General features: G+C 68.5%; 2 protein-coding genes and 1 non-coding gene across 16 annotated transcripts; 2 read left to right on the top strand and 1 right to left on the bottom strand.

Annotated features, from left to right (window-relative positions):
* Window positions 1-16656: 16656 nt before the first annotated feature.
* Window positions 16657-16763, top strand: LOC129398958 (U6 spliceosomal RNA). Its single transcript, XR_008626817.1, has one exon. It is a non-coding gene; the product is annotated as a U6 spliceosomal RNA (small nuclear RNA).
* Window positions 16764-33021: 16258 nt separating this feature from the next.
* RFLNA (refilin A) lies at window positions 33022-38320 on the top strand. Its single transcript, XM_055147654.1, has 3 exons — window positions 33022-33296; window positions 36447-36553; window positions 37492-38320. The coding sequence occupies exons 1-3, from the start codon at window positions 33120-33122 to the stop codon at window positions 37796-37798; spliced, it is 591 nt and encodes a 196-aa protein (XP_055003629.1). The 5' UTR covers window positions 33022-33119; the 3' UTR covers window positions 37799-38320.
* Window positions 38321-39614: 1294 nt separating this feature from the next.
* Window positions 39615-113590, bottom strand: NCOR2 (nuclear receptor corepressor 2). Of its 14 annotated transcripts, none has more exons than XM_055147589.1 (49): window positions 113505-113590; window positions 102024-102063; window positions 89718-89910; window positions 86570-86697; window positions 85984-86146; window positions 84430-84609; window positions 83387-83500; window positions 80397-80453; window positions 79218-79270; window positions 78268-78334; window positions 75763-75935; window positions 75413-75506; window positions 74307-74485; window positions 72066-72120; window positions 71414-71512; window positions 69348-69469; window positions 68864-69036; window positions 68145-68207; window positions 61404-61546; window positions 58701-58848; window positions 57733-57780; window positions 56870-57479; window positions 54583-54703; window positions 54300-54453; window positions 52684-52836; window positions 52385-52521; window positions 52054-52156; window positions 51873-51977; window positions 51687-51790; window positions 51440-51590; window positions 50802-50942; window positions 50602-50688; window positions 49420-49715; window positions 48322-48661; window positions 47606-47818; window positions 46926-47177; window positions 46618-46767; window positions 46342-46521; window positions 46097-46271; window positions 45141-45664; window positions 44178-44327; window positions 43957-44099; window positions 43613-43806; window positions 43382-43531; window positions 43035-43180; window positions 42892-42945; window positions 41448-41669; window positions 40708-40887; window positions 39615-40588 (listed from the first exon to the last, which is right to left on the bottom strand). In XM_055147589.1, exons 3-49 carry the CDS (start codon window positions 89820-89822, stop codon window positions 40407-40409), a joined length of 7581 nt encoding a protein of 2526 aa, XP_055003564.1. In that variant the 5' UTR covers window positions 89823-89910; window positions 102024-102063; window positions 113505-113590; the 3' UTR covers window positions 39615-40406. The 14 variants fall into 14 exon arrangements, with proteins under 14 accessions (XP_055003564.1, XP_055003572.1, XP_055003571.1 ...); XM_055147597.1 differs by having other exon boundaries at window positions 41583-41669; XM_055147596.1 differs by having other exon boundaries at window positions 45252-45664.
* Between the last annotated feature and the right edge of the window lie 23922 nt (window positions 113591-137512).

The raw sequence follows: 137512 nt of genomic DNA, 5'->3' as shown, positions 1-137512 counted from the left end.
GAGGGGGACGGGGCAGGAGCTGGGTTCCGGCTACTCTGTCCCTGAGTGGCCGGGTGCACAGTCCTAGCCGGCCGCTGAAGCTGCTGAGACACCGTCTCTCCAGGACAGCCCAGAAACCTGAGCGCGGAGGGAAGGACAGACAGACGGAAGCGAGGACAGGCGAGGGCAGGAGGGGCGGGAGCAGCTGCGGCCGGCAGGTCCAGGGCAGTAGCAGGCGCAGGCCCAGCAGACGCCGCAGTGGACGTGGGGAGACGCCCCCCCCCCCCGCCCCCTGGCTGGGAGAGGCGCCAGCGTCTCTCCTGGGTCTCGCTCTGCTTCTGGGTTTGTCAGCAAATGAAAGGCCCTGAGGAGACGCTCGAGAGTCGGGGCAGCGTCGTCAGGAGTCAGGGCCGGGGCGAGGAGGCGCCGGGGGTGCGGCGAGACACCGGCATTAGGGCCGGAGCTGTGGCACGGCCGGGAGGGCATCTGCCTTGCACGTGGCCGGCCCGGGGTCGGTCCCCGGCATTCCTCATGGGCCCCCGAGCACTGCCAGGAGTGATTGCTGAGTGCAGAGCCAGGAGTCACCCCTGAGCATGGCTGGGTGTGACCCAAAACAGACAAAACTAAGAAGTAAAACAGATACGAGTATTAAAGGGGCAGGCGCCTTTCCTGCAATTCCGTGATTTCACCCCCTTCACGGGGCGCCGTCCCCGAGACAGGCTCAGGAGAGCGGGGCCAGGAAGGGGCGTGGGTGAACCCCGAGACTGGCACCCGGGCTCGTGGTCCCTGCAGGGGGAGGGTCAGCGTGGCGGAAGCCGGTTCTGTTTGGGGGGGAGCTGGGGACCGGCAGGCTTGGGGGGGACCCGTGTGGGCTCCTGTGACTCAGCCGCAGGACCCAAGGGTGGAGGAGAGGGCGGCCACCTGCTGGCCTCACACCGCCACAGGCCACCCCTCCGGCCTCCCCTGCCGGGCGCCACTCACTGACGCTGCCTTCCCTTCCCTCCGTGGCCCATGGCCGCAGCCCCGGCCAGCTCCCAGGGGCGGGCAGCGTGGGGCGTGCCCGGAGCCCTCGGCTTTGTCTGCCTCTGTCTGACCAGCTTCACGCCAGAGACCCCCACGCCCACGGAGGGGCCCCTGCTGCCGCCCTCAGCTCCTCTCCCTGCCTCAGCAGGCGCGGGAATCCCGGGGGCCCCCCGCTAGCCCCACGCCACCCCCTGCCGCTGGCCAGTCCAGCCCAGTTCCCGCGGGGCGGCCAGGCCCCCCCCCCCGACCCGCACGCCCTGGGCCACTGGCTCGGCTGTTCCCTGAACACGCCATACTTGTCCCCTCACCCAAAGTCGCCCCAGAACTCCCCAGGGCTTCTCTCAGCCCAGTGCTCTCGCTCGAGCTGTCCCGGGGGTCCCCCGATTTGTCAGTTCCTGCCCCCCCAAGGCCTTTCGCCATCTGCCCTGCTGGGCTCCGGCTAGGAAATGCAAACTCAGTTAATCACTTCCGCTTCCTGGCGAGAAGCTGGCGGCAGAGACGGCCCCAAAGGTGGCGGTGTGAGGGCCACAGCGGCGTCACCAGGCCCCTCCGAGCCCACAGCCGGGCCCCGAACGCCCCCACCTGCTCTGTGGTTCCCCCCTTTTATTTAGTTTGGGTTGGGGCCACACCTGGCAGTGCTCAGGGCTACTCCGGGCTTTGTACTCAGAGGCCACTCCTGGTGGGCCCGGAGGACCCTCTGTGCACCGGGGCGGACCCTGGGCTGGCCCCGTGCGAGGCGAGTGCCCAGCTGCTGCCCTGTGAAGCCCCACTGTGCGCCCTCGCGGGAGGGGCACCCCGTGCTCCCTGAAACAGCTCCTGGTGCAGTGTTGAGTCTCCTCCAGCAGTCGGGCTCGTGTCTGGGACCCGCCTCAGAGACCCCCTGCTGGGTTAGCCTCCTCCAGGCAGGCCTCGGGGCTTCAAGAACCGCAGCTCGAGTGGCCGAGGTCCCGGCCTGTCGCTTCTGCCCGCACTCCCTGAAACGGGCACTCCTGGTCGGTGCCCCTCAGGGGCCTGGGTCAGACCTGGGGGGCTCGCTCTGTGCCCGCCCCTGCGAGCGGCCCCCCTCGCCCCCCGCCCCGGGTTCTGGGACGGTCCAGAGCCCCGAGCACTCAGCAGCCCCCAAACAGGCTTTGCAGCCCGCGGCTCTGGCAGGCCCGAGATACTCCCTGGCAGCGCTCCAGGGCCGGCCAGCCAGCTGTGGCCGCCCCGGCTGGCCACGCCCTGACGCCCAGTCGCTGCGTCCGGTGGCAGCCAGGAGCGGGCAGGAGCCGCGGGCGCCCGCGGGGCCGGGACGCCAATGGCCCCTCTGTTCTCGGGCCGGGCCGGGCCTGCGCGGCCGAGGTGCCGGCTTGGCCCGCTGACAGCAGGGCGGCGGCTCTGCCTGGGGGAGCCGGGGCTTATCGAGGCGGGGGTGGGGCTGGGTGTGCTGTCGGGGCCCCGCTTCCCGGGGGAGAGGACCTTCCTGTGCGCCTGCGTGCGCGGACACTCTCTGTACCTGGGGGCCCGGGTCTGGCTGCACACGCGTGTGCTCGTGCGGGGTCTGCATGGCTGCGCACATGCCCGTGTTCGTCCCGTGCATGCTTGGGCAGAGCTGGGCCCGGCAGCGCGTGGAGCCCCGGGGAAGGCGCGGGACGTGCGCCAGGAGGTGTCCGGCACCCAGGACTCCACTTCCTGGCACGGAGCAGGACGGTGTGGGGGGGGCCGAGCCCGGGGAGGGGCGCGGGGACCCCCTGTCTCCGCCCACCTGGTGGGTGTCCGCCCTGGAGGACGGCCCAGGGCAGGCCAGGCCCGGCGCCACCATGGGGACTGGCCTGGGGCCCCCGTGTGGCTGCCGGGACCCCAGCTGAGGCCCTCGGGGAAGTGGAGTTGGAGGGTCCCGGGATGAGTGTGTGGCGGCAGCAGTGGGCCCGACGGTCACTTCAGCTGAGTGTGGCCGTGGAGCTGGGGGCAGAGACCCCGCTTGCTGCCCGCCCGCAGCCCAGGGTGGCTGGGGGAGCACCGGCGGGTGGGGTCAGCGTGCAGCCGAGAGGGTCTAGCGACAAGGGCCTCTCCACTGCCTCAGGAATAAGGCTAAGAGCTAAGAACTTGCACAGGAGCAAATCTTCAGGGTTCTCGGAGTCCGAGAAACTTCCCGCTTGCTGGGAGGGCAGCCACCGGCCCCGCTGAGCTCTGGGACCGTCCCCCGGCCCTGCCGGACTTGGCCATGGCATCAGATCTTCCCGAGGACCCGTCCCCAGGGCCACACCAGCAGGGGCCAGGGGCCCTTGCAGCCTGCGCCCCCTCGGACAGGCGTGAGGCCGAGCGTGACTGATCCTCTCGGCGAGGACGCTGGGCGAGCAGCTGGGCCTCAGCCATGGTGTCGGCTCCGTGGGGCTCAGGGCCGGCCTGGGCAGCATCCCGAGGTGGACACTGCCCGTGACTCGGCTTCCTGGGCAGAGCGGGGCGGGAGCGGCCGTGGCCTCCCCCTCCGGGGAGCCCCCTGCAGGTCTTGGGGTCGGTGCCTGGGGGAGCCTTGGCTGGCCCCGCCCGCCCCGGCCAGTGGGCACTGAGCATGCCCGAGTGTCTCCTGAAGGCTGAGGCGACAGGGACGGTCAGCGCCAGCCGTGGACGCGCCCGGCACAGGCGCGTCCGCCCGGGGCCATCTGTCAGGCTTCTGGGAGGCGGGGAGAGAAGAGAAAGGCACCAATTTTCCCGAAATAGCACCGGCAGGATTTCCTGGCGGGAACCGTGTGGCCGCCTGGAACCGGGAACTCGGGCTCGGGCGCTGCGGGGGCCGCACTCGGCTGACCTGAGCAGGTGGACGCAGTGGGCGGCAGCGCCTGACCTGTCCTGTGCCACCGGGCTGCCGCCGTCTCCGGGCCCACAGAGTCCACACGCGGGGCCTGTGGGGACACCCCTGCCTCGGTTTCCCCGAGTGGCCCTGCCTCCCAGGGCTGAGAGGATGAGAGGAGAGCCCACAGCTGCGTGCGCTGACCCTCGCTGGCCCGTCTCCGCCCTGGCCTTCTGCAGCTCCCGGTGGCCACCAGGCCCGGCCTCCCGGCCCCCTTATGAGGACACAGGTTATGGCACAGGTCACGGGGACCCGCCCTGGGTCTCGTCCCTCAGGACAGTCGGGAGAAGCCTGTGAGGGGCCCCAGCCTCCCGGCTTCCCCCCAGCGTAGCCGACGGGAGAGGAAACGGCCTTGCCGGGAGGGGCACCTGACACGCTGTCCCCCAGAGAGGACATCAGGGCCAGCCCCTCGGACACACCCCCGGGGCGCCAGGGCTCCCAGCGTCCCCGCTGGGCGAGGGAGGGGGACAGCAGCGCGGGAGGCTCAGCCGGAGGGACGGGTCTGGGGTGGACACTATGGTGTGCGTGCCAGAGCACGCAGAGGGCGGGCACAGCCAGGGGAGAGCTGTGCGGGAGGGGCAGGGCGGGAGGAGGGGCGGGGAGAGGGGGAGGGGGAGGAGCGGGGAGGGGAGGGCGGGGGAGGGCGGGGGAGGGCGGGGGAGGGCGGGGCGGGGGAGGACAGGGGAGGGCGGGGCGGGGGTCGGCGGGGGAGGGCGGGGGGGAGGGCGGGGGAGGGCGGGGGAGGGCGTGGCGGGGGAGGGTGTGGCGGGGGAGGGCGGGGAGGGCGTGGCGGGGGAGGGCGGTGGGGGAGGGCGGGGGAGGGTGTGGCGGGGGAGGGCGGGGGGGAGGGCGGGGGAGGGTGTGGCGGGGGAGGGCGGGGGGGAGGGCGGGGGAGAGTGTGGCGGGGGAGGGCGGGGGAGGGTGTGGCGGGGGAGGGTGGGGGGGGAGGGCGGGGGAGGGTGTGGCGGGGGAGGGTGGGGGGGAGGGCGGGGGAGGGTGTGGCGGGTGAGGGCGGGGGGGAGGGCGGGGGAGGGTGTGGCGGGGGAGGGCGGGGGGAGGGCGGGGAGGGTGTGGCGGGGGAGGGCGGGGGAGGGCGGGGAGGGTGTGGCGGGGGAGGGCGGGGGAGGGTGTGGCGGGGGAGGGCGGGGGGGGGGAGGGGGGGGGGGGGGTGGGGGGGGGGGGGGGGGGGGGGAGGGGGGGGGGGGGGGGGGGGGGGGGGGGGGGGGGGGTGGGGGGGGGGGGGTGGGGGGGGGGGGGTGGGGGGGGGGGGGGGGGGGGGGGGGGGGGGGGGGGGGGGGGGGTGGGGGGGGGGGGGTGGGGGGGGGGGGGGGGGGGGGGGTGGGGGGGGGGGAGGGCGGGGGGGAGGGCGGGGGAGGGGGGGCGGGGGGAGGGCGGGGGGGGGCGGGGAGGGTGTGGCGGGGAGGGCGGGGGAGGGCGGGGAGGGTGTGGCGGGGGAGGCGGGGGAGGGTGTGGCGGGGGGGGGAGGGCGGGGGAGGTGCGGGGCGGGGATGGCGGGGGACGGCAGGGGGGGAGGACGTGGGAGGGCGGGGGAGGGCGTGGTGGGGAGGGCTGGGGAGGGAGGGCACTTGTGCTTGGTTGTGGGGACATAGCACAAGGTTGAGGCCTGACCTTGCACTCAGCCAACAGTTCAGTCCCCGGCACCTGAAGGTCTTCCCGGCACCCAGGAGTGCTCCCTGAGCACAGAGCTGGGCGAGAGCCCTGACCCCACCCGCTCCCTCAGGCCCTGCTGGCCAGCGCGTCCATGGGGTCCCTGGCACCTGTCTGGGCGGGTGAGCCTCACGTCTGTGCTGGCAGCAGGTCCCTGCTGCTCCCACGGGGTGCTGCTGCTGCGGGTGCCCGCTGGCCGTGGCCGTGGCCCTGACCGGTGCTTCTGCCCTGCGTGGCCATGTGTGGGCAGTGGCTCAAGGCCCGGGGACTGCAGTGTCACCTGAAGGGGCCTGTGTGTGGGGGGGCAGGGCTGCTGCTCCCCATGCTCGACGCTGCTCCAGGATTGTCTTGGTACAGGGTGCTCCTGGCTCAGTGCTCAGGAGCCCATGTCCAGGATTTTTTTTTTTTGTCACACCCGGCAATGCTCAGGGGTTACTCCTGGCTCATGCACTCCTGGCCGTGCTTGGGGGACCATATGGGGTGTCGGATTGAACCCGGGTTGGCTGCATGCAGGGCAAATGCCCTCCCCACTGTGCTATCGCTCTGGCTCCCGTGTCTGGGATTTGAGCCCGACTGGCACCTCCACACAGGCGCCCTGGCCCTGGCCTCCTGCCCGCCTTGGGCGGCCCCTCAGCTCCTCCTGGGGGCCCGGGAAGGGCAGGAAGTGGCTCTCTGCATCCCCCCACCCGTCCCAAGGACCCTCGAGCTCGCTGGCACGCTGCCCACCTGATGCCCTCCCGGCCTGCCAAGGCCCCTCCGCCCTCCAGGACCAACACTAGCTTGGCCGCAAGTCTTGGGCCTCGGACAGGGCAGGGCGGGCGCTCGGACAAAGGGCCAATGTTCCCGTGGCCAGGGCTGCTCCCAGACCCCCCAGGCGCCATCCAGAGGGTGCTGCCCCTCCTGTGTCCAGTCGGCCTGAGGCCCCACCGCAGCCCCCGCCCAGCCCTCGCCTGCACACAGCCCACCCCTTCCTCCCCCTCCTCCCGGCCAGGGGGCCTCAGTGGGCAGCGGCCCTGTGTCGAACCTGTTTCCAGCACGAGTGGCCGGACATGGTGTTTGACTCTCCCGGCGGGAGGAGCATGGGGGACGCAGTAACCACAGGACAGGAGGGGGACAGGGCGGCTCTCGGGGTCGTCCTGCTGCTCGTCAGCCCTGGCTCCCGGCTGACCTGGGCACGTGGAGCAGCAGCTCCGGGTCGCGTCAGAGTCAGGCTGGGGGCGCCCAGGGGAGGGGACACGGGCCCCAGGAAGGGTGGACAGGGACCGGCCGGGGGAGGAGGATGTGGGGACCCGGAGAGTCCGGCCGCTGGGGCTCCGGGAGGCTCCCACGTGTGCAGGCCACACCTGGGGGGTCTGGGAAGGGCCTCCATGAGCACTCGACGGGGAGCTGGGCAGGGCGGGCCGGCGGGGAGAGGGTCTCACGCACGAGGGGAGGAAGCCGGGCTGGCTCGAGACCCGTGTGCTGGGGTGGGGGACTGAGGGGCCGGGCGGGGTCTGTCCCTTCCGGCTCTCGCCCACATGGGGGTGCCTGGCACGGAGCGGCTGGGACAGGGCCCCCCGGGGGCGTCTCCGTGGTGCGCCCCAAGCCCGGTGGTCTCGTGACCCCCCTCGCCGCGGCTGCCTGCCCCGGGGTGTTTGTGGAATGAGGGGTATTTCCGGTACCTGCCGGCTCCTCCGCCCACAGTGGCGCCTTCGCGCTGCCGGGCCGGGCCACAGAGCCGCCTTGTTCCCTGCCCCCCGCCTGAACCCGCAGGGCCTGGGGCCGCGGGGCTGCCGGTCCTGTCCCGGGCCCAGCCGGGTCGGGGCTCCTCCGGCAGCTGCCCTAAATGAGGCCTTTGTCCCGCCACGTCGCCGGCAGGGACCCGCGAGGGACGTTTTCTTAGTGAAATGGCTCAAAAGGAGACACGTCCAGGAAACAGTTCTGGGCATTTTCTGCCCCCCCCCGGCCCTTTCCCCGGCGTGGGGCGGCCAGAGGACAGCGGCGTCCCCGGCCCAGCCCTCACGGGCGTCTCACTCGCGCCCACTTCGGCGCCCACAGGAGCCGGGGCTGCCCCGATCCTGCGGGCAGCGGCGCGGGGGCCTGGACACAGCCCGGGCGTGTGGCCGCACACTGGGCGCGCGGGCGGGAGCGGGGTGAGCAGCCGGACAGCAGAGAGACGGGCGGCGGCCGGCCGGGCTCTGGGCCCGTCGGGGGCTCGAGACCTTCTCGGCGGGGAGGAAAGTGTAGGCCCGCGTCACGTGGCTCCTGGGGGACTCCCGACGGTCTGGTGCCCCCAGGGGGCAGAGTGGGCACTGGCCAGTGCTGGGCCCCCCGGGTCTCAGGGCTGCGGCGAGGGCGCTCGGGCCGCTGCCTCAGACCCTGGACAGATGCTTCTGCACGCGGCCGTTGTTGTGTGTCAGAATTCGAACCCCGGCCCCCCACCACCACAGGAAAGGCCAGAGCCTGCAGCTGGGCCACAGCCCTGGGCCGGGCCGGGAGCCGGGGGGTCGGGAGGGGGGGTCCATTCCCGTCGCCCACTCCTCGTCCCACACACGGTCACGTGTCTCTGGTTCCCGTGTGTTGTCTTTCACATGTTTTATTGTGTCTATCTCTTTGTTGGGGGGTCGGGGGGAGGCTGGGTCACACCCGGCGATGCCCAGGGGTCACTCCTGGCTCTGCACTCAGGAATCCCTCCTGGCAGTGCTCAGGGGACCCTATGGGATGCTGGGAACCGAACCCGGGTCAGCTGCGTGCAAGGCAAATGCCCTCCCCACCTGCTGTGGCTCTGGCCCCGTTACTGTGTTTATCTTGTGTGCTGCCCCACTCGACAGTGCTCAGGGATGACCCTGGGCAGGGGCCAGGGCTCGAGCCTGGCGAGCTGGGAGCAGTGCCTGGACTCTCGCTGCAGCCCCCGCGCCCCCGCCAGCCCGTGTCCCGCCTGAGCCCCCTTCTTGCCCAGAAGGGACAGCGCCGCCTCAGTGAGGGCCTGGCTGGGACTGGCCCGGCCCTGCCGGGGGACGCCCGGGCTGTGGACGCCCTCAGTGACCGGGACGGCAGCGGGGGCTGGGCCGGGGGCTTCCGGGCCCTGCCCCGCAGTCCAGCCTAGCGCCCCCTTCTCTCCCCCAGGATTGGGGCGTCTGTCCCTGCCCAGACCCAGGTGGGGATGAGGACGGGGTGGACCGTCCAGCTCCGAGGCCTCAACCAGTGCACCAGCCTGTCCAGGCTCCAGGCCTGTGAGAGTGGCCGGGGCTTGGCGGCCACAGGGCTGCAGGGGGACGCGGCCTTGCGTGGGCCCTCGGGACACCTGGGCTGGAATGTCCCCCGTCCATCAACACGGTGAGCCGCGGCTGACAAAGGTGCTTAGAAACTCGGGCGGCCAGCGCGGGGCGGCCGGGGCCAGACAGAGGGAACAAGGGCCCCTTATTCGGGAGTTCACGCGCCGGGCAGGGCCGAAGCCTCCTCTGGCGCCCCTGCTGCGGGGCGGGCGGGGCCCTCTGGGGGGTCCCGGCGCTCCCTGGGGTCTGCATGGCTCTCCCCGAGGAAGCGAGTGAGGGGCTGTGCTGTGCTCCCCGCCACGGGGTCAGTGAGGGGGCGACGGGGGCTCCCTCCCGCCCCGCTCGCCCTCTCCCCGTCCCGCCCCGCAGCCCCCGCTGCCCCGAGGAAGAGGCTAGAGGGCTCCGGGCCGGCCGGCAGTGTCCGGGGCCAGGGCGCGGTGGCACCCAGTGCTCGCCCCTGTCCTGGGCCTTGCCCTGCGTGTGTGTGGGCGGGGGGCTGCCCTGGGATGCAGGGACAGGCTGTCCGGGCCCCGCAGCCGCTCAGGAAGGGCGTCCCCGGGGCCAGAGTCAGCACGGCGGGGAGGGCCCCGGGTTCCACCCCCGGCACCCCACAGGGTCCCCAGCACCGCCTGGAGGGATTCCTGAGTGCAGAGCCAGGAGTGAGCCCTGAGCACTGCCGGGGGGACCCCAAAACCAGCTAACAAGACGGGGAGAGCAGAGGGGGAGGGTTGGGCGCTCTCGGGGGCTCCGGCGGTGCCTTTGCCATTGGTGCGTCCAAGGTCAGGAACAGATTTCCCAGGCCGGCTTGGAGCCGGGAAAGCGTCAGGGCACCGCTAACGACACGGGGCTCCTGGGCTCCTGGGGCGAGGGCCGGCGAGGGGGCGGGGGCTGGTCTGTCCTGGCCCCTGCAGCGGAAGCCACAGGCCCGAAGCCAAGGACAAGCGCGGTCAGAAGTGCGTGGTGGACGCCGGTGGCTGCGGCTCCGGCCCGGCCGGGCGTCTGCGGCCCCGAGAGCCATTGGGAGGCGCCTGATTCCCGACGTGATTCTTGGCCCCACGCTCCGTCTGAGACGCTCACGGGCCGGTCGGCAGCAGGGCGGGACCCTGCCGAGGGCCAGAACCGGGACAGTGAACAGATTCTCAGGGGGCACGAGTGGGGGCTGCCCGTGTCTGGGGGTCCGGAGCTCTCCAGGGCCCGGAGGAAGGAGCCAGGGGAGGAAGGCAGGGCCCCGCTGCATCCCGCGGCTCTCGAGGAAGCCCTGAAGGACACGCAGACAGGCCAGATGGGCCTGGGGAGGGACGGGCTGGGGGGGGCAGGCCCGGTTCCCACCCCTAAGGCCCCTGAGCCAGCGCTCGCACCCGGGACGGGGCTGCCCCAGGAGCCGACTGCTGTGTCCTCACAGACCATCAGTGCAGGAGTATTCACGCGTGTCCCCAGGCCAGCGGGGGGCAGCCCAGAGCCCCTCGGCCCAACAGCCCACGTGGCCCGTCCCCACGGGAGCGGGGCTGCCCCGAGAGGAGCCAGCTCTGCCCGGCTCGGGGCTCACACACGCGGAGCCCCCCGGTCAGCAGGGCGGCGTGGGCGCCTGCGCGGGAGGAGGCTGGGGCTGCCGCTGCAGGCAGCAAGGGGTCCCCGTGCGCCCCCGGGTAGGGCCCCCCAACGGACTCCCCCCGAGGCTCACACGCCAGCACGTAATCGACCCAAGCAGAGCCAGAGGGTCTAGGGAACAATCGGTGGCGGGGGACACACCCGGCAGTGCTCAGGGGTCACTCCTGGCTCTGCACTAGGGAATCACTCCTGGCGGTGCTCAGGCACCATCTGGGAGGCCGGGGATCAAACCCGGGTGCTCTGCATGCAGGCAGACGCCCTCCCGCTGTGCCGTCGCTCCAGGCCCCGGCTCCTCCGGGAGCAGAGACAGACAGGGTGGGGCCCCTGGGGGGGGCTGGCCCCGGGGCGCGGGGGGGAAGGGGCTGGGTGGTGCGGTGCTGGGCGTCTCGGGTCTGGGCTGCCCGAGCAGCCGGTCCCTGGGGAGGACTGTGTGCTCAGGACCTCAGCGCCTCCCCCTCCCCGCCCCCCCTGTGCCGCCCTGGCCCCGTGCCCCTCCTCTGTGCCCCGGTGGCCCCTGGCGGATGGTCTGTGACCCCGGGAGGGCGGGCAGGGAGGCCCCATCTCTCCTGCTCCGCTCCACGGGCCCCGGGTCCTGGGCGACGGGGCAGCTGGGCCGGGGGCCGGGCCTGGCGGTTGGCCCGTCTCTGCCACCAGGGAGGCCTTGGCCTCCGAACCGTGCAGGAGTCTGTCCCCGACGCCACGTCCAGCAGCCACTCTACTCTCGCGGGAGCCGGGTGGGCAGGTGGGGAGCTGTGGCGAGAGAGCGGGCGAGAGCCACCCGCGCTGAGCAGGGGTGGGGAGAGCCGGGCCTGGTGCTAATGAGTCCCTCCCCCCTCCCCTGCCCCCTTAGCAGGAAAGGTCTGGCCTCGCAGCCAGCACCCCGGCTCCCGGGGAGAATTTATTTATTTATTTATTTATTTGGCTTTTTGGGTCACATCCAACAATGCTCAGAGGTTACTTCTGGAATTGAACCCGGGTCGGCTGTGTGCAAGGCAAATGCTCTACCTGTTAGTCTTCTGTTTTTATTTTTATTTTTATTTTTGGGTCACACCCAGCGTTGCACAGGGGTCACTCCTGGCTCATGCACTCAGGAATTACTCTGGGCGGTGTTCAGGGGACCATATGGGATGCTGGGAATCGAACCTGGGTAGCTGCGTGCAAGGCAAACGCCCTCCCCGCTGTGCTATCACTCCAGCCCCTCCCGGTGAGAATTTAACCATCTCCTCCCGTGGTTCCTTTTCACAGTGCTCACGGGGAGGGCCAACCAACTTCCCACTCAGGGGACGTGGAAGAAGTTTCCCAGCAGATTAATTCTTTTCCCCCCAAGGAATGGCTGAAATTATGGAAATTTTTGAAGCAATGAAGCATCAGGGGGACCGTTGCAGTGTCGGGGTCTGAGGAGAGGGGTTTGGCCCCTTCGCCCGCCGAGTCCTGCCAGGGGGACTCGGTGCAGGAACTGGCGGTCACTCCCGATGCCACACCCAGGAGTGCGGGGTCACAGGCCTTCCGGCACCCGGGGACTGTGGGAGAAGCCGAGGCAGGTGCCCCCCGGTGTCCCGTTCTTCCTCGTCCTTGCCCGCCGGGTCAGGGTTTCTGATGTCACTCAGGACCTTCCTGGGCTCAGGGGCCCGAATGACCCTCTTTCGTCTAGATTATTTCAGAGCAGTTTCTCCCGCCTGTTCAAGAGGGATTGAGCAGAATTCTGACGTGTGTGTGTGTGTGTGTGTGTTTGTGTGTGTTTAATTGAATCTTTTCTCTTTTTTTCTGTTTTCAAGAAGCATTTTTTAGCGCAGATGCTGCCCGAGCCCCCGCGGTCGAGCACGTGTCGCGTCTCCCCACTTGAGACCTGGACTTTCGTGCTTTGCGATGTGCCTAGGGGCTCTCTCCGCCCTCGGAGAAGCTCGGGTTCTCTCTTGAGCACGTTTCTCTCTAGCTCACTCTCTCTCCCCCTCAAACACCCTCCAAATAAAAGTATCATGCTAAGTGAAGTGAGTCAGAAAGAGAGAGACAGACATAGAAAGATTGCACTCATCTGTGGAGCATAGAGTAATAGACTATAAGACTAACACCCAAGAATAGTAGAAATAAGTACCAGGAGGCTGTCTCCATGGCTTGGAGGCTGGTCTCTCATTCTGGGCAACTCAGGGAAGGGACCACCGAGTAAAATGTGGTCGGAGGTCATGCGGGGGAAGGGTAATGCGGGCCAAATACAGACTAGAGACTGAACACAGTGGCCACTCAACACCTTTATTGCAAACCACAACACCTAATCAGAGAGAGAGAACGAAAGGGAATACCCTGCCATAGTGGCAGTGTGGGGTCGGGGGAGACGGGACTGGGGAGGGTGGGAGGGATGCTGGGTTTACTGGTGGTGGAGAATGGGCACTGGTGAAGGGATGGGTTCTCGAACTTTGTATGGGGGAAGCATGAGCACAAAGATGTATGGATCTGTAACTGTACCCTCACGATGACTCTCTAATTAAAAATAAACTAATAAAAAAAAAACCCTCCAAATAAAATCTGTTTACTTCAAAAAAAAAAAAAGAAGCACTTAAAAAAAATTTTTTTCTTGGGTTTTTGCTTGTTTGTTTTCGGGCCCCACCAGCACTGCTCAGGGTCCCTCCCGGCTCTGCGCTCAGGACTCTCTTCTAACCGTGCTGGGGACTGTCTGGGGTGCCAGGGATCAAGCCTGTCGGCCGTGTGCCAGGCCGGCGCCCTCGCTGCTGTGCCTCCGCCCTGGCCCGACCTGGGGTTTTTAGCAGAGAACACGAGGAACGGTCGGGGGACAGCTCGCACCCAGTGCCGCTCCCGGCCATTCCTCGCCCCTGCCCCCACCACGGTGCCAACGGCACAACTCCCCCTTGCCGGGAGCTAGAAGGACCTCCAGTGCCACACTCGGTCTGGGCACAGAGCGTCCCACAAGCCCGCTGGGCACCAGCTCCCGTCCACAGGCTGCGAACACACAGGTCAGCGCCGTCCCCTCGAGGGAGATACGGCTCCCGTGGCTTCCACAAGTTACTCCCAGAGCACTGTGGCCCAGGAACCCATACCTCACGGCCGTGCGGTTCCTGACACGTCTCTGAAACGCGCTTTCAGCTCTCCTGATTCGCTCACCCCGTTCAGGCACTTAGAGAACACCCAGATCCAGGGAGGGGGTCCCGGGTCAGCAGCAGGGCCCGGGGAAGCAGGGGGCCACTGGGCCTGTGGCCTCGCCACGCGAGACTCACCGTCCCCCTTGGCCGTGGAGCTGGTGGCCTGTGGCTCTGGTGCCAGAGTGGGCAGCAGGGGAGGCCGGGGGTCGCCTGGCCAAGCCCTCGCCCCACAGCGGGTTTGAGCGGCTTTTCCACAGCGAGAGATTTCCGTGGGGACGTAGCAGAGCGGCAGGAAGGGGGACGCCCCACGCTCGCCCAGTGACCGGCACGGCCAAGCGGGGAGGGAGGGGATGCGGGGACGGGCGTGGCGCGTGGCGAGAAGGCGGGAGCAGCGGCTGGACAGGGACAGGGACGGGACGTGCTGGCCGCACCCAGAACCGCGACTCCCGCGCGTGGCTCTCACGCTGCAGAGGCTGCGACTTTCGGCTTAGTCGACTTCCCTCCACTCGAAAATGCTGTTTGCGCCCAGTGTCAGGAAAACTGTGTTTGGGATTCTCCTGCACGGCGCTACCTCTGCAGCTGCATCTGGGTACGGAACGGTCCCCGCGCAAGCCTGACACGCTCCCGTGAGAGGCACGACCCTCACAGCCATGCCCCTGCAGGTGCCACGCGCGCGCGCGCACACACACACACACACACAGACACAGAGAGACACACACATACACAGAGAGACACACACAGAGACACAGACACATACACAGAGAGACACACACAGAGACACAGACACATACACAGAAAGACACACACGGACACACAGGCATACACAGACACAAACACACACACAGAGACACAGACACACACAGAAACACACACAGACACAGACACACAAACTGACATAGACACACAGACACACAAACATAGACACAGACACACACAGACATACACAGAGAGAGACACACACACTCACTCGTCCCCACGCCAGGGAGTGTGAGACACAGGCACACACAGACACACACAGAGACAGACACATACACACAAACACAGACACAGACACACACAGAGACACACAAACACAGACACAGACACACACAGACATACACAGAGAGAGAGACACACACATACTCGTCCCCGTGCCATGGGGTGTGAGACACAGACACACACAGACACACAGAGACACACACAGACACACACACACACTGAGACTGAGTATGCAGTGGGAAAGACAGGTCCTGGGCACTGTCCTGTTGTCACGTGTCCATTGAATGGTTGTGCCTGGATGAATGATGGAGCCACTCCTCTCGTCATACACTCTCGGGACACACTCTCCCGCACTCGTCACACGCTCTTCCCTCTCCTCACCTTCTCGTGTGGCGACTGGGGAGCCCGAGGCCGCACAGCCGAGGAGGGGACTTTCTAGGGACAACGTGGCCACAGCTGGTGGGGGACAGAGCGTCAGTCCCTGCCCCTGCCCCTGCCCGCCTGCTCCCCTCTGCCCCCGCCAGCGCCCACCGCTCGCCCGACTGGAGTGACGTTGGCCGAGACGCAGCAGCCACCCCGGGGAGGAAGCGGGGCCAGATGCAAAACCAGAATCACAGGTCAGAAGCCTTCCACCCCCGGCATTGTCACGTGCTGAGACGCTCCCAGCGACTCTCCAGGGAGGGATTAGTGGGGCATGTCCACGGGGACCTTCAAGCCGCTGGGCCGGCCAGTGTCCGACCTCCTGAGTACGCCGGGCGCTGGGGGCCCACGAGGAACTCCGGCCCAACACGGCACTGCGCAGGGGCCCAGGAAGTGACCGTCTCCACCCCGAAGTCCACTCGGTTACCTCAGGGCCCAGCTCAGGCCAAGGCCCGGCCAGCGAGTTCCTCATCTGAGGGCCCAGGAGAGCGTCTGCTCCAGGCCATTGCCTGCCTCGTCCCCACGGCGCGGGGACGAGTGAGTGGGGCTCTGGTCGCGGGGCGGGACTCACACCCCAGTGCCCGCCTGTCTCGTGGAGGTGGCGGCTCGGCCGACACGGAGAAATGAAGCCCACTGGGTGTCTGCCGGCCGCCGGCCCCTGCGAGGTCACTGCCGCTAGAGGGGCGGGGCCCTTGCAAATCAGCACCTATTTGCTTGTTTTTATTGAGCCACTGTGACACAGGCCCTGACAAGGCTGCTCAGATGAGGCTCCAGTCTCGGGCCCGGCACCGCCCCACGCTGGCCTCTGGACCGGAGGCTGCACCCCTGCCCGCGAGCCCGGGGAGGAGACGGCCGCAGGCCCAGCAAGGTCAGGGTAGCGACTCAGGCGCCAGGGCTGACACTCTCTCGGGGTCCCGTCTGGGCCACCCCGGCGGGAGCAGGCGTCTGGGTGGGGTCCTGCTCCCGGGGAGCCCGAGGCGCGGCTGGGGGCTGGTTCCTCCTTCCAGGGTCCACAGACCCAGTGCCACCAGGCCCGGGAGCCAAAGACACCCTCATGCCAGCAGCGGCCACGCAGGGCCCCCTCTCCCCGCACCCCTGACTCTGCATCTTCCAGGGCCGGGGTGGGGGTGGGGGACACTCCCACACTTAGCCCCGATCACCCACACTCAGGGCCGGGCGCCTCCCTGTCCTGATATGCTGTTCTCTATGTGCAGGGCCCCTCCTGGGGGGTAGGGGAGCGTCCACACCGAGCACTGAGCACTGAGCACCCCGGCAGGACCCACAGCCAAAGGCCTTGACGGAGAGGATGCACGCGGGGCCGCGACAAGCTCCGGCTGGTTGGTGTCTTTCGTGCAGGAGTACCGCTGTCTACTCAGCCATTGACGAGGCTGGCTGAAGGGGCATGAACTCCACGTTACTTTTTAAATTTTTTTTAAATTGAATATCTGTGAGATAGACCAGTCCAAAGCTGTTCATGATTGGGTTCCGGTCGTGCAAAGACGCAGCACCCATCCCTCCACCAGTGAACATTTCCCACCACCAATGTCCCCGTTTCCCCACCCCACCCCTGCAGCCCCCCACCCCCGCCCCAGCCTCCCTCTGTGGGAGACACTTTCCCTTTTGCTCTTGCTCCTTTTCCTTTTGTGCATTGTGGTTTAGCAGTACAGGGGCTAGAGGTCATGGTGTTTGTTCAGGGCTTTCGGTATTTTTATCGGGATGGTAAGGCTGGAGTAGCTCTTCAATTGGGTGGCAGCTTTGGGGTGTGGATGTGACTGTCGAGGCTTCCGGGAGAACAGGGAGGTGAGTGCTCGCTTTGGCAGCACATATACTAAAATTGGAACGATACAGAGAAGATTAGCATGGCCCCTGCGCAAGGATGACACGCAAATTCGTGAAGCGTTCCATATTTTTTGCACGCATGTATGGAGACTGTGAACTAAGCTTTTGCCCCACGCTGGCTAACGGAGGAAATAGCCTTCCTTTTTGGTCTCTCTCCCCTCCGGGAGAAGGCGTGGTGTCCGACATTTTGTGGGTCCGTTGAGAAGGTATGGACTTTTGGCGCGGGAAAAAAAAAATGTGCTTTGAACTTTTTTTTTTTTTTTTTTTTTTTTTTGCTTTTTGGGTCACACCTGGCGATGCACAGGGGTTACTCCTGGCTCTGCACTCAGGAATTACCCCTGGCGGTGCTCAGGGGACCATATGGGATGCTGGGATTTGAACCGGGGTCGGCCGCGTGCTAGGCAAACGCCCTACCCGCTGTGCTATCTCTCCAGCCCCTGTGCTTTGAACTTGAAACAGCCGCGGGATACCGGGGCAGTCCCCGCCGGGGCTGGTGCTCAGCTCCGGCCGGGTTTCGGCCCGGGTGCCCACGCCTCTGCACAGCCGGTGGATGTGGAACGAGCGGGAACCAGAGACAATTTAGGATTGGGGGTTCCAGCAAGTGCTTGCACCCATGTATGGAGACTGTGAACTAAGCTTTTGCTACATGCTGGTCCAGGAAGGGAAATGATTCATTTTCCAACTTAAATCTCCGCGGACTTAATTACTATAATACAGAAATTGTAAACCGCGCGGCCGCTACTGCGGCCACGCGACATTTTATCTCTTCATTCTCATCAGTGGAAAACTTATTATCAAATATTTCCTTGTTAATAGAGCTGTATTCTTGGGGGATAAATTCCAACAAAAATAGTGAGTCTGTTTTGAAACTCTAACAATAGTGAGTTGTGTGCTGAAATCTGGAATGTAATCAAGGTAAAGAGAAAAGGAAGTGAAATTATCACTCACGCACGGGGGGGGGGTGTTGGGGGGTGAGGGGTGGGATGTATACTGTTTTTTTTTGTTTTTGCTTTTGTTTTTGTTTTGTTTTTGTTTTTATTGGTGGTGGAATATGGGCACTGGTGAAGGGATGGGTGTTTGAGCATTGTATAACAGAGATATAAGCCTGAGAGCTTTGTAACTTTCCACTTGGTGATTCAATAAAATAAATTAAAAAAAAAAAACAAAAACAGGGTGGTGAGGGGAGGTAGCCCATCCCAATCCCGAAAAAGCCTGGAGATTTTAGTCACAAAACCCACATACCCGAGTTTTCTTCTTCTTTTTTTTTTTTGGGGGGGGTCACACCTGGCGATGCCCAGGGGTTGCTCCTGGCTCTGCACTCAGGAATTACTCCTGGCAGTGCTCAGGGGACCCTGTGGGATGCTGGGAATCGAACCTGGGTCAGCTGCACGCAAGGCAAACGCCCTCCCCGCTGTGCCATCGCCCCAGCAGCCCCACACCCGTGTTTTCAGCAGATTATATCTTGGTGGGGTCCGTCCTGAGACGGTGGAGTCAGGCCAGGGGGTTGGCGGCGATTCTGGATTGTGGAAGCAAGTGGCTGCCCGGGGCTCTGCTTGGGCGGGCACCAGCCTGACCCGCCCCTCGATTTACCCCAGTCTGTTCAGCCGTGCGCGGGTTCAGGATTCACTGCAGCCTTGGATCTCTTTCGAGATGTACTTTGGGTCCCTGAAGCGAGGCCGGCAGTAGAGGTGGTGCTGGAGGTGTCTGTGGGGTCACGAGCTCCGGTTTAAACGCAGGAATAAGCCAGACCCAGAGGCTCCGGCCACAGGTTTCGGGAGACAGCCAGGAAGCTGGTTCTGTGGGGGGGGCTCCCGGGCCTGGCAGCAGGGGAGGCGGCCTGCCGCTGGGGGCAGGGCGCCTGTGCCCCTCGTGGCCCCTGACCCTCCCGCCCTCCTGCTGCTCTCTGGGGGGTCGCCCCACTGCAGCTGCAGGGGCTGGGGGCTGGGCCATGGGGAAGCTGCTGTCCTGGGGGGTCACCTGCCCTCGCCTCACCAGCCAGGACCACGCGGGAGGAGGGGCCTGAGGGAGCTGGGGGGGCACGAGGCCTGGCCGGGGAGGGCCCACCCCCGGCCTCCTGCCCAGGCGCCTCTCCTGAGGGAAGTGGGGCATCTGCCACCATCACTCACACCTGCGGTCTGCGGGTGGGGCTCACAGCTGTGCCCGGACGTGCCCCACCGAGACGAGGAGTGAGACGGGGCAGCCCGGGGGGAGCAGCACCAGCCCCCAGTCGCCGGCTGCCCACACGCGCCCGACTCACGCCTGCTTGGGCTCAGCGGGGTCATCAGGGCAAGCACCTGAGCACCTCGGGAAAACGTGTGTTTCTCTGCCCGCACACACGTGTTCATGTGGGCACTGTGTGCCTGGTGGGTCCCGAGTGCATGTGCAAGTCTGTGTGCCTCATGGATGTGCAGCAGGAGAGCTGTGCACGCAGTCCTGACGTGTGCAGTATACATGTAAGCCTATGTGCGTTCCTGCACACATATGTGCACGTTTCTCTTCTGTGTGTGTGCTTGTGCTATACACATGAGTCCAGGTGTGTGTGTGTATGTGTGCCTGTTTCATGTGAGCACATGTGAATGCATGCATACATGTGTGTGCCTGTGCGTGTGTACATGTGTATACACACAGATGTGCAGGCTGAGCTTGCATGTGTGTTTGCACATGTGTCTTTGCGCATGCATGTGTGCGTGTGTCTGTGTGCGTGTGTGTGCATATGTGTGTGTGTGTGCTCCTGCATAGCAGAGGGGGCACAGGCCTAGCCCAGGTCAGAGGTGTGTGTGTGTGGGGGGGGCCTCTGGCTTTCCCGTGCTCTGGGGGTGTGGGCGTGTCTGTCTCGCCGGGCCGGGCCTGCGCCCACTCTGAATCCCGTGTGGGGTGCAGCACCCCCAGCGCAGGCTCTCGGGAGGAGGGTCCACCGGGAACCGGCTAGACGAGGACAGTCCCTACGGCTGGGGCGTCACCAAAGAGGGGCGTCTGGGTGGACACGGGGCTGAGGGGGCCAGAGGCCCGCGCTCTGCCGCCCTGGGCTGCCCCGTCCCTCCCGGGCTGCTCTGCTGGCCGAGGCCACGGGCGCCCCCTGCTCGTCGCCGCGTCCTCCTGCCAGTCCCCCTCCGTCTGAGTGGCCAGTCGGGGCCCCGGGGGCAAACCCTCCGGCTGACTGGCCAGGGTGTGCCGGGTGGGGGGCCGCGTGGCCAGGCGTCCCTCGGCCCCAGGGGCAGCAGGCGCGGCTGCTCCCGGCCCAGGCTCCCTCCAGGGCGGCCCTTTGGGCCTCGGGCTCAGCCCCTGCTCGTGCTTCTCGTCCTTTCCTGCACCGAGACCCCCAAGCCCCACTCCCGGGGCCGTGAGACCCTCTTCGACCCCCACATCCGGCCGCTCTCCACAGACCGTCCGGCCTCCTGAGGGCGGGTCCCCACCGGGCAGGGGAGGCTGAGGGGCCTGTCACTAAGGTGGGGGTGGGGGAATCTCGCGAGCCCTCCCCTCTCTCCCCCTGCACCCCGGGGAGAAACCTGCCTGCGGACTCTAGTGTCCAGGGGGCTGGGGGTCACCTAGTGCCCACAGGGACTGATGTCCAGGGAGGGGGTGCTGTGGCCTGAATGCTCAGCGGCCTGGCTCTGTCTCCGGAGCAGCAGGGAGGAGCCGACAGCTTCACTGAGACGAGGTGCAAACTGCTGTCACCACCCCAGGGTGCTCTGGGCTGTGGCAGTGCCCTGGGCCCTCTGCTGAGAACAGACTCACTGTTGGGAACTTGAAAACGTCCCTCCGGTGTGGGCACCTGTGCAGGCCGGCGGGGAGGGCAGCTGGCTCCGAGGCTGGGGCCCTGAGAATGGGCGCGGCCCTCTGTGGGACGAGGCACCCCAAGAGGAAAAGGCCACGACTGACGCCAACCAGCCTGGGTCCCTCGGGGAGCTGTGCCCACCCTCAGTACAGCCGCTGTGTGTCCACGACGGAGGGACGGGGGCAGCCATGGCGGGCATCCACCTCTGATGGCTCTGCTTGGCCAGAAACACCCGCCCCAGCCTACGGCGCTGTGCTCTGACCCTCCCGCGCTCTCACCCTCCTCCTGTGCTCTCACCCTCCAGTGCTCTCACCCTCCTCCCATGGCCCTTCCCCCTTCTGCGGAGTTAGACCTGGAGAACAGAAGAACTAGCATGTAGCGGGAGTCCGTGCTCTTCCCTCTGGAGCCCCCCAGTGACCTGGTTGCTTTTCCCTTTTCAGATGTCAGGATGTCTTGGGCTTCCAGTACGATAAGCTGAGCTGAGAAATAAGCAAATGAAATAGAATCACCCAGCCCAAGCTCCTGACTTTCTTCTTGGACTCTTTTTTTCTTTTTGTCTTTTTTTTTTCTTTTTGGGTCACACCCAGCGATGCTCAGGGGTCACTCCTGGCTCTGCACTCAGGAATTATCCCTGGCGGTGCTCAGGGGACCATATGGGATGCCGGGAATCGAACCCCGGTCGGCCACGTGCAAGGCAAACGCCCTCCCTGCTGTGCTATCGCTCCAGCCCCTCTTCTTGGATCCTTGTCATCCCAGACGGAAAATTCTTGTCCAGCTCGACCCTAGGGCAAACCCAGCACCGGGGACCACTGACTCGCGGGGCAGAACCCATCCCGGCTGACTCCCAGCCTAGAGCTCGAACCCAGACAGCAAGTAGTTGGTGCTGGGGACAAGGGAGTGCTGGAGGAGGGCGGAGGAGGCTCTGGGCGGGGCGGGGTGGAAAAGCCAAGGGGAAGGGAGAAGACTCGGGCTGGACCTCGGGGTCGGACCCGGAGCTGGAGAGACGTGACTGCAGCCAGGCCTCGCAGTGACCAGAAGAGGAAACTCACGGGTTTGAAAATAGAAGCGACGTCCTCAAACCGCGGCCCCGGCAGCCCCGGGCAGGGCCGGCAGAGAGCGGGGGACGGTCCAGCGTCGTCCGTCCCCTTCCAGAGAAGCCGTTTCCTTCCTGACCTCGTGATCCCAGACCTGAGAGTTCTTGGGAAAGCCCAACATCAGGGAACAAGCACCTCAGCTCAGCCTCGCACCCTGCTCAGGAACAGGGGACGGTGCGGCCCTTAGGAAGGCGTCCTCGGCCGCAGGGACACTGAGGCTGCTCCCAGGACACACGTGGCCACGCAACTGGGACAGTCTCAGAGGCGAGCGCCCAGCTGGAGAGGTCACGGGACAGGCAGGGACAGGGCTGGCTGCAGGAGCCTGGAGCCACCTCTCACAGGTCCCCGAGCACGGCTGTGTGACCCCGAAACAGAAAACAATGGGAAAAATCACTTGTCACTTGTCATCTGGTTGATCTTCGATTTGTTCGAGCGGGCGCCAGTAACGTCTCCATTTGTCCCTGTCACGCGCTAGTGTGGCCCGATGGCATCTACTCGCTCCAGGGAGAGGAAGAGCCTATAGCCGTTCATTCAGGGTTTTGACGAAGAAGTCTGACCATCTTGTTGGTGGGCGGCCACGAGGTCTTTTAATGTCCCAGAATCCAGTCGGTAACACTCTAGTCCAGCGGTCGTCTCTGAATCACATTACATGTCTGGCCAGAAAAAAATCAGAAAAACGAAATTCAAGGGAAGGGGAGGGAGAGCTATGGGGAACCCGGTGGAGAAAGCACGAGAGCTGCAGGGATCCAGCCACGGGAGCTGGAGCTGCCTGCCCGCGTTTGCTACGTGTGTCTGCGGTATTTTTTGGGACAAACGGGAACTGCACAGAGCCCGTCGCTCCCATGCCTGAGGATGGAGACAGCAGGAATGTGTCTGTGTCAGAGTCTGAGTCTGTGTCTGTGTCAGAGTCTGAGTCTGAGTCTGAGTCTGAGTCTGAGTCTGTGTCTGTGTCAGAGTCTGAGTCTGTGTCTGAGTCTGTGTCTGAGTCTGTGTCTGAGTCTGAGTCTGAGTCTGAGTCTGTGTCTGAGTCTGTGTCTGTGTCTGAGTCTGTGTCAGAGTCTGAGTCTGTGTCTGAGTCTGAGTCTGAGTCTGTGTCTGTGTCTGAGTCTGAGTCTGTGTCTGTGTCTGAGTCTGTGTGAGTCTGTGTCTGAGTCTGAGTCTTAGTCTGTGTCTGTGTCTGTGTCTGTGTCTGTGTCTGAGTCTGAGTCTGTGTCTGTGTCTGAGTCTGAGTCTGTGTCTGTGTCTGAGTCTGTGTGAGTCTGTGTCTGAGTCTGAGTCTGTGTCTGTGTCTGAGTCTGTGTCTGTGTCTGTGTCTGTGTCTGAGTCTGAGTCTGAGTCTGAGTCTGTGTCTGTGTCTGAGTCTGTGTCTGTGTCTGTGTCTGTGTCTGTGTCTGAGTCTGAGTCTTAGTCTGTGTCTGTGTCTGAGTCTGTGTCTGTGTCTGTGTCTGTGTCTGTGTCTGAGTCTGTGTCTGAGTCTGTGTCTGTGTCTCAGTCTGTGTCTGAGTCTGAGTCTGTGTCTGTGTCTGTGTCTGAGTCTGAGTCTGTGTCTGTGTCTGTGTCTGTGTCTGGTCTGAGTTTGTGTCTGAGTCTGTGTGTGAGTCTGAGTCTGAGTCTGTGTCTGTGTCTGTGTCTGTGTCTGAGTCTGAGTCTGTGTCTGTGTCTGTGTCTGTGTCTGTGTCTGAGTCTGAGTCTGTGTCTGTGTCTGTGTCTGAGTCTGTGTCTGTGTCTGAGTCTGTGTCTGAGTCTGAGTCTGAGTCTGAGTCTGAGTCTGTGTCTGTGTCTGTGTCTGTGTCTGAGTCTGAGTCTGTGTCTGAGTCTGAGTCTGTGTCTGTGTCTGTGTCTGAGTCTGTGTCTGTGTCTGTGTCTGTGTCTGTGTCTGAGTCTGAGTCTGAGTCTGTGTCTGTGTCTGAGTCTGAGTCTGTGTCTGTGTCTGTGTCTGAGTCTGTGTCTGTGTCTGTGTCTGTGTCTGTGTCTGTGTCTGTGTCTGTGTCTGTGTCTGAGTCTGAGTCTGAGTCTGTGTCTGTGTCTGAGTCTGTGTCTGAGTCTGAGTCTGAGTCTGAGTCTGTGTCTGTGTCTGTGTCTGAGTCTGAGTCTGTGTCTGTGTCTGAGTCTGTGTCTGTGTCTGAGTCTGTGTCTGAGTCTGAGTCTGAGTCTGAGTCTGAGTCTGTGTCTGAGTCTGTGTCTGTGTCTGTGTCTGTGTCTGTGTCTGAGTCTGAGTCTTAGTCTGTGTCTGTGTCTGAGTCTGAGTCTGAGTCAGTGTCTGAGTCTGAGTCTGAGTCTGAGTCTGTGTCTGTGTCTGAGTCTGAGTCTGTGTCTGAGTCTGTGTCTGTGTCTCAGTCTGTGTCTGAGTCTGAGTCTGTGTGTGAGTCTGAGTCTGAGTCTGTGTCTGTGTCTGTGTCTGTGTCTGAGTCTGAGTCTGAGTCTGAGTCTGAGTCTGTGTCTGAGTCTGAGTCTGAGTCTGAGTCTGTGTCTGAGTCTGAATCTGAGTCTGAGTCTGTGTCTGTGTCTGAGTCTGTGTCTGAGTCTGAGTCTGAGTCTGTGTATGTGTCTGTGTCTGAGTCTGTGTCTGTGTCTGTGTCTGAGTCTGTGTCTGTGTCTGTGTCTGAGTCTGTGTCTGAGTCTGTGTCTGAGTCTGTGTCTGTGTCTGAGTCTGAGTCTGTGTCTGTGTCTGAGTCTGTGTCTGTGAGTCTGTGACTATGTCTGTGACTGTGTCTGTGTCTGTGTCTGTGTCTGAGTCTGAGTCTGTGTCTGTGTCTGAGTCTGTGTCTGAGTCTGTGTCTGAGTCTGTGTGTGAGTCTGAGTCTGTGTCTTGTCTGTGTCTGTGTCTGTGTCTGAGTCTGTGTCTGAGTCTGTGGCCTCCCAGAGCCCCGACTCTGTCACCGCCACTTTGTCCCTCTGGCCTCCCCTCGGGTCCCTCCCCTCCCTACCAGCCTGTCCGTCCATGTCTGTCTGTCTGTCTGCCGAGAGGCCATGCCCTCTGCTCCTCAGGAACACGCTTCATGCTGGAGCCCGTGGACGAGGCGGGGGTCGTCTGGACAAGTGGCCCCAATATCCCAGGTGTGTCTGCAGGCAGAGCACCCCTCTAGGAGCCAATCGTCGTTGTTGCTTCCTGCCCAGACTGGGGGGCGTGGCCCAGAGCACCCCCCACCAGGCGACGGCACCGGACGCGGCAGAGGGCTGACTTCACGCGTGCCTGCTTCTAGCATCGAAACATTGTCACTGTCACTGTCACTGTCATCCCGTTGCTCATCGATCTGTTCGAGCGGGCACCAGTAACGTCCCTCATTGAGAGACTTATTGTTACTGTTTTTGGCATATCCAACACACACGGGTAGCTTGCCAGGCTTTGCTGCGCGGGCGCAATACTCTCGGTAGCTTGCCGGGCTCTCCGAGAGGGGCGGAGGAATCGAACTCGGGTTGGCCTCGTGAAAGGCGAACGCCCAGCCACTGTGCCAGCCCTAACGAAACATTAAAAACATGATTCCAGAATGTCGACTTTGGGGCCACACGAAGTCCTGGCAGGCCGGGGGACACTGCGGGTGCTGGGCCCGGAGGTCGGGGTGAGCCTGGCCTGAGACCACCCACAGAGCCCCCGTCCCCTCCACGGCCAGCTCCCCACCTCCTCCCTGCCCTGGAGCCCAGAGAGACCATGGGCACCGGGGTCACCGGCAGCTCCAGGGGGCCACAAAGTGTCCCCCAGCAGCTCCTGCAGCCCGAGGCCCTCCGCCCGTAGAGAGGGGCGGCCACTCCCAGACGGACCCTCAGCTCCCCTCCAGGCCTCTCACCCCGCCCCAGGAGGTGGGGAGCTGTGGGGGTCCGCACAGCCGGGTGGACAGGAGAGAGGCCGTGCAGGGCTGTCTGCTGCCCAACCGCGTTGCAGCTCCCTGCTTGGTGCTCTCAGGGCTCACCCGGGGCTGGTTGAAAGAACCTTCTGGAAGCGAGTTCAGTGTGTCTGTCCCACTCAGACTGGGTGGCAGGGGCGGGGCGTGGGGGGACGGGCAGCAGGGGTGGGGTGGGGGGCGGGGGCAGGGGCGGGGCCTGCAGGAGACTTTGAACCTGAGCTGGCTTGGTGGGTGTGGGTCTGCGGGGGCGCTGAGAGTTCGAGCTGTGCCCGCGCCCAGGGAGCCCCGGCATCTGGAAGGTGTCGGGTTTAATGCCCAGAGCCCGGCGGCTGAAAGGACCTGTTTGCTCCGGCCGCAGCTGTGCAAACTCCGTCCGCCCGGCCCGCCGGGCTCCCGTCACGTCCCCCCACACAGTGGCCCCTTTGTCCAGCCCGTCCCCGGGCCCCGTCTCAGAGGCGCTGGCCGGCCACGGGCCCGCCACAAACAGCTGCAGGCGGCGTGTGTCTGAGGCCGCATTTATCCCGCGGTGAGAAGGAAAACACCGGAGCCCCCACACCACCCCGCCGGCCGGCCCCGCCCCACCCGCGGTTCCGTTCCCTCGGGCTCGGGAAATCTCTCCCAGGGGTGGGGTGGGCCTGTGCGGGCGTGACAGGAACAGACAGCTCCGTTTGTGCGGAGTGACCGTGCATATGTGCACATGTACACATGTGTGCCTATGCGGCCTTGTGCACATATGTGCCCACAGCACATGTGTGCATGTACGTATGGACATGCGTGTGTCTTCCTGGCATTTCTGTGCGCATATCTCCATGCACTGGGTCCACATACATGTGTGTGCATGTACACATGTGTATGCATGTGTGCCGGGTTGTGGGAGGGAGTCTGAGCTGACGGGGTCACCAGTGCCCCCCAGTCTCGGCTCTGAGTGGCCCCAGGCACTGAGTCCATTTGCGTTTCTGTTCCCCGGCAATGCGCAGAGTCGAGGGACAGAGAGTGGCCCTCAGTCCCAGCAGCCTGTGGCGGGAGGGGGAGGGGCCGGGGGAGCGTGGGGGGCCCTGGGGGTCCAGGCCAGCTGGGCACTGCTGTGCTGTCGGACACAAGGGGACAGAGCCCCAGAACCCAGGGAAAGGCCGAGGAGCTGCGGCCGGGAGTGGCTAAGGACAAGGCTCAGACCCGTGGCCAGCTGGACACGTGGGTGACCGCGCTCCCTCGGCCACCGGCAGAGGCCAGGTCACTGTGAGACCCAGGCTCGTGCCCCCGAGGCCTCGCAGCGTGGATCATTCTAGAAACTGTAGGCTTGGCGGCTGGCCCAGCGGCAGAGCTGGGTTCCGAGGGGCCCGGTGACCCCGTCCCGGCTAGACCCTGGGGTCCGTTTAGCCAGTCGAGCCCAAGGGACGCGCCCCGGCTCTGCTGCTGAGACAGGCAGGGAGCCCTCCCGATGCCCGGCCGCCCCCGAGGCCCCCAGGACTGGCCCACCCGGGGAGGGTCCCAGCGCCTTCCTGGCACCCCGAGCCTTCTGGAGGGGAGCGGGGCGGGGGGCTCAGCAGGGCCCGGGCACAGACGCCCTCTACAGCGCAGGTCGCCGGGGGCCTGGGGGCCCGGGAGGGGCCCCACAGCCTCAGGCGCCCAGAGTCCAGCAGGGAGCTGGTGCCGCCTGGGCGCTGGAACCCGGGTGAGGGTGGTGGGCTCCGGCTGCGGGGGTGGGGGGGCAGGGAACCGACCCCCCAGGCCTGCAGCCTGGCAGGGCGGGGGTGGACACCGGGCGGGTCAGCAGCACTCGGGCCCTCACAGGAGCGGGACCAGGGCGGGAGAGCCGAGTCCTGGGCAGCAGGAGAAGGGGCAGAGCTGGAACTCTCAGGCCCCGAGACCCTCAGGGTCTGGGCAGCGCTGACCCTGCTGCATGTGGGGCGCCTGCCCGCCCGCGCCTCTGAGTGGGCTGCCCCGCCCCTCCTGCAACCCGGCGGGCGTCAAGGGCCTCCCGCCTCGCTGCCCCTCCAGCAAGGGGTGCAGTGACGCCCGTGCTGGCCAGAGGGGCCCAAGCCGCCCCGCCAGGCCTGCATGTGTGGGAGACGGGGGGGGGGGGGTGCTGCCTCCCAGGGCCACGCGGGCGGGGACAGAGGGGCTGAGGGAGGACAGGGCAGTGCGGCAGAGGGCCAGGGACACAGCCCGAGTGGACAGGGGTAGGGAGGGCTCCTGGAGGACACGTCCCCCTGCGGGCCGGGCAGGGGAGCGGCCAGAAGCTTCCAGATGTCCTGACGGCTGGTGTCTGGCCCCTCCGCGTGTCCAGCAGGGCCGAGGCCCGGTGTCCAGGGGGCGGCTGGGCCTGGTGACCTCCCACGCAGTGGTCTGAGGCTCCCCGTGCGTCTTGTGCCCGGGCACCGGGACCGTCCACGGAGCGAGAGCGTCTGCTCGTCCGTCCCCCCTCAGACCCTGCCCCCAGCTCCTCCTGGCTCCTGTTATTCTTCTCTGCTTGGCTTTGAGCAGAAACTTCCTACCCACGGCGCTGCTTTCCCCATGAACAGCTAAGTAGGCTAGAAAAACAGCGGTAGGAAGTGGAGTGGGTGGCCGGGGATCAGGGCGAGCAGCAGCGGGGAATGTTCCAGAAGAACCAGGTCAGCGCTTCCGATCTGGGCTCCTGGCTCTTGGGCCCCTCCCGGGGAGGGGACCCCCCTCAGGAGCCCCCAGGCCAGGGAGGACGTGCAGGGAGGCCTGCGGGAAGTGGCCTGCACAGAAAGGCGGGTGCTGGCCCCTCCCCAGCGGGTGCGAGTCCAGCTGACGGGGGTCCGAGAGGGGAGAAGGGGAGAGGGAGCCCCTGGACTCTGGAGGATGGGGGAGGGGAGGGGAGGGGAGGGAGGGGAGGGAAGGGGGAGGGGAGGGGAGGGGAGGGGAGGGGAGGGAGAGGAGGGGAGGGGGAGGGGAGGGGAGGGGAGGGAAAGAAGAGGCCCAGCAGAAGTGGAAGTGGACAAGGCTGGCGGGCACCATTGGAGACCCTCACCTCCCCACAAACACTCACTGTCCGGGGAGGGCACGGGGGTCCATCTGCCACTTCCCCACCCCTCTCTTCATCGTCCCGCAAGCCGCCCCCCAGGCCCCGCCCACCTCCTGTCAGTCCCTTTCTACCGCCAGCGAGCACTGGGGAGTCCACAGCTGGAGGGAAGCCGGGGCAGGAGCGACACACAGCGGGGAGGGCGTCCGCCTTGCACGCGGCTGACCCGGGTTCAATTCCCAGCGTCGTTCATGGTCCCCCGAGAAGGAAGCGCAGAGTCCTCAGGGCCGAGGGCGTGTGCTTTGCAAGAAGCGGACCCTGGCTCGACCCCCACCCCCGCCGGGAGGGGCCCCAGCACAGGCGGCTCCAGCCCCCGCCCCAAATCACCCCTGAGCAGCTGGGTCAGCACGAGCCCCTAGGGCCGAGCGGTGGCACATCCTCTGCCCTTGCAGCTAACCACCGGCCAGGGGGTCGCGACTTTGGAGGGGCCCCAGGTTCCTGGCCCCCTGCAGAGAGCCGAGAGCACAGGCTTCCTGCAGAGCGCCCGCAGCTCGCCCACCCCCCCCTGCTTGCTAGATGCTCCTTCCTTTCCCTCTCTGTCCCGCTCCCCTCTGCAGACCTCATCTTCCTGGCGGCTGCCCCAGGGCCTTTGCAGCCTCTGTGCCCTCTGTGCAGAGGGCTCGGCGACTCTGCCCGCCTTCCCGTCTGAGGGGGGCCACGTCTGGCTGCAGGTGCAGATAGAAGGGGGTGGACACGCCTGCCTGTCCTGGCGTCTGTCCGGCCCCTCCTGCCTGCCGGCCGGCGCCCCCTCTGCTTCCGACCTATCTTTCCTCTCAGCTGGCACCGCCCGCTGGGCCCTGCCCGGGCTCGTGGCCCTGAGGAAGGAGTAGACGCCCCGGCTGTGCCCTGACCTGCCCTCTCGGGGTCCTGCCATGCGGCTCTGCCTGGGCGTCGCCTGGGCACCAGCTCCCACCTCTGTCTGGCTGCTGGACGGCCGCTGGCCTGTGGCACTTGCTCTCCAGGAAGGGCCTGTGGAGGGTGGCCCGGGCACATGCCCCCCGTGCGCACGACACCCCAGTCTGGACAGGGAGAAGAATGGCAGCGGGCCAGGATGGGGGGAAGAATGGCAGCGGGCCAGGATGGGGGGCGGCTTTGGGGCCCCCACCCCACGCACACGCGCTGTCCCGGGGAGGGGCGACAGGGCGGGGTCCGGACATGGAGGTTTCTGGGCGTGAGTCCGAGGAGGCCCAGGGGCCCCCCATGACGGTCCAGAGGAAGCTGCCCACGGAGGAGGAAGGTACGACGCGACCAGCCCCGGCCAGCGGCATGAGGGGAAGAGCAGGCTGGGGGCCCGGCTCCCGGCCCCCCCACGGCGCCCTGCCTGCTGGGACACGGCCTGTCCCATCTGGTCCTGGGTGAGATGCCAGAGGGAGGTCAGGGCGTCCCCTCTCTGAGCCTGAAACTGTGGGCGAGGCAGCCGGCCTCCGGGCTCCCCACACGGGACACTGGACACCACCCTGGGCGCCCCGGCATGCTAGGCGTGACGCATGCATGCTAGGCGTGACGCATGCATGCACATGTGCACACAGAGACAGCACATGGGTCATACAGACACTCAGCACATGTCTGTTACATGCATGCTCATGCAGACACACGCACACACAGGGACATGCGTGCACACACACTAGCGGTGAGGCCCGGAGGTGACGGAGTTGGGTGTCCAGGCCGGCGGCTGCTCCCAGGAGCCCCCCGCGTCTTCCCAGCCCCCTGCCCTCTCCCGCCTTCGCAAGGGCAGAAATCAGGTTTTGTGTCGGACTCTGGAGAAGGCGCAGAAACGGCCGCTCCAGCTCGGGGCTCTGACGCAGGCGGGCCGGGGCCTGTGTGCAGACCCCATGCCTGGGTAGACGCCCGTTCCAGAAGGAGAAGGAGCCAGAGCTCCGGGTCAGGGTGTGCCCGGGGCACAGGCCCTGAGGCAGGTGGCCCCTGCACAGCACCAGGCCTGGGCCCGCGCCACACACCTCAGCGCAGCCGCCCGCCTCTCCCTCCCCGGGGCCCGGGTCACCACGGGCTGGCCTTCCAAGCGGGCACCGGCGCCTGCCCCCTGCCCCCGGCGCCGGCCCAGCCTGACAGCTGCCCAGAAAGACAAGGCCTCGGGCTACGAGAGGACACGCTAAAAGCGGAGTGTGACTCACGGCTCGGCGCGCCCCCGAGCCTCGGGGACTGCTGGGCATGCGAGGACACCTCGGGAAAGTCCTGGGCGAGCGTGGGGCCTCCCGTGCCCGCGCCTGGCGCTGCCCTGTCATGCCCTGCTCTTCCTTAAAAATGCTCAAGTGCTGCGTGCGTGTGCACACGTGTGTGTGCGTGTCCAGAGTCCGGGCGGCTCGCTGCGCTGAGCACCGCTGGCAGGCCCCGAGCGGCGGCTGTGCTGGGCCTGCTGCCCTGTCCACCTGTTAGCATCCCGCCCGGGGAGCACTGGGCCGAGAGGCACAGAGCTGTGGCGCCGTCCCTGAGTCCCAGAGCTGAAGCCTGCGGCCCGCCAGCCCCTTCCTGGGGGCGGGTATCTCTAGCTGGTGTCCTGGGGCAGGGCGCGCCCATCGCCCGGGACTTTCCCTGGGGGTGACTTTGTCCCCGAAGGTGCCAGAGTAACGACCATAAGAGTCTCAGGGGGTGCCCCGAGCAGGGTCCCCCCCGATGCTCGTCTCCAAGGACAAAGGCCAGGGGCTCCCGGGGCAGCCGCGAGATGTGTGCACCCAGGACACCGCGTGGGGGCTCAGCTACCGGCTCAGCGGGGTCTTTGGGGCCCGGCCATACCCCAGAACACCTGCTGCCTCCCTGCCGGAGACTCGGCCTCCATGGCCCCACACCTCCTCCAGGCTGGCTTCCCTGGTGGCTGTGTGGTCAGGCTCGGGCTGACCTCTCTGGGGCTGCCTGGCTCCAGGGACTATCTCTAAAAAGTCCCTCCCTGGTGTCGGGGCGGAGGGGGCCTCTGGGAGCCCTGACGCCCCCCGCCTCCCCCGCCTTCCTACGACAGTTTCTCCCCGTGAGCCTGGGGTGCTGGGGGGACCCCTGAAAACTGGGATCATCCAGGGTCACCCTTTCCTCTCCCAGCACGGACCCTCGAAGCAAGTGACCCCAAACTTGTCCTGGGATGGGGCACGGGCCCTGACCCCGTGTCCCGGGGTCTGCTTCCCCTGCCCGAGTCCCCTCACCACAATCCACCGTCCTTACAACCCGCCTGAGGCCTCGGGGACTCCCCAAGTCCGGAGATGAAGCCCCCGGGCCTGACCCCGCAGGCTGCTTCCCTGGCCTCACACTGCGGGGACGGAGGCCGGCTGACCCCTGGCGAAAACGCCCGTCCTTCCCGTGTGACCGGCACGAGAAGCCGAAGGCGCCGCCCTGAGTCCTCAGCGCCGGGTCCAGGAGCCCGAGGCCATCAGGCTGCTGACTGCCCCTGTGGCTGGGGCCACATTCTCCAGGTCGTCACACACACTGCGGGCGAGGGTGGGCACAGGGAAGCTTCCAGAACGCAGGCCGGCCGCGGTGGAAGAGACTCAGCCAGAGCGGAATCACTGCGGACAGGTCTCTCCCCGCAGACGCAGGCCCGTTTAATTTCCTTTTATTTTGGTTGGGGGCCGCAGCTGGCTGTGCTCCGGGCCGTGCTCCGGGCCGTGCTGGGGTATCAGGGTGCTCCCGGCCGTGTCCGCAGGACAGGGGCGGGGTGGAGGCGGGAGCCCCCTTCCGCCCCTCCTTGCAATACATTTTTCTTGGTTTTGTTTTCGTTTGAGGCCACCCTGGCACTGCTCGGGGCTGACTCCTGGCTCTGTGCTCAGGGACCAGTCCTGGGGGCCCTGGGACCCTATGAGGTGCAGGAGACGGACCCAGGTGGCCGCTGCGGGGAAAGACCACCCTCCCCCTGTCCTGTCACCCCTGCACCTTGGCACGGTTTCTGCTCGGTGACCACAATCCAGCACAAGCTTCTAGTCGGGGAAGTCCTGGGGGCTCTGCCCCGCCCCCCAGAATGTCCCAGAAGCTCAAACCTCCGCTCTGGCCCTGACTTCCAGCATTCCATCGCCAGCACTGTGAGCCCAGCTCTCCCCACCGGCACCCCTGCAGGGACTGTCACCAGAGGGGCAGTGGGGCTGGACAGTGGGGACCCCGGCTTGGCTTGCCTGGCCTGGAGGGGCGGCTCTGGGGACGGGGGTTTCCAGAGTCGTGCCACTGGGCGGGGGGGCACTCTGACCCGCCCCTCACCACCCCTGCCTCTCCAGCTCTCAGCCCTGGGCCGAGGGGGCTGCGGGGCCGGCGCACCCAGGTGTCCCCTGAGCAGCGAGGGTCCCACTGGCCTGGGAGGGAGGAAGCGGGGTGAGAGTCACCTCTGCTGGACTCCAGAACGTTCTCCAGCCTCCTTCGCGCCGGGGGCCCAGGCCCGTCCCCCGCGGTCCACTCCCTGCCCGTGCGCTCGCGCCCCTGAGGTCCGCGCCGGAGGCCCCGCGCGCGGGGCGCACACCCCGCCCTGGGCACCGCCCGGCCGGCGGGGGCGCGGGGCGGGCCGGGGGCGGCGCCTGGCGGGAGGCGCGGGCGGCCGGGCCGGTGCCGGGAGGCCTCGGGGCGGGCGCGGGGCTGGGCCGGCGGCGCGAGCGGGCAGCGCGGAGCCCGGCCGTGGGCGCGCGGGGGCGCGGGCCGTGCCGCAGCCCCCCAGCCGCCGGGGCCCGCGCCCCGCGCCCCCCAGACATGGTGGGGCACCTGCCTCTGCGGGACATGGAGGACAGCCTCAAGGAGAAGAGGCGCGAGGGCCTGCTGGACAGTCCGGACTCGGGGCTGCCCCCCAGCCCCAGCCCCAGCCCCAGCCCGCCCCTCTGCGCCCTGGAGGCGCGCGCGGGGGGCGCCGGACCCGGACGCGCCCGAGCGGTAAGCAGCGCCCGCGGCCGGTGCGGGGGTCCCTCCTGCGCCCGCCCGCCGGACCCCTGTCCTGCCCCCGCCCGCGGGACCCCTGTCCTGCCCCCGCCCGCGGGACCCCTGTCCTGCCCCCGCCCGCCGGACCCCTGTCCTGCCCCCGCCCGCCGGACCCCTGTCCTGCCCCCGCCCCCCGCCCGCGGGACCCCTGTCCTGCCCCCGCCCGCCGGACCCCTGTCCTGCCCCAGGTAGGGCGCGCGCTGGACCTGCCCGGCGGCCTGGCCGCGCCTGGGCTCCCGCGGGGGCCAGCCCGTGTCCGTGTCCTCCTGGACGCGGTGGCCGCGCGCTGGCATCTGCGCCCGCGCGGGGGAGAAGAAAGTTGGTTCGCGAGTTTCGGGGTTTTTTTTTCCTCTTTAAAAACCGAGCCCAGACAGGAGCCCGCCTGCCGTCCCCGGCCCAGGAATGTTGACGTGGACCGAGGCGGCCCTCGGGACCGGAGCCCCAGGTCGCGGGTCGCGGGAAGGGTCCGGCCAGCCCCGGGGCCCTGGCTCAGGTGGACGGGGCGCCGGCTTGGCGGGGTCGGCCCGCCCCGCAGGAACCGGCCGCTGCACGCAGAGGTGGGCACCGCCTGCCTCTCTGCAGCCTCAGCGTCTGCGGCTGGCCCGGGTGCCCCCGCCCCCGCCTCCCTGTGGGAACGCCCCACCCGTGGGCAGGAGCACAGGCCTGACGGCAGGCGTCCCGGGACCCTCGGCTCCTGTGCCCCCACCGGGACCTGGCGTTGGAGCTCGCTTGGACCCCAAACCCACGCCTGCCAGCTCGCAGCCCCAGGCGCCCAAGGCGGAGGGTCAGGATTTAGCTCTGGGACCCGCGGGGACAGAGCAGTCCATGTGTGTATCTAAGCCGGCCCCGGTGGGGGTGTCGCTGTATGAAGGAAGGCTCTGGCCATAGTGCTCCGCGACAAGGCCCAGCCTCCGTGGGGCTCCGAGGAGAGGGATGGGGCAGCTCGCCACCGTCCGGGCCACCTGGAACCCTCCCTACAGAGAGATCTCCTTTTTTTTTTCTTTTTGGGTCACACCCAGTGGTGCTTGGGGGACCATTGGGGATGCTGGGATTCGAACCTGGGTCGGCCGCGTGCAAGGCAAACGCCCTCCCTGCTGTGCTATTGCTCTGGCCTCTACAGAGGGTTCCTGAGCGGCTCTGCCCACCAGCAGGCCAGGGCCAGCCTCGGGACGGAGCCTGGCTGCCTTGCTTGGACCCGTCCCCGCCCCAAGCAGCGTCTCGGCCCTGACCTGTGATCCTGACCCCACGCTGGGCTGGGGGGCTGAGCTGGGGCTCTCCCGCCCGTGGGCAGTGTGCAAGGCCAGGTGCTGCTGCGTCCCGTGAAGCCCGTGGCCAGACGCCCCTTTCCCAGAGGGGACACCGAGGCTCAGACCCACCCCCAGGGCTACCCGGGCCCTCCCTGTGGGCTCTGCGCCGACTTTGGGCCTTTTCTTAAATTTAACTAAAAGACAAAATGCAGGGCCAGAGCGATAGCACAGCGGGTAGGGCGTTTGCCTTGCACGTGGCCGACCCGGGTTCGATCCCCGGCATCCCATATGGTCCCCTGAGCACCGCCAGGAGTAATTCCTGAGTGCAGAGCCAGGAGTAACCCCTGTGCATTGCTGGGTGTGACCCAAAAAGAAAAAAAAAAAGACAAAATGCCTGTGGGCCTGTGGCACCTGGAGGCGCCACTGAACAGCGCGGGCGCTGCTCCTGCCCCGGGCCTGTTAGCCTCTGCCCCCAGCTTAAGGCACAGCGAGCCCTTGGGGGCGTGCGGGGGAGAGGGACGACCCGTCCTGCCTGAGGGGTGCCGGCGGGTGCCAGCCCCTGCAGCGGCTCCTCGGCGCCCGCCCTGCTTCTGGGTGGGGGTGGGCACCTGCGTCCTGGCCCCCCACACCTACCGTGGACAGAGGCCCTCGGGTGCAGCGCTGGCCCCAGAGTGGTCGGCGGGGGGGGCTCCCTCACCCGTCTCCCCAGTGTATGGCCACATGGGGGTCGGCAGTAGCTTTGGGTGAGTCTGGGGGCGCCCAGTGTCTCTGGCCGAGGCAGGGCAGCCGGGTGGTGAGAGAGCCGGACCCTAGGGGCCCCGTGAGGGCACCAGGACGGGTGGGGGCGGGCATCGGGGCAGGGGTTCGAGCAGGGCAGGGAGGGGCCACAGCGGGGCTGCGTCCCTCAGAGCTGGGGGCCAGCACACTGCTCGCCACGTCAAGGCGTCACAGCACCCGCACGCCTCGGCACTCAGCACCTGGCCGGCTCCCGGCACACAGCAAGTACTCAGCACACAGGTACTGGACACACAACAGGTATCCAGCACACTCAGCATACAGTAAGTACTCAGCACACAGTAGGCACTCAGCACACAGGTGCTCAGCACACAGTAGGTACTTAGCACACAGGTGCTCAGCACACAGTAGGTACTTAGCACACAGGTACTCAGCACACAGCAGGCACTCAGCACATAGTACTCAGCATGCAACAGGCACTCGGCACATGGGTACTCAGTGTGCAGTGCCTGTTCACACAGCAGGTACCTGACACAGGGGGGCTTGGGGCCTGTCCTTTGGGGAGCGGGCTCGGCACCCTGGAGTGCTGGGGGCCGTGTTGCCCGTGGGCACGAAGCACTGTGCCGAGCCCGGTCCTGTCACCCAGGCTTCTGCGTCAGAGCATCAGTCTCCATGGCTTGGTGTCACTCCCTGCAGGACCCTGGGGACAGGGCGGCTCCCGGACTGTGGCTGCCCCAAGGGAGCTGCCTGGGGCGTGGGCGGGGCCGTGGGCGGGGCCGTGGGCGCCCTCTCCCACCCTGGATGCTGCGGCCCTTGGCACGTCTCCCGTCTGGTCCGGCCGTCAGACAGGCTGGCGAGACCCGAGCCTCCCGGGATTCCTAGGCCAGTGTGGGGGCACTGCGCCCTGGCCCCCCCGGGCCTCGCCTCCCCAGATATCCCGGGCGGGGTCTCACTGGCCCACCACCCATCTGACCAGGCCTGTCCTCAGGGAGGTGCCAGAGCCCACCTGAGGGGTGGCCTGAGGGGCTGGGGGCCCCGGGGTGTGAGGAAGGAGACCACCCCAGAGCCCGTCATAGCTCTGCCCGGGGGGTGGGCCGCAGCTGAGGCCTGGCTCTCCCCTCAGCCCCCGCCCCTGCCCCTGGCTCCGGGGCTGGAGATGAGGCCCCGGATGCTGCCAGTGTTCTTCGGAGAGAGAATCGAGGTGAACCCAGCACCCACACATGAGATCCGGTGAGTGCAGCCGCTGGGCGGGGGAGGCGGGGGCGGGGGGCGGAGTCACGGCCGGACACAGAACACATAGGAGTCCCCAGCCAGCAGCACCAGGAGTGATGGTGAGCACTGCTGGGGGTGATCCCTGAGCACTGCCGGGAGTGATCCCTGAGCACTGCTGGGAGTGATCCCTGAGCACTGCCGGGAGTGATCCCTGAATACCGCCAGGAGTGATCCCTGAGCAATGCTGGTAGTGATCCCTGAGCACTGCCAGGAGTGATCCCTGAGCACTGCCGGGAGTGATCCCTGAGCACTGCCAGGAGTGATCCCTGAGCAGCGCCGGGACTGATCCCTGAGCACTGCCGGGAGTGATCCCTGAGCACTGCTGGGAATGGCCCCCGAACCAAAGTGAACAAGCAAGCAGAACCCCACATCCTGGCTGGCGGCTCCTGGGCCCGCCTTCCCCACCAGCGGCTCCAATGGGCTGAAGTTGGTTCTCAGCCCCGCACGGCCGGGCCTTGGGGTGGCCTCTCGGCCCCGCACCTCACGGCATCACCTCTGACCGCCCTGTGGGCCCTTGGGGCGCAGTCTCTGCCGTCTGTGGGACTGGGCAGTGGGAGGGAGCGTCCCCCTGGCCCCAGGACCGTCTGCACGTGTGCCGGGAGCTCCGCCCCCCCCGTGATGCCCGCCCCCCACCAGCACCTCCCGGGACCGGGGTGCCCCAGGGTGGAGGCCGGCCCCGGGTCTGGGACAGTCAGGACCGCAGCCTTGCAGCACCGAGGTCCTGCCACCGTGCGTCGCCCGCCCCTGCCCCCCCCGGTGCCCTCTGAGGGCCCAGTGAGGGTGGAGCCCCTATGAGCCGCATCTGTCTCTGTCTCTCCTCCGGGGCCACACCCGGCAGTGCTGGGCCTGGTCCTGACCCCCCGGGGCTCACCCGACTCCCTCCCTGCCCTCCCCAGATGCAACTCGGAGGTCACCTACGCCTCGGAGAAGCACTTCCGGGACAAGGTCTTCTACGCACCGGTGCCCACGGTCACAGGCTACAGCGAGACCATCGTGGCCGCCCCCAACTGCACGTGGCGCAGCTACCGCAGCCAGCTGACCCTGGAGCCGCGGCCACGCGCGCTGCACTTCTGCTGCACCACCATCGTCTTCCCCAAGCGCGCCCGCAGCTCCTTCCGCACCACCCTGCGCTGCAGTCTGGGCCGGCCCAGCCGCCGCTTCACGGCCAGCGTCCAGCTGCAGCCGGAGCCGCGGCCGCTCTAGGGCGCCCCCTGCAGGACAGCCGTCGGCAAGCCTGGAGCGAGGGACAGTGGCCCCTGCGAGGACGCAGGCGTCCCCCCCACCGGCTGGAGGCCCCCCAGCCGGCTTCCCGGGAGGAGCATGCGGGGCTTGGGGCTGCATTCACGGGTCTTTCCGGTGTGTGGACATGGAGCTGGGGACCGGGCACTGGGGCCACCTCCTGGCCCTGTCCTCACTCCCCGCCTGCCCCCCCACCTCCCAGCCCCATTCCGGGCCCTAGAGCTCGGGGTCCAGCAACCCGTCCACACAGACCTTTGGGCCCGGACGCTCCAGTGGGGGCAAGTCTTCCTGCCCGCAGCCTCTGCTCCAGCCTTTCTGGACCGCGTGGGGGGCGTCCAGTGGCTGCTCTGTGGCAGAGCTGCCCTGGCAGTGAGGCCACTCGCACGCCCGTGTCACAGCGGGGAGCGCGTGGGGCCGCGGCACTCGGGGTGCAGCCCGGCACCGGCTCGTGCGAGGAGTCGCGGGGGTTCTGGCAATAAAAGGTGCAACCCAGACGGGCTCCCTCTCCTTCCCCTGGATCCGGCCCGAGCCCCCACTCCCAGCGGCCACCCTGCGCTGCCTCAGCCGGGGCCCTGGAGGGAGGCTGGCCTCTCCCTGCCGCCATCACGCCACAAAACCCTTCCCGACTGTCCATGCACCCGGGGGGCGGCGGTCTCGGGGCAGCAGCAGCGGGTCCAGAGCCGCCAGGTGTGTCTGGCCAGAGGCGGGGCCGGGCGGCAGGACAGCCGAGCGCCGGGGAAGGCAGTGCCGGCTTGGCTGGGTTCTGAAGCACGTGTAGTTTCCCAGGGAGCCCGGCCCACGGACAGCAGGGCCTCACCAAAGACCACACAGGCACTAGGCCAAGTGAGGGGGCGGGAGAGGCTGGCAGCGGGGACCTAGGTGGGCCTCTGCGGGTTCCAGAGGTGCCCTTGGCCCTAGGAAGAGTGTGCCCGCCCAGCTGCGGGGATGGGGTGGGCACGGCTGTGGGCAGGAAGACGCCCCCACTGGAGCATCTGGGCCCAAAGGCCTGTGTGGACGGGTTGCTGGACCCCGTGCCCACCCCTAGCCCTCCGGCCTAACAGAACCTGAGCCCCCGAGTCGCACGCGGCCAGGTGCCCACTCCGCCTGGCTGGTGGGAGCCCCCTGGGAAGGCAGCCGGTGCTGACCCAGCACTGCCATCTGTCTGCCCGCTCCAGTACTGCAGAGGTCGCCGAGTCCTCTTCAGACACAGGCCGGACTTGGTTGATGGCAGAGAACCCCCCTCTCAGGCTCTCTGGAGGTTCACCTTTCTGCTCAGAGCCCAGTTCCACACGCCGTTGAGCTCGCCAAGGCTCCAGGCCCCTGGAATCAGCCGTGTTGGGCAGCCCCAGCCCCAGCCGCCCTCCTCCCGCTCAGTACGCGGGGGTCTCGCTGCACAGCGGGGCTGTCAGGGCTCAGCCGCTGGGCTCTGTGGGGGCGGGGGCACAGGCTGTGGGAGCCGCCCCCACAGCTGCAGACAGGCGGGCGGGCTCAGTGCTGAGCTCAGCACACCCACACCTCTGCCCGCACGAAGGCCAGCAGTGAGGGGCTGATGCCGCAGGAGGCTGAGACAGGGAGGACTCAGGCAGCTGCTACGGGTGGGACCCCGCACACGCGGCTCCAGCTCTTCCCTGGTGGTCTCACTCCCACCAGGAGGACCAATTCTCCTGCAGAGCACACAGGGGAGAGCAAGGCGGGTGCTCTGGGCCTGGGCTGTCGAGCCCCACCCCCCCACATCCCTGCCTGGCGCCCGGCGGAGCAGAGAAGCCGTCGTGTCTGTGGCTTGAGTATATTCGCTTTTTAATGAGAAGAATGTGTGTAAATGACAACGCCGCCGTGCGCGCGCAAGGCGGTCACAGGATCCCATCAAGTTCATTCTGCCCGGGGAGAGGGGAGGCAGGCGGCAGGGCACCCCGGCCCCCTGGGATTCTGGGGCCACCCCCGGCAGCCCGCGCACACCGCTTGAATGCTAAGCAGAGATCGAAAGCAGAGCCGCAGTGATGCTGGGTAAGTCCTTCTGGCGTAAAACATCTGAATCCATTCATCGAAGGTACCAAAAATATACCCTGTAAACCAATACATCATCTACACTGCCGCCGCCCCCAGCGCCACGCGCCAGGGCAGCCCGGGCACTGAGCGCGCTGGGGGCTGGACAGGCCTGCGTCCGACTGTCCAGAGCGCTAAGCAGGATGGGGGTGGACAAAGGGAACGGGGGTCTGCGAGCTCAGTTTAGACTTTGGTTCCAAATGCATTAGGGGGAGGCAGTGGCGTGGGAGGTGCGTGGTCATCCGGCTTTGGGTCCCTGGCCGCCCCGGCCGCGGGCGTGTGGCCACCCCTGCCCGCCGCGCCCCCTCCGCGGCCCCCCCCCCTCCCGAGCACCAGGTAAACATCCCCTGAGTAAGGTCACTGCACAGGGCCAGCCCGGGGCGGGAATCGTAGTTAAGGCTTTAGACAGGCAAGGAGGCCGGCTCTGGACGGACGGACGGGCGGATGGACAGGCGGCTCGCAGGCAGACTCAGGGCTCCTTCCTGGGCAGGAGTCGCAGCCTCCGGCTCCTCCACAGCCGCGCGGGCCGTCACTCGCTGTCGGAGAGCGTCTCGTACTGGGAGCACAGCAGCGGCTTGGGCTCCTCCTCCCAGCCGTGGTGGGGGCCGGCCAGGGGCGCGCTGCCCGCGGGGAGGCCGGGGGGCGGCGGGGAGGCCATGGCTCCGGCCTGCAGCCGCATGATCAGAGGGTTGTAGGGGAACGGCGTGGAACCTGCCGGGGACAGGGCGAGTGAGGGGGGTCCAAGCCGAGGCTCTGCCCGGGGGTGCCGCCTGAGCCCCCCTGCCCCGTCCTGCCACCCGCCGCGGCTCCGGGGCCCGCTCCCCGCCCACCTGCCGAGGAGGGCCGGTCCTCCCACACGCGGTTGGTGAGCGGGGTCCGGCGGTTGCAGTCCCCCTCCGAGTGCACGGAGGACACGGACGGCGGCCGCTCCCCCGACGCCAGGCCCGGGGCGGGGGACTTGGCCTTGCGGCTGCTGGGCCGCCCCGACACTTTGGCCTTCGCGCCGCCACCTGCGGGCACAGAAGGGGCGTTGGACCTCGTTGGACTCGGACCCCGGCGGCCCTCCCGGGGGGGGCGCACGGCGCACGGAGCCCCCCCGAGGCCGGCTCAGCTCTGACCCTGCCCCGGGCCCTGCGCTGGCGGGCTCCGCCGAGACCCCCTCGCTGGGACACGCGAGCCCCGAGGCGGCGCGGGAAGGCGGGCCGGGGCGTTTTAGACAAGCGGCAGCTCCCGGGGAGCCGAGTGTGGGGGTCGGGGTCGGGCCGGGGTCCGGGTCGGGGCCGGAGCCGCCGGGCCAGGGCCAGGGCCAGGGGGAGGCGCGCACAGACCAGTTACAGCCTCGGCAGCGGCCGGGGATGGGCGGGGCGGGGCGGGCGCGGGTTAGTGACGCGGGGGCGGGGCGGGCGCGGGCTAGTGACGCAGGGGGCGGGGCGCAAGGCAGTAACGCGGGAGGCGGGGCGTGGAGCGCAGGTTAGTGACGCGAGGGGCGGGGCGGGGCGCGGGTTAGTGACGCGAGGGGCGGGGCGCGGGTTAGTGACGCGGGGGGCGGGGCGGGGCGGCGGCCGCAGACCTGGCGAGGTGCGCGCGTGGTCGCTCCGTCCGTCGGCAGCGGTTACGGGCATAGCAGCGGGCAGGCCGGCACTGCCGCTCAGAGGGTTAAAAGCATTGGCGCCGAGCGGGTGCTCCTCCCAGTGGTCATATTTACCCATGAGCGCCTTTCTAATTATGGCCTCCAGCCCCATGTTGGTGCTGGCGTGCTCCTGCACCGCCTGGCTCCGGCAGGTCATAAGGCCTGGGGGAGAGACACACGGGCGGGCCGGGGCGGCGGGTGGGGGAGAGAGACACACGGTGAGCACATTCGGCAGAGCGACGAGGCCCTTCACTTCCCCACCCCCTCATCTTCCGGGATGCAAGGGGCTCGGGGAGCCCCCGGGAACGGGGGCGGGAAGCTAGGCCCTCTCCCTTCGTGCTCTGCCTGCGGGACCCCCAAATCCCGCGGGCAGACAACCCAGGGCTCAGAGGGGGCCTCTGGGAAGAGAGGCTGAAAAAACGGGCCAAGGAGGGGCTGGATGTCGAGGGGTGCGCTGGAGCCCCTCAGACCCCCGCCCCCACCCCCGCCCGGCTCCACCCGCCTGCTCCCACTGGAAGCCACAGGAGAAAGGAGCAGAGGGAAGGTGGGGCGGCAGCCATGCAGTTACGGTGCATGCGGGCGGGCAGCGCTGGGGGAGGGCTCCCCCTACTCCCCCCACACGGTCAGGTCCTGCCGGCCACACTGGGGGCCCCCGCCAGTTGAAAGGCGCTGCCGTGGCCCTGGCCCATTGCGCTCCTCTCTGCTGCCTGCTTTGCGGCCCACACGGGGCCACTCCCCAAGAACAGCTCAGCAGCCACAGAGGGGGCAAGGCAGACACTGTGGACGCCTTGTGATGCCCGATGGGCCAGCCCCCCAAGCCCTGCCACCCAGGGCACAAGCATGGGGTTGCGGGAGCCTGCGGGGGGCTGGCAAGATGCAGCTCCAAAGGCAGGGTGTGTGGCGGAGCTTCAGAGCTGGACTCGGGGGGCTTGTGAGGCCAGCTAAGCCACACCGGGACCGCGGGTGGCGTGCCATGTGGGCCTCCCTTGGTGTCGTTTTGTTTCCTTGGGCCCCTCTCAGTGGTGCTCGGGTCTCCCTCCTGGCCCTGTGCTTAGGGGCCATACAGGGTGCAGGGGTAGAACCCAGGTTGGCCACACAGGGAGAACGCTGGCTCCAGCCACTGTTAGGTCTTGGAGCCCTGTGGAAACCCGCTTCTGCCAAGCCCTCCTCACTGTCGGGGGCCCAGTGCAGAGCACAGGGCTGAGACTCGGGGGACAGGCGTTCCCGGGGAGCTTCTGTCCTTCCACCTTCTGTCACGGCAGTGCAGAGCTCTCCCCAGCCCTCCCACCTCTCCCTAGGGCCCGGCCCTCATGCCCCCCAACGCCCTCTGTCCCCTGCGGCTGCGGAAAGGCCGCGGGGCCCTGCCTTGGGGCGGCGGCGCTACCTGTCCCGGTGATGGCAGGCATGTTGAAGATCTCTGTGCCCGGCTGGCCGACATCTGGGGGAACGAGACAGTGAGACTCGGGGCCAGGTTGGCCCCTGCCCCGCCTCCTGGGGGCTGCCGGGTCCCGGCCGGGCCTCACTCACTGTACTCGGGCTCGTGGCGGCTGTGGGCGCTCAGCTTCTTGTTGATCTCCTGCTTCTTGGACTTGACCATGGCCGAGTTGCTCTCGGTCAGCTTGCTGAAGAAGGCGGGCGGCTGTCCACTGCTGCCCGGGGACTTGGAGCCCATCCTGGTGGCGGCCGGAGAGCCCAGGTCAGACGCAGGCCCAGGCTGGCCCACACGGGGTGCCCTGTGGCCCCACAATGCTGGAAGCCATCTGTCTGTCTGTCTGGTGGGTGGCCTTCCCGGCTGCTCCCTGTGTCCAGGTGTCACCCCGGCACCCGGGGCAGGGCCCACCCCCCACCCCCGCAGAGACCTCCATGCTGCCCACCTGGGCTCGGCCTGCTCCCCATCTCGGTACAGTAGCGGGTACACGGCGCTGCGGGGGTGCCCGGGCTCAGCCATGCCCTCGGGGGGGGACACGGGCTCCATGGCGTCCTCACCAGTGCCCAGGGCGGACGTCTTGCTGGGCTCTGGAGACCTGGGCGGAGGACGCTGGGGTCAGAGGCTGCCCCCTCCCCTCCGCCCCGAGGCCACCCCACCCCCGCAGACCCGCACCCACCTCTTGCCCCCTTCGCTGTGGGGGGAGCCGCGGGCCGGGGCGCCGTGCTCAGGGGGTGGGAGGTAGAGCTCACTGGGGGGGCGGCGGAGGTCCAGGACGGGGCAGCTGGCTCCGGGGAAGGAGTAGAGGGGGGCGGGCAGGGGCGCGCTGAGCTGCTGGGGGTGGTGGCGCGTGTAGTCCTGTGTGATCACCTCCTGGGGGCGGGCAGCGTTCAGCGGCAGCCCCCCCACGCCCCACCCCACAGCTACCGTGTGTGCGGGGCCAGGGAGCCCCGAGGCCAGACTGGGTCCCCCCACCAGGACTTGGGGCTCCGCCCGCCCCGCCCGGCCGGGGCAGGTAGTTACGCTGATGTGCTGTGCCAGGGTGACGACCCGCTGGTGGCCCTTGGCCCCGGGCGTGGGCGGCAGCAGGGAGCCGGTGGCCTGGCTCTCGGGCAGCGGCCGCAGGTGTGGGAGGTGGGCAGCCTCGGCGCCGAGCTTCCCGGGGCCTGCGGGCGGGTGGGCGGCAGGAGGGTGAGCGCGGCTCCCCCCGGGCCCCGCCCAGGCCCCCAGCACCCGGCGCCCACCTGGCTGCTTGTGCCGCAGCTCCCCCGGCAGGTGGCTCTTGTCCAGCTCCTCCAGGTGCTTGGGGAGCCCCTTGTCGTGGGGGGAGCTCACGGGGCTCACGGGCTCCACCCCGTCGGGGCTGTAGCTCCCGGCCCCGCCGCCATGGTAACCTGGGGCGGGCAGCGGGGTCAGCGCCGGGCAGGACCGGGCCGGGCCACCCTCCCTGACCCCCACGGGCCTCCTGGGCGGGTCCCCAAGCGGGGCCGATGGAGCCTCGAGGGCCGGGCAGGGGCTGTGGGCAGGGCCGGGGGAGGGCGGGCGGGCGGGGAGGGGAGAGGCCAAGGGGAGGGCAGGTGGAGGGGGCAGGCGGGCGCAGGCCCGTGGCCGTGTGGCTGCAATGAAGGAAGTGGTGAGGGGCAGGGTCGCCATCCCGGGGGTCCGGGCCTGAAAGCCCAGCAGGGAGCAGGAACCAGAGACAGGAAGTGGACAGGACACCCATTTTTCTGGAGCTACTGGGCAGCAGGTCAGGGAGGGGCGCAGGGCTGCCCCCCAGCCCCCCGACTCACTGTGGGCCTCTGCAGAGTTGGGGGGCCTGCCCCGCTCCGCCCACCCCCATCCAACCCCAGAGCCCCGCCAGGCCGAGGTCCCGCTCCATCCCGGGGTGACAGGGAAAGATGAAGGCGTGGTTGAAGCCAAAGTCACAAATCCATCCATTAAAGGGATAAAAAAAAAAAAAAAAGAAAAAAGAAAAAAAAGGTGAAATCCAAAAAAAAAAAAAAAAAAAAGGAAAAAAAAGAAAAACCACGAAAACGATGTGGGGATGAGCGGCCCGAGGGGCTGCAGCCGGGGCCCAGAGCGTGCGACCGACCGACGAGGTGGGTGTCAAAACAAAAGACCAGAACCAACGGAAACGATGGGGCGGAAATCAAAAGCAGAGATCTGAAAATCTTTGGGCCACAGACGGAGGGCGGCGCCGGGCTTACCGTCGCGCGGGGAGCCGGCGGCCGGGCCTCCTTCTCGCGGCCCCTTATCGTGCGCGATTTGACGCATGATTATTGCGTCTATGAAGGTGGCCGCCGTCAGGGTGGTCTTACCCAGAGAGCGGAGCTCCAGTTCCTGGATGGAAAAGGGTTTACTTTGAGTCTTTTCCCGGTGCGGGTCCGCGGCCGAGGCAGGCGGCGCCGGGGGCTCCGGGCTGGCGAGGTGCGGCGCGAGGCTCTTGGCGGGGGTGCGTGCGGCGGCGGGGGGCGCGGGGGGCCGCGGCTCGGGGCCCTTGCCGGGGGGCGAGGCGGGCTCCAGCCCCGGGCGCGCGGGGGGCTTGCTGAGGAAGGCATGGCCGGGGTCCGCTCGGGCCCGCTCGGGCCGGGCGCCCCGCGGCGCCTCCTTGGCCAGCAGGACGGGCTCTGCGAGCGGGGGGTAGACCCCGTCCAGGGCGCTGCCCAGCGGGCAGTGGGCGGCAGGCGGGAATGTGGCGGCGGGGCGCACGGGCGAGGAGGTGGCGGCGGACCTGTGGGGACAGCAGGGAGGGCTGCTCACCGGCCACGCGGAGGCCTGGGCATGCCCCGGCGACCACTGAACTGACGGTGGGGGACAGGCCCTGGGCACCCGGAGCTGCTCTCGGCACAGGACAGGGGCCGGGAGCAGGGACGGGCAGAAGCCGCCCAGCCGTGTGGAACCGGGGCCAGAGACGCGCCTGGGAGAGGCCTGGGGCCCGCTGGGACGGGGCATTAGGGGAGCGGGATCCCCTCGGTGTCCCTCACCCTCTCTACGGCCCCTTGTTCCATCTGTCCTCTCTGTCCCGGGCCCCAGGGCCTTCCAGTCTGCCCACCCTGTGTCCTCCTCCAACACCTCCAGCCGCCCCCCGCTGCCGTCCCCGCCCCCTCTGCCCCCCACCCGCGTCCCCTCCCCTCACCACCCGTGGCCCCTCCCCTGTGCCAACCTGGCCCACCTCAGGACCGTGGGTGTGCTGGGCTCCACGGAGGTGACGACGCCCTTCATGCCTGTGTTGTGCAGGACGCTGGGCCGCTGCTGGACGGCGTCCTGGGTCCTCGGGGAGACGGGCGAGTGCTGGTGGGCGTGGGAGGCGGGCCGGCTGCCGCTGCTCTGCTCCGTACCTGGGAGCCAGGTGGTGTCAGGGCGCACTGCGGCGCGGGCTCGGCGGGCGGGGCGGGCGCGGGGCCTTACCAGGTCTCCAGATGGGCGCGTGCTCCACCGTGGCGGTGGACGTGAGGACGGATCGCTCGCGCTCGCGCTCCCTCTCAGAGGATGCGGTGGCTGTCGGCTTTGCCAAGTGAGTGGGGCCTCCTGGAAGCCAAGGGGTGAGCGACTCAGCCCCAGGGGCCAGCAGGAGCCTCCACCTGTCCTCTGGCACGGAACAGAGAGAGCAAGACATCTGCCTGAGGACGCCCAGCCCTCCTGTGCCCAGAGGCCAGCGTCCTCGCCCAGGGGGCGGGGGGTTACCTGGCGAGAGCGGGGAACTGCTGAGGCGGCTGCTGAAGGGCTGGGGCGCGGCAGGCAGGTAGGCGAGGCGGTCCATGGGCGTGGCCGGGGCGCCCGGTGTCGGGGGCACCAGCACGGGCAAGTGTGGCACTTGGGACAGGTCGATGATGCCTGCGGGGGGGGGAGGCCGGGGGACGCTCAGCCACAGAAGCGGCGACTCAGACCCTGTCCACGTCCAGCCCGGTGGCCCTCGCAGGCCGAGGCACACGGACAGACGGACACACGGACAGACGGTCTTTCCACCTGCCCGGACTCCTCTCCCCACCCACCTCGGGGGCCGGCGGCGTAGTTGAGGGCCAGCGAGGACTCCCGCGGCGCCAGGCCCCGCAGCATGTCCGCGCGCTGGGCCATGGCGGCGGCCGCGTTGTGGTGCATCTGCTGCGAGGTGATGTAGTCATTGATGATCGTCTGCCGGTTCTCCAGCGCCGCCGTGTCGGGGTAGCCGCGGATGAGGTACGGCGGGTACAGGTGCGAGTAGGTGGGGTTGGGAGCCAGGTGCCGGGGCAGGTAATAAGCAGCGGCTGCCGGGAGGGGGCAGGTCAGGCCCTCACGCCCACCGCCCGCCTCAGAACCCAGGCCTGGGAGGGGGAGGCACGTGCTTGGGGCTCACTCCTGGAGGGGCTTGGGGCACCTTACGTGGTGCCAGGGATCGAACCTGGGTTGGCCGCCGGCATGGGAAGTGCCCTCAGGGCCGGCGACCCTTGGACACTGTTCTTTGGATTAGGCTCCCCAGGGGCGGGGCACAGACGCGTAAGGCCACACGGCCTGGGCGGCACAACGGCTTTCACAGAACCGGTGGGTCTGCAGGAAGCTCCCCAGGTACACGGCCGCGCCGAGCCCGCCGCTCCACAGAGCCCTACAGTCCCGCTGTCGGGTCTCCCGCCCCAGCCTCAGTTTCCCCACCTGATGGGAGACAACCCCCATCCCCAAAGCTGCCAGAAACAATCACCAGCATCCAGGGAGATTCCACGGGGAATGGACGTGGGGTCAAAGGCCAGCGGGATGTGGCCACGGTACAGGTCCACGCCCCGGAGCAGGTGCTCGTAGGGCGAGATGGGGTGCGGGTGGTGCTCAGGGACAGTGCTGTGCGGGGACTTGGCGACCTCCCGGGGGGTCGACGTCAGCTTGCGGTCCTGGGGTGCCTTGCTGGACGAGAGGCTGCCTGTGGGGCAACGGCGTCCTCTGCATCACGGCCCTCCAGGCCAGCCCGCCCCTGCGCCCGTTCCCTCCAGAGACTGCTCCGCTCCTCTGCTCCCCTCCTCATCCCCGTCTGCCTTCCCCTTCCGCTTCCCCGTTCTCTCAGTCCATCAGCTCACCCAGACTTTCAGGGAGCCCCGTGTGACCCTAAGAGCTGGGGCCAACCCGGGACTGGCTGCTAGCGGGAGGCGGCCAGGTCCTTGGAGCACGGAGACTAGGAAAAGCGGAATCGACTGGAACCGCCCCTCCTAGCCCCGCCCACTGGGGCCCGGCCCCGCCCACGGAGCCATGCCCCGCCCACTGGGGCCCGGCCCCGCCCACGGAGCCATACCCCGCCCATATGACCATCTATTAGCTCCTGGCCCCGCCCACCCGTCCTGGCCCCTCCCACACCGACATCGCCCATTGGATCCTGCCCCTGAACCCGCCCCTCTCTGGCCCCGCCCACCGACGGCCAGTCCCACGCACCCTCCTGCAGGCGTGGGGTGGGCTCGCGGGTGGTCACCGGCGAGCCTCTGGGGAGGTGGGCCGTGAAGGGCGCCCCGTGGTCCTCGTAGGCCAGGGGGCTCTGCCGCGGCTTGCCCAGCTCGGGCACGATGACGGGCGCGCCCCGCGTGATGGAGCCCCCCGCGCTGCCCACGGCCCCCGGCCGCGCCTTGAGGCTCTCCTCGTAGCAGGCGCGCTCCAGCGCCCGCGCGTCGGCCATCACGTCCAGGGGGTGCACGGGCGGGAAGGTGCGGCCCGGGCTGCCGATGATGGAGCGCACGTCGTGCTTCTTGGAGCCGCTGTCGTACTTGAGCGGGGTGCCCTGCGGAGACGGGCGCTGAGCTCTCCCCGTCACGCGGCAGGCCACCCTCCCTGTGGCCGGGGGTCCCCAAGGTCCACCGCCTCCGAAGGCCACGCCTCCCCCGGCCTGCCCGCGCGCTCCCCACACCACAGCAACCCCCGCTCCAGCCCCTGGCCAGGAGCAGCAGCTGGAGGAAGTGGGTCACAGCGAGCAGGGCCTGAGTCCACTCAGGAATGTCTGGCCTCCAGGAAGAAGGGGACACGCCAGCCTTCTGGGGATTGCTGGACTCAGTCCGGCTCCATCTGCCATGCTGCTGGCAGGGCCAGAGCTGCCCAGGGCTGCGGGCAGCATGGCCAGCACTGCCTGCTCCAGGGCCCCCAAGCCAGCTCTGTCACAGGGCGCCCGGCCATACATACTGACCACTCCCACCCGAGCCAGCTGACTGGGACGGGGGAGGCACCTGGGCTGGAGGCTGCGGTGCTGTGTGACTGAGCCACGTCGCCTGCCCTCTCTGAACCAAGTGTATTTCCCAGCGACTGGGTCAGGCAGGAAAGCCAGCGAGGCGTGTCGTGCCCAGCGCAGCGTAAGTGCCAGCCGAGAGAAGGGTTGTGCCAATGAATCGTGATTACGGATAGTTCATCCCGGCCCTTGGCCAATGGCTCCACCTTGCAGGGTCTCGGGGTCTCCACAACAGGTGTGAGCCCGGGAGGGGTGGATGCACTGGGGGAGCCTGTGGCGCTTCCCCCACACACAAGCCGGGGCCCAGCCTCTGCCCCTACCTGGGTGATGGAGCCCTCCTTGAGGGGCCGCGGGGCCAGAGGCAGCTCGGGCGTGCGGCGCAGCTCCTCACGCGGGATCTCGTGGATGGAGCGTCCGGCCTCCTTGACGGTGGCCACTAGGCCCTCGTGGGCCGGCTTAAGCTTCAGGGGCCCCAGGGCCTCCAGGGGCCGTGCCTTGTAGGCCTCAGCCAGGTCCCGGGGGGCCGGGGGAGGCGGTGGGGTGCCCTCGCGCTTCAGGAGTTTGGGCTCCCGCCGCAGATAGTCCTCCTGGGCCTCAACGTAGGACCGTGGGATCCCTGATGGAAGGGACGGGAGGAAGGAAACAGACGCTCACCCTCACCGCTTACACGGACCCTCACATGGACCCTCACTCAGCCCCTCACTCAGCCCGTCACAACCCCTCACACAGCCCCTCACTCAGCCCCTCACAGCCCCTCACTCAGCCCCTCACAGTCCCTCACTCAGCCCCTCACTCAGCCCGTCACAGCGACCCTCACTCAGCCCCTCACACTGACCCTCACACAGCCCCTCACACAGCCCCTCACTCAGCCCCTCACACTGACCCTCACACAGCCCCTCACTCAGCCCCTCACTCAGCTCCTCACTCAGCCCCTCAGTCCCTCACTCAGCCCCTCACACAGCCCCTCACTCAGCCCCTCACACAGCCCCTCACTCAGCCCCTCACTCAGCCCCTCACAGCCCCTCACTCAGCCCCTCACTCAGCCCCTCACAGCCCCTCACTCAGCCCCTCACTCAGCCCCTCACTCAGCCCCTCACTCAGCCCCTCACAGCCCCTCACTCAGCCCCTCACAGTCCCTCACTCAGCCCCTCACTCAGCCCATCACAGCGACCCTCACTCAGCCCCTCACACTGACCCTCACTCAGCCCCTCACACTGACCCTCACACAGCCCCTCACTCAGCCCCTCACACAGCCCCTCACTCAGCCCCTCACTCAGCTCCTCACTCAGCCCCTCAGTCCCTCACTCAGCCCCTCACTCTGACCCTCACAGCCCTTCACAGCCCCTCACACTGACCCTCACACAGTCCCTCACTCAGCCCCTCACACAGCCCCTCACACAGTCCCTCACTCAGCCCCTCACTCTGACCCTCACAGCCCCTCACAGCCCCTCCCTCAGCCCCGAGCCCAGACCCCGAGGCAGGGGTGCGGAGGCAAGGGGTACCTTGCGTGATGGAGCCGCGAATATGGTGCTGCTCTTTGAGGTGGTGAGGGCTGTGTCGCTCGGGCGGGATGGCGCGGCCCATGAGACCTGGGTGGGGACACGGGTTGTGTCACGGTACAGTGGCCCTCGCCGGGCAGGAGAGCGCCCCGGAGCACCTGGTGTTTCCATCCCCTTCTGGGCCCCGGGGCAGGAGCACTCACCTTCTATGCTGGCCGAGGACACCGCCCTGCTCACACGACCCTCCATCATGTCATACGTGCGCTTGGGGGCGGCCGTCTCGTGGGGGGGCCCCGAGCTGCTCCTGCCGTCCTCCTTGGGGCACTGGGACACAGACATCCCACCTGGAACAGACACCACGCCGATGACGGTGACGGCTGGTCCGGGCGGGCAGACCACGCAGAAGGGCAGCGAGTCCCTGCACACGCGTGCCCACAGGGTTTCGTGTCGCAAACACGCATGTGAGAATGGACCTGGGCTGAGTTGGGCGGGGTGGGTGGGCCTGTGAGTGTGCGTCAGTGGGCACGTGCTCAGCTGCCTAGAGCAACGTGTGTTCAATGGATGACTTGTGTGCAAGCGTGCACACGACAGGAGTGCCCATCACACACACCAATCTGGCGTGCTCTGCGTGCACCATGTGCTGTGTGCAGTCTCCCGTCCGGGGACTGCCCCCGCCTCCCGTGAGAAACTGAGAGGCCTGCAGGGACTCACGTGTGGGGGTCCCAGCCCCCGCCCAGCCTGGGCCAGCCCTGCCGGCGGACTCGGGCGCGTGCCCATGGCCCACCAGGAACCGCCCAGCCCAGCCCGCGCCCTCCGTGCCGGCGCGTGCCCCCGGCCTCACCCTCGTAGGACAGCACGTGGCCCTTCTTGCCCTCGTAGATGACGTGGCCCTTGGGCAGCCCGTCGTCCCTGCCGCGGTCCAGGCGCCCGGGGCTGTCCTCGCCCAGGATCCTGGTGATGGTCCCCTTGTACAGCACGTCTGCAGGGGTGCCCTGGGGGGACGGGGACCCTGAGACCCGGCACCCTGCGCTGGCCCTGCCCAGAGCCCAGAGGTGCTGGCGCTGCCCCGCAGCGCCCCCCCCACGTACGTGCGTGATGGAGCCGCGGTAGCTGACGGGGCTCTCGGCCGGCAGCCGCGTGCTGGGTGTGCCCTTGGTGATGCTGCCTCCCGACGCCGCGCCCAGGGACGCCCCTGCAAGAGGCCGGCACCGACTCGAGGGCTGCAGCCCTGCCCACCCCCGCGCCCGCCCCCGCCGTGCCTGCCACACCCTCACCTCGCAGCACGGACGTCTCCTGGGCCGTGGGCACCCCCAGGCTCTCCGGGGGCCCGGCCTGGCCGCGGGGGGACAGCTGCTCCTGCTTCACTCCGCTGAAGGGCACTGGGGTGCGGGCAGAGGGTGAGCCCCCACGGAAGGCTCCCCCCCGCCCCCCGCCCCCGCAGGGCCGGACACTCACCCAGCTTCTTGGGGTCCATGGCCAGGGGCAGCCCGATGGCAGTGGGGCCCACGGGGGCCTTGGCGTGCTCCGAGTACGGCACGTGGAGCTGCATCGGCCCCGACTGTGGAGAGGGAGGGTCACGCGGGCCCTGACGCCCCTCCCCGAGCCCTGGCCCCTTGCAGAGAAACGGAGCCTGGCATGGACAAGGCTCACCACGCGTCCAACTGCCTGCCCCAGAAGGGGAAACTGAGGCAGGAGCCAGCCAAGTACAGAGCCGTGACCACTCCTCCCCCGCCCCTCACAAGGTGACCAGCAGGACTTGGTCCCGACACCCAGCAGCACCCCTCACCTGGATGAAGCCCAGGGGCCTCTCGAGGACGCCGGGGTGCTTGGCGGAGGAGATGAGGGGCGGCGGGTTGGAGATGGTGGTCGGCCGCGGCAGCACGGGCCGGGCGCTGTCCTGGAGGCCCAGGGGCAGCGGGGGGCCTGCAGAGCACACGCGTCACCAGCGGCCCGGAGCGGCCACAGGCCCCCGCCCCCGCCCCCGCCCATCCCTGGGGTGTGGCCGCCGGTGGGTCAGGCGGGACCAAGCCCTCCCGCCCAGCTGGTCCCGAATGTCCTTTCCGCCCGCCCCTGGACGCTACTCACCAGGAGGGGCACAGGAGAAGGCCGCGGGGTCGGGGGCGTGCGGGGACACCTTGATCACCTCTCGAGGGGGCACGGGGAAGGCCAGGCCCGAGGCCCAGCACAGGGGCTCGGCGGGCAGCTTCTGGCCCTCGGCCGCCAGGAACACGGGCTTCTCTGCGGGGAGGCGGGGCCAGCGGGCGGGACTGAGGCGTGCAGGGCGGCAGCTCACTCCCCGCCCCCAGCACGCACGACGCTCACGCGGGCCACTCTGGCCGCACAGCCGTGGGCACCGCCAGCCCCTCCAGGACCTGCTGCCCTCGCTGGCCAGTGAGGACAGGTGAGGCGGGCAGCGGAGCTAGTCTCTGAGCTGGGGGTCCCAGCTTGCCCACCTCGTGGGTGGGAGCACATGCACCCCCCCCGGGGAAACTGAAGCACAGGCACGCCTGGACTCCATGTTGGGCTGTGCTCGGACCCGAGCCTCTCCAGCCAGCCGTCCTCCCAGATGGGGAAATGAGGCCACGGAGGCCCGCGGCTGGCTGTGGTGGGGACCGAGGCGTCCACACACCTGGCAGCGACCCAGGAAGGACCTGCAGTCACCGGCCTCTGTGCAACGGGCATCAGAGACGGTGCCAGGAAGGCAGAGCGCTGGGGCCCTGTGTGGGGGCAGCTGGGGCAGGTCACATGGGCCACCCCGGCGATGCCCAGGGGCTCACAGGACGCGCCAGGGGTGGACCCTGCGTGGGCCCTGCCCTGCGCCACTCCAGGCCAGAGGGCAGCCGAGGACAGTCACTGGCACCAGGGGCCCAGGGTCCAGCAGGCCCCGCCCAGGACGTGCTTCCCGCAGCCCCTGGGCCCCACACACCCGACAGCCCGGAGCCGTGGCGGCTTCCCCTCTGCCGCCGCCTGGGAGAGACCCCGAGGGCTACACGGCTCGACGTGGCACGAACACACACACACACTCAGTACTCACACACACAACATGCAAAGACACACACACAGACATGTACACAGACATGTGCCTGAAAACACGCAGGCATGTACATGAACACACACACACACAGGCGTACACGCCCGAGACAGCCAGCACCCCACAGGGCGGGGCTGCAGGGGCCCCATGCCAGGACCCCACCCCCCAGCACCTCCCCAGAGCAGCTCAAACTTGGGCCCGGCGCCCCCGGCCCTGTGCCTGCCCCTCTGGGCGCTGCCCCGGGATCTGCCAGGAGGGAGCCAAGTGCTCAGGCCCCCGAGCCAGGGGCGAGCTCCGGAGACCCCCAAGGCTGTGAGGTGAGGTCTCAGCTGAGGGGGAGGGCGGGGCAGGGGGCCTGGGGATGTGCCCACTGGCCCGGCCTGGACACATGTGCTCCAATGCCCGCGCGGACGCCGGGACGGTCAGCTGGGCCAGAGCTGCCCGCCCAGACCAGAGCACTGCCAGCCGGGCCCAGTCTGCCGGCACGGACACGCACACCACTGCAGAGACACACAAACACCACACAGACACAACGGCAGACGCGTTCACTCACACCCACCACACGAACACACATGACACAGCACACGCCAGATACACGGCACACATGCACGTGCCGACGCCCAGAGACGCCCCCCCGCAGCCTCCCCGCTGGCGCTGCCCCCTGGCTCACCCTCCTTGTCTGCCGGGGGCGCGGGGCTGCCGCGGGTGCCCTGGGGGCTGGCGCCGGGCTGCGGGGGGGCGTCGGGGTCCGGCTGCAGGTGCGGGGCGGGCAGCGAGGCTGGGGCGGCCACATCTTCCCGTGCGGGCTCCTGGGCCTTGGGGGCCTGCGGCGGGGGCAGAGTGTCTCCCAGGGGGCCGGGCCCACGTGCCCCGGAGCCGGCTGCATCCGGCCCCCCAGACCCAGGCCCCTTCGGGGACTGAGGCGCGTCCCTGGCGCCCTCGGGGACACTCACGATGGGGGGGATGGCGGCTGCGCGCTGCTTCAGCTGCTTCAGGTCCAGCGGCTTCTGGGGCGAGGCGCTGGCCCTGCTGTCGCCGGCCGGGGCGAGGAGGCTGGGCCGCGGGGACAGCAGCCTGGAACAGCGACGGCGCAGGTCACAGCTGGCCTCCCCTGACTCCAGCCCGCGGGGGCGAGGGGCAATGTCCAGGGCAGGAGGAGGCCCAGCTGTGTCCTCTCGGCCCGCAAGTGCAGGGACCCCAGAACGGGCCACTCCTGACCCCGCCCCGCAGCCCACGTGGGGGGCGAGAAGCGCCCAGAAGCCCCGAGACCAAACCCTCGACCCCAGTGTGGAGCCTTGGGCAGCAGACCTGGGGCTAGGCGAGGGACCAGAGAACTGACGACTGCACGCACGGCCCCTGGGACGCAGGCGCCTCCTGTGCCCACTTCCCGCGGGGCTGAGTGCGCGGGCGAGGGCGGCGTGGGGCGGGAACAGCGGACGTGGTCTCGCGTGCCCAGGGTGGGCCTGTCCCGAGGCACGGACACCGGGCTGCCTCCAGGGAAGCCGGGACCCTGGGTGTCGGTGCTGGCCCCACGCCTGCCGCTGCACCCTCGTCCCCCCAGCCTGCCAGGAGCCGGAGAACGGAAACCACCCAAATGCGCACGGCTGGACGTGTGTGTGTGTGTGTGTGTGTGTGTGTGTGTGAGTGTGTGTGTGGGTATGTGTGAGTGAGAGTGTGTGTGAGTATGCGTGAGTGTGTGAGTATGTGAGTGTGTGTTTGAGTGTGAGTATGAGTGTGTGAGTGTGTGTGTGTTTGAGTGTGAGTATGAGTGTGTGAGTGTGTGTGTGTGTGTGTTAGTGTGTTTGTGGGGGGGCGGGGGCACGAGGTGGGGCGCAGAGGGGCGAGCGCAGATCAGCGGCGAGGGGCAGGGCGAGGTGCCGCTGGCCCTGGGCAGTGGACAGGTCACTGCCCACCTGCACGGCAGGGGAAATGCCACAGACGGAAAAGCGACCTCAGACGCGCCCAGGTTTCCTGTGGGCTGCCGGGAATGTTCTGGAACAGAGCCCGAGGCTTGCACAAGCCGGCGACTGCGCTGACAGCCGGGGATTCCGGCACCTCCGTGGCCGGCGGCGTGGCCTGTGACTCAGCCAGGAGACACACACGCGCCAGGGGCCCGGCCGTGGCACTGGTGGGACATGGGCCCGGAGGCCGGGGGCTCTGGGTCCGGGTGTCCAGCCCTCCCCAAGCCTCCCGGGTCCCGAGCTGCTTCGTCTCTGCTTCTGCTGGACCAGCTGGCCGGGGGCAGCAGTGCCCGCCGAGACAGAGCCTGGGACCGGCTGCGCGGGGTGGGCAGCAGGCGCGGGCGGGGGGTCTGGACTGCTGCAGCTCCCCGAGCCCCAGTGTGGCTGTGGGTGCTGGCCAGAGGGAGGGCAGCGGCTGGCCCGCGTCCAGCCTCAGTCTGAGGCCGACCAGGGTGGGACAAGCCTGGAGTCCCGACTCTCAGGGCACTCCTCGGAGGGCACCGCTGGACGCGCTGGCAGGACGTGTGGCCGGAAGCCACGAGGCCAGGGCAGGGATGGGTCCCAGGGGACTGGCACATGGGCGGCTGCTTCTCAGGGGCAGGGACTCACCCCTGCAGGACCGTCCCTGCAGCTGGCAGAAGAGAGCGTCACGAGCACTTTTCCCCGAGCAAACAGCAGCCCTACCACCTGCCAGACTGCCAGCACGGGAGCAGACGATGGGGCGGCTGTGACATGATGCGGCCTGGCTGAAGGAATCCACTGGGAAGTGGAACTTTCTAGAACTAACGGAACTCGCCCAGGGGGCTCCCCATGGGGTGGGTCTGATACTCGGGTTGTCCCTCCCGGGTCCCAGCCCGACATGAGGCGGGAGACAGGAAGACACGCGCACGTGTCCAGCCAGCACGGCGTCCCCGCGCACGGCTGCCCCAGGGCCGCGACTGAGGCCCCACCACGCTGAGCAGCAGCTTCCTGGGCGGTGCCCGCGTGACCCGCCTGCCCCAGAGCCTTTGCCCACCCTCAGGGAGGGGAGCTGCTCCCCGAGACGCAGCCGTGCACGATCTGGGCCAAGGGGGTCCGACGAGCATGTCCCCACCCAGAACACGATGCAGGCAGCACAAGGCCATGGAGGAAACTTCTGGAAGCCCAAACTGCCAGTGGCTCCCCCCTCCCCCGCAACACCCGCACCAGCTTCCAGCCACCTGCAGTGCGGCCTCGCGGTCCTATGGACCCTGGAGCACCAGCCCCCAGCCCCCTCCCCGGGGCCCCTCCCCAGCCTCACCTGTTCTTGTCCCCGCCTTCGGGCTCGTCCACCTCATCGGCGCTGCAGGTGGCACTGGAGTCGCTGTCCTGGGGGGCGCCCGCAGCCTTGGCCACCAGCGCTTTGCCCCCAGGCCCGCTGGCCTCCTTCTTCTCTGCCTTCAGGGCCCCCTCGGGCGCCACCTCCGAGCCGGCCTCCACAGCGCCCTTGCCAGGCCCCTCCTCGGCTGCCTCCTCCAGGCTGTCGCTCTTGACTGCGTCGGTGGTGGCTGCCTTCCGTGGCTCTTCCGCGGGGCCGGCCTCGAGCCCCGGCTCCTGCCTGGCAGGGGGCTCCTGCTCCCCCTCGGGGGCCAGCACTGCGGGGGCCGCCTCCTCCTCCTCCTTGGGCACCAGGGACGGGGGCGCGGCGGGCGAGGGGGGTGCCGCGGGGGGCGTGGGCGGGCCGGCGGTGTCCGGGGTGGGCGCGGGCTCGGCGGCCGCTGGGGCTTCCTCGGGTGGCGGGGTGGGCGGCTGAGGGGGCGGCGCCGGGGTACTGGGGGCAGCCGCGGGCCTGGGCCCGTTCTGGCCCGCGTCCTTGGTGGTCTCCGCGCGGGGGGAGGGGACGCTCTCGGTGTCGGAGCTGTTGGCCACGGCTGCGGGGAGGGGGAGGACACACGGGCTGGGGGCGTGGCCCGGGGCTCGGCTCCCCCAGCCTCAGTGTCCCCGCCTGGAAATGGGGACGGCTGTGGGAACAGCCGGTGAGATGCAGGGCACCGGGCCAGGAGCTGAGCCCGACCCCCGCTGCCGGGACGTCGGAGCAGGCAGGGGTCAGGGGACACTCAGAGGCTGCGCCCCCGTGGGAGGGACACCACGACCCCAGACCCCAGGCCGACCTGCAGCTCGTACCTGGACCGCACTCCCCTCGGGGCACCTCGCTCCCAGCGGCGTGCAGGGCTGCGGAGACACAAGCGGTGAGGAAAGTCAGGCCGCCCGGGGCGGCGGCGGGATTAGGGTTCAACACTCCCCCGCAGAGCATCGCTGGGTGTGACCCCCAAACCCAAAGGGGGCGGGGGGGTGGCAGGCCACAACCCCCCCGCCCGCAGAGCCCGGGCCCAGCCCTGGGCACCCTCAGCCCTGCCGGCTCCCCCCGCCTCTCTGCCTGAGTCCTGCACAGGGCAGGTGCTGAGGGCAGAGTACCCCCGGTGACCCCTGACCCCAGCAACGCTGCAGCTCTCCTCTGCAGGCAGGGAAACTGAGGCACAGAGCGTCCCCCCCCCACCCCCATCTGTGACCCCTGACTTCTGCCAGGGCACAGGGGGGCTGCCCGGCGGTGCAGAGTCCCTGCAGACGCCTCACGGGTGAGGGCCCATCTGCGGGGCTGCGGCTCAGGGGCCCCCATCAGTCACCCCAACGGGGCCAGGAGGCACAGCCGTGCTGGCTGGACAGGGGACCCCTCTCAGGGCCCCGCGCCCCCAAGCTGAGCCTCGGCCACAAGGCCCCTGCTCGGGGGTCCTGGGCACCCCCGCAGCTGCCGCCCTTCCCTTCCCTGCTACGAGCCTGGATCCCCTGGCAGGACAAAGGGGTCCACAGCCACCCCACACTCGAGCGACCCCTGGCCCCCGTGCTCGGGGCGGGGGGTTCTGGGCGAAGCTCAGGGAAGCGAGCGGTGGTGGGGACGGACCCGCCAGCCGGGGCGGGGGCAGTGCCCGGCCCTGTCCCTGCGCGACACCAGAGAAGCAGCCCGGGCACGGGCCAGAGACCGAGAACCCGACGCCCAGGAGCGTCCCGGCCGGGGCCGCAGACCAGGGGCCCCGTGACCGGCGACCCTGCCGCCAGCAGCACCGGCACCGGCACCTCCATCCCTCCCCCCTCACCGTCGGCCTCCTCCGCCATCTCCTCCTCGTTCCCGCTGGCGCCCGAGGCCTCCATCTCCTCCTCCTCCGCCACGGGCGGGAAGGCCGCCTCCTCGCTGCCGCCCCCCGGGGTTTTCTTCTTCTTCCTGCGCGCGTTCCTCTCCTTCTCCTGCGGAGGGGGGCGCAGTCAGGGCCCCCATGCCCACGCCCGGCTCCCGCTCAGCCTGCAGTCCCGGGGGCTAGACCCAGCCTCCCCCTGCCCTGGGAACACGGCCCACCACGGCCTCTCTCCCCGAGCTGCGCAGGCAAGCGGCTCAGACTGGGGTTCGAGCAGAGTCAGGGCGAGCCGAGGCCAAGGAGACGGGGCCTCCAGGGGGAGGCCACGGCCCCAAAGCCAGAGAAGACGCTGGCTGGGCGGCCCTGGGGTGCCTTGCTGGGGGGGGCACCCAGCTGGGGGTTCCCCGTACCAGCCCTGACCCCAAAAGCGAGCCTGCGTGCCGGGGACCCGGGGGAAGGGCAGGGTCACCTCCTGCCCCACCGTCTGCCCAAGCAAACTGGGGACCTGGTGGTACCGCTCACACACAGCGTGGGCGGGGGTGGCAGAAGGCATGCGGGGGTCCCCGTCTCTGGTCTGTCCGAGCCCCACTTCCCGGGCTGACTGGGCTCTCGCGTGTGGGGGCCGGGGGCCACATGCCCCTGCTCCCCTCCCGGTCTCCCGCAGAGTCCTGCCTGAGGCTGACCCCAGGCGAAGGACCAAGGTGGGCCAGGCCAGCACAGCCGGGGCGGCGTGGGGCCCAGTGGGAGCTCGGGGCCGCTCCCTTGGGGGGAGGCAGTGGCCCGGGAGCCGCCCGTGTGGCACATCCAGGCCAGCAGGCAGATGGACGCGGGGAGCTGGACGCCCAGTGGGAGGGGCGGGCGACCTCTGCTGCAGAAGGGGCGGGAGCACCCCGGACACGGACGCCAAGCCTCACCCGACCCACCGGCCCCGCTGCCTGCGCCCGGCCGCCCGGGACCCCGCCAGGGCTGGGAGGGGCCGGGAGAGGCCCAGGGGGGCAGCACTGGGCAGAGTCGGCCCCGGGCCATGCCGTGTGCCAGAGGAAGCCTCGTGGGCCCTCCGGTCAGGACAGCCTCTCGCCGCAGTCCCCGACGTGGCCCCTGGCTGCAGCAGGCCAGCACGGCCAGCTGTGCTGGGGGCGGGGAGGGCGCCAGGGAAGCCCCCTTGAGTCCCCTCAGGCCTGGGCTACCTGGACACGCAGCAACAGGGCAGCTTCGGGGAGGGGCCTCTGTGGTCCCTTCTGTCCGCCCTCACTGGTCACTCACGGGCACTGCCCTGGCCTCGCGGGGCTCAGTCTGCCCCTCCCAGTCCAGCCCCACTGGCCTTCCCGACCCTGCTGACCCCCACCCCGCCCGGCCTCCCTGCACTCACGGGCACGCAGGGGCCGAGTGTCCCTGGGGCCTGCTGCCCCACGAGGGAACCTCCTGACTCCCAGAGCCCAGGAGGGGCCCCAGCACCCTCACAGAGGACGGGCAGGATGGGCTGCCCCTGGCCGGGCCCCACGTCCAGGCACCTGTGTCCACCACACTGGGTCCCGGCACGGCTGTTCCCGGGACACGGGTGATGGGGCAGGAAGTGAGCTCCGTGCTGAGCCGCGCTCGGGCCCTGGGGCTCCCCCCGCTGCTCAGGCAGGTAGACGGTGCCACGTCCAGTCCAGGTCTGGGTTGGGGGTGACAGATGCAGGTGGGACCTCAGCCTCGACCAGGGGGTCAGGAGGGTCCCAGGACTGCCCCCCACTGTGGCCTGACCCTGCCCCGCTATCCTGACAGAAGCCGTGGGGGTAGGCGGGGAGAGGGAGGAGAGTGGGTCCCCCCGGCCCGTACCCCTGCACTGAGACCCACAAGTGACGGCTGGGGAGGAGGCGGACCCCAAGCACCTGCTGGGGCTGGGCGAGAGTGGACAGGTGTCCTTCTGCCTGGTCCTGGCCGAGCAGAGGTGAGGAGAGAGCAGGTGAGTCAGGGAGGGAGGGAGTGTGTGTTTGTGTGTGTGAGTATGTGTGTGTGTGTGTGTGTTTGTGAGCGTGTGTGTGTGTGAGCGAGTGTGTGTGTAGGAGAGCGTGTGTGTGTGTGTGTGTGTGTGTGTGAGTGTGTGAGCGAGTGTGTGAGTGTGTGTGTGAGAGTGTGTGTGTATGTGTGAGTTGTGTTTCTGTGTGTATGTGTGTGTGTGTGTATGTGTGAGTGTGTGTGAGTGTGTGTTTCTGTGTGTATGTGTGAGTGTGTGTGTGTGTTTCTGTGTGTATGTGTGAGTGTGTGTGAGTGTTTGTGTTTGTGTGTGTGAGCGAGAGTGTGTGTGTGTGTGTGTGTGTGTGTGTAGGAGAGAGCGAGAGACGGAGAGCGAGCAAACACACGGCAGCCTGAGGCTGAGAGTCAAAGCGGTGGTCACTCAGTCACTCAGGGCTCGAGTGCCTGGCCGCAGCGGCTCACGACCAGGCCCTTCTTCCCCGCGGGCACCGGAAGCCTGGCGGTTCTCTGAGCCCCCGAGGGAGCCCAGGAACGCCAACGGTGACATTCAGACCCTGTCAGTTCCCGCAGCCGCACTACCATGTGCGGACCCCTGGAACGGGACGGGCATGGCGGGGGTGGGGAAGGACGTGTCGGGATGTGCAGGGATGTGGCTGGGACGTGGCGGGGGTGCGGTGGGGACACGGCGGGTTCGTGGCGGGGACTCACCATCTTGAGTTTGTGCTGCTGCAGGATCTCGTCGAGGTTCTGCCTCTTCTTGTAGTTGAAGTAGAAGTTCTTACACTGGGACACGGTCTTGGAGCCCACCATGCGGGCGATGGCCGACCAGTTGCGGCCGTGTTCCAGGAGGCCTGCGGCAGGGAGGGGCCGGGGTCAGAGCCCTGCAGGAGGCACTGGGGCTGGCAGGGGTCGCCTCCCACAGGTGGGAGGGGTCACTTGGGGTCACCGCGGACATTCCCGGGCACCCTCGGGGGGCTCGGAGACCAGGCTTCCAGGGTGCCCGCGGGGAAGAAGGGGCCAGTGGGTATCGGGAGGGGGAGGGGCCCAAAGCCCCCCCCCCACCGTGGGAACGAGACCAGCCAGACTCGGGGCCCAACAGGCGCGCTGGGGGCGCGACCCCCCTCGCTCCCCCGGCCCCAGGCGCTTCTCCACCTCCCTCTGCACGCCTGACGCGGAGCCCCCCGCCCCCGCCCCTGTGCCGCATCCAGGCGGGCGCACAGCCCCGCTGTCTGCACACACGTGGTGGCCCCAGGCCCAGCCCACACCAGGCTGTGCCCAGGCCGAGGTCTTGGGGACTGCAGGGCTGGGGGCACCCGCCGCCCTGACCCGGCTAAGGCCCAAGCGGGAGAGACGGGCACAGGGGCGCGGGCGTGAGCAGTCAGGTCTGCACCCTGGCCGGGCCCACTCGCTCCCGTGGTGGGACGACGTGGGCAGAGTGGCCTGTGGTGGCCGCGGGGCCAGCGGCAGAGCAGCCCCCGCCCCCGGAGGGAGGCCCGACACTCCGGGAGGCCCAGGCTGGCCCAGGGTCCTTTTCCCCGGCCACCTGCTCCCTGCATCAGCCACGTGGCTGCCGAGGTTCCTCAAGGACAGGCGTGCGGGAGGCCGGGCCGTGGGAGCCAGTGTAACCCGGCCCCTGACCTTTCCTCCGCCCGCACCCAGCAGCTGCCACTCCCGGCCGGAGGGCGGCTGGGACGCACGCTTATTTATATTTCTCCGCGGGGCCAAGAGCGCCTGGCAAAGCCCTCGCAGGCCGGAACCCCGGGTGGGGGGGACAGAGGGGCGACAGTCGGGGGGCCCAAGCCCCCGGACGCACACACCACCACACCGACTGGACGGTGGTTCTGCGTCCAGCTGGCACCGGGGGCCGCGTCAGCCCCACGGAGGGGGCAGAGGGCAGCGCGGGTGGGCTGTGGGGTCTCCGGCCCCTCCCCGGGCGGGGAGCAGGAGCGGGCTCGGCCAGTCCTGCGTGAGCGCCGGGGGCTGGCACTCGGCTGGCTCTGGCTCCTGTTCCAGGAATCGCATCCCAAGGGTGCCAGCAGCCCGAGACACTTCAAACAGCACCGCCGGCCGGGCGCCCGCGGCGCCAAGTGCACGGGACCCCCCATGAGGCACCCCCCACCCGACAGGCGGCGGAGACGGGCCCCACGCACAGACCCTGCCCTGCCCTGCCCTGCGGGGGTGGGGCGGGGGCCGAGCAAGCTGAAAGGCAGAGGGGGGCCCGGGGAGAGGGGGGACCCCCGTCCTCCCCCACGCGGCCGTGCCTGTCACCCCCAGCCCCTTCCCGGGGAGACTCACATCCTCTCATCTGCGTCTCCCCCTCGGCCAAGTTTTCCGGAAACATCGGCCCGGGAGGATGCTCCGGGGAGCGGCGGGCGGCGGCGGCGGGGGCGGGCGGGCGCCGCAGGCCGCGCTGCGAGGCTCTGGCGTCTGCTCTCGCCCGCTCGCTCACATCCTCGTCCCTCCGAGGCGGGGAGCGGGGGGAGGCGGGGGCTGCTCCCGGGAGGGCGGGACGGCTCGGCGGCCAGGCTGCGCCTCCTCCGCCTCCTCCCGCCCCCGCGGCTGCTGTCCACCCGGCGGCGCTGCCCCCGCCCCCCGCGGCTGTGCTGGCGAGCCGTGAGGTGCCCTTCACGGCGGGGGCGGTCCCCGCGGGAAGCTGTCAGTTGTGAGGACGGGGCCGGTGCCAGGTGTCACCAACACACGAGCCTGCGGCTCCTGGCACCGATGTGCCCGGGGCGGGCGGGTGGGCGGCTGGCCGGGCGCCCCCGGCAGACCCCACAGAGCCGGGCCTCGGGGGCAGGGCAGAGGCCGGGCGCTGCTGACCCGGAGCGAGCGCGGGACTGAATGTGACCTCCAGACGCGGCTGGCGGCGGCGGCGGGCGGGAGCGTGGCAGCAGCCCAGGTTCGGAAGGGGCGGGCCGCGGGGCCGGCTCCCGCCCTCCCCATCCGCGGCGTCAGCAGCGGTGAGAGCAGATGAGGGCTCAGGAAAACAGCGCCCGCGAGCAAGCCGCTCCTTCCGCTGCCACCGCCGGCCCCCCACCGCGCCGGCTGGGCCGCCAGGCCTGGGGGAGGGGGGGGCGGGGGGCCCTTGGCAGCCCGGGTGGGTCTGGCGGGGGGTTCCGGGAGGGGCCGGCGGGGGACTCTGAGAGCTCCCACTGCCCACAGACCGTGACTCGCTCCAGCAGGCCCTCGGCCAGCGGCCAGCGCCCTTCCTTCCTCCCGGCAGGGGCCTGCCCGCCGCGCACCTGTCACGCCAGCCCACTGCCCACGGGGTTGAAAGTTAACTGTGCTGAACTTTGGAGTGCTGCCCGGGTCAGCATCAGGGCTCCGGCCGGGGTCAGCGGCCCGCAGGCCCCCAGCCTGTCTGGGCGCCTCCCGCGACTGCCCTGCTCTGCGCCCCGGAGGCCCGGAAGGCTGCCCCCCGGCCACTCCCACCCGGCCACAGACCTCGGCTTCCCGACGCTGCCCAGGGGCCTGGGGCTCCCAGTGCCCCTCACGCCCTGTTCTGCCCCACACCGTGGGGCTGTGTGGGACCCTGCGATGGGCAACGTGCCCCACACCTCCATCTCGGGCCTGGGGTCACCTCCTAGGGGTCCTGGGATGAGGGGGCTGGCACCGCCGAGGCCACACCCACCCACGCCCTTTGGGGCTCCCAGACTGTCCAGTGCCCGCGGTCAGCACGCCGGACCCCACTTCTAGTTTCCAGGGGAAGGGCTGCGTCCGGCATCGCGAGGAACAGGGAAGTGAAACTGACCCAGACAGAAGCCAAGCGGGGTCTGGGCCGGACCTTGGGCAGGAGGGATCTCCCACAGGGCGCCCTGCCCGATGCGCCCACGGGCTGGGAGCCCAGGCAAACCCGGGGGACCTGGAAGGCCGCCCCAGTGGTTCTCTGGAAACTGGGGCAGCCCCGCCCGGTCGCCGAGGACGGGTCTCCTCTCCGAGACGGGCCTGGGCACACGGGGTCAGCTGCCACTGTCCAAACGCCCCTCCTTTCGCTCGGCCCCAAGCCAGGCTCATAGAGAAGCCCCATGGCCATCTGCAGCCTCCGCACCGTCCAGGTCAGGGGCCACAGGACTGGACCCGCCCTGGCCGAGCACTGCAGCAGAGAGAAAGCTCCTCCAGGCGGGCCTCGGACCTCAGCTCCCTCTGCAGAGCTGACACGTGTGCCTGTACGGACACCCGCACGCTGACGTGCTTGTGTGTATACGTGCACATGTATACGTACACCTGTGTACACACATGGGTATGCATATCTGCGTGCACATATGTGTACCTGTCTGTATGCATGTGTATGTGCAGAAGCAGTTTCATGCTGTGAACCTGCACGCATGCCCACATAAGGGTAGGTCCCTGCATGCATACATGTATATGTGAACCTGTATGCATGCATGTACATGTATGTGACTATACACATGTGTGTATACATAAGCCTGTATGCACACAATGCATATGTATATGAAAACCTGTGTACATGCAAATGCGTGTGTGTGAGCTAGTGCCCGTATGAACCTGTGTGCCTGCACAGACGTGTGCATGTGCTGGGGAGAACTCAGGAGCCTGATCCCTGCAGGGGGCCAGGCCAGAGTGTGTAGGAAGGCTTCCCCGGGTGGTGGCGGGAGCAGCAGGGCCACGGGGCAGCAGGGCCGGGGGGCAGCAGGGCCAAGGGGGCAGCAGGGCCAGGGGGGGCAGCAGGACCAAGGGGGCAGCAGGGCCAGGGGGCAGCAGGGCCAGGGGGGGGGCAGCAGGGCCAGGGGCAGCAGGGCCAGGGGAGCAGGGCCAGTGGGCAGCAGGGCCAGGGGAGCAGGGCCAGTGGGCAGCAGGGCCAGTGGGCAGCAGGGCCAGGGGCAGCAGGGCCAGGGGGGCAGCAGGGCCACGGGGCTTGCTCCAGCCACCACCTCCTGGTCTGCAGAACCGGGACTCAGTCTTTCCTCAGAACATGCCAGCAGGGCCTCGGGGTCCCCACCTGGGGCCAGGGGCAGGGCCCAGAGCAGGGTCCTCCCGCCCCCCCGCCCCCACTCTGGAGGCCAGGAGGAGGCTGGCAGCGCGTAGCTGGGCACGTCCCAGCCCGGCCCGGGGAACGGGGCTGCCCTGCCCCCTCCACAGCTGGCGCTCGACCGCCTGAGGGAGCCTCCACAGAAACCGGGCTCCCGCTCGGCTGGGGCAAGGCTGAGTCGGGCCAGGCTGACCTTTCCCAGGGGAACCAGCCTGGCCTGCCCTCCTGCCCAGCGGGGCCCCGTGCCAGCGCCCTGGGGCTGCCCAGTTCCTGGGAGGCTGGTTCTGCACATGCCCAGTCGCCTCGCGGGCAGCTCCAGGCCAGGCGGCCACACTGGCTGATACGCAAAGGGATGGGGTGGCGGGCGGGGACTGAGGGCCCCCGTCCTGTCCCCACAGCCACCCCCCGCTTCCCCTCCTCACTGACCGCACCGCTGGCCGCAGGTCTTCAACGCTGGCCCAAACAGGGAGCCGGACTCTGGCCCAGGCCCCACCCTCGCCCCAGAAACGGCAGGGCCCTCTCGGCAGCTCGCTGACCTCTGGGCTGCGGGTCCGGGCCCGACCAGCACCCCTGCACACCCCACAGCCGGGGCCGTCTCAGGGTGCTGGGACGTGCCCCCGAGGGGCCGGCCAGCTGCGTGCCCAGGGGCCCGCTGAGGGGTGGACACCCAGGGCCACAGACCTGCCACTGCTGGGCAGACTGTTCCCCAGCCTGGGGTCCACAGCTGGGTGCTGCTGCTCGGGGCCAAGTGGGAGGGCGCTCGCAGGCCTCGAACCCGGGAAGCAAAGTCTCCACCATCTCCTGGCACCTGCTGGCAAGCCAGCGTGTGCCTCAGACACTGCCGTACTCTGGAGAAGACGAGCGTACACGTCAAACAGTACACGTGGGACGGGGTGTGTGTACACACGGGGCAGAGAACATTCAGGACAGTGTGGACACGGGACAGCACACGTGGGACAGCGTGTCTGTGTGCAACGTGCACACGGGCAGGGACAGTGCCCTCGGCCCCAGCGTGCCCGTAGGCATGCCCAGAGGAGAAGGAAGGAACAGGGCAGAGGCAGACAAGGCAGCTGGTGCCACTCCCTGGGCTCCTGTCCACTGCCACCCCTGCCCCGTGACGGGCACGAAGGGCCTGCTCTGACCTGGACAGCGCCCCCCCCAACCTCCCGACCCGACTCCCAGACGTTCCGGGAACCGTGAGCAGAGACGGACGGAGAGCTGACCCCTCAGGCCAAGGACACTTTCTGACTGCCGCCCCTGCGAGTGACCACGGCACCCTTAGGAAACCACGACCGCGGGGACCCCCTAACTTCACATTCTGATGGGAGAAAGAGGGCATGGAGGGGTCAGCGCACCTGCCCGAGGCCACACAGCGAGAGCCGGAGCGCAGGCAGGCGGGGCAGGGCGCGTGGCTGCACCCGCTGGCCCAGGTCTGGTCCCTGCACACAGCCACGAGTACGCCCGGAGCACCGCAAGGCGTGGCCCCCGAATAACCAACCAGGCTGGCAGCCAAGGGTGGTCTCCGGCCCCCGCCCAGGCCCGTGGAGTCAGCCGTGACCCGCCACCAGGAGGACGGCGGCTGCCTCAGGCACAGCCGGTTCCTGGGTCCTTTCCTGGGTTTGGGGGGGGGCTCAGGGGCCGCCTGCCGAGCCCGCGTGGCTGGGAGCTGCACCTGCCTCCCGCCCCCTCCCGCCCCCGCCGGGAACAGCGGCTGCCGCCCCGAGCGGTAATTGTCCAGATTGCTGTAATTCACGGTGGCCGCGCGCGCAGCCTCATCGCATTAGCACAAATGTCACTGAGCAGGGCCCCGGCACGCAGGCAGCCAGGGCCCCGCGTGCAGCCGGCTCCGTGGGCAGGCCCCGATGAGCTCACCGCCGTGCCAAGGACCAACCTTGAGACGGTGGGCACGCGGCCGGCGCGGCTGGTGACTCATCCCTGCCATGTCCTGCCCCCCCCGGCCCCCACCGTCCTTCTCCGAGGGACAAAGGCCAGCCGCCAACCCCAGCCCCCAGGAAGCAGGGACGGCTCCAGAAAAGGGTCGCCGTGGCGACAGGCCTGAGGGGCATGGAGACTGTGGGGTCCTGGCCTACCCCTCAGCCCCAGGCCCCGGCCCCGGCCCGTGGGGAAGACGCTTCAGGCGCCGCTCGGGCCCGTCCTGCCCATGTCCAACAGGACGGGGAACCCGCTTCCCACACAGCCACAGCCGGGGAGATGACAGCCCCACGGGCCCTGCAGAGGGCCAGGCTCCGCGGTGCTCACCGGGGCCGCCCCGCCACGTGGAATGGACAGAAGACGCCACCTTCTGGGCATGGGGAGGGGCAGCAGTCCGGCACCCTCAGCACCCTGACCGCCCACGCTGAAGGGACCAGCTCGGCCTCCTGCTGAGCAGCCACCCGGGGCAGCCCGACCCCGCGGCCCCTGTGTGGACGCAGGCGCAGCCAGCCCCGGCCCCGCCTCACCTTTCTTGGCCGTCTCCATCTCCTCCTCGGTCCAGCGCGAGCTCTCGTTCAGCTCCATGGAGGCTGCGGGCGGGAACGTCACCGCAGGGCCGTCACCCAGCCGCCCCGGGGCAGTCCCAGGGTGACCAGCACCCGGCAGCCCTGACGCCTAAGGGACCCCGACTCTGCGTCTCTTCGGAGCTTGCGGGGGCTGTGCCGCCCAGCCCCACCCTGCAAGCTGCTCAGAGCCAGGGTGCAGCCGGATGAGCACCGGGAGCAGGGGCGCAGGCGTGAGGCCGGCTGATCATGGAGGAAGGTTCTAGAAGGAGCAGCTCCGGCGGGAGAGGGAAGAGATCCCCACTCTGGGGGTAGGTACTGCTGGGGGTCCCGAGGGAGACTGGAAGCTCTAAGCAGGGGAGGAGAGGGGGTGTGGGTCACCCCACAGCTCAGCCTCTAGGCCCCACCTGGGCCAATAGCAGGGATGGCGCAAAGGACAGAGGCTGCCGCTGCCCCCTGGTGGCTGACTCAGGAACTGCACCACTCAGTGTTGAGAAAGAAAGAGAGCACTTAGGACCGAGTCCCCACTGAGCAGGAGAAAATGGGACCCCCAGGAGAGACAGTTCAGGTCCGGACTCCTCCCAAGGCAGAGGAGTGCGTGTGGGGCGGGTGACGACCACTGGGCATGACCCAAAGCAGCCGGGAGCGTGACCGGCGGGGGCTCCGTGGACACGGCCACTCACCGAGCTCGGCGCTGTGCTGCGGGGCGACCGTCTCCTCGCCGTGGGCCTCGCTGGCCATGGAGCGCGTGATGCGGCCTTTGCGCCGGCCCTGGCTGTTGGCGGTCTTGCGGCCTTTGGAGGCCACGGCCTCCTTCTCGTCATTGTCCTCGCCGGAGGTGTCGTCGGCCTTCTCCCTGCGAGCAGGAGACGCTGTCTCAGGGAGCACAGGGCCGCTCCCGGGGCCCTGCCGGCCACTCGGACCCGCAAGGGGACGGGCTGACGGTGCCGGGGCGGTAGGGGGGCAGCCCTGGACGCCCACCACGCCCTCCCCCAGCCCCCGGGGACGGGAGGGGAGCCGAGACGCCCCAAGGCAGAGGCCGGGGTCTGTAAGTCTGAGCGATGCTGGGGCGAGCGGGTCCCAAGGGCCCTGGGCACGGCCCCTCGCAGCGGCAGACCGGCCCGGCCCGCGCCCTCCCTCAGCCCCGCCCCGCCCCGCCGCCCCTACTTGTTCAGCTCCTCCTTGTCGTTGTCGGGCTCGGGCTTCTCCTCCTCCTTCTCCGCCTCCCGCTCCTTCTCCTTCTCCTCCTTCTCCTCCTGGCTGTTCCGGGGCATCTGCTGCTGCTGCTGCTGCCGAGGGCAGACACGGCGGTCGGCACCGGGCTGAGCCGGGCCTGAGCCCCGGGGTCCGCTGGCTGCAAAGGCCCTCGCCGAGCCCCGAGTCTCCCCTCGGAAGCCGGGGCACAGGCTGGCCCAGGGCAGGACGGGCCAATCCGGGCAGGGCTGCAGGACGCGGCGTCAGGCCTGGGCCCTGGGGGTGCTGGCCAGCCGCGGGCGAATGCAGTGAGCAAGCTGGGGACACACCCTGCGGCCGGCCCCGCCTGCAGGCTCCTGTCTCCTCCACATCCCAAAAATGGGCCAGCGGGGGCCCCGGGGCGGGGGGGGGGGGGCGCTCACGCCGCAGCACCTAACTGGGGCGGGCCCCAGGGCCCCGGGTCTTTCATCACCCCTGCAGCCGCCGTGGGGGCGGGGGAAGGGGCGTCCATGCCCCAACACCTCCAGCCTGCCCCACTGGACTCGCCCCGGCCCCCAGCGAGGCCCCCCCAGCCCCGCGGCAGGAACTGGCATCCAGGCCCGAGACGCCGGGCGCGGGCAGCGGTGGCCTAATGGGGCCTCGGGCCGGGTGTGGAGTCAGCGCCCGGGGTGCTCCCGAGTCCAGACCCTGTCACAGCCGACCTGGAACCCGGGACCCAGGAACGAGTCTGTTTCTGAGGCCTGCCACAGGCCACAACGGCGTGGGCGCCCCACGCCACAGGGACGGGGCTGGGGACGCCTGCACCCTGGGCTCGAAGACCAGAACATGGAGAACAGCAGGAACAGAGCCTAGGAATGCTAAGTGAGCCCCAAGAACGCTTGGGTGAGGGCACAGAGAGGGCAGGACAGGCCCTCAGACACACAGCATGCCCCGCCAGGCCCCAGAGCCCGGGGCTCTCGTTTCTTGGGTTCTGCTGAGGTGCTGCTGGCAGCCCCCTGGGGCCGCGGGGGCCCACCCAGCTCCCTGGGGCTGGGACTTGTGCTCTGTCCCGACAGCAACCCCTCAGACACACACAGGGCCGGGCTGGGGCCCAGAGAACATGCCCCAGGCAGAGCCGCCCGCCTGGGCCTTGGCCCGGCACCTCTCAGAGCCGTGTCCGGTCATCAGCTGGCTACAGAGCTCCTGAGCCCCCGGGGTGCCCGGCCCTCCCCAGGGCAGGGCCATGACCGGACAGGACTGTCATTAGGCCGCCGAGCTGGTCGCTGACCACACACGCTGCCCCCGCCCCCCGAAGGGGCAGCTCACATCTCTCCCTGCTCCCCTTCCTTCTCTGCCAGCCCCCAGTCCCGGGGCCCCGGAGACCACCCACTGGGCCCAGCTCCCGCCCCTCGTGCTGAGCCCATCAGCTGGCCGCCTGGGGTGGCCTCTCCTGCCGTCCCCACGCTGTCCCTTCGTGAATCAGAGCCGTAACCACGGCGCCCCCGCCTTGCCCGCTGATTCACCTCGGGCCCAGCCCAGCCCACAGGCACCCGACACAGCCGGACCTCAGGGCCCGGGCCCAGGAAGCGGCCGGATGTGGGGCCTGGCAGGGGAGTGGACGCCACCGAGGCCAGCACTGCTGAGCACTGGCGGGGCCGTGGCCCCTTCCAGCAGCACATCGAGAAACTTCTGCAAGGTGGAGGCCCCACTGGGAAGCAGGAGGGCACCTCAGGCCCTCTCAGGGCGGCCTGCTGGGTGCCCGGGCAGGGGTGAGGGCAGCAGCGTGGGGGCCCGGGAGGTCCGAGCCCACGACCGCAGCTGGGTCTGACCCAGCAGGGGCTGTTCTGCCCACCTGGCCGGCTGCAGGCAGGGGACGGCGACACAACAGGCCAAACATGGACAGCAGCGGGCCTGGGTGACCGAGGCCACCGTGTCCCCTCCACACTGTGGGGCCTGGCACCCGGGACAGACCCTCGCCGGGGACCCGACGCCCAGGAACTGAGCCTCTCCTCTCTGCCCCTCGGTGGGCTGACCCCGGGGCGGCCACTCAGGTCACTCACCTGGCTCTTGCCGCGGCGCCGGTAGCTCCTCCTCACCAGGCTCTTGTAGTTCTCGTTCTTCTTGGTCAGGTAGTAGTAGAGGACGCACTCGGCCACCGTCTGCAGTGGACACAAGGGGGATGCTGAGCGGAGCTGAGGGCAGTGCAGCCCCGGGCCCGCTAGCTCGGCCTGCTCCCGCAGCAGGAGGCAGGTGCCCACAAGGGAGACCCCCAAAGGGCCGCACCTGGCCCACAGCAGCCCTGGGCTCACCAGGTACTGGGCAGAGGCTGGGGCCACCTGGGGGCGGGACCTCGCAGCCCCATGGGCGGTGTTTGTGGGTGACCCCTGTGTGGGCGTGGCTTCACTGGCCTGTGGGCATGGCCACGGGGCGGGTCTTCCTGTGCGCTTGGGCAGGGGGCGGGTGCTTGCGGGCCTATGGGCGGGTCCTAGTGGCAGCCTCCTCGAGGGGACCCGCGATGTGGGGGCCTCAGGGGGCGGGGTCTACACGAGGGCGGGGCCTGCCCAGTTTCCGGGCACACAGGGCTGGCCGCTGCCCAGCGGGGATGGAGGGTGTGTGCCCCCACCCAGCTCCCTGGCACCGCCTCCCCCACAGGCCGGGACCCCAGGGGTGCAGACACACGGCGGGGTGGGCAGGCGGGAGGCCGGCACTCACCTTCCTCTCCAGGAACGAGGCGATCAGACCAAAGTTCTTGGGGTGCTGCATGAACCTGAGGAGACGGGGGCTGTGAGTGGCGCCCGAAGGCTTCCAGCCATCTCCAGGTCCCCACTGCCCGGCCGCAGCCCCACTCGGGCAATGACGGGCGGGCGGGCAGGGTGGGGGCGCGGCCCCGGCCAGTGAGTCACAGGTTGTAGGGCCTTTGAAAATACATTTGTTTGTCCTGCTGGAGGCGCTTCCAGGAAAAACGAGGACATCACATGTGGCCACTGGAGGCCCCTCGAGAAGCTGCTTTGTTCTGGCCCCGCTGGGCTTGGGAAGCACAGCCTCAGCCCGGGTGGGCCCCCGTGAGGTCGCAGGTCACGGGAGGCAACGTGGGGGAGGGGTTCTGGGAGCAGAGGCGGGCGCCCTTGGGCAGGCCGGCCCAGGAGCTGGGGAGCTGGCGCCCCACCAGCTGGCTTCCTGCAAAGCCAGGAGCGTTACTGGGAAAGACCTCCTCGGCCGGGATGTCAGGGCAGCAGGCGGGAGCAGGGCGCCCGGGGAGGCGGGTGGGGCCCTGGCCTGGGGCCAGACAGGCCTGTACCCACCCCCCAGCTCCCTAGGGGGGCGATGAGGCTGCTGGCTGTGGGCCGTGCTCCCGGGGGAGCCGGAGCTGTGTGCTCTGCCAGTCCTGCCTCCAGATGGCTGGGCAGGAGGCCAGCGGGCCGCTCCCGGCTCCCCACCAGACACGGAGAATCCGGAAAGGCCTCTGGCTTCCCCGCCCGGAGAGGCAGAGCCGCCCTGCTGCCCTGCTCGCACCCAGACAGTCTCCTTCCTCCCACCACGCCCGCCCCGGGGTTTCCCAGGCACGGCGGGCCCCGCCACCTCCTGCCGACCCACGCCGGCCTGTGCCCGAGTTTGCCGAGTATTTCCAAGGCGCTGGGCACCCGGGCAGCTGCACCCATTTCACAGACGGAGAAACTGAGATTCAGAAGGGCCGTGGCCGAATCCAGGCCACACAGCCGGGATGTGGAGGAGCTGAAGGGGCCCAGCCTGCCGAGAGCAAGACCCCGCCCACGTGGGTGTCCCGGAGCCCACAGCAGGGCCGCCCAGCACACAGCTGTCCTGGGAAAGCGCAGACTCCCCCTCACTGCCGTGGGACCCCACAACTCGGGGGGTGGGCACCGAGTCTGGGACGGGCCCCCCAGCTGCCGGCGTCCCTCCACACGGCAAACCCACCCGCGCAGAGACGGCAGGACTCCTCAGCCCGCCTTCTGTTTTCCAGATGTTTCAAAATTTCCACCATCAACCGCGAGCCTGAAAATTCTTATTTGCCACTCACGGCCCTTGCCAGCCCCGGGGGTCATTCCCAAGCGCTGGTATCATCCGCACTGGGGACCCAGCCCAGCCCGGCCTCAGGAAGGCGCCCTGACGCCGGGCCTTCCTCGGAGCTCCCCATCATGCACCCTCGTCGAACACTGGGCTCTCTGTGCCTCAGTTTCCCCTCCACTGGGGTTCGGTGCCAGTGGCACGCCCGGGCTGGCCGGAGCGGTGAGAGGAGACACTGGGGGGCGGAGCCCACTCCCAAGGGTGCCGGGGCGGCCCCAGACTAACACACTCCCTGCTGCAGAAGCCAGAGCGTCCCCACACACTCAGTCCCCCAAGGCAAGGCTGGGCCCTGAGGCCCGCCTCCAGCACGCCAGCTCCCCGTGGCCCTGACACGCGTCCCAACCTCTCTGTGCCTACCTGCTCACGTGCCACGAGGGTGCCCACCAGCAAATAAAGGGGCAATGCGCCAAACCCACAGAACAGCCGCCCGACACAGCCGTGCGGCCACAGGTCCCTCAGCCGGCAAAGGGCCAGCCTCCTGCCCACCCCACTGCTCCCTGCACCGGCCGGAAGGGCCCTGCCTCATGCGTCCACCAAAAGAGCACAAGCTGCCTGCTGGCAAATGGACACACCTGGGACACAGGCACGCGGGGCACCCAATGCCTGGTCTTCCCAGGAAAGGGGCAGATGGAGCCCCCCAGGGAAAGCTCCCGGGAAGGAGTTGGGGGGAGCGGTCTCTGAGCCCAGGAGGGACAGGGGACAGCATCCCTGTGCCTGCCCCCAGGGACGCCCGGGAAACCCCTGTGTCTCCGGGAACCCAGGAACCCCTGTGGTCAGTCAGCGGCACTTCCTCCCCGGAGCCCCGCCCCCAGAGCACCGAGCCCCGCCCCAGCCCCGCCCCCAGCCCCCGAGCCCTGCCCAGGCACTCACTTCTCGCGGAAGGTGTCTTTCTCCTGCTCGCTCCACATGTTCATGCCCTGCCGGTCCTTGTACACCTTCATGGGGTCGTCCATGAGCCCGTTCATGTTGATGAACTTGATGCGCTGCTGCTCGGCGTCGTAGAGCATGGGCGGGATCACGGCCAGCTGCCGCATCTGCTTCTCCAGGTTCTGCGGGGACACGGGCAGCAGGGAGTGGCCGGGGTGCCCGGCTCCTGCTCTGGCGGCCAGTGCAGGGGCAGGGAGGGGCTGCCTGGTTCCGGAAGAGCCAGAAGGTTCCAGACTGTCCCTCCCAGCCCTGGCTCTGGGCTCCCCAGGGCGGCCTGCAGGCAGTGGCGGTGAACATGCCCCAGAAAGGCTATTCAGAGGCTCCGAGCGGCCACCGAGTCTCCACGGCGGAAGACTCGTGGTGGAGGAGGCCCGTCCACCCTCGCCAGGCCCCAGGGCCACGCAGTGCCCGGCCACCCATCTCCTGCGGCAGGCTGCCCCGCCACTGTCAGCAAGATCACAGGCTCCCTGGGGGTGCAGTGGGGAGACAGCCGAGCCCCAGCTCAATGCCAGCCCCGTCTGCCCCCGTGTCCTCGCCCAGGCCGGGGCGGGGGATCCGGGGGGTCTGCTCTGTGCCCACCCAGCCCACGGGGGCGTTTCTGCTGAGTCTGTCCCCCACGCAGCTGGCTGCTCTCAGGACTGGGGGGCCAGCGGGGGGGAGCAGGCCCGCGTTCCGGGAAGGGCCAGAGGGCCTGGAGGCTGGGCACCCTCGGGCCCGAACGTCCCCGTCTAGCTAACTGGACCTGCCGACAGAACCTCCTGGCTCTGCTCCGCCTGACTGCGCGTGTGGACAGCCGCAGCACGTGGACTCGGACACTGGGTTCCTCGCCCAGGGCCGGGGCGGCTCTGAGACCAGACAAGCCACAAAGCAGCGGCTCAGGCAGGCACCACACTGGCCTCACCCCTGCGTGCCGGGGGACGCTCGCTCCTCGCCACGGGCCTCTGAGGTGCAAGGGCCTCCCTGCAGCCCCTGGGGTGCCCCGGCCCGCCCTCGGCCACCCTGCCCTACCGGGGCCTCTGCCACGCGGGGACCCGCCGACGCAGCCTCACCTCCTGCTCCGAGAGGCCGTCGATGATCTCCGACACTTCGTGCTCACTGCGTGCGGCTGACATGGACAGTCCACTGCCGCGCTGGCCCACCCTGCTGGCGACCAGAGGGCAGAGGTGAGGCTCCTGCGACACCCTCGGGACCATGGTATGATCCTTGGGACAGAGCAGCTGCCGCTTCCCCAGAGCAGGGCGGGGGTGAGACGGGGGCCCATCCGCCCTCACCAGGCCCCGGGGCCCCAGGAGCCCACGGCCACCATGAGCAGGATCCCCGGCCCGGCACAGGCCTCAACACCCCGCAGGACAGCGCCAACCTCCGGCCTCAGTTTCCCCAGCCCGGGACGCCCGCCTACTTCTGCATGCGCTCCTGCAGCTCGCGGTGCTTGCGGATCTCGGGGAACTGCTTCTCGTAGTACTCCCGCACTTTGCTCTCCTTGGCGCGGCGCCGCGGGTTGTTCTCGATGCGCTCCACCTTCTTCTCCCACGTCTCCATGAGCTGGTCATAGCGCTGGCAGAACTTCTGCTCCTGCGGCAGGACGGTCCGTGGAGGCACCTCTCGCCCACGCACGGTCACTCCCAGACACGCACGGTCACGCCCACGGACACACGCAAGGTCACGCCCACGGACACGGTCACGCCCACGGACACACACGGTCACGCCCACAGACACGCAGTCACACCCACAGATACACACAAGGTCATGCCCAGACACGCACAGTCACACCCACAGACACGGCCATGCCCACAGACACAGTCACACCCACAGATACACAAGGTCACACCAACAGACATGCAAGCTCACACCCACAGACACTGAAGGGCTTTCACAGACACGCATAGTCACACCCACAGACACACACAAGGTCACACCCACAGACATACAAGGTCACGCCCAGACACGCACAGTCACACCCACAGACACAACCATGCCCACAGACACACAGTCACTCCCAGAGACACACGCAGTGGCGCCCACAGAGACACGCATGGTGGCTCCCACAGTCATGCACGGCTGCGCCCACTGAGACAGACGATCAGACACGGGCATACATAGTCACTCCCCTTCGCTCCTACTCAGCCTCAGGGGCGCCCCGCTGAGGCCTGGCCGTGCCCGGCTCTCAGGAGCCCGCCCCACGGCTGCCCGGGGACCCGCAGAGGGGACGGCACCCGCCCGCCCAGGGAGCTGAGTCTGCGGCCCCCTGAGCGGCTCCTCACTCCCAGCTCGGGCCCTGCCACCGCCCAGTGACCGCCACAGCCTCCGGCGTGGGTCTGGCCAAATACCACTGTCCTGCCGGCCCCCCGCACCCGCGCTCAGCAGCTCAGCACCAGACCCCTGTGCCCCGGCCACCCCGGCCGGCCTCTGACAGCGCCCAGGTCACCCTCCTATGGGCCCCAAGCGGCCTCTCAAGGACCCCTGGCAGAGCGAGAGGAGCCCCCGCCACACTGAGGGAGCACACACCAAGGGCACCCCACACCCAGGGGCCAGCACCCTGGGCACCCAGACCGGAGAGGAGCCTGGCCGAGGCTGAGGCGCACCCCGAGCCAGTGTCCCCGGGCGAGCCACACGGCAGACCCCTGAAGAGGAAGCCGCCTGCCGTCCCGGGCCCCTGCGACCCCTCCACACGTGCCCTGCTATCTGCGCTTCCGGAACCCGCAGCACAGGCCACCGGCCACAAGCCACCCGGGTTCTTAGAAGCTCCGGTTCCTCTTCCGCAAACAGCCCGTCAGCCCCTGTGCCCCCGCCCCACGCCCTTGTCCTGCTCAAGGACCCCAGGAGTGGGCGGGGCTGAGGGTTCCTTCCTCCCGGGAAACTCACAGGCCAGGGGAGGGGCCGGCCAGCCAACCCACACTCACAGGCCCTAACATGCATGTCTGTGCACATGCTCTACTCCCACACCGACACGCAGTGCTCACGTGTACACAAGTGCTCAGACAGTGCTCACAGGCACACAATGCTCATGTGTCCACAATGCACCATTTACACTACTCATGCATGTGCCACATTTGCACATTAATGGACACGTTCACCACTACAAGCCTGCATGCACATGCTCACACACATGTGAGCTCACACGTGCACATGTGCTTGCCCCTGCACACGCGCCCCTGAGCCGGCAGAGCCACCCTCCAGGGTGGGGACTCTGAACTGTGTGCCCACAAACGTCACCCGCAGGGGACCGTCCCCCACGTCCTCCCTGACCGAGCCTGCCCACCTCACATACCCCAAATCCAGCCCGGCCCACCTGGGGGTCCAAGGAGGCTGAGCAGGGTGTCTGGAGACCCCGTTCTCACACAGGCGGGCACCAGGACCCCCGTGCCCACGGCCTCTGGGCACTGCCAGGCCCCGGCACCCATTTCCTTCCCGAGCCCCAGACCCCACTCAGGACACGGCGCCTCACGGGGCCTCGCTGGGGACAGGCCAGGACCCCCCCCCAGATACTGCCGCTCCCGAGAGAGGGCAGCACCGTTGGGGTGGAAACTGCTGGACGCTGCGGCCACTGCGGCCCCCCCACACTGTCCCTGCCGAGGGGTGACGCCTGCAAGGGGCCCACAGCCTCCAGGTGCCCTGGGAGCCAGAGGGAGTCCTCGGCCCCGCCCCGCCCCGCCCCTGCCCTGCCCCTGGGGTTGTGCCCACAGGCAGAGCCGGGAGACGCGGGTCCCTGGAGGGACCATCCTAAAGCCGCACGCTGGCTTCTGGGCCCTGACCCTGCGCTGCGGGCAGCTCAGCCCTGCCGGCCGGTGAGTCCAGGCCTGCTGGTGTGGGGGCCAGGGGCGTGGCCACGCTGGGGCCACAAGGGGCCACAGAAACAGGGAGGGGCTCCCGGGCCCGCCCTTCAGTCCACCCGATCTGGCCTTACCCATTGCTTGCGGGCGTGGTTCCGCCGCTTGAAGTACAGGATGAGCTTCTTCCGCATCGCCTGGTTTCTGGGGAAGCACAGCCTGTGGGCTCCAGGGGAAGTGCCCACGGGGGGCTCCCTGGCCAGGGCGCGGCCCCCTGCCTGCCTGCGGCAACCTGGCCCAGCGCCCATCTCTGCCCCCCTGGGGCACTGACCCAGAGGGCACCCTCCCGCTCCCTCTCTCCCCCTCCCCTCCCACCCCTCTCTCTTCCTCTCCCTCTCCCCCTCCCACCCCTTCCTCTCCCTCCCCTCTCAACCTCCCACCCCTCTCTCTCCCTCTCTCCCCTCTCCCCTGTCCCTCCCTCTCTCCTTCCCTCCCATCCCTTTCTCTCTCTCCCTCTCCCCCTCTCTCTCTCCCCTCCCCCTCCCAACACACACGCGCGCGCGCGCACACACACACACACACACACACGTCCTCCCTTCCTCCGTTCTACCCAGTGGAAACTATCTTGCTATAACGAGCTGCCCATGGGCAAGGTCAGAGCTCCGTGGGGGGGGGGCGGCTACTGGCTGATCTCAGCCCACAGAGAGTGTGGGACAGAGAGACAAAGACAGAAGCCCCGCTCCAGGGGGACCCCAGGGTGCTGCGCCCCGACAGCAACGCCCCCAACCAGCTGGAGGGCCACGGGCCGCCATGCCCTCTGGGGGTGATGGGCCCCCAGCTTGAGGCAGCCACACCCCTCTCAGCCCCAGGCCCGTCAAGCTGTTGCGGGGTGGTCCCGGAGCCACAGGGCTGGACCGGTGTCCCCACTGGCTGGACACAGCCCCGGTCGCAGGCAGATGGGGTCAGGCCCCTCAGGGTGCCCTCTGGCACCAGAGCCTCCCCGCAAACGGGAGGACCCCCCTGCCCACCCAGCCCTGGCCGGGACCCTTCGCCAAGCCTCAGAGGCCGGGCAGCCGCCCACACTCACATTTTGATGTTCTCATGGTACTGCCTGGTGTCCGACGGCTGGTTGTACAAGGGCTGCAACGGAGGGGGGGCGTCAGGGCAGCCGCCCCACCCACGGCACCCTGCGGGCAGCTACAGCAGGCCGGGCATCAGGGCCAGCCGGGCACAGCCAGGACAGGCAGCTGACCCCCCGAGGCTGCCATGCACTGGCAGGGCCCCGGGCCCCGTGGTGGGCGAGGCTGAGGCAGCCCCAGCGCTGCTGGCCCCACAGAGGCCCAGGAGGGCCCTCGCCAGCCACGCCCCCCCAGTGTGTGTGAGTGCGGGACGTGTTCATGGTGTGTGCGTGCATATGTGTGCATCCGTGTGGATGTGTTCATCATGTATGTGCACGTGCATGCATCTGTGACTATTATGCATATAAGCACATGTACACCTGTGTGAATGTGTTTACTGTGTGTAAACATGTGTGCTATTGTATGGATGTGTCCCTAATGCGTGTGCCTGTGTGTGGATCTGTTCCCAGTGCATGTGTGCATGTGGATGTGCATCTGTGTGGGTGGGTTCATCATGCATGTGTACCTGTGCACGTGAGCATATGTGTGCACATCTGGGCCTGGGAGTGCGTGTACGTGTGTGGGAGTGACTGTGTGTGTGTGCGTGCGGCGGGGGGCCCTGCGAACGCTGCCCTCCCAGGCCCTGGTGGAGACCGCCAGGCCCAGCAATGCCCCCGGGCTGTGCCCGTCTCCCCGGGAGCCCGGCGGGTGCCCTGCCAGGTTGGTGGGGGCAGCCTCGAGCCCCTGTGGCGTGGCTGGCCGTGCGGGCAGCTGTGCACAGAAGGACCCGGCACCACTGCCCACGGCACTCAATGGCGGCCGCAGGCGCGGGTGACGGTCAGTGGAGCTGCGGAGGGGCGGGGGAGCCGTCTCAGGGACGGACAGGCAGGCCAGTGTCCACCGGGAGCCTGGTCCAACTCAGCCACTCCCACAGGTGTTGGGGGACCCTCGAAGCCTCGCAGCCCCCCAGCTCGAGGGGAGAAACACAGGCCGTCTGCAGACACAGCTCTGCGCCAGCGCCAGACCTGGGCCGGTCTCTGAGCCGAGAGGTGGGTGTCCCAGGCCAGCCGGGGCCCCACACCCGCCCGCCCCGCTCTGCAGTGCCCGGGTCACATGGTGGGGAGAGCCCCCCGCCGCACCCCACTCACCAGCTCCACCTGCGGCCCCAGGCCCTCCAGGATCCGGTGTGCGGCTTCGGCCTTCTTCTGCAGGGGAGGGGACAGCCGTGAGAAGCCGCAGAGCAGGGGGAGGCTGGCCCACACTGAGGGCCTCAGTCCCCTGCCGTGCCCTGTTGTGCCCGCCAAGCTTCCCTCCGGCAAACGGCCCCTGTTCTCCCCGACTGGCCCCTCCAGCCCGGCCCCAGGTCCCTGCCTGCCGCTCCGGCCTCCGCAGGCCACCCTGCGCCGTGGACACTGGCCTTCCACGACCCCAGGCGCGGAGCCCCGGGGCCTGCCGGGCAGAGGTGTCGCCACTTTCAACAGGCTGACCCTCAGGCCACCAACAAGGGCAGACGGTCACCCGTGTCCTGCCCAGGACGCCAGGCCCACTCGGGGGACAGCGGGAGAAGGTGCTCTGCAAGGACGCAAGGGGCTCTGGGCTCAGGGGGGCTGGGGGCCTGCTCAGAGCCCAGGCATGTGTCACATGTGTGCCAAGTGTCTCACACGCATCACACATGGGCCAGACAAGCATCTCACGGCACACGTGTCCCAGGCGGGCATCTCACACGCATCACACATGTGCCAGACAAGCATCTCACAGCACACATGTCCCAGGTGGGCATCTCACACGCATCACACATGTGCTAGGCAGGTGTCTCACATGAATCACACATGTGCTAGGCAGGCGTCTCACATGCATCACATATGTGCTAGGTGGGTATCCCACACGCATCACGTGTGCCAAGTGGGCATCTCACATGCATCACATATGTGCTAGGCAGGCATCCCACACGCATCACATGTGCCAGACAAACATCTCACATCATACGTGTGCCAGGCAGGCATCTCACATGCATCACATGTGTGCCAAGCAGGCGTCTCACACGCATCACACATGTGCTAGGCGAACTTCTCATACACATCACACATGTGCCAGGTGGGTGTCTCACATGCATCACATATGTGCTAGGCGGGTGTCCCACACGCATGACACGTGTGCCATGCCCCAGCTGTGGCACGTGTGCAGTGCCCAGCACACAGGGGCAGGTCTGGCTCTCGCAGCTTCACATGGGCATGAGTGGTGCACACGCACATACACGCATGAGCCCTGCCCCATGGCACCCAGAGAGGAGCCCCCAAGACTGAGGGCAGCAGGAACCCCTGTCCAGGGCCTGCGTGCACAGGGGGCCAGTGGGGAGAGGGGCAGCGGGGCCAGCACCGTGACACGCTCATCAGGACAGGAGGCGCGGTGCCCCAGAACCCCACAATCGGCTTCCCCTGAAGCCGGCCGCTCCTGGGCCAGGGCGTGAGGGTCCCCCCTGCTGCCCCCACCGCGCCACAGTCGGGCTCTACCTCCACACACCAGCAGCAGCTCCCGGCTGGGAGGAGGCCAGCTATCCCCCTGGGAAGAACCTTCTGACTTTCACGGCAAAGCCCACGGCTGCAAGACAGCTTCCAGTGCCACCTCCAGGAAGTCTGCCTGGACTGCCCCTGCCTGAGCTCCGGTGAGGGTGCAACACGCTGTCGCCTCCTCACACCCCCCCCACCAGGGCTGAGGTGGGCTCTCTCCAACCTCAGGCAAGCACCCCGTCCTCTCCCCTCTCCTGAGGATTCCAACAAGATCCGGCCCCTCCCCGAGTCTGTGCCCATGTGGGGCCACACTGAGGGGGGCCGAGGGCCCAGCCCTGCTCCGGAGAGCCTCCTGGTGGGGTGTGGTCTGGCGGCCTCCCTCCCTCCCGCACCCCTGCCTTCCTGTGGGAGCCCTGCCCTGCCCGGTGGAAGCAGCCTCAGAGGAGCGGAGATGAAAGCAACCCTGGGACCCCCAGGGGCTGGATCCTGGCTGCCCCCCACTGGGCTGAGTGAGTCCCTGCAGCCACTCCCCGCAGGCCCCCAAAGACACTTCCCAGGGCTGCACCTGCCTCGTTCCAAGCATTGGAACACCCAAACTGGCCGCGGGCAGGCGCTGAAGGGGTGAGTGAATGAATGAGGTGTGGGTGAACGAATGAGGTGTGGGTGAATGAACGATGCGTGAGTGAGCGAGTGAACGGACTCAGACCGACCCCTGACCAGCCGGGAGCCCGTTCCTCACCCACAATCGAGAGTGTGTGCACGCGTGTGCTGGGCACAGGCACGTCATGTGTGCAAGTCTGGGTGTCCGTGGAAGTGTGGGGGGCGCTAAGGGCAGCTCACCCACAGGGTGAGCACTGGTGCTCGGGCACCACTGGCCCCCGGCAGGAGACGGGCTTCCGAGAGGACAGGCCTGTCCCCAACGCCCTCACGACCCCGGCCAGAGTGGCGAGTGGGAGTCCCGGGGTTCCCAAAGCTCACGCCCAACCCTGGGGGCAGACCCTGCCCCCTGCCCCCTGCCCCCTGCCCTCTGCCCTCTGCCCTGTCCGCTCTGAGCTGCTTCCTCCTACCACAACTCGCCATACAGCACCTGGACTAGGTCCCACAGAACCGGGCCAAACGAGGACCGTTCCCTGGCGCGGAGGCCAGTGAGGACTCAGGCAACAAGGAGGTGCCCGGCGCACGGGCAGGGCCGTGTCCCAGCCACACGGGGCACCCGACGCCAGGCAGCCGCCCCGCCCACTCGCCTGCACACGGGCCTGCCACAGCCACAGCCACCGGCGGGCACCCGCCCCGACAGCAGCCGGTGGGGCCCAGGGAGCCAGGCCGGGCCGAGAGCAGCCTCGGGGGAGCTGAGGGTCGGCACGAGGAGCCCGGGACACCCCAGGCGTGTCCGAGGGGCCCCACCGAGTACTGGGGACTGAAAGCCCCGCATCACCGTCGGGACCCCGCGGCCCGCCCCGGAATGAGCCCCCGGGCTGCAGCCGGTCCTAGGCCCAACGTGGCCAGCAGCCGCACCCCTGCCCCGCCCAGCCGCATCCCTGCAGGTGGCCGTGGAGGACGCGTGCAGCTGCCCCCGGGGGTCTCGCCCAGGACCCCAGGCTGAGGCGAGGCAGCCACGGGCGGGCACGTACCCGGTTCTCGTCGTAGATGATCTGCACGAGGCTGCGGTGCTTGGACTCGATGGGTGGCGGCGACACGGGCCTCTCGGGCTCGGGCGGCTTGGCCGCCTCCTCCTCCAGCTGTTGCTGTGGGACGGGAGAGCGCAGTGGTGAGCGCAGGGCGGAAGGACGAGCTGAGCGCCGTGGCCGGCCGGGGCGGCCCCACGCAGCCCGCGGGCGGAAGTCAGGCTGCTGACCACTTCCTCTGAGTCACCGGGACTCCGGGCACCGGGGAGGGCCGCCCCGCACACCCGCTTCCGCTCGGCAGCCGCCGCTGGAGAAGGCCCATCATCGGGCCCCGGGATAGGCGGCGCTCGCCACGGCCCGCTCTACCGAGCCAGCCAGGCCCAAGGTGACGGGGACGCCCGGGGTCCCGGGCTGAGGCGCAGGGGCCCTCTCAGGAGAGCACGACCCCCAGCGAACCTGAAAGGCCGCCGAGAGGCTGCAGGGGGGCTGGGGGACAGGCTGCTGGCCGGGAGGACAGTGAGACGCATACGGCCCTGAACCCCACACAGACCCAACGGCCCGAACACGAAAGACAGGGGTGCTGCTGTGCAGAGGGGTGCGTGAGGAGAATGTGAGGAGGGACATGTGAGGGGGAATACGAGGAGGGATGTGTGGGGAGGGGTGTGTGGGGAGGGAGTGTGAGGAGGGCGGTGGGCAAAGCAGTGGGGAGGGGTGTGGGGGGAGGGGCGTGTGGGGAGGGCGGTGGGGAGTGTGTGTGGGGAGGGGCATGTGGGGAGGGGTGTGTGGGGACGGCAGTGGGGAGGGGTGTGTGGGGAGGGCGGTGGGGAGGGGCGTGTGGGGAGGGCAGTGGGGAGGGGTGTGTGGGGAGGGCGGTGGGGAGGGGCGTGTGGGGAGGGCAGTGGGGGGAGGGGTGTGTGGGGAGGGGCGTGTGGGAAAGGCGTGTGGGGAGAGCAGTGGGGAGGGCTGTGGCGGGGGGAGCAGCTGTCTTGCATCCGTTCTCTGGGCCTGACCCTCCTCCCCCAGGCCCCTGCCCCGTGGCGCGCGGGCACCTGCTTCTTCTTCAGCTTGCAGATCTGCTGCTCCACCATGGCGATCTCGCGGTCCACGCGGTCCATGTTCTGGATCAGCTCCTCCTTGGACAGCCGCGGCGGCTCCAGCTCCAGCTCGGCGTCGGCGTGCGGCGGGCTGGGCGGGGACACGGGCTCCAGCTTGCCCGCCAGGCTTCGGTCCTGGGCAGGACGGCACAGGCCCGGGTCACCCCGCGGGCAGCCCCGGGCCGCCTCCGGCCCTCCCAGGGCCCCGTCACCCTCCCAGGGCCACCGGGACCGTCCCCCGGCCTGGGCGCAGCAGAGCCTGTGCTGACAGTTCAGAGACGGCCCGTGTCACCGGAAACCAACACACGTGCCCAGGTACACACACACGTACACACGCACTCACGTGCAGGCACACACTCGCATACCGTTGTGGGCACACACGTGCACACACGTGATGACCACACAGAGCAGGCGGCGGGGGCCCAGGAATCAGCGAGCTGAGCCCCCGCAGCGCTGGAGGCCTGGCGCCCCTGAGGCCCACCCGGAGGGTCCCCCAAACCCGCAGCCGCGGGGGCAGAAGCCCCAGGGAGCACCAGGCCGCTGGCCTCACAGGGCCCCGAGACGCAGCGGGGCTCCGGGGACAGGCACAGGCGGAGCCACTCACCAGGGCACCGGCTGGCGCTTGGCCCTGACAGCTGTGGGCACGGGCGAGGCTGGGGCTGTGGGACCACGCAGGGCCCCGGATTCCTGCAGCAGCTACGCCCAGGGTGCTGGGCCCCCCGCCCGCGTGCGCACACACACACACACACACACACACACACACACACACACACACACACACACACACAAACACACACACATGCCAGCTCATGCCAGGACACACACATACACACACATGCACACACACACGCCAGCTCATGCCAGGACACACGCACACACATGCGCACACACACACACACCCCCAGGGACCCTGCGGGCCTTTCTCCTGCTGGCCCTGGGTGCCCACCCCCAGAGCCGGGCCCCGCTGCCCAGCGTCCACCCGTGTGCCCAGCTCGGCCATGGCAGAAGGCTGTGCCCGTGTGCGGGGTCCACAGGCCAGGCTCGGGGCATACGGGGGTCCGGGACCCGGCACTCTCGCAGCTGGCCCGAGGGGCCCCAGCACACCGGGGAGCAGGAGGCAGCGGCCAGCGCGCCTGAAGCCATCCAGCTGCAGATCCGGGCAGGGCTCTGGGGAGGCCAGTGCGTCCCTCTAGGGCCACCAAGTGCTGGCCCACAGGAGACTTCCAGAAGGGGCCGATGAGGCCCTGAAGCTCCGGAGAAGGGCACCCACCGATCCCCCGGCCCCGCCCCACAGCCACACAGCAGGCGCCGCCCGGCTCCCCAGTGCTTCCTGGGGTCCCACCAGGCCCGGTAGGGGCGAGACGAGATGGGGCACAGGAGCGCGGGGGGCCGGGATGGAAGGAACGGCTGGGGCACGCCGCGGGCACCCCTGTGGGCAGTGCCAGCGGCCAGTCCCAGCCAGACCCGGACCCTCAGGGGCTGCCCGGGGTCATCTCTGAACGGGCCTACCTTGGCCAGGTCGTCCGACAGCCCGGGCTGGCCGGCGGCGAGCAGGGGTGAGGGGCGCAGCAGGGGCGAGGGCAGCAGCTCCAGGCGCGGCCGCTTGCTGTCCAGGAGCTCCAGCTCGGGCAGGTACACGTGCGGCTCCGGCCGCAGATGCAGCTCCTGCGGCCTGTGGGGGCGGCGATGAGCGGCCCTGCCCCCCGGGCCCCGCAGCCACCCCACTCGGACCCTCGGCCGCCACCAGCCCACGTGGACCCGCGGGCGGCCGCATAGGCGGGGAGGGCGCCGGCCTGGCACCCACAGGGTCACGGCCACCTGAGTGACCGCGCGCAGGGCCGGGAGGAAGCTGGGGGGGGTGGCATCTGGAGAGGGGCCTGCGGCACGGCAGAGTGGACGCTGCTGGGACCCTGGGCACCAGGGGCAGCAGAGCAGACTCTCCCGGCCCTGCTCCCCGGGGCAGCCCAGAGGCAGCCCGCACCGCCACTCCTCTCCCTGCCCGTGTCCGGGCCCCTGCGCGCCCACCCGAGGTGCTCAGCCGGCAGCTGGGGACCACGGCGAGCGCACTGGGGGGACAGTGGCCCGCCCGGCGCACCTCTCGTTTCCGGGCTGGAACTCTGACAGCAGGGACGGGCGTCTGCGCGGGGGTGGGAGGAGGGAGCCGGGGGACAGGTGCGAGGCGTACTCCCGGGGGCCGTGCTGGTACTCGAGCAGCCCCACGTCCTGCAGGGAGGGACACGCGTCAGCCGGCCAGCACGGAGTCCCTGCCCAGCACCCCTGCCTGGGAGTGCTGCCTCCCCTCAGCCCCGCAGGGCTCCCTGCCCAGTGCTCCTAGCTGGAAACTCCCCCACCTCCCCTCGGCCCTGTGCTCCCTGCACCAGGGCACCCTACACCAGACCAGGCCCTCCTGGTTCCCCAGAGGCATCAGGCTGGTCCTAGACACACACACACACACACACACACACACACAAGTACACACAGCAACACGAACATACAAGCACACCCACCGTGTCCACACACACAGCAAGGGCTGTGACACACAGCCAGGGGTCAGGCCCGCACCACGGGGCGACTGTCCTGCCAAATTGAGGCAGCGGGCACAGCTCAGAGACCACAGAAGCCCTGCGGGTATCACAGGGTGAGCACTGGGTGAGGAGTCCGGCAGAGTGCCAGCCCTCCCCAGCTGAACAAGGAAACTGAGGTCACTGGAGGCAACAGATATCTCCAAAGGGCAGGAACAGCGAGACCCCGGGCGGAGTCACAGGGTGCTCCCCTCTCCCGCCCTCGCCCTTGCCCCCACGCTGGCTCGGGGCCGCTCTGGACCCCGATGTCTGAGTGGGGCTGGGGGTGAGCCGGGGAGACCCGCCCGCTCTCCTCCGAGGGCCTGGTGAGCCCCCGGCGCTGTGCCTGGCTCCCGGGAGGCAGGTCCCCGGGCATCACCTCTGCCGCGGCAGCACCGTGGGGCCCAGGGCTGGGCCTGCAGCACAGCGGCCGCCACGTGCGTGCATGGATGTGCGTGAGTGAGTGTGCACACGTGAGCGAGTGTGTGACGGGGGCAGTGTGTGTGCGCGAGTGTGTCAATGAGTGTGAATGAGCACGAGTGTGCGGACGAGTGTGGACGAGTGTGTAACTGGGAACCACAGCCGGGCTGAGTGCGAGTGGGTGAGCGTGTGCAGAGTGAGCATCAGAGCGTGAGTGTGTTGCACGCACAGGGGCAGGCACGTGGGCGTGTGCTGCGTGAGGGAATGAAAGAATGAGGCCTGCCAGCCAGGTGAATGAATGATGCGCCCAGCAGCGTAGGCGGGGGCAGCCCCCTCGGGCCGCACGGCCTCGTCCCCTCAGTGGCACGGAGGTGACTCGGGGGCTCCTCTGGGCCTGAAGTCACCGGCAGGGCAAGGCTGGAAGCAGGTCGCTGTCCGGGCGAGGTCACACAGCCGCACGGCCGAGCCTGGACGGCCTCCGGGGACTCGCTGGCCCGGGGCCACTGGGAAGCCAGCCGGCTCGGCACACGGCCTGTGGACCCTCCTCATCTTTACCCCCAGCCCTCGTGCTTAAAAGGTGGGGAAACTGAGGCCCAGGAGCGGGGCTGTGGGTAAGCACAGCCGGGGCACCGCAGAGGACACGGACTGGTCATCTGGCCCGAGGCCACGCTCTGGTACCCCCTGCCCAGGGGCACATGGGGGAGGGGCAAGTTCCTGCACGGACATGTGGCTCAGCATGGGTGCAGGGGACTTGGGGCATGACGCGAAGACCACCTGGTCACGGCCAGCCCAGAGGGGGCGGCTGCAGGGACACGGGGCCCGAGCACTGGCTGCCTGCGCGTTCCCATGGGCGTCCCACTCTGGGCCGCCTCAGGGCCTGCAGGGCCAGCTGAGGCCATCAGGGCCCTGGCGCAGAGGGGCGGCCACACACGCTCCCAGGCCAAGCAGCCACAGCACTGGCGGGCAGGGCTGCCCACGGCCACACTGCCCCGGGTCAGTGTCCCTCCATCGCCCTCGCTCCCGGACGCAAGGAGCAACCCCCAGCCAGGCCGGGTCAATGCCGGAGACTCCGGGCCCGGTCGTGAACCCCAACGCTGGCCCGCAGTGCAATGTCCCTGCACAGTGACCCCGTGGCCCACAGCCCACACAGCCACCCCCACCCCCGCCCTGCCCAGGGCCCCGGCGACCCTGGCCACAGCCTCCGCTGGCCCCCATCCAGCACCTCCTGCGTCACTGACACCAGCTGGTGTCAGCTGATGACCCCAAGTAACCGGGGCGAGACCCAGCTGGGGCAAAGGGCAGGAGGGACCATGGGGGACGGCCAGGACAGCCTGGGGCGCACACCCAGGGCACGGTCAGCATCCCTGCAGCCCTCCGGGCAGCTGGTGACACGCGTGACAAGCAGCAACAAGGGCAGACACAGCCACGGGGACCCTGGAGTCTCTGGAGGTGGGGACGGCCCTGGCCTACATCAGGGCATGGGGAGGACGCTGGGGGGAGGCAGGGAAGCCACACACGGGGGGTCGAGAGTGGCCGCAAGGCAGGAGGCCCCGAGGGCCCCGGGTCCCAGTGGACACTCGGCCCCGCAGAGACTGCCCGGACAGAGGCAAACAGAGCTGCCCCAGGCCGTCTGCAGAGTGAGACTCGGCCACGGCGGGCGTGCGGGTCTCAGCGCCGAGCCCAGCCACCTCAAACTCGGTCAGCGCTGACCCCACTGACCCTGCAGCCCCGGGGCCCCGAGGCCGGGCAGCCGAGCAAAACCACCCCCTGCCCTTTCTCCCGAGCCACGCTGTCTCCTGAGGCCTCCGGGCCAGGCAGGACACGAGCACACATACACTCACATGCACACACATGCACACGCATGAATCACACAGAAGGGTGGTACACACACATGCAGTCACACACATGCACTCATACATGCACTCACATACACACACATGCAATCCCACAAATGCATGCACACACACAAACGCAGTCACACACACAGATGCACACAGCAGTCACACACACATGCACACGCACACACACATGTGCATGTGAAGTCACACAGTCACACGCATACACACACGCACACGCAAGCCCACGGGAAGGGCGGGTGGCAGAAAGCTCTGCAGTGCCACGCTATCTGCGACCCCACTGCACCCCGCGTTCCCGCCTCACCCCAGCTCTGGGTGACTCCCGGGAGCGTGGACAGCCCGAGCGCCGGGGGTCTCTGCCTGCACACTCCCACACTCCCCGCCCGGGGCGCGGCCCGAGCCTTACCGTGTGGGGCCGGGCGAGCTGCACGGGGTAGGGCAGGCCGTGGGGTGGGTAGCGGGGCTCCGTGGCCCTCCACGTCTGCGCCACGGGCTGCGTGGACCCGGACATGGCGCTGGCGTCCGGGGGGCCTTTCGCCGGGCGAGGGTCAGCAGCTGGGCGTCATCCTCAGCGGGCGGGCAGCGGCCCGGCACAGGCCCTGGGAACAGAGCACACGCGTCAGCTCCCACGTCCAGGGTGGGCACCCGGGCAGGCAGGAGCCGGCAGGGAGCCCCTGCCCGGCCCACGGCTCCGGGCGCGGCCCGAGGCTGAGCCTGCTGGGGACAGCGGCCCCAGGACAGACAGCCCAGGACCCAGTGCCCACGGGAGCCTGAGGCACCCCCGAGACACGGCAGTCCCTGGGCAGTGAGATGCCAGGGGCCCCCGGGCAGAGGGGACAGATCCCCCAGTTATGCCCCTCCCACGGGCATGGTAATGTCCTCAGGGGTGAGTCGGACCCGCCGGAAGGTGCGGGAAGGGGGAAGGTGTCACGAGGCAGATCAGGGTGACAAGGAGCAATGGCGGAGGAACAGGGGACCCGGGGCTATCTGGGCGGATGAACGGATGGACGGGGTGGGTGGGTAACGGATGGACAGGGTGGGTGGGTGGGGTATTGACAGGTGGGTGGGCTGGTAGGTGGGTGTGTGGACAGAGACGGGTGCGGGTGACCCCAGGCTCCTGCCCCCTCTCTGGGCTCCCGGACGCCCCGACTCTGGCCTGTCCGGAAAATCCCTTGGGCCCGGCCTGCAGGGCAGCCCTGTGGGGGCCCCTAGCGAGAGCCGCAGCATTCAGACCCCCGGACTGGGCCTCCCGGGGGCGACGGAGGGGGGCGCCACCGGATCCACGGCTGCTCCCTCCCCCTCCCCCTCTTTCTGTAGGGGAAACTGAGGCTGCTGAGACGCACGCGGCGGGGGACCTCCCCCAGCCCCCCTTGGTGTGGCAGGAAGACCGTGATCGGAGACCCCCAGGCCCAGGCCAGAAGCCCGAGCCCCACCCCAGACTCCCAGACAGGGACTCGGCCTCGCTGCCCAGCCCGGCCGGCAGATGGGCCGAGCACCGCGTGAGGCCGGCGGCTGTTTCCAATTGCCGCGGTGCGTTCACATCCGCTGGGCGGCAGCCAGGCCTCCCCTCCCCCGGGCAGAGCCCCCCGCGTGGCCCGGCCCTGCACGCTGTGTCTGGGCGCCGCCATCTGGCTTCCAAACGGCGATTTTCTCCGAGGAGGGCGGGAGAGGGGCGCAGAGTGTGGGCGAGGGGGCGAGGAAGCGAGGAAGGGCAGCTGGGGTGAGGGGAGCAGCTCTGCTCTAGAAGACAGACATGTCTGGGACGGAGGGGAGGGCGCTACACAATGGCTAGGAACTAGGTACGTGTCAACCCAACACACCTCCTCCAGGCAGGCCTCCCGGCTAGGCTTGTGCTGTGCTGTGGGGGGTCCGTGCTGCCCTTGGCCCCACCAGGGCCCCGTCTCCAGTCCACCTCCCTCGGGACGGACGGCCAGGGGACATGGCCGAGGCCCTGGAGGAGCCGCTCGGCCCCCGTCCCTGGGCAGGGCCCGGTGCGGGGGACCCTGAGCCCTCACCGCTTCGGCTCTGCCCTGCCCCCGCCCGGCTTGTGAGGAATTCAAGGGTCTCCCCGAAGGTCCTGGGGCAAGCCACAGGGGCTGCAGCAGCACATGGGAAGGACAAGTGTTCCTGCCGCTAAGAATAGCCCGGCCAGCGGCGAGTGGACAGGGTGGACGAGGTGGGGGCAGCTACTCCCAGGCCCGCCCACCACCCTCCGGGCCCCGAGCACCCACTGCTCCCAGCCGGCCGGCCGGCTGCCCCTCCTAGCATGGGCTCAGAGGAAGGGCCCTGGCAAGGTCTGACTCGGACCCGGGGGCCCTCCAGACACGGGGCCGGGCAGTCACTGACCTGAGACCCTGCAGACGTTGGGGGCTGGGAGGGGGCTCACGGCACACCCAAGGGACCCTCACTTGGGCCCCAGCAGCTGCTGGCGGAGGGCCTGGGTCCCCACAGGGCTGACGCCTGCACCGAGCCTGCGGTGACCCCGCCTGTGCTCTGGCAGCACCTGCCCCTGCACGGCAGAGTGAGGCGGCGAGGAGCGTGGCCAGGCCACGGCGGGGGGGCTGCGGGGCTGTGCCCGGGACGCTGGACTCCGGAGCCCCAGACTCACGGCCCCAGCCGGGCCCTCAAGGGCAGCAAAGGCCCCAGTCCCCACACCAGCCCCCGCGCGCCCAGGCCCAACCGGTGGCCCAGAACCGACTCCGAGGCCCAGTCCCAGACACGCTGGACGTCCTGCGGGGCCGGGCCCTGTCCCCGGGGGAGCCCCAGGCATCCCCAGAGGGCGCGTCCGGCGCCTCTCGCCAGCCACGGCTGCACGGAACAGCATTTCCCGCATTATAGCGCCACCAGGGCAAACCCACGGACACCACAAGGGACTCAAAGGCCTCCACGGTAGGGAACAGCAGGAAGGGAAAGCACACAGCCCAGAGGACGGAGGTCCTGGGACCGAGCCCAGCTTCTCAGGTGTGACTCTGCAGCCCCACTATGCTTTGTTTTGTTTTTTCTCTTTTTTGGATCACACCCAGCAATGTACAGGGGTCACACTCCTGGCTCTGCACTCAGGAATTACCCCTGGCAGTGCTCAGGGGACCATATGGAATGCTGGGAATCGAACCCGGGCCAGCCGCGTGCAAGGCAAACGCCCTCCCCGCTGTACTATCGCTCCAGCCCCTCTGCAGCCCCACTTTGGAGCCTGCTCCTGGGGGGCTCTCAGAGAAGGCGGGCTGGGGGGAGGCACCGGGAGGTCAAGGGGCCCAGAGGTCCAGGGTGACTGGCTCTTCCAGGTCACGTACCCACCCTCCCACCCTCCGAGTCTTGCCAAGGGTCAGCAGGCTCCGAAGGGCTGCCCAGCTTGGCCCTGGCCTTGCACCGGCATCCGCGGGCTGGGAAGGCTGTGTCCGGGAGCCCCGGCAGTACCCGCTCCCGTGGCAATCACCCCATCACGGGAAGACGTACCGTGCGCAGCCCTGAGTGGGCACAGGACACACGCCTCCACCTGCCCTTCACACGGCAGACAGGAGCCACACTCCAGCCCCACTTTACAGGCTGGAAAACTGAGGCAAGGTGGCCACCTGCTCCGACCACCACCCCCAAGCACGGCAGATCTGGAGCGAGAGCCAGAGAGACGTGCGCTGTGGAGAACACACAGCTCCCCTGCTCTCTGGCCCGGTTCCGGCTCAGGACCTCCCGAGCTCTCGTGGGCCAGGTAGACCCAGACACCGTGGCCTGGGCACACGCTCACCAGCCGTCTGGGCCCCTGTGGGGGCTGCACGGCGAGTGGGCGAGTGTGTGCAAACACGCTGGTGTGTGGGCACGGCTGAGGGACGGGTGCAGTCTGCCAGGCAAGTCAGGGGGTGAGTGGGCAGGGCCTGGGTGAGCAGGCGGGAGGGCTGTGAGTGCATGAGTGAGAACGTGCAACGTGCCAGTCTGTGAGTGCTGAGAGGGCTGCATGTATGCACATGCGTGTGTGTGTGCACATTGTGTGCACATGTTTGTGTAGCTGTGCACGTGTGCGGCTATGTGTACACGTGCATGGGTGTGCATACATATTTGTGTGTACGCACGTGTTTGTGCACCTGTGCACACAATGTACATGTGCACGTATGCTGTGCGCGAACACAAATGTGTACATATTTAAGTGTACACATATTTGTGTGTGCACACAAGTGTTTATGTGTGTTTATGTGCATATGCACATGTGTTTGCCAACTCTGACCCGAGGCACAGGGTGGACAGTCCTGGGGTACTCGTGGCCTCTGAGCCACCCCCAAGGCTGGGCAATGAGCCACGGGAGCCTGGGCACCTGCGGCCGCTGAGTCCCGGGGCCACAGCAGCTGGCGGGCACAGCCTGGACAGCGGGGCGTCCCCGTGGCTCTGCTGGCCTGGCCAGAGCGGCCTCACGCCAGCACCAGCTCCAGCTCCGCTTCCGGTGGGGCTGACCAGCCAGGACCACTGCCACTGGCCGTGTCCGAGCCAGGCTGAGTCTGGCAGGAGACGAGGCGGAAGGGGCTGCCCAGGAGGCCCGAGTGCAGAGTGACCGCTCACCCCGACCCACAGGGCTGGGGGCGCAGAGTGCTAACACACCCCCAGGGCCACAGGACCCTGCAGGGCTCCTCTCACCCGGCTGCCCACCACTGAGCCCCTGAGGGCCCCGACGGCCCGTCCAGCTCCAGTTCCTCCCGCTCCCTGGACAAGCCTGGGCTGGTGGCGCCGATTTCAAACCCGACGCGGGCACCCTGCCAGGCCCAGAGCCATGGAAGCCGGCGCCGGGGCCAAAGCAGCGGGCTCTGCACCTGGCCCTGCCCGTGCCCGCCGGCCTGCTGGGCCCCGCCCAGTGCGGAGAGCGCGGCCACGCAAGCCAGGCCCCCAGCAGCCCCCCCCCAGTCCTTTCCCGACTCAGGAAGTCCGAGGGCGTCCCTGCAGCCCACGGACCGCCGAGCTCGGCGACGGCCCCCCAGGGCAGGGTCTGGTTGACCCCCAGTGCAGGAGGGAGCCGCCCCCCCACCCCCCCCAGGACCCGGGCCCCTGCCCCCAGCGCCTCCTGCCCACCGGCCACCCGGAAACTTCTCCCACCCGGGCACATGACCGTCTCCGACTCACGTCAGCAGCAGCGGGCGAGCAGCGACTGTCCCCGCTCAGAGAGGCGGCGCGGCGCGGGGGCCGCACGCATGCACGCACGGCGGCGGGGCTGGCTTCCGGAACGGCCCGGGCCCGGCGGCAGAGCCATCCTTCCCGCAGGACGCCCCGGCTTCCCGCGAGAGTACGCCCCCGCCCCCCACGGGGCCTGCGGCCCGGCCCAGCTCGGCCAGCGGACAGGCAGGGGCCCACGGGGCCACCCCAGGGGCCACCAGCCCCACGGAGCCGAGGAGGAGCGGGCGGCCCCGGGCCAGCCCTTCCTGCCTCCCGCCGCCTGCTCGCCCCGAAACAGGAATTACATAAGTCCACTCTCCGCGCCGGAGCCAGAAGTACGTACGCGCTTTCTCTCCCAGCCTTGGCAGTAAGTAATAATTCCTCGTCGCCATGGAAACCCTGGCGGGCTGCCAGGCGACACTCGGGAGCTGAACACTCGGAGGCCTTTTTATAGCTCTGAGAAAAGCCTCTTCACTCGCCGGGGCGCGGGCAGGGCGGGCAGGGCGGGCGCCCCAGACCGCTGCTCCCCCTTAACCGTTTCCTCGCGGCCCCCCGCCAAGCACCCAGGCCACTCTGCGGGCCGACAGGCCGGGTGCTGTGTCTGCGGCCCTTCTTTCCTTCCTCTCTGCTAACGTGTGTCTGAAGCCTGCAGAAGTTCTACCACACACAGACACAAACACATATGCAATCACATGCGCACAAGCTGTGCACCACCACATGTGTTAGGACACATGTACACACTTGCACATACATGCCCACGTGTGAACATCTGTGCAGGCATATGCTCCACATGTGAGGACCCGTGCACGCTTGCACATACATGCTCACATGTGTACATCCATGCAGACATACGCCCCACACACGTGGACATATGTAGATGCCTGCACATACATGCCCACATGGGTACATCTGTGCAGGCATACACCCCACACTGCATGTCTGTACATGACCATGTGTGCATCACTGCAGACATAGGCCACTCATATACATGTGTGAGAACACACATGTACAAGCCTCCACATGCATGTCTGTGGGTATGCATCTGCATATATGTGCACACCTGTATACATGCTCATATTTACACACCGGGATATGCAGCAGACATGTTCACACACATGTACGTGTGCATGTACCTTCTCACAGCAGTGTCTATACTGACACATGTACCAGTTTGTATGTACGTGACACACAACTACATGTTCACATGTGCCCATGGTGTGTATACACATATGCACACAGGACAATATCAGGGCTGGGGCCAGAGCAACAGTCCAGCGGGCAGGGCCAACCCAGAGTTCAATCCCATACGCTGCCGAGCACTCCCAGGAACACCTCTCCGAGTGTAGAGCCAGGAGTCAGTCCTGAGCATCGTCGGGTGTGACCCCAAAAAAAGAAAAAAAAAAAAACAGGGGGCGAGTGCCCGGCCCAGCCCTGGTTTAGCCACGGCGGCACCTCTGGTACATCAGGACCTGCTTGGGCCTGCCGCCACGAGGCACACGCCAGAGCAGCGCCCAGAGCTGGCCTCGGAGGGGCCGCACGGGGCACACAGGTGCCCAGTGGGTGGCAGGTGTGCCAGCCAGGCCCCGCGGCAGCACCCGGGCTGCCCCACTCACCCTCCGGCCGACACGCTCAGCAAGTCGGGGGAAGTCCTACACACTGGCCACTCCCACCTTCTGCCCGAGTCCTTTCCAAACTGGGGAAACTGAGGCAGGCAGTGCGACAGCTCTGTGCTCAGATGTGCCTCTTCTGCTCCCCGAAGCTGGCCCTGGGCAGGCCCCTTCCAGCCCCTCGGAGCAGCCGGGCGGCGGCGGCCAGAGCCAGCGCCCCAGACATGCCGGGGACGCGCCACACGTGGGCCTCTGCCCTCCGGAGAGCGCAAACCCCGGCTTCCAGGGAGCCGCCCGGGAGCCCTGTGGCCAGCGCGGGCCCCGCTGAGCCCCCCGAGGCGAGGTGCAGAAGCCCGCCCGGCGCTCAGAGCGGGGAGGCCCCGGCACGGCAGGGCTGGCACAGGGGAACTGAGCTACGTGGACTCCGCGGCCGGCCACAGCCCAGGCCCAGGCCACAGGGACGACGCCCTCGCGGGGAAGGCTCTGCTGACGTCCGTCCACACCGCGGGTGTGACTCAGCCCGGCAGGTGCCGTCGCGGGGCCGAGGCCACGCAGCCCAGCCCACCTGCCCACGGGAGCAGCAGACGGAACTCAGACGGGAAGTGGGGGGGGTTTCCCCGGGGGACGGGAAACCGCTGGGAAGGGGCGGGCGGCTGCTAGCCGGGGCGGTGCCGGCAGGGCGGCCCTGTAGCGCCCGTCCGCCGCACAGCTGCTCGGAGCCTCGATGCGAAGGGCCCCGAGAGCTGCCTCCCCGCGGGCGAACCCTCAGAGCCCTGCAGTCCCGGCGGACCCTCGAACCCGGCAGGAAAGCCCGGCCGGGCCTCGCGCTTCGCCCGCACCCGGACATGCGCCCACAGCTCCACCGATGCGCGCGCCAGCCAAGGCAAGGCCAGTAGGACCACAGGCCACGGCAAGGCCGCAGGACCACCGCGAGCACAGGGCAGGCGGGGCCGCACTCCGGCCGGCACAGAGCAGCCGCGGAGGGAGATGGGGTCGGGACCGGCAGGAGGCGCCCGCCCGCCCGCCCACCCAGAGCCGGGCCCCGGACACCCAGGGCAGGCCTGGGGCGAGGGGCCGCCCTGGGGCTCACGGGCCGGGGCGCCCCAAGCATCACTCTCCACGGAAGGGCCTCACGGGGTAACGCCGCCCCCCACTCCGGCCTCTCGCCCGCGAGCACCTCCTGGCCGGCACGTTTCCTCAGTCCCACCCGTTCCGGGAACTGCAGCCCCACCAGGCGCCACCGCCACGCTCGCCCACGCTCCCCCCACGCTCCCCCCACGCTCCCCTGCACCCCCCCACTCACCCACGCTCCCCTGCACTCCCCACGCTCCCCCCCACGCTCCCCTGCACTCCCCCATGCTCGCCCACACTCACCCCACGCACCCCTGCACTCCACCATGCTCCCCTGCACTCCCCCATGCTCGCCCACACTCACCCCACGCACCCCTGCACTCCACCATGCTCCCCACGCTCCCCTGCACTCCCCCGCACTCCCCCACGCTCCCCTACACTCACTCCCCCACGATCGCCCCACGCACCCCTGCACTCCACAACGCTCCCCCCATGCTCCCCTCCGCTCCCCCCACTCCCCCCACGCTCGCCCACAGCATCTAGCCCTCCCCGCCTGGCCGGCCCCACCAGCCCGAGCAGCTGCTGCGTGCCCAGGGCCCGACGTGGTTCGTGGCACCCGGCCGGGAGGGGCATGGCGCTGGGCTCGGGAGGGCTGCAGGGCCTGGGCGACCCGATGCGCCCCTCTGGGCCCATGTCTGGCTATGCTGCAGGTCCAGCGGGAAGCTCTGGGCGGCTCCATCAGACTCCGGGACAGACAGCGCTGACCTGAAGTCCACAGCCCAGGGCCACGCGGGGGGCTGCCGGGACTGCGGCTGGGAGGACAAGCCACCCTGCACACTCTCTCTCACACACTCTCACACACACACACTCTCATACACACTCTCACACACACTCTCACACACACACTCTCATACACTCACACTCACACACACTCTCATACACACTCTCACACTCTCACACACACACTCTCATACACTCTCACACACACTCTCATACACTCTCTCACACACTCTCTCACACACACACTCTCATACACTCACATACACTCACACACACTCTCATACACACTCTCACACACACACTCTCATACACACTCTCACACACACTCTCATACACACTCTCTCACACACACTCACACACACACGCTCTCATAAACACACTCTCATACACACTCTCACTCTCACACACTCTCTCATACACTCACACACTCTCATACACACTCACACACACTCTCATACACACTCTCATACACTCACACACACACTCTCATACACACTCTCACACACACTCACACACATACTCTCATACACTCTCACACACACTCTCATACACACGCATACTCTCATACACACTCTCACACACTCATATACATACACACTCACACACTCATACACTCTCATACACTCACACACACTCTCATACACACTCTCATACACTCACACACACTCTCATACACACACACTCACACACACTCACACACACTCATACACACTCACACACTCATACACTCATACACACTCTCACACACACACTCACACACACTCATACACACACTCTCATACACTCACACACACACTCACATACTCTCATACGCTCTCACATACACTTAGACACTCTCACACACTCACACTCTCATACACACAAACATTCATATACACACTCTCATACACTCACACACACACTTACACTCATACACTCACACATACACACACACAGATACTCTCACACACTCATACACACATACACACACTCACTCCCATACACTCACACTTACACACACATACACTCATACACACACTCTCACACACTCATACACACTCTCATATACACACTCACTCTACACTCACACACTCATACACTTATACACACACACTCACACTCATATACACTCACACTCATACATTCACACACACGTACACTCTCACACTACTCTCACATACGCTCACGCTCACACACATATACACTCACACATTCACATACTCATGCACTCACGCTCACACACATATACACACTCACACATTCACATACTCATACACTCACACTCACACACTACTCTCACGTACACACTCAGTTTCACACTCACACACACTCACACGCTCACACACACACACACACACACACATTCCAGGCACACTCCAGCCAGCTCTGCGCACTGGGCTGGCAGCACAGGCAATCACACATGTGCCCCCCAAGGGGCCCACGTGGCCGCAGTTCAGGATCAGCGTGACACAGGGGCCAGGGGTCAGAAGCATGTGCGGGGCGCCTCCCGCCAGCTGCAGCGGGAGCCCGTGTGCTCCACCCGTGCCCCACACCCCCCAGCTCCCTCGGCTCCGGGGAGTGCCAGACAGAGACGCCCGCGCGGCAGTGAGTGGCCCACAAGGGCGCCCGCTGACTCCATCACCGACTTGCTCAGGGTTCCTAATTCTCGGCTCCTTCCCCAAAGCCCGCTCGGCGGGGCAGGAGCGGGAGCCCTGGCCCCGCCTGGACCAAGAAGAGCTGGGGGAACCCGGGCAGGGCGCTCAGGCGGAGCAGCAGAAGGAAGGGGAGAGCTCTGGGGCAGAACCCGGCTCTCCCAGGGAGCCCCTCGGAGACGGACATACGCCTGGCACATGCACATCTGGCGCTTATGTGCACATGCCTGGCACTTACACGCACATCTGGTATTTACACGCACACATACCTGGTTCTTACACACACACACCTGGTGCTTACACACACACCTGGTTCTAATGCACGCACACATCTGGTGCTCACACACACACGTGCACACAGGTGGGCTGGGACTCCCGCCTGCAGGAGAGAAGTGCCCGTGACCCCCGCGTCTGTCTGCACACCTGGAGCGTGGGTCAGAGCCCGCCCATAGCCGACCAACCCGCCACACCTGGCCCGGGGTGTGGACGCTCCAGTCTACTGGCAGCCATGGGGGAGGGGAAGGAACTGGGCATGCAGGGACCCCCCATCGGGAGCAGTCGCCACCGGCAGGACCGGGGCCCGGGCCAGAGGAAGGTCTGAGCTGTCCCATCCCGGGGGGGAAACTGCACGCGGCCGACTTTCCCTAACGCCCTCCGTGCAGAGCATTAGGACGAGCCCATGCAGAGGGGGCCTGGAGTCATAGCCTAGACCCCCCGCAACCCTCGAATGTCCAAACAAACAAAGCCCCCTGCAGCCCCCAGGTCCCCGAACCAAGCACCCCGCCCGCAGCCTCTGGACGCGGCCAGTCACGGTGCAGCAGGTCCTTCCTGGCTGGGCACGGTGAGACCGGCCTGTCCTCACTGCCCACGGCCCAGGGTCCCAGGGCTGCTCCGAGGGTCCCGCGGGTACAGGGAAGAGCGGGGTCCCAGCCACCAGCCTGCAGTGGGCCTCCTGGTCCCGGCCACCAGCCTGCAGTGGGCCTCCTGGAGGGGCAGGCGAGCCCCACGCCTGGCAGGGTTGGGTCAGCCTGGGCTCCTACCCCCAGGCCCTGGCACGGCACCTCTAGGGGCCCACAGAGGCTCGCAGGCGCACAGCCCGCACGCTGCCTCAGGGCACACCAATCCTCGTCCCGCAGGGCCCGCAGGGCGGGGGAGGGGCGGCCAGGGCGGCCTGGGTGCCCACGGGCAGTGCGGGGGGCGGTGTGGACTCCTGTCGGGGCACGTGGGCCACCAAGGGCCCCCGCAGGGCTGCTGCCGGCCGGGGCCCAGCGACAGGACAGGGAGGGACTGACCCCGGCCTCCCACCCAGTCCCCGGACCGCGGGTGGGCCCCGAGCACCGCCGACAGGGCCCCCAAGTGGAACAAGGACAAGCGAAATGCAAACTTCCCTCCCCAGCAGCTCCCGGGAAAGGGGGTCTCGGAGAGGCGCCGCTGCCCGGGAACCGGAGTCCGCCCAGCCCAGCCCGCCCACCCGCCGCCGCGTGACGGATCGCCCCGAGGCGCACGCTAAGTGCTTGCAGACAAAAAGCCCTTTTATCGTCCTCGGGGGGGCCGCTGGCGGACAGCACGCACGTCAGGCTGGAGGAAGGCGCCATTAGCCGGCAGCTGGGCGGGGGGCGGAGGGGGCGGAGGGGGCGGGCACCGGGCGGCCTGCGTCCAGCTTCAAAGGCAGAAGGCTGGACCGAGAGGCTGTGGGGGGTCGCCCGCCCACCCCCAAGGCTAAGCCCCAGCCAGGGGCCGGGGGCTCAGGGCGCCTCTGCCCCCTGTAGGCAAGGATGGGCGTGCCAGGCGCAGGGTCAAAGGGGCGAGGGCCCCCCCAGAAGCCCCCGAGAGGAGGGGGGGTGGGGGACTCTCTGGGCAAAAGCACCCGAGTCTGGGGCCGCAGCCCCGGCCTGGCAGCGCACGTATGTGGCGTGAGATGAGCGCTGGAGTCTGCACGTGTCTTACATAGCATTTCCATGTGCACGTGTGTGATGTATATGACGTGTCATGGGTAATGGTGTCACTGCTGTGTGCTGTGTGTGCCGTCTGCCCGTGCATCTGCGCACCACGGACCGTGTGCTGTGTGGGTGTGTGCATGTGTGGCCCGGAGCTCCAAGCACATTTCACGTCCCACATGCATCTGGGTGTCCCATGTGTCCTGTGTGCATGTACGTTCCATGTGTCACATATTGCGCTCATGGCCATGTATGCTCCACGCGTGTCCCTGTGTGCCCTGAGTGTGTCACGTGCCGGGGGGAGCACACACAGTCTCTGCCTGCCACGCGCCCGCTCTACCTCTTAGCCCCCGGGACCCGGCCCACCCCCACCAGCACACAGACCGGAAGGGGCACCCGGGCCCAGCACCAAGGCTAGGCCAGTGGCCAGGCTGCCCACCCCCGCGGCCCCCCACAGCCCCCCACAGCGCCCCAGACAGGACGCCCCACGTCCAAGCCCCCGGCCAGGGGGGCCCACCTGCCCTGGGGTACCAGCCCCCAGCACGGAGCACTCACTCACCAGAGACAGCGGGGACCGCGGGTCCTGCGCTCAGCAGAGCCTGGGGAGAGAAGGGCTCAGGTCAGCCTGAGGGGGAAACTGAGGCTCGAAGACGCACTCCTGCCCAAGCCCCCTGCCAGGACCCCTCAGCCCTTGCAGACACCCCAGCAGAGCCATGCAGGGGCGGGAGTGACCCCCAGAGGCTGGGCCCCGCCTGGGGGCCACCACACTGAAACCCAACCCAGGTCGGCGACCCAAGCCGCAGAACCGGAACCAGCGCCAGGCAGTGGCCGGGGCAGTGGTGGGGGGTCGCGCCCGCTCACAGGAGGCCGCTGAGGGCACCTCAGCCCGGGGAGGGCAGGGAGGGCAGGGCCCCAGGGGAACCTAGCGGGAGGGCTCAGAGAGGGCGCCGGGGCCAACAGCACTGCAAGGTCAGCGCTGCCCTCGGCAGAGTCGGTCACGGGCAGGACGGGGAGCAGCCGCCCAAGAGACAGGAACAGAAGTCCCAGTGCCCCCCAGGGCGAGGGACACACACGGACACACAAACCAAATATACCCCCACCCCCCCACCCACTCGAGCCCCACTCACACCCCTAACACCAGGGCCACCAGGAATGGGCAAAGGCAGGGCCAGTGAGGACAGTCCTGGAGGACTGCATGGAGGTGGCGACCTCCTGCCCAGGCCCTGTCCAGCCCCCTCACTGCCCCACTGCCTCCAGCACCTCCAGGCCCTACAGCCACCCCCCACACACACACACACATGTACACACACACACGTACACACACACACACGCACACGCACTGCCCTGCAGTGGCCTCTGCGTTCACCTGCTCAGGATGCTGCGAGGCCCAGGCCTGGCATGGCCGCCCACACCGGCTGCCCAGGCTGCAACCCTGCGCCCACCCTCGGGGGACAGTGGGGTGGGGACGCAGTCGCGGCCATGTGGCAGCCAGTCCCACCCTGCAGGTGCCCCCGTCTCCCGCCCGCCCCGCAGCACCGAGCCCGGAGAGGAAGGGCCTATGGCGTGTCCAGCAGGACACAGCTCAGAGTCCTGGGAGAGAGGCCAGGAGAGGCCGGGCAGGGCAGGACAAGGGCTGGGAGGGGCTGGGCACCAGGGTCACCCCGTCCCCCACCACCCAGACTGACCACAGGCCCCTCCACATGCTCCAAAGCCCCCAGCTGCCCAGCCCCACACGCCGCCTCCTCCAGGCAGCCCTCACTCCCTCCCTCCACCATGCAGCCCAACTACACCCATAGAGCCATCGGCGTGGGGCTCGCTGCACAGACCCTCCGTCCCTCCAGGGCTCGGGACAGTGGGGACTGTGGCCAGCAGAGGCCCCGAGATCAGGGGCCCGGCCACACCTCCCCTACAGTGCCAGCCAAGAGTGAACAGGACACCCACCTCGGGGCCAGGCCCAGAGCCAAGGGGCAGCCCTGCTCCTGCCTGGCCTACAGGGAGGGCCCGCCCCCACCCTGTGCAGAACTCCCAGCCCATCCACACGCCCCAGATGGGGAAACTGAGGCCCAGAGAGATTCCGCAACCCACCCGAGCACGTGCAAGGGGGGTGGTGCCGGGAAGCGGGTGTCCCAGGGTCAGGTCCCTGGCCTCCACCCCTTACCCCCCAAAGCTTCTCGGAGGCCTCGCCAGTGTGGGGTGTCTGGGGTCAGGGGTCAGGGGCTGGGCCACAGCCAAAAAGGACTCCCTGAGGCCTGATGACGGAACGTTCTGGAAGCCCCTGCACGCCCCTCCCAGCGGATCACCAGGAGCAGGAGACCCTGCGTGCCCCCCTCCCCCGCGGCAGTGCTGGGACGGTGCAGGGGCCCCGGCAGGCAGGGGGGCACCCTGAGCACAGGCTCCGCGGGCAGCCAGACCCGCCCCTCGGCCGCCGAGGCCCAGCGGCAGCCCGGGCAGCACTGGGGGCCGGGAGAGCAGCGCCAAGCCCCCGTCCCGCGCCCTGCCCACAGCAGGGGACGGGGCACGTCGTGGGGACACACAGGCGCCCCTTCAGCCCGCCCCAGGGCCCAGCGGTCACGGCCACCAGGCCTGCAGCTGTCGCCATGGAGACGCGGAGCCCAGACCCTGGGGGCAGGGCAGCGGCGCCCTAGACACGGGCACCAGCCCCCACCCTCCGCGGCCACCGAGCCGAGCCCCCACAGCACAAGCAGGGACTCAACGCGGGCGGCCGAGGCCCAGCAGGGCCTGGGTCACCACTGACCACCTCCTTGCCCGGACACAGTAAGCGTTTGTCCCAGCAGAGAACCAGGCCAGGGAGCGGCTTGGCCCGGAGCCACCAGAGCGGGGAGGGCGCCCCCCTGGCACACGGCCGGCCTGAGTGTGACCCCGACACCACTAGGAGGGACACCCAAGCGCGGCGGGTGCAGTCCAGAGAGTGTGGGTGCTGGGCGGGCGGCAGGGGGGCTGCAGCCCCCAACATGGCCCTCCCAGGGCGCCCGGCGCCCGCCCCAGGCCCGCCCTCCCGGCCAGGGCCTGCTCGGGCACTCCCGCTGCTGGGGTGCGGGCACGCCGCACAGGGCTCTGTGCCCAGCCCCCCCGGGGGAGGCACTGGCCTTGCACAAACCCAGGCAGGTCCCGGGCTCCCGCAGGGTCCCCCGGGCACCACCAGGAGTGACCCTGAGCATCGCCAACCCAAAACGTCAAAAAATAAAAGCTCAGGGACGTGTCCTTCGGCCAGCACCAGCCCCGTCCACGAGGGCAGCCAGACTGTCTGCTGGGGGGCTGGGCCACCCCTGGGGGCCGGGGGCCATGGCGGGCCCAGTCCCCAGCACTGCGGCCCCGACACCGGCCCCGCCGTGGGCTGGCCCAGACCCCGCACTGTGGGGCCCCACCTGCCCAGGGGGACCTGAGGAGGGGCCGGAAGTGCCTCCAGCCCCTCTGGTCTGGCCAGGCCCCTCGGGTGACGCCACCGGGTGCTGAGGGCAGGAGTCGTGTCCAGCCGCGTCCAGCCCCGTCCTCCGCCCGGCCTTGCTGCAGGGCCCAGGGCCACCATCTGTCCGGCCTCGGGCAGGGGAGGGGCCGTGGCTTCCGCGGACGCTCCAGCCACTGGATGGAACCTCCCAGCCCGTCCACGGGGGTGGTGCAGGGGCAGCCGGGAGGGTCTCCCTGGCACAGGGGTCGTAGGACCAGGCGGGACCCCCCAGGACCAAGGGCCCCAGAAGCTCCGGCAGCAGCCGAGACGCCGGGCGCTCCCTCCGCCCGCATCCACGCCACGGCCCAGACAAGGCGCCCCCGGCCAGTTCTGGGCCCTCTCGGGGCCCCAGCGCGTGACGGGCGCGATGGCCCCTGCGCCCAGCTGAAGACTTTGCCCTCTGCCAGCTCTGGCCGCAAAGGGTTTCGGGACTGGCCGAGTCTTGCTGGAAAGTGTCGGGGTTGTGGGGGGCTCTCGGACTCCACACGCGAACCCAACACGCAGACCCAAACACACGGACCCAAACACACAGATCCCACACGCAGACCCCACACGGGGACCCCACACGCGGACCCAAACATGGACACCACATGCAAACCCCACACACAGACCCCAACATGGACCCCACACACGGACCCCAACACGCAGACCCCACAAGCGGGCCCCACACGCGGACCTCACACGCGGACCCCATACGCAGACCCCAACACACGGACCCCACACGCGGACCCCAACACACAGACCCCACACGCGGGCCCCACATGTGGTCCCCACACACGGACCCCACACGCAGGCCCCATATGCGGACCCCACACGCAGACCCCAACACGCGGACCCCACACGCGGACCCCAACACGTGGACCCCAACACGCGGACCCAAACATGGACGCCACATGCAAACCCCACACACAGACCCCAACATGGACCCCACACACGGACCCCAACACGCAGACCCCACAAGCGGGCCCCACACGCGGACCTCACACGCGGACCCCATACGCAGACCCCAACACACGGACCCCACACGCGGACCCCAACACACAGACCCCACACGCGGGCCCCACATGTGGTCCCCACACACGGACCCCACACGCAGGCCCCATATGCGGACCCCACACGCAGACCCCAACACGCGGACCCCACACGCGGACCCCAACACGTGGACCCCAACACGCGGACCCCACACACGGACCCCAACACGCGGACCCCACACGCAGACCCCAACACACGGACCCCACATGCAGACCCCAACACGCAGACCCCAACACGAGGACCCCACACGCGGACCCAAACACGCGGACCCCACACGCGGACCCAAACACGCGGACCCCACACGCGGACCCAAACATGGACCCCACATGCAAACCCCACACGCAGACCCCAACATGGACCCCACACACAGACCCCAACACGCAGACCCCACACACGGACCCCACACGCGGACCCCACACACAGACCCCAACACACGGACCCCACACGCAGACCCCAACACGCGGATCCCACACGCGGACCCCAACACGCGGACCCCACACGCGGACCCCAACACGCGGACCCCACACGCGGACCCCAACACGCGGACCCCACACGCGGACCCCAACACGCGGACCCCACACGCGGACCCCAACACGCGGACCCCACACGCGGACCCCAACACGCGGACCCCACACGCGGACCCCAACACGCGGACCCCAACACGCGGACCCCAACACACGGACCCCACACGCGGACCCCACACGCGGACCCCACAGGCGGCCTTCCTGCAGCTGCCATCCCACAGCAAGGAGCAGGGACAGACCCACCCACCCGCCCCTCCTGCTCTCAGCTCTGAGAGCTCAAGGTGATGCTCAGGGTCAAGTGAACCCACGACCCCCTGGGAGTCCCTGCTGAGCTGCCCCAGGGGCGGGGGTGGGGGAGCAGCCGACACCCCCCGGCTCAGTGCCTGGGGAGCGACCCGGGGGTGACTCAGGCAGGCCCACCGCTGAGTGGACGCCGCAGGGCGGCACCCGGGCAAAGGGACCCCCACAGCCACCAGACGCAGGAGCCAGCGAGAACCCCACTCAGACAGGGAAACTGAGGCCCAGGAGCAGCCCAGAGGGCCGAGCTCTTACGGGACATCCTAGACACCCCAGGACACCCCAGGACACCCCTGGGCATTTCTCACGGGGAAACCCGGGAGCGTGCCAGGAGGGCCCAGCTGGTGATACTGCTGAGCGCTCGGCGGGGAGGGCCACCCGGCCACAGCCCCGGGACCCTTGCACTGGGACCCACAGGGCACAGGCTGGGCCACATCTGCCTCAGCCCCGTCCTGCACCCTGATGCAGAGGCTCCGAGATCGAGCACTGTCTGCAGAGTCCCCTGGGGTCACAACGCCCCTCACGGCAGAGGAGCCAAGAGACACCCAGGCCTGCCGTGGGCGTCTCGGGGATCTGCCACTGGCCCCACGGGTCCCCGTGACCCAGCTCTGGGCGTGCAGGAGGGACGCGTGTCAGCCTTGGTGCTGGGCTGGAGTGACAGCACAGCGGGAGGGCGGTTGCACGCGGCCAACCCGGGCCCCATCCCGGCACTGCCAGGGCCCCCGCGCACCCCAGTGCAGGGCCAGGAGTGACTCTGAGCATCGCCAGTGTGACCCGAAAAGATAAAAGAAATAAAATCAGAACTCAGCCCCGTCACGGGTGCACGGCTGAGCAGGGGCCCGTCATCCTTCCGCAATTCTGGGAAACTGAGGCACAGGTGTCTCTCCCCATGGAGAGGCCGTGGTGAGGGGAGGGTCTGAGAAGCCGCTGCCCAGCCGGCCCGGAGGAGCAGGACCCAAGGACGCGAGGGCGTGCGGCCAGGGACCTCAGGAGGTCACCTGAAGCTTTAGCTGAGGCAGGAGGCGGGCGCCGAGCGTGGGCGGGCACGGGGTCCCCAGGGCCGGCCCTGGCAGCGGTCGCTCTACCCGTGGGGTCGGGGTCAGCTCACGGCAGGCTCGGGCTTCTGAGCAGGCCCGAGGCCTCTCCCGGGCTAGGCGGGCACTCCCGTCTGCCGAGGACACAGCACCTGCGCACGGAGAGGCAGCTCGGGAGGGCCCCCTGAGGGGCTCCTGCACCCCGGGGTCTGGACGCAGCCCTGGCGCCCGAGCCCCTCCCTGGCTCTTGCTCTGGGGAGGGGGGTGGGCCGCGCCCGAGGCACTCAGGGGATCGACCTGAGTCAGCGCCCTCCAGGCTTTCACGGCCCAGGACCCTCCCCCACCTCCTCCCCGCAGCCCCCCTCACCCAAGGTCGGGCGGGGACAGCCAGACCCCCAGAGACCCCCTGGCAGAGCTGGGGCCGCGCTCAAGGATGATAAACACTTGGGGCTGGAACTGGTCTCAGGCTGGGGAGGGGTCAGGCCTGCACGTGTGGGGCCCGGGGAGGGTCCCCAGCACCGCCAGGCCCGTCACGTGACTCGGGGGCCAGAGCGGGGGGGCCCCTCAGGCGGGACACTCCAGCCACCGCGTGCAATCTGCCAAGCATGGGGGCGCTGGGCCGAGGGCTGGGGCCAGCGGGGGCAGGGCGGGGGCAGGGCGGGGGCAGAACCCCCAACTCCCCCGGCCGCCACCTCCCCTCCTCTGGCTCCCGCTGGGACCCGGACCCCAGCACCTTGCACGCCCGGGGGCTCCTCTGTAGCTCACCCACAAACCACAGGCCGCGGCTGGAGACGGGCAGCGGGGACACGGCCACACCAGGTTCAGGCCCCCAGCACCGCCAGGAGTGACCCCGCACAGCCGGGCGTGACCCAGAAACAACCAGAACAGCGGCCCCCAGTCGGGGCCACACACACGGCGGCCCCCAGAGTCGGGGCCACACACACAGCGGCCCCCAGAGTCGGGGCCACACCCCGTGTGCACCAGGCGGAGCCCTTGGCGTGTCCCTCGCCAGGACAGCAGAGACCCGAGGGCCAGGGAGCGGGCACACGGCACCACTGACCGCCTGGGCCAGCACCATGGAGCGTCCAGCTGAGCCAGGACGGCCCGAGGGACACCACATCCTGCGAGAGACGCCGCCCAGGGCCCAGAGCCCAGCAACGCCGGGAGGAAGGCCGCGGGGGACGAGGCTGGCCAGGGGCGCCCAGCCCCACAGCCCACAGCCGGCTCTGCGCTCTGAGTGGGGAAACTGAGGCCCCGGGCAGCGCCCTGCCCACAGCTGCCCCCACCAGCCAAGCAGCCGAGGGCCCCGCGGGGACGCTGCAGGTGGCCGCTCCTTCCGGGACAGCCTGGCCCCTCGAGGCAACCCCCAGGCCTCCTCCAGGACCCCGAGCATCTGTCCCCCAGACTCCTCCCCCCACCACCCCAAGGGTGCCAACTGCAGCACACGCCCACTTCTGGGGGCCGGGCACCCACCCCCTGCTGCCGGGGCTCTGCTGAGGACCCCTGAGCTCAGCCCCTGCCACAGCCGCGCCTCAGAGCCCGGAGCTGCAAGGGTGACCCCCGGTGGCCGGGGTCCACTGCCAGGGCGGTGAGGGTGCTCAGGGCCAGGCACTCCTGGCGAGGACCCACCCCCACCCCCACACTCACTAAAAAACACTGCAGGAGGGCAGGGGACGGACTGGCGCTGAAGAGGCACCAGAGAGGGGCTGAGGCCTGAGCAAAGATGGGGCAGCAGTGCAAAGGCCCTGGGGCAGCAGCGCCTTGGAAAGAAGGAGGGCCAGCACCCAGACATCAGAGATCTGGAGAGAGCAGAAACAGGCCCACTCCAGGGTGGCGGGGGTCGGGGCATGGCCGGGCTGGTGGCAGGGACACTGCTCCCACAGTCCCTGGGCCAGAGGCGCAGCCCCCGGCTCCTCCCCGCCCATGCCACGTGGCTCCAGTGGGGCCCTTAGCAGCCTCGGGGGGCAGTGGGGGTGCGGAGAACAGAGGTGAGGGGACGCCAGCAGGGAGACGAGCTGGACGCTCGAGGGTGGGAGACAGGGACCCCCACTTCCTCCCGGCTGGCGGGTCACGGGCCCCCCAGAAATGACGTGTGCCAGGTCGCCACAGCTATGGCGTGACACGGGGATCCCGGGGGTCTGGGCGGCCGAGGGCAGCGTGGGGACAGGCCGGGGCCCAGAAACCCTCTCTCCGGCCCCCCACACGGCCCATGCGCCCGCCACCCAGTCCCTGAAGTGGGGACGGCCAGGGAGGTCGGGGAGAGCCCCGGGACCCCGGGCCAGGGCCAGGGCATCCAGGTGGGCCCGGCGGGGGTGGGGCCAGGGCTGCCCAAGGCCTCGCTTCCCGTCCAGATGGGCCCGGGGAGCACCGAGCACACAGGGGCTCGTCGTCCTGCTCTGTGCCCGCCCAGGGCCTGCAGCCCTTCAGGCCACGTGTGACCATACCCGCAGGGCCCTGGAGAGGCAAAGGACCATGCAGGCCTGCAGGACAGAGCCGCTCAAACCCAGAACCTACAGCGGCCAGGCCAGACGGCAAACAGGTCTGTGGGCTGGGCCCGAGCCTCCCGGAGCTGAGGAAAACGTGGCCACGCTGCCCGCTCGGCCCTGCCCGGCCCACGCGGGCCGACCGTGGGTCAGTCCCCGCTGCCCAGAGCGCCATCGGCACCACCCGCAGGGACCCCGAGCACCGCTGGGGGGGCCCAAAATCAGAACAGCAACAAAGCAGCCCCCAGCCCCCACGCTGCCCTCTGACCTCCCCACGGTGTCCCCAAGGAGCCCCTGAAGGTCGTACAGGGACCCCCGGGCTCAGGAGAGCTCTCTGGGTAGAGCCCACACGCAGGCCCCACCCCCATGCCGGACCCCTGGACACAGCCCAGCTGGCGCCCAGTCCCACGTCACGCGGCAAGAGCCGGCCTTCTAGATGGTTCCTTCTCGTCCCCCAAGGCCGTGGAGGCACAGGGCAGCGGAGGGCGGGTGGTGAGGGTCTCCTCAGGAGGTGGGGAGGGCCGGGACCGCCCCCACACACACGCCCTCGGGCTCTGCTCTGGAAACAAGTTCCACGGTGCCAGCCACGCGAGGGCCCTCCCACCTCCCAAGGACACCCGCACCTGGGGGGCCGCGCTCTTGGGGGACACCGCGCACAGGGCGGGCGGCCGGCACACCCGCGTCTCTCCAGCGTGAGGATATTCCAAGGGGGCCCCATGAGAACCACACACATGGGGGCGCCCCGGCATGAGACGAGGGGCCCAGCGGGCAGACGGGGGCCACAGGGCGGGCAGGGGCCCCACCTGGGACGAAGGACGCAGCTGCTGGGGACTCCGGCCAGGCGCCAGGCCAGGCCGAGGCGGGGGCCGGGCAGGAAGGGGCAGCTGCTCCGGGCCGGGTGTCTCCACACGCCCAGGGTGGGGTCACCCAGCCACCAGCTGAACTCACGAGCACTGGGCACGGGAACGCGGCCGTGCGCCAGGCCCAACTGCCCACCTCAGCCCCGGGGCCGCAGAGCGTCCGCACAGACCCTCCCCGCGGGCCACGCTCCCCCACGCCGGGCCACGCTCCCCGGCTCCAGATGCCGCAGCGTGCGCGCCCATTATGCGCGCACCACGCTAAATAATTCAGAACCCTGTTTTCATTTCAAAATAAACACAGCCATGTCGCCAAAGCGAATGCCAATTTGCATGAATGTTTAAGATAAAATGAGACTTCAGAGACGTGCCAAGCCTCAGGCTGGCACCATCCCCGTCCCCAAGTCCCGGGGGGAGGGTTCTCGGGCCCTGCCCAGGCGAGCCAGGCTCTGTGGGCGCTGCTCCGAGGAAGCTGATTCTCACGGCAGCTCCAGACAGGCCCCACACGAGCGCCTCACCTGGGAGAGCCAGGGGCCCCGCTGAGCCCCTTTCTCCTGGGGGGGCAGAGCACTGACCCCCACCACGTGGGGAGGCACCGGCCAGACTCACTCCTGCTGGGCACTCTGACGGAGACTGCTTTGTGCCAGAGCATGCCACCATACACGCACACACTCGCACACGCTCACACATGCGCACACACATGCACACATGCTTACACCCACATACACAGGCACACACGAACACGCACGTACACACAAATGCATACACATGCACACGCACACATCCACATTCACATATGCACCACATGCACAGGTACATATACGTGCACATACACAGCCACACATAGACACAGGTACACGTGCACACATACACATGCACATACACTCATGAACACACACAAGCACACAAGCACAGGGGCACACACACACACACACACACACACACACACACACACACGGAGTGTTTGACGGGCTCTAAGTCGCTCCCCACCTCTGAGGCCAGGGCTGACCTAGGCGGCACCTCCTGGGGACCCCCTGAAGCCTTTTCCAGCAGCCAGGCCCCTCCTGGGCGCCTCCCACCCCGCCCCCCGCCCCCTAGGGCGTCCCCGGCAGCCTGAGGCGGCGCCTGGGAAAGCTGCTGGCTGAGGAGGGACAGAAACACGAGGAAAACACACAAATAAGCCCGTGGGGCGGAGCGGGCGGGCGCCGCAGGCCGGGCCAGGGCTGGAGCCTGGAGCCTGGACCCCGGGACCCCCGCTGCCCACCGGGGGCCGGGCCCGACCCAGCGGCCTGCAGGGGGGCGCCCCGGCTCCGCGAACCCCGCACCCACGCGCCTGGGGTGCGGGAAACCCCCCCCCCCGCAGGAGAGACCGGGCCGGGGCCCCGCGTGGCGCCTCCAGCCTGGCCGCAGCGCCCCCGCCGCTGGGTCTATCGATAGTATCGATCCCGCGGCCGTAAACAGCCCGGGGCAGGGCCGGCCGCGTGCCCACCCGCCCGCGCCAGGGACCCCGGGAGGCCACGGGTGGGGGGACCGGCCACGGGGGACAGGCCCTCGGCCTCGACCCTCCCCCTCCGGGGCGGGCTGGGGAGACCCGCACCCCCGCTCCGGCGCGGGACGGTAATAATAACAACAATAGCGGCGGCGCTGCCAGACTCCCCCGGGTCACGGCCCCCTCCCCGCCCCGCCTCCCCCGCGCCCCTCCCCGCCCCTCCCCCGCCCCGCCCGCCCCCGCCCCGGCCCGTGAACTCGGCGCGCCGCCCGCCGCCGGCCACCCCGCGGGCCGGAAGGGCCGGGCAGGGGCGGGCAGGCCCCGGGCCCGAGACCCGCGACCCCGCGACCCCGCGGGCGGGCGCAGGCGCGGGCCGGGCCGGGGTGCGGCGCGCGGGGCGCCCGGGCCACCCACCGCGCGGGCCGGGGTCGCGGGGGTCGCGGGGGCCGCCGGGCGCGGAGGGCAAAGTCAAGGCCGGCGCCCCCGCCTCGGCGCGTCACGGGCCGCGGGGAGGCCGCGCCCACCGCCCGGCGCCCGGGGACCCCGGCCCGGCCCGAACCGGCCCGAACCGGGCGCGGGGGGCGCGCGGGCCCGGCCCCGAGTCCAACTTCCCAAACTCGCGGCCCGGGCGCGCCGCGGCGCGGGGGTCGCGGGGGCCGCGGGGGCGCGGGGCGGGGGCCGGGGGCGCGGGGCGCGGGGGGCGCGGGCGGGCGGGCGCGCGGGGCGGGCCGGGGTCCCGGCGCGCGAGGCCGCGGCGGCGGGGGCGGCCCGGCCCGGACTTCCCCCAAGTTCCCGCCCGCCCCGCGCCCCGCCCGCGCGCCGGAAGCGCCCCCCGCCCGCCGCCCCCGGCCCACTCACCTGCGGCGCCGCTGCGGGCCCTGCGGGGCGCCCGGCCGGGCGCGGCTGCGGGGACGCGGGTCGGCGCGCGGGCCGGCGGGGGGCGGGGCGGCCGGCGGCACCGACGCGGCCCGGCCCCCGGGCGCCTTAAAGGGCCCGCGCCCGCCGCGCCGCGCCGCGCCCGCGCCCGCGCGCCCCCGCGCGCCCGGCCGGCCCGGGGGCGCGCTCCGGCGGGCGCGCGCGCGGGCACCCCGCGCCGCCCCCCGTCGCCCGCGCCCCGCCCCGCCGGGGACGCCGGGGGGCCCCGGGCCGCGCGGGCCGCACCGCCCACGCGCGGCCCCCACCCGCGACACGCACCGCCGGCGCCGCGCCCCCCGCCCGAGGCCCCGGGAGCCCCCGCCCGCCGCCCGCCCGGGCTTCTCCCCAGACGTGGGAGACTTGGGCCTTCTTTTTTTTCTTTCTTTTTTTTTTTTTTTTTGTCGGTTCAACTTTCCTTTTTTGGAGCGGAGTCTCAGATTCAGTTCTGCCATCTGCCAACATCTGAGCACCCGGGGGTGCGGGACGGCTGGGGTGCGGCTGGGGTGCCGCCCCGCCCCCAGCCCGGCCCTGTCTCCTTCCGGGGTGAGGGCGGCAGCTGGGCCAGACCGAGGCTGGGCTGAGCAGCAGTTCGGGGGCTCCCAGGCCCACCGTGTCCGCTCAAGCACACCCCAGGCCCCGCTCCAGTGCTCCTGGCCCCACGGGGGGGTCCACGGGCAGAACCCGGCCTAGGAAAGCCTGCCCTCCCAGTGGGGGTGCCGGGACCGCCAGCCAGCCCCCCCAGGTCACCCAGAAGCCCCCAGGATTCGCATTTCCAGGAGCTGCTTGGTGATCTGGTGCTGGGTACCCCCCGCAGCTCGGCTGAGCACTTAGGAGCTGTCAGGCTGCTAGTGACGTCCCAGGGGTCCCCTGACACCCTAAGAGGCGCTGGACCCCAGATGCGCAGACCGAAACCTGCTGGCCGGTATCTGCCGCCTCCCCCTCGCAGCCCCTTCCTCTCAACGCAGGTGGCCTGGAATCCAGCTCACCCGCGTGACCCAGGCCCAGGGCTGCGTGGACGGCTGCTCCACACCCCAGCTCTGGAACGTTCCTTGCAAGGGGCCTGTGAGTTGCTGCAGGACGTTGAGGGGCTGTCCAGGGAGCCACCCACCCCCACCTGCCCGCCGAGGCCCCAAAGTCCCAGACTAAGCAGGTGACCGCCATGACCGCCAGGCGCCTCAGGTCCCAGGAGAGGGGACATCTGTGGCCCTGAGGGTGTCCGCGGTGCCCCTTCCCGAGCCCCTTCCAAATACTCAGCTGGAGGAACGACTCAGAGGGCTGCAGTGGCTGTCCACAAGAGCACTGCGCCACTGCCCGTGGAGCACTGGTGGCCCGGCCCCTCCCGCAGGTCCCCCAGTGCAGGGTCCCTTGGTAGACCTGCCTGCCGCAGGGCGCACTTGCCGCTGGCATTTCCAGAGACTTCCGTCCTGCCAACGTGCAAGAGGCCGCGCTGCCCCTCCAGCCGAGACCCCCAGGGCCTTGCTGGGCGCCGGTCCTGGTCACGGTCACCGTTGTCACGTCCCTCCTGTCCTTGGTCTCCGGCAACCTCACGGCCTAGCAGGAGGAGTGGACACGGCTGCCGCTGGGCCTGGCCCCCGAGACGCAGGTGGTGGGAAGGGGGGCAGCCAGTCTCAGAGCTCCCTCCTGCGCTATGGGGCCCCTCTCGGGGAGTCCGGGTGTCAGGCCACCCCGAGATGCCGGCTGGGCTGACGGCACAGGAGGGAGGCTGATGTCACACCCAGGAGGTCAGGCACAGCCCGGAGTCCGGAGCTGCACTGCAGGCCGCGGGATGGGGCAGGGCCTCCCTCAGAGCCCCCGGCTGGCCCCGTGGGGCATAAGAAGCCCCGGTGGAGGGCTGGAGTGGTGGGACAAAGGTGGGTAGGGCGTTTGCCTTGCACCCGGCCGACCCGGGTTCAATTCCCAGCATCCCATAGGGTCCCCTGAGCACCGCCAGGAGTAATTCCTGAGTGCAGAACCAGGAGGAACCCCTTGAGCTTCGTCGGGCGTGACCCAAAAAGCAAAAAAAAAAAGCCCCTGGGAGCAGGGGGGCTCTCGGCTGCAGGGGGAACCCGGGGGCCCTCCCCGCCCTCAGGCCCCCTCGGGAAACTCAGGACACTCTTGCACCTTCTCCACTTCAGAGAACACAGGCCTGGCCGGGGCTGTGCAGGGCGCGGGGAGGGGCCGCGGGTCCGACTCCGGGGCTGCGCCTGGCGGGGTCCCGGGGCACAAGCTGGGTGAGGGTGAGAGCAGTGCTCAGCGACCCGCGCCTGCAGGGTACAGGGGCACCCGCTGCGGGCGGCCGGCAGGGGGGAAAGCCTGCGTGTCTGTCCAGCCGGGGCCTCCGCCAGCACCCACTGCGGGCTGGACACTGCGGCCAGCCAGGGAAGGACCCAGCCTGGACGCCGTGCCCAGCCCATACTCAAAACTGGCCCTTCCTGAGCCAGAGACGGGACAGCGGGCAGGGCCCGGCCTGGCATCCGGCAGACCCCGGTCCGAATCCCGGCACAGCACAGAGTCCGCGGGGCACTGGCAAGAGTGAGACCCGAACACAGTCAGGAGGGAGCCCCAAACAGAAAACTGGCAGCCACCCGCCCCCCCCCCCCGGTGCCATTGCCCGCAGAGAGAAGGAGACCCCGGCTCCCTTCAGACCCCCGGAGAGGCGAGAGCCACCATCTCCCCAAGCCCTTGGTCTAGAGAGCCGGTCCGGACCCCCCAGTCTGACCGCAGGGGCCTGCCCAGCACCCTCCCTGCCACCAGGCCCCCAGCACCCTCCCTGCCACCAGGCCCCCGACCAGAGCAACAGCACAGCGGAGAAGGCGTTCGCCTCGCACTCGGCCAACCCAGGTTGGATACCCAACATCCCACAGGGCCCCCCGAGCACTGCAAGGAGTAACCCCTGAGTGCAGAGCCAGGAGTGAGCCCTGAGCACCACCGGTGCCCAAAAGGCACCCCCACCCCCCAAAAACGACCCTGCCGCCTTGTCCCAGGCCCCTCTGATGCCTGCGCCTCTGACTTGCGGGAAGTGCCGGCTGCCCCTCCCCCGCGGCAGCCCCCTCCCCGGCCTGGCTGTCTCTGCAATAACTTCCTCCCAATGCTGCAGCACTGGGGCAGGGGGCCCTCACCTCCCCAGCACAGCCTGAGCACTGCTCTCAGGCACAGGTGCTCCGGAAGGGGGAGGCGCCAGCCAGGGTGAAGCCCCCGCCTGGAGGGGGAGGGGCCGGCTGCGCCCACGCGGCAGGCAGGCGTCCTCCGCAGGAAGCGCTTGCAGCTGTGGACAGGCTGGACCGGGCAGTGCCTGTGGGCGCGGGCTCCAGGGACGTCGTGCAGCCGGGCACCTGCACCCGTGCGCACACCTCACGGCCGTGTGTGCGGGAGGGACGCCAGCGGGCGCAGACACCCGCGGGGGCTGGGCCTCGGTCTCCCTCGCTCCGCGGGGCAGGGTGCAAGCGTGCAGGGTCAGGGGCTTGACCAGGACAGCCGAGGGGCGGCTATTCAGCCCCGGGCACCAGTGGGCCGAGAGGCGGCTCCACAGGCAGGGGCAGCCCCGGAGGCCAGTGTGAGAATGGACAGAGGGGCTGGTGGGAGGGCAGATTCGGGGGAGATCCGGGCCCTGGGGACACGGGTGCCAGGGGGTGCCTTGGGAGCGCGTGGAACAGGGGCCCGAGGCGGAGGTCACTTGCTCTGACCGGAGCTCCTGACGGCTGCTCAAAAATGTACGCTGAGGGCTGGAGCGATAGCACAGCGGGGAGGGCGTTGGCCTTGCACGCGGCCGACCCGGGTTCGATCCCCAGCATCCCATATGGTCCCCCGAGCACCACCAGGAGTAATTCCTGAGTGCAAAGCCAGGAGTAACCCCTGAGCATCGCCGGGTGTGACCCAAAAAGCAAAAAAAAAAAAAAAAAATGTATGCTGAGCACTAGGACAGCGAGGGGGCGTCTGCCTTGCACGCGTCTCACCCGGGTTCGATCCCCGGCATCCTGTAGGGTCGGGAGTGACTCCTGAGTGAGTGCAGAGCCAGGAGTCAGCCCGAGCACCGCCAGCTGGGACCCAGAGAGCCAGCATAAATTTAAAAGAATGCAGCTGTCCAGGAGAGGCCTCGGGGCTACAGCAGCTGCCCTGCGGGCGTGGGGCCGAGTCGGACCCCCAGCACCGCCCACATGCGCCCAGCTCAGGTCTCCGGTGCAACTCCTGGGTGCCACCCTGGGGCCACCACCTCCTATGGGCAAGCACACGTGTAAGCACGCGTGACCCCCAGTCGTCACGGTGACCAGGGGCAGGGACGGGAGAGCAAGAGAAGGGGAGACGGCTCCTGCCTGCTAGGGCCATGGTCACCGCCTCAGGCTCCGCCTGCAGGGGCCGCCGGGCGCCCACCCTGCCCTCCTCCTGGCCCGCAGCCTGGGTCATCGTGCCCAGTACCTGGGGTGCCCACACACCTGCTTTCATCTGAACCTAGGGAGGAGCCCGCGGGGCACTGTTCTCATGGCATGGCAGGTGGACACAGGCCCTGGCCCTCCCCACGTGCTGCTGAAGGGCAGCCAGCGGCACGCTACGGCCCATTTCAGTGCATGTCCAAAGACGAGTACAGGGCCGGAGAGGACAATGGGGAAGGAACCGCATGTGCAAAGGGCCTGGGGTGTACGGGAGGCGACATGCAAAGGGCCCAGCATGCTGGTAGCTGCACTTGCAAAGGGCCCAGGGTGGACAGGGGACATCCAGGAAAGTCCTTGTCAGCCACAACAGGGCTTGAGGCAGGCATGGGGTCCTCAGGGAGACTCTCAGGGCGGCTGGAAGAGAGTGTTTGGGCTGGGTGAGGCGTCAGAACCCGGAACCTGGAGGAACGGCAGGAAGGGGTAAGTGCTGAGTCAGACAGGAGAAAGCGGGACACAACTCGGGGAGCCTCTCCCCCGGGCCCCAACACAGAGGGAGCTCAGGGCTGGGCACGGCGGCAAGTCTGGGCCGGAGAAGGGCGTGAGGCCGTTTGCTTTGGCCCAGCCTGAAGGGAAAATTCTAACCCATGTTCCCTGCCATGCCGGGCGGCTATTTATGGATCAGCCGTGCCCAGGAGGGTGTCCCGGGCGGGGGCGGGGCCCTGTCGGAAGGTCCTGAGCTCAGGGTCGGGCCGGGCTCACAGCCTCCCTCTTTTTTTTTTTTTTTTTTTGTTCTGGATCACTCCTGGCGATGCTCAGGCGTTACCCCTGGCTCTCACTCAGGAATTACTCCTGGCGGTGCTCAGGGGGCCGTACGGGATGCTGGGGATTGAACCCGGGTCGGCCGCGTGTAAGTGCCCTCCCCGCTGTGCTGCCGCTCTGGCTCCCCCTCCCTTCATTCTGACCAGCTGCCAGGAAGGGGAAAGGGTGCAGAGTGGCGTGCGAAGGAGGGCTTCCTGGCAGCGGAGGCCGCACGTCAGGACCATGACAGTCACACACGGAGGCACTTGAGCTTCCAGATCCCCTCGTGCCCGAGAGTCCTGGGGGCTCAGGTCTGGCTGCTCTGAGAAATGTCCCCAGCCTCATGCTGACCTTGAGTGCCCTGGGTTCAATGGGCTTAGCTGGTGTCTGCGTGCCTGTGTACGTGTGTGCATGTGTGCTTGCGGGTTGCATGTGCGTGTGTGTATGCATGTGTGCCTATATGTTCACATGTGTGCTTGCGTGTTGTATGTGTATGCATGTGTGCTTGGATGTGTTCACATGTGTGCATGTGTGCTTGCGTGTTGTATGTGCGTGTGTATGCAGGTGTGCCTGTATATGTTCATGTGTGTGCACGTGTGTGTGCATGCATGTGTGTTCGTGTGTGTACATGTGTGTGTGCATGCGTGCATGCATGCATATGTGCTTTCTGAGGTTCTGGGAGCTGCAGGCTGGCCCTGAGAGGCCGGGGTCTTTCCCTGCTGCTCCTCCACCCCCCCACACACACACACAGGGCCCCGAGACCACGCAGGAGCCTGTTCACCAGCCCCCTGGACGACACCTGCACGAGGGGAAGTCCAGGGCACAGACGCCGACGCTTGTGTCCCTTTCTCCACAGTGACGATGGGACGCTCGGGGGCGGGGACATGGTTCAGGGCAGGGTGGGGCATGGTCCCCCCAGTACCGCCAGGAGCGACCCCCAGTATCTCCCCAGCAGGAGCCCTGGACGCTGCCAGGAGTGGCCCAGAGGTAGAATATACGTGGCCCAACCACCACTCAGTGAGCACACGCAGAGGGAGTGGGACTTGCTGTTCCTCTGGTTTGGGGCCACACCCAGTGGTCAGGACTTACTCCTGGCTCTGAGCTCAGGGGCCACTCCTGGTGGCTCGGGGGACCCTACGGGGTGCCAGGGTTGAAACTGGGTCAGCCGCATACGAGGCAAAGCCCCTCCCTGCCGTCCTGTCGCTCGGGCCCCACAGCACAGAAGGAAGGGGGGGCCCAGGCGGCCGAGAGGGGCAGCTGCCAGCCCCGCTGCGTGTCCCGCACACGCCGTCTCATGAGTGTCCTGCGACAAGGACGTCCCAGGCAGCACGGCCTGCTAGAAGGCAAAGCCCTTTTGGAGGGGCATCAGCGGGCCCGGCCTGGGGCCCCGGGACACTGCCGTCTGGACGCCGGCCGCCCAACGCCATTCTGGGTGCCTGGAGTGGACAAGAGTGAGCCCTGTGTCTGCGCAGGCTCGGACGGCTGATTTCAGTGTCCAGGACGCCTTTTGTCAAAGCAGCCCCGGGAAGGTGGGGTCCACACGGCAAAGGTGGGGTACAGGGACCCTCCCCCCAGCGCCACTGGGCGGCCCCGTGCTCGGCCCCGCACGGCTGGAAGACACTGACTGGACATCCCAGCTCTGTGCCGGCCGGCCTCCTCGGCGACACCTCCCCTGGTGCCCTGCCCAGGCAGGAGAGGCCGACCCCGCCCCCGCCCCGCCACTGTTGCCAGGACCACCCGCAGCTCTGCCCCCGAGGGTCTCCCTGCAGGCAGGGCCCAAGGAGCGACGCTGCTTCCTGCTGGGGAGGGGCCGCCTCCGCCTCTCCCCACGCTCAGCGCCCTCCCGGCCCCCTGGCGGTCCCCTGGCCTGGGCTCCCCCGAGGGGCCGTGTGTGACGGACAGGGTCAGAGTGACCAGCCCAGAGCGGCCGTGGAAGCTGGCTGGGCCGGCCAGAGCAGCTGACGAGCAGTGGGTGTCTCCGGCCCTGGAGGGGACCAATGTGGGGAGGGGGAGACCCCTCAGGGACGGGCCCACCAGGCCGTCCCAGGCCGGACCCCGCCGTACTCCACCCGCAACCTGCACGGGATTTATTTTCCTTGCACCTTAGAGGCTCTTGGTTAACACAGGCAACTGGAACGAAGCTTCCGAGTTGGCAATTTTAGGGGGAAACAATAAAACGGAAGAAACCCTGCAGCCGAGGGATCGGTCACGGGTGCACAGCCAAGGCCGAACGTGAGGAAGCGGCCACTCCCCGCGTGAGGTCAGGGCCCCACAGGGCCTCCTCTGTCCACTCCCTCGGCCACAGCAGCTGCCAGGCCACCGGGACCCTGGTCAGCTCCCGGGGTTCTCATGTGTCCTTTTTTTTGGGGGGGTCACACCTGGCGATGCACAGGGGTCACTCCTGGCTCTACACTCAGGAATCACCCCTGGCGGTGCTCAGGGACCATATGGAATGCTGGGAATCGAACCCGGGTCGGCCGTGTGCAAGGCAAACGCCCTCCCCGCTGTGCTATCATTCTAGCCCCTCTCATGTGTCCTTGCTTTGGTCTTGGTGTCTGAGTCACATGCAGCTGTGCTCAGGGCTGACTCCTGGCTCTGTGCTCAGGGGTTAAGGGACCACATTGGGTGGCGGGGATCGAACCCAGGTCAGCCTGAGAGTGTGTATGTGTGTATTAATGTGTATGTGAGTGCATGTGTGTAAATGTATGTGTAAGTGTATGTGTGCGTATATTTGTGTGTGTGTCAGTGTATATGTGTGTATGTGTGTGGGTGTGTATATGTGTGTATGTATATGTGTGATATATGTGTCTGTGAAAATGTATGTATTAGTGTCAGCGTGTGTGTGTGTGTGTGTGTGTGTGTGTGTGTGAGAGCCTGTGTGTGCTTGCCTGCATGCGCCGTGGCCCCTCCCGTCCTGTTTGCTTGGCTGGTATGTGTGTGCATGGTGAAGGCTCTGTCCTGCAAGGCTGGGCCCCGGCCTGGGGGCTGGGGCACCTGCTCTGCACGTGGGAGCCCCGAGCACCCATGGGCGTGACTGGGAAAGCGGACACAAACCCTCTCTCCTGTTTCCCACGTGGGGCAGGGGGGCTGCACAGCCGCAGGCCCCGAGGGTCCGGGAGGGAGCTTTGGGGGCAGAACCCAGAGACACCCCACGCGTGTGGAAAGCCCCCAGTGGCGACTGGACACCCAGCCAGACCTGCAGCCCGCACAACCCCTACACCACTCTGCCGCTGTGACCCCCCACCCCCGGCACGGACACAGGGTGCCCAGGACCAGGACGGCGAGCAGGTGACGCCAGGAGCCTGGCCATAGGCTCGCGCTGGCTGTCCCCAAAGCCGCCTTTCCGAGGCCTCTCTCGGGGCTGCAGCCAAAGTACACGCGAGGGCGCTGGCCTTGCACACGCAGACCTGGGTCCGACCCCTGGCATCCCACACGGTCCCTGGGCCCTGCGGGAGCAGCCCCTCCTCCCGGGTGTGGCCCCAGAACAAAGCAAGCGGAGAGACCCGCCATGACTCTGGGGACACAGAGCAGGAGCCACCACCGCCCTCGCTGACACAGGGACTCTTGTGCTGGTGCTCCTGGGGCCGTGTGTGACGTGGAGCTGGACACACCCGGAGACGGCAGTTTCTAATCCTGCCGGGTGCTCAGTGGTGGCTGGTGCCTCCTCTCAGGAGAGGGCTGCACTCAGGCACGGAGGGGCCTGTGTCCCAGGAAGCCAGCCTTTGGGTGTCCGTGCCACACCAGCAAACACAGCTTGATGTCGGTGGGCCCCACGGGTGACTTCCGTGAAGCAGGTAGGAGAAAGACGGTCACTTTCTCCCCAGCCGCCTCTATCACCCAGGACCCAGGGTTACTGGGTTCTTGTCTCACTCGCGGAAAAGAATTTCAGGAGTAGACAAGCAGTGAAGTACCAGATTTTATTCAGAGGTTTCTGAGGGAAGGAGGAAGGATAAGTGGGAGAGAGAACAGTAGGAGTAACGCGCTCAAGAGAGAACGCGGCTTCTCCAAGGGTGGATGAAGCCCTACACACACCCTAGCACTGGACAGGAAAGCATGAAAGTACACATCTCAAGGGGGGAGATGCGGGCGACACATGTGCTGGGGCACGTGGGCTCAGGCAGCATATGCACGCGCTTCCTTTGTTCAAGGTGTCTTTTTTAGGGTCTCTTCAACCTGCCCCCACGTGGGGCTTCTTTCCAGGTGAAAGTCTGTTGCTAAGGAGGTTATCAGGGAGGTTGGGAGTGGTAATGGCCCACTTTGGGGAACCTCCTGGGGAGGGGCCCATTATCCTCAGGGTCTGCTGATGGTTTCCTCCAGGTCTTTTGTTTTCTTGAATCTGCAAGTCTTAAGAAGTCTTAAGAGTCTCCTTCCCAGGACTCTGTTAAATCTCAATTTTCATTGCCAAGGGCCTTTCCCTGCCTACCGGCCTACATCAGGGTCAAACACTGACAGGAGGTGTCCGCGGCTGCTGAAGCAGCACTGCTGGGTGCTTGGGCCTCAGCGACGCCAGAGACATTCCTCACAGATCCCTGCGGGCCGGGCCGGGGTCCATTCCAGCACCGAGAGGCCGGCCCAGGGCTCCCAGCGTGGCGGTATGGCCCCTGGGAAACGCAAAAGCAAACGGATCGAGCTCGATAAAGGAAGGACTGAGGCCAGGCCTCAGGAAGGCCAGCTTCCTCCCCTGCCCCCTGCGGCGGGGGCTGCCTCCGGGGCTGGGCCGGCCGGAGCCTCTGTGCTGAGCGGGCCAACTCCAGCAGCTGCACGGAACCGGCTGCCCCGCCCAGGGCCTCTGGGGCACAGGCAGGGCAAAGCAGGGGGGTGGGGGGAGGGAGCAGGGGCTGGCCAGGGGAGGGGCGCCTCAGCTGGGGGCCACTGGAGGGAGCCAGCACCCGCACGCCTGCCAGGGGTGCCTTGGCGCCCACACACACACACACACACACACACACACACACACACACACACGCACGCACGCACGCACGCACACGCACATGCACACACGCACACACATGCACACATTCATACATGCATGCACACATGCATGCACACACATACTCTCGCACGCACGCACACACACACACACACACATACACACACACACCCTACGCCCCGGTGTTTGCCCAGCCTGAGAGCCTCTCCCCACTCCCTATCAGGCCTGTGTTGGGGCAGTCGGAGGAGACCACCCGAGACACGTGAGGGGGACCAGGGAAGCTTCCAGAATCCCGCCAGCCCGACCCACTCCTCACTCGGGCGGCAAGAATGGGCACATCCAGACCTCGGGGGTGATCCTGCCGTCCGGGCTGGTGGGGACACAGCCCTCCTCCGGGGTCCCCATGCCCAGAAACCTGCTCCTTGGGGCCCGGCCCCAGGCTGCCATCGCGAGATTCTGGGTCAGTTTTGAACAAGGGCCCCGTGTTCTCCCCCTGCAGCCTGGCAGGGACGCGCCAGCTGGGCGGGCGGCAGGGCAGTGAGACAGAGCCTGGCCCCTGCGAGACCCCTCTGGGCCAGACGCCGCTGGGAACTCGAACAAGAGCTCTGCTGACGTCAGGGCCGCTCCGAGCAGATGCTCGGGGGTGATGTGGTCCTGATCAGAGGCCCAGAGTCACTCGTTACCGGTCCCCGGGCCCCTGCACACCCCCCGCTGGCGCTAGGGCGGGTCTGCCAGCTGCTCCTCACATCTGGCGGGCGGGTGTCCGGCCAGGCCCGGGGCCTCCCTGACCGTGTTCTTCTCCGGCCCCGAGCACCGTCTGGGAATGTGTCTCCAGCCCGGCCATGCCCAGACCCAGCACGTCTGCAGGGCCGTGAGGTCCCAGCCCGGAGCACTGTGGGGTGTGCAGCAGGACCAGGCTCCGGCCCCAGAACCAACAGAGAAGGAAACCTGAGCTGCTGTCTGAAGGGGCCGCGGGGGTTTCTCTGGCCTCTCTCCCCCATGCCTGAGCTCCGAGGGCAAGTGGGGCTCGCTGGCCCCACGGGAGACTCTCCCGATGGACACGAGGCCCAGCGTGGGTGGGTCCCTCGGCCCGGGCCAAAGGCGTCTCCGGGCTGGGGACTCTAAGCACTGCCCGAGTGAGCACCTGAGGGAACGAAGGGGCATGTAAATGTGTGTTTGAGAGTGTGTATAAGTTATAAGTGTATGCATGAGTGTGTTATCTATGAGTTTGAGTGTATGTATGCGTGTATTAATGAACATGTGAGTGCATGTATGTGAGTGTATGTGTATGCATGAGCGAATGGATGGGGCTCGTTACCTTCACTGACGTATCGGGGCTCAGCCTCTGTGTCTTGGCGCCCATCAGAAGCGGTTCGGATGCACCTGTCTCACGGCTGAGCCTGCAGTCCTGGGAGAGGCAGGCGAAGCCTCTCCCCGCCACACCCCTGCACTCACGTGTGTGTGCACACACACTTGCACATAGGCACACACACTTATGCCCATACTTGCACATATGCACGTGCACACGCCTGCACACACGTGGGCACACACGTGTGCATGCACATGAATGCACTCAGCGCTACAAGCCAGAAGCCAGCCACACGCAGGGAGCAGGACTTGGGGCCACTCAGCGGCTGCCTCGGGGGCTTATTTCCTTTCTGGGGGCCACGTCCTACGACTGTTTATTCTCACAAACAGCTGACTGCAAACGCCACCCCCAGGCAGGGTGTCTGCACCCCACTCCCGCCTGCTCTGGTTATCAAAGGAGACCCCAGGACTGGGCGTTTGCAGGCCCTCCCGGCAGCGGCTGCCTCTGCTGCTCTGTCTCGGGGCCACACTGGCAGTGCTCAGGGCTCCCTCCTGGTGGGCTGGGGGCCATGAGGGTGCTGGGGAGCAGGAAGCAGGCCAGGAGTCAGGGTGTCCTGCAAGGATGGGCACCAGGGCCCTCGGAGCTCCTCCCACCAGGGGCAACTCTGGGGGGCGGGCGGGGCCCAGGCAGAGGCCAAGAGGGCGCTTCCTCGCACACGGACCACCCGGGCTCCTTCCCACAGCCCTTAAGGTCCCCAGCCCACCTGGAGTCAGCCCTGAGCACCTTGGGTGTGGCCCCCAAACAACAGCCACCAAGGGGCAGCAGAGGGCCCCTGCCAGCCCGCAGGCTCTGCCCTCCCCCTCCCCCGGAATGCAGCTGCCAAGGGGCAGAGAGAGGCTCAGGGCGGATTCCAGAAGGAATTCCAGAGGGAAGGATCACAAGGTCAGGGTGAGGCCTGAAGCCAGGGTGGTGCCGTCCTGACCTGTCCACAGCAGGACCAAGGGATGGCCCCACAGCGAGTTCCTGATCCCCCCCAATCCCGGCTGGTCCTCCCAGCAGGTGTTAATAACGACCTTTGGACTGAGAAGGAAGTGCATAAGAGGGTTCCCTCCGTGGGGGAGGGGGCCTGGGGAGAATCAGCAAACTGGGGGAGGGGCTTGCACCTGGGCTGCCTCTCCCTCCCCTGAACTCAGCCTTTTCTTCCCAGCAGTTTGCAGGAACAAGACACCTAGAGCAATCCTCCCTCCCCGCCGTGCTGCCCCAGGGCCTTTGCTTGTGCCTTGCCCCTTCCCTCAAACGCTCCTCCAGAGTCTCTGGACTCTGGGCTCTTCGCCCCCTCTCCACTCTCACCCAGAGGGGTCCCATCAAACCCTGCCTTAGACCCGTGCCCACCCCTTCAGAGCCGCATTCCACCCTGTCCGAGTGCAGTACCACTGTCCCACCCCGTCAGTGGAATGACCAGCCACCCCACTCCCCGACAGTTCCGAAGTCACCACCGCGAACACCCCCCGCGCGCTGCAAACGGAACACAGCCAGCCACCGCTGGGGCCACGCCCCTGGAGACTGGGCCACGCCCACGAGGCTTGACCACGCCCTACAACGCATTGGCCACACCCCTAAGGCTGAGGCCACGCCCAGACCTCGCGCGACCACGCCCCCGGCCTGCGGACCCCCACAGAGCTGGTCCCCCGCGCCGCCCCAGGCCCTGACGTCCTCGCCTCTCGACCAGAGCTGGACTGGGTGCTGCGGCGGGGTCGGGGGCGTGCAGGAGGTGAAGGGTCCCCGCATTCTCAGGCCCACTGGCCTCGGCAAGCGGGGCCCGAGTCTGCGTGTCCGCAGTGGCCGCGGAGGCGGGGCCTGAGGATGCGCGGGCACGTCTCGCCCCGCCGCGGGGACAGTGCCAGCGCGCTGGGCCCTGGAGAGATGGGAAGGGGCCCTGGAGAGATGGGAAGGGTCGCCGGGGCCTGGCAGGGCGGGGCGGGCGCCCCGCGGGAGGGAGCCAGGCGAGCCGCCGCGGGAACGTGAGCGGGGCGCAGCTCCAGGCTGGACTTCACGGGGAAACCGAGTCAGCAGCACTCAGCCCTGGCACGGGCTGCCTGACACCCAGGCCCCTACACTCCCGTGCACGCCCCTCGGTGGGTGGCCTGGACACGGGCACTCATGGGCACATGGTCAGGCTGCTCTCAGAGAGGGAGGCTATGAAGCAGCCACGTCACGGACGGTGGACCCACAAGCAAGTACAAGGTCCCTGGTCACCCCAACCTCACCATCAGGAGCGGCACATGCTGCTTGTGTCCACTCACGGTCATGCCCACCCCACCCTGCGTCCACTCATAGTCACCCCTCGCGCCCATCCCTGTCCTGCGTCCACTCATGGTCACTCTTTTTTTTTTTTTTTTTTTTTGCTTTTTGGGTCACACCTGGTGATGCACAGGGGTTACTCCTGGCTCTGCACTCAGGAATTACTCCTGGCGGTGCTCGGGGGACCCTATGGGATGCTGGGATTTGAACCCGGGTCAGCCGCGTGCAAGGCAAACGCCCTACCCGCTGTGCTATCGCTCCAGCCCCCATTCTCACGGTCACTCTTGACGCCTATTCCCACCCCCTCACTTTGGGCGGGTCTGACCCACTCTTTGCCTGGGAAGTGGGGCTACCCCAGGGAAGCTCGGGGGTCACTCTTGGCGGGACGTGGGGGACCACATGGGGTACAGTTACCGAACCCAGCTCAGCCGTCTGCAGGGAAGCGCCCTCCGCACTGCACTATCACTCTGGCCATGACCTATCCTTCCCTCGGAAGGCCTGACCGTGCCGGACACTCGGCAGTGGAACCGCGTGCTCATGGCCACTTCACTCAAGGCTGTCCCTGCAGTGGGCGCTGGGTCAGAGCCTCTGTCCGGCTCAGCCGCGGCCACGGGCTCCACACCTGGTCTGTCCGTCGCAGGCTGAGGGCCACCGTGCCCCCTAAGAGAAAGCTCCCAGCCCTGCCGGTCTGGACTGCGGGTTCTGCTGGGTTCTAACTGGAACTTTCTAGAAACAGCCAGGCTGTCTTCCCAATTCTCAGAGCCAGGGCTGGGAGAGAGGCGGTCACTGGGAGCAGCCCGGAAGGTTCTGCTCGCCTGTCCCTCCGAGATGCGTGCGGTTCTGGGCAGGGGCCGTTTCCATCCCGTGCTGGTCCTCTGAGGGGCCTCGGACAAAACCCAGATGCGTCCTCACAGCCCGCTGGGCCCCGGGGGCCGGGCCTGTGCCCCCCTCGGCCCCGGTGCCCCACCCCCAGCCCCTGCCCCCTGCCCCTGGCCCCTCGGGCCCTGAGTACCCGGCGCACTCCCTCCTGCCCCGGATCTGCACATGCTTTTCCTTCCCTGTCCTGCTCGGCCCCAGCCCTCCCGTCAGGGCACGAGGTGGCCCGCCCTGGCCCCTGCCTCTCCCGGGCCTGCACTCCGCAGAGGCACGACTGCGGGACCCTCAGGCAGCGCCTCAGGCGGGGCAGCCGCCATGCCAAGCCCCACAGGCCCTCGGCGGGCTGGCTCCAGCCCCACGAGAGGGGCCTTCACCATGGCGGCAGAACGTCACCGGGATGTTGGCACCCAGGGGGTGTCAGGAAACGCCCCCCCCCGTGGTGGCGGGCACACTCGGGGGCGGCCCAGCCCCCAGCCCCGAGGTGCCCTCCAGGCCTCCGGACGCCTTTGCCCGTCTTCCCCACAGCTGGTGCCTGTGGGCCTGAGCGGAGGCCGCAGGGGAGGAGGGTTGCGGGGACTGTCCCCTGAGCAGGTCCACCAAGCTGCCGCGGGATCCTTGGGGTCTCCTGGGGTGAGTCACGCGGACGGTGCAGATGGCCAAGGCCCGAGGCCTCCCTGGGCACGTGGGGGCAGGGAGACAGGCGAGGCCACCAGCTGCCCCCGGCCAGCAACTGCTGGTGAAAGCCCCCGGCACTGAGGCGCCCCTCCCCCGGTCAGCCCGTCTGCCTCAAGGCCAGGCGGGTGTTGGACTCGTCGGGGGGCGCCAAGCCCGGCTGCCTCCGACGGACGGCAGACGGCCGCTCCGAGGGTCCCTTCGCCAGCCGCCCAGGGTGCGAGCAGTGCAGGAGGCCGGCCGGCGGGGGCCGGGCCGCGTCTTTATGGACGCTGCCCTGTGAGTGCAGTCCAGGGCGGGGCCCGTCCAGCCTCAGGCACGCAAACAGCAGAGCCCGGGACCCTGGCTCCCGGTTCCCCCCAGGCCCCCGCCTGGGCCCCCTCAGGGAGGGGTGGTGTGAGAGGGGCTCTGCTGCTCCAGCCATGTCAGGACCTTGTCCCGCGTGGCTCCCGCGGGCAGGTGTGATGGCCAGAGAGCCCCAGGACGGCCGCGGACGGGCCCGCCACTCCTCCCTCTCCCGGCCTCTCCCTGCAACCCCCGGCCTTCGGCTCCGGGCCGGGGAGGAACTTTCCTGGTGGTCCCCAGCGCAGCGCACGCGAGGTCTGTCCTCGCCTCTCCGTTTGCGGGCTCAGCTCCGTGGCCCTGCCTGCAGGGACCCCCCCCCCCCGGCACGGCCCCTCCCTCCTGATCCACGATGCTGCAAGGCTGCGGCTGACCCCCAAGTCCGGGCCTTCCTGGCCCAGCAGCTCTCGGGGGCTGTCACGGGTCTGTTTGGTGCCAGGCGCCGTGGAGCTGTGGTCCGAGTGGGCCCGCAGCGCCCTGCCGCGGCCTTGCCCGGGGGTGGACACCAGCAGCCACTGCAGCGTCACGCATGACGTGACACTGGCACACGCTCACGTATGTTCGTTGGCGGGCCACCCGTGGCCCCCAGAGGCAGGCCAGAGACGGCAATCACCAGCAGCCCGATCCCCGATGGCCCTCAGGGAAGGGCAGCACCAGGCGTCCGCTGTGACCCGCCCGCGCTGAGAGCCTGGCCGGGGGCCTCCGTGCGGCCCCGGGGCAGTCCTGGCGGGCAGGCCGGACGTCTGCTTCCATTTCTCTGGGCAGCCCGGCCTCTCATTCCGGCGAGTCCTCCCTCTGCCAGACGAGACCACGAGGCGTCCACTTCCCAGGGGGCAATCACAGGGGAGAGGCGGAGGGAGGCTGCTGGTCTCAGAGGCCAAAGCAATCGAGCTGGGCAAGACGGGCGGCGGGCACTGCCGGCTGCCCCCACGCTCGGCCCCCCTGGGGGTCTCCGCGTCCACTCAGGCCAGGGCACCACTGGGGGGGGCAGGCATGAACGCCTGTGGGGAGCGGCCCCCTGCGGACCCCCGCTCTGAACGCCAGCCGTGAAAGGGACAGTCCAGCAGGTGGGAGCAGGGCTGGGGGCTGGGGGAGGCAGGCGGGGGTGCGACCGTCCCCCCCCCCCCCCCCGCAGGGACGGGACCCACGGGGCCAGACACCAGTTTCTCCGGTTGCTGGGATGTGAGTGAGACGTGGTGGAGGCTCCCATCAGCCGGAGTATTCATGGGCCCGGCCTGGCCCTGGCCAGCCTGCACCCTCCGGCCCCTCTGCCCACCAGCGAGCGCTACAGGGCTGCCCGCCTGCCGCGTGCTTGGCCAGACGGGCACAGCCCGGGATTCCCCAGCAGAGCCCCGGGGCCCGGGCGTGGGGTCCCCCTCGCGCCTCAGGACCCCCTGCAGCCAGAGCGGCAGCCGCCCAGGTGGGGAGAGGAAGCCCCCCTCGGCAGCCGCAGGCCCCCGGAGGTTCCTGGGGGGAACCTGTCTCTTGCCCCTCGTCAGACGCCCAGCTGCTGCCTCATTGCTGAGCCTTGGCAGAAACACGGGTCCAGAAACATGGAGTCTCGACGGCGCGTTTGACGGCACTGGACAAGACGCAGCGTGAGGCGGCCAGGCCAAGCCCCGGCAAGCAGCGGCCCCCCCGCCCCGGCAGGGCACCCACACAGCTGCGCCCCTGCCGGCCCCGCCCGGCCTCTGCCCCGGAGGCACCACGGGGGCGCTCGGGCACCCTCGCGGAGAAGGGGCCTCCCGCGCCCGGGGTGGGGACAGCGCAGGCCGCGGCCGTGTGCTCCTCTTATGGTCCGTCCAGCCCTGGGCACTGGGGTCTCGTCTTGTTAGGGCGACGGGGGTAGGGGGGGCCCGGCACTCTGGACAGACACACTGAGGGTCCTGGCAGGAGGACGCTGGCCTGCTGGGTGGCAGGCGCGGGGGGGGGGCGTGGGGGGGCTGCACAGGGAGGTCCTGCGAGGTCACCGTGTGCTCGCCCGGGGTCGCACACAAGCCAGAGCACCCCCCTGTGCCCCACATGACCCCCCTCTGTGCCCGCACACGACCCCCCTCTGTGCCCGCACGCCCCGGCGCGGCCCATCGGCGGGCGCACAGCCCCAGCCCTGCCCAGGCCACGTGTGAAGCCCCGCGCTGCCCCCGGCCCCCCCGGAGACGTTGGCCAGCTGCGGCCTCAGCAGCGAGGCGGACGCGGGTGCGAACAAAGGTGCTGTGTTGGTTATCTCCGCTGCGCCCCAGCCCCCAGCCCAGACTCCCGGGCAGCAATCTCCTTTTATTGCCCCGTTCCCGTGAGTCACGCCCGGGAGTGGTGCTGGCAGCCACGGCTGGAGGCGGGGGCTCTGGGGCCGCTTCCACCCCGGCCCCTGGGCGGGACGGGCAAGGGCAGCCCTCGGCGACCTCCTTCGTCCTCGTGTTTTGTTCTGTTCCAGCTCTGTGGCCCCAAGTGCCACCGCTGGTCCCGGCAGTCACAGCCGTCCGTCCAGGGTCCATCCGAGCTGCCCCTGCAGGGCCCAGCGGGGTCAGCGGGAATCCAGGACCCCCCTTTTCCTCTGCCAACCCCACTCAGAGCTCAGCCAACTGCCTCATGGTCACAGAGCACTGCTGTGGGACCAGACATCACAATCGCATCCAGTGCAGGAGGGAGCACAGCTGGACACCAGCTCTCCTTCGGTCCAGAGTGCCGTGCTCAGCCCCCAGACACCTGTGGCCCAAGGCCCCGGCCCGCCCACGGCCCGCAGCGCGGCCACCCTTCCGCCCTGTCCCTGTGGCCCAGCCTTGGCTGTTCTGCATCTCGGGGTGCCGGTGTGCGGGGCTGTCTCCCGCTCTCTGCTGCAGGGTGGCCCGAGACCTCAGGCTGCGGGAGAGGTCTGGGGGTGCCCTCGCAGGGCTGCGGGAGAGGGGAGCCCTGGCCCGAGGGGCTGCAGCCCGTCACCCCTGCCCCCCCCGACTCTTTTGTTATCATTATTATTTTTTTTGCCTTTTGGGTCCCACCTGGCGATGCTCGGGGCTTGCTCCTGGCTCTGCACTCAGGACTCACCCCTGGCGGTGCTGGGGGGACCCTATGGGATGCTGGGAATCGAACCCAGGTCAGCCGCGTGCCAGGCCAGCCCGCTGTGCTCTCGCTCACCCCGCAGTGCTCTTCTGCCCATCACCTCCCATTCTTGGTGGCCTCGGGGGCGCAGACCCGTCGGAGAGGCCCGAGGGCGGCCCTCACTGGACAGCGGGTGCCGACGGGGAGAGCGTGAGGAGAGAATGGACACCTCCTGCCCACCCCACCCGTCCACGGGCTGCAGACGGCAGCGACCGTCGTGCTTCAGCGAGCCGCTCTCTTCCTGGCTGGCCTCCCCAAGTCCTCATCCTAAGAGCCGCCACGGGGGGCTTCCTGGACCCCCGCGCCCGTGGGACGAGGACGAGGAAACCCAGAGAGGTGCAGCGACTTGCCCAATGTCACACAGCCCTTTGGGGGTGCTGGGGGCGGAGGGGCGGGGCTCCGTGTCCTGACCTCAGAGCAGGAACTCTCGAACTCTGGTACCTCCCGTCCAGCCCTGGGGGGTTCGGCCTGGGACCGTGGACCTGTGCGGACCACCTGCCCGCGCCCACCCGCCTGGCACGGCGGGTGCAGCCGGCCAGCGGCCCCTTTCATCTCTGCCTCTCAAGATAAACATCTCTGGGCTGCCAAGAGGCTCTCGGGGAAGGCCGGGCGTTACTCAGCGGGTAATAAACAGGGGAGTCACACGTCCGGGGCTGCCCGCGTGGCCCCCACAAACACACCTGGGGATGCTGCACCCGCATCGCCGCTAGCGGGGCGCCCCGCACCCTGCAGGAGGCAGCCGCTGTGGCCGCTGCCCTGGGAAGGGGCGGCCAGTCTCGTCCCCACTCGCCCAGGAATGCTCCTGCCTCCAGCAGGCGGCTCGGGCCTCCGAGGACGGGCAGGCTGTGTGCCGCCCGCTGTCCCTGGGGGGGCAGGTGCCCGCTGCCGTCTGCAGAGGGGAAGGACGTTCTTCCTTCACTCTAAACCAGACCCTCCTTCACCCGAGTCCAGGGAGGCCCCTGGCTGCCCGGGCTCCCTCGGGGCCGCCTCACAGCTGCTCTGGGGCCCCTGTACTCCCCCCACCCCACCCCTTCTCCCGCCCCCCAGAGCCGCCGGCCTCTGTCCTACGGCCGCCAGCCACACTGGACAGCGCTCGCCCGGCCCCTGGGCCAGGCCTGCCGCCCCTGCCCTGAGCTCTCCGTGATCTGCTGTCCCGGCCAGCTGCTCCCGGGGCCCCGCCGCCTCCCGCCCCGGCTGGTCCCTCTACAGGAAGCCCTGAGGCCGATGGGTGGCCCGCAGCAGCGGGGCGCTTTCTGGAGGGTCCTTGGCTCCTGGCTCAGCGCGGACGGGGTGGTCCGGGCCCTCAGGGGCAGCCCCAGCCCTAAACACGGGGGAGAGGCGCCTGTTGCGGCCAGTCCGGCCCACCTCACGCTGCCTGTGGGGAAACTGAGGCCCAGTCAGGCTTGGCTGAGACACGGTCACCACGTGTTTGCTCGGCCCGTGAGACAAAGCCCCCGGGAAAGGGAGTTTTCCAAGCGATTCCTGGGAGCGGGCTGGGCGAGGCCCGCCAGACGGAGAGGCTGCGGGAGCGACTGGCGTGTCTTTGCAGGACTTTAAAAATAGTCCCGGGGGAAAAAATTTCCTGATTAAGTACCCATCTGCCTGGAGCCCGGCAGCCTTCTGGGTTACTCTGATTCGTCGGCGACGCATGGTCTCCGGAGTATCAGGACCCAGGCACCGCGGGAGACGGCACTCGGACCCAGCCTCACTGGGCAGAGCAGCGCCAAGGCCACGGGCCCCGCGGGGCTGGGGGCGCTCAGGGAGTCCAGATTCTGCCCGGGGTCTCCCTGGAAGCCACACTCAGAGCGGCGGGTCAGGGGAGTCGAGCTTTCTCGAGGCCGTGCGGGGCCTGGGCACCCCCAGACCGCAGCCCCCAGCCCGGGCATCCCCCGGGGCTCTGTTCCAGGTGAGGCTTCACGGCCCTGCTTGGGGTCCCCCCAGGCCTGTGCTCTCGGTGTGCCTGTGACAGGCGCCCGCCCTCATGGCCCCGTGTGCAGGGTCGCGCCCACTGCATGCCCAGACACAGTCAGAGGCTTGGAGCGGAGCAAACTGGCGGCCCAGGCAGGGGCCACAGCAGGGGAGGGTCCTGCACCAGCCTGCACCCTGCTCTTGGCCAGTCCACCCGGATCAACTTCTGGGTCTGATTACTTTCCCGGCAACGTCCAGCCCGTTGGCTGGACCGGGCCAGTCGGTAATTGATTTAACAAATGTCCACGCTCTCCTGGGCCCGAGAGCCGGCTGGTGCCAAGGCCCGGCTGGGCAGTGCCAGGCTCTGCGGGCCGAGAGCGTCTGTCAAGGTCACGCCACAGAGAGGCTGCAGAATGGGGCCACCGAGACGGGCACCGTGCTGCCCGCCCCCAGGAAAGCCATGTCCAAGCACGGTTCGTCCCCACAGGCCGATGGGCAAAGAAAACACCCCACGTGCCCCGGGAGGAGCTGAGGGTCAGCACGCGGGGCGGCCCGAGGGGCCACGTCAGGCACAGCTGACTCCTGCTGGCGTCGAGGCTCGAGAAGAAAATGTCCCCCCGGGAGCCCCGCGCAGCCAGTCCCCCACAGCTCACGGCAGCTCGTGGGCAGCTCATGGGGCCTGGTGGACGGACGGGCGGGGCACACGGGTGCCCGCGGGCCAGGGCGCCCGGCAGGCGGCAGAAACACGTGCAGAGCTTGGATGCACCCCCACCCTCCCTTCACCTTCCAGAAAACAGCCCCCCAGTCACCAGGAGAGGCCTGGCGCCCCCTGGGGTGGGGCTCCGGCCCCAGCTTTCCCCTTCCCACTCAGTCACACGCCCCCCCCCCCCCCAACCCCCTAATCAGACGCTGGCGCCGGCGGGAGGTTGAGTGATCCCGGCCCTGCACGTGCCCTTTCAGCGCTGCGGGGAGCCGCCGTGGTGACAGGGGTGAGGACGCCCCTGGGGCCGGCAGGGTCGTGGCCGGGCTCCACACACCCCCTCACCTTGCCGGGCTCCACATACCCCCTCACCTGTCCTGCTGGGCTCCGGCTCCCACCAGGACACCAGGTGCTGAGGGCGCCGAGGACCCCCTGCCGCCACAAAGCTGCACCCACAAAGCCCGACCCCCTGGCACCTCCGGGACCCTCTGGACCCCCGGCCTCCAGCTGGGAGGCCCCTGGGAACATCAGGACAGCCGAGGAGGTGAGGGCACAGACAGTGGGACTAGCCCACCCCCCACCCCCCCCCCCCCCCCGCTGGGGCCCAGGCTTGTGTGTCTGTCCTCTGCTGGGGTCCCGGACAGCCCAGGGGACAGTGCTTCCCTAGGGCTCCATGCCATCCCGCAGGGCTCCGAGTCGGCACGGCCTGGCCCTGGGCTCCGCAGGCAGCTGCCCTGCGTCCAGTGCTCCCGGAGGCCGCCCCTTCCGGCTCCCATGCCCTCCTCCTCTCCCCGCCGCCTCGGGGCCTGCGGACCCTCCAGCAGTGCGACGTGCAAGGTGCAAGACCCCCACCCTACACTCAGCAGTGGCCCAAAGGGGTCAGCGTGCAGGGGGAAGGGAAGAGGGTCCTAAATTTATTTACAGGTGGGTCGCAGCCACGCGAAGAGCTGGACGCTGCGGGGCCCGCAGGCCGACGGTCCCCTAAATCGACCTGGACCCCGTCCCCGCCCCGCTAAGGACGCTTCCAGCCTCTGGACTCCACGCGCAAGCCTGAAGCGGGGCCAGCGCCATCCCGGACTACATTACCCAGCGTCCCTCGCGCGCAGCTTCCTGCCAGGCTCAGCCAATGGGAAGGGCCGACGGGAGAAAGAGGCGGGCGGAGGGCGTGGCTGTTTCCCGGGCCGGCCCGCCTGCAGCCACCTGGGCCAGGCTGCGGGTCCCTGGGAGCCCGTGCCCGCTGCCTTTGGCTGCGCTCGTGCTCCTGCCCCTGCCCTGCCGCTTGCCCCCAGGCCCGTCTGCCCCCAGAGTGGGCACTGGTTGGTTCTGCCAGTTAGGGGACGGCAGAGATTTCCTTGTTCACCACTGGCCTGGCCAGGGCCGCCCCAGGAATGAAGGGATGTTGTCGGGGTACAGGGAGCCGCTTTCCTAGCTTTCAGCTGTGGCTGCGGGGAAAGGCTGCCCTTTCTGCAGCGCGTGGGGCACTAACATGATGCCTGGTGCAACCGCAGCCACTTTGTGCCACGAGGGGATCAAGCCGGCAAAGCCACCGAGGGTCCTGCGTGGCGCCCGGGGACAGCAGAATCCACCACCCTGACACCGTCTTCCTCTGCTCTGAAATAACAAAGCCCCACCGCGGGGGCGGCGCTCTGAACCACGCCCACAGCGGCGCTGGATCCACTTGGCAAAGTTGCCTCCACCTCAGTGTTGCCAGGGCTCCAGACGCCCTCCTGGGCTCCTGCCTCGAATGCAGGAGGCTCAGTTCGACCCCCAGACCCACGTGTCCCCTGAACGCTGCCAGGTGTGGCCCCAGAACCTCAACAAAGGAACCAACAGTAGCTCCTCACCACTCTGGACGGTGCTGGCTACCCGTGGGGTGGGCGCGAGTCTCCTGGCCAGAGCAAGAGCAGCCCAGGGGCCGCTGAGGACGTAACAGCACCTGGCAGGCTCAGCTGGGCCCCCTCTGAAGTGCTCCCAGAACCCAGGGCATTGATGCGGCTCGGTGGTGTAGCCCCCCCGATCCAGCCCCCAGCCCCCACCTGCCTCCCCTCAGCCCAGCCCACAGCTCCGGGCCGTGCCCACCCCTCCCCGTGCTCTCCCTGTCCACTCCCGCTGACCGGTGGCCTTTCCCGGGGCAGCCCTTTCCCTGCCATGTACCTCCTCGCGGACACCATCTCCTGGGCCCCGGCTCCCCGGAGGCCCCAGCCTCGGAAGGAGAGGGGACAGGCCCTGGCAGCCCCCCTCCCTGCCGTGTGACGAGCGGATGGCACGGGCTTTGCTGGATGCCTTGATATTTTCTCAAAAGAAGCAAGAATTTTCTACACTTAGTGGCTTATTCAAATTTCCAAAGTCACAAGCCAGCTCGGAGCCACCCCCCTGCAGATGGATTCCGCAGAGCCTGGCAAAGCGGCCGCGTCCCTGAGGGGGCGACTGAACAGGGCTGGGGGCCGTGCGGGGACTGGGGGGGACGGGGCGGGTGGGGGGCTCACTCGGAAGTTTCCAGCTGGGTCCTGCCTGGAGACATACGGGGCGGGGGGGGGGGGGGTGGCGGCAGAGACGCTGGCCGCTCCTCGTCTGGCCCCTCGCGGCCAGATGGCCCGCCGACGCCGGCGGCTGCTCCGCCCGCAGAGGTGGCCGGGATGTCGCCCTGTCGCCCGGGAG

The sequence above is a fragment of the Sorex araneus genome, chromosome 9 (genome assembly GCF_027595985.1).
Source record: "Sorex araneus isolate mSorAra2 chromosome 9, mSorAra2.pri, whole genome shotgun sequence".
NCBI lineage: Eukaryota > Metazoa > Chordata > Mammalia > Eulipotyphla > Soricidae > Sorex > Sorex araneus.
The sequence above is the reverse complement of the archived record's forward strand: the minus strand, read 5'-3'. Positions and strand labels throughout refer to the sequence as shown.

Excerpts from the sequence above, each read along its gene's own strand:
- RFLNA (XM_055147654.1), top strand. The coding sequence starts at position 33,120 with ATGGTGGGGCACCTGCCTCTGCGGGACATGGAGGACAGCCTCAAGGAG. Across the intron at positions 33,297-36,446 it reads GACCCGGACGCGCCCGAGCG|CCCCCGCCCCTGCCCCTGGC; the intron begins GTAAGCAGCGCC and ends CTCTCCCCTCAG. Across the intron at positions 36,554-37,491 it reads GCACCCACACATGAGATCCG|ATGCAACTCGGAGGTCACCT; the intron begins GTGAGTGCAGCC and ends TGCCCTCCCCAG.
- NCOR2 (XM_055147589.1), bottom strand. The coding sequence starts at position 89,822 with ATGTCCGGGTCCACGCAGCCCGTGGCGCAGACGTGGAGGGCCACGGAG. Across the intron at positions 69,470-71,413 it reads GGCGCCGCGGCAAGAGCCAG|CAGCAGCAGCAGCAGATGCC; the intron begins GTGAGTGACCTG and ends TGCCCTCGGCAG. Across the intron at positions 48,662-49,419 it reads AGGAGGGCTCCATCACCCAG|GGCACCCCGCTCAAGTACGA; the intron begins GTAGGGGCAGAG and ends CCGTCTCCGCAG.